Source organism: Tyto alba, unplaced genomic scaffold (assembly GCF_018691265.1).
Source record: "Tyto alba isolate M040663 unplaced genomic scaffold, T.alba_DEE_v4.0 Super-Scaffold_48, whole genome shotgun sequence".
Taxonomy (NCBI): domain Eukaryota; kingdom Metazoa; phylum Chordata; class Aves; order Strigiformes; family Tytonidae; genus Tyto; species Tyto alba.
In genome coordinates, this window is record NW_024881324.1 from 15,356,072 (window position 1) to 15,479,069 (window position 122,998).

At 40.9% G+C, this 122,998-nt stretch overlaps 2 protein-coding genes across 4 annotated transcripts; one reads left to right on the forward strand and one right to left on the reverse strand.

Annotated features, from left to right (window-relative positions):
- Positions 1 to 14,516: 14,516 nt before the first annotated feature.
- Positions 14,517 to 99,592, reverse strand: MYLK4 (myosin light chain kinase family member 4). Of its 3 annotated transcripts, none has more exons than XM_032991970.2 (15): positions 99,514 to 99,592; positions 83,613 to 83,871; positions 36,067 to 36,133; positions 35,262 to 35,571; positions 34,392 to 34,411; positions 31,499 to 31,604; positions 30,543 to 30,636; positions 29,260 to 29,369; positions 28,002 to 28,143; positions 25,546 to 25,616; positions 24,675 to 24,803; positions 24,007 to 24,159; positions 23,581 to 23,653; positions 21,917 to 21,989; positions 14,517 to 19,634 (listed from the first exon to the last, which is right to left on the reverse strand). In XM_032991970.2, the coding sequence occupies exons 1-14, from the start codon at positions 99,567 to 99,569 to the stop codon at positions 21,945 to 21,947; spliced, it is 1,635 nt and encodes a 544-aa protein (XP_032847861.1). In that variant the 5' UTR covers positions 99,570 to 99,592; the 3' UTR covers positions 14,517 to 19,634; positions 21,917 to 21,944. The 3 variants fall into 3 exon arrangements, with proteins under 3 accessions (XP_032847861.1, XP_032847860.1, XP_032847862.1); XM_032991969.2 differs by having other exon boundaries at positions 21,917 to 21,992; XM_032991971.2 differs by lacking the exon at positions 99,514 to 99,592 and adding an exon at positions 87,798 to 87,991 and having other exon boundaries at positions 21,917 to 21,992.
- Positions 88,154 to 114,158, forward strand: WRNIP1 (WRN helicase interacting protein 1). The gene is made up of 7 exons (XM_042806830.1): positions 88,154 to 88,823; positions 98,372 to 98,563; positions 99,576 to 99,820; positions 106,522 to 106,751; positions 111,773 to 111,928; positions 112,819 to 112,898; positions 113,384 to 114,158. Exons 1-7 carry the CDS (start codon positions 88,278 to 88,280, stop codon positions 113,657 to 113,659), a joined length of 1,725 nt encoding a protein of 574 aa, XP_042662764.1. The 5' UTR covers positions 88,154 to 88,277; the 3' UTR covers positions 113,660 to 114,158.
- The last annotated feature ends 8,840 nt before the right edge of the window (positions 114,159 to 122,998 follow it).

Here is a 122,998-nt window from a genome sequence, read left to right on the forward strand (position 1 = left end):
TTGGCTTCAACCTTTGGTTATAGACTGCTCTCTATTGCTTCTGTGTTGTAGAAACATAATTTGCCCTGTTCCCTTGACAAATGGTTTTCTGTAGATTTGTCCCCTTGCATTTTAACCTTTTGCTACAGAGTTAGCAAAAATGACTGAAGAAGGAACATTTCTTAAGAACTTATGTGATAGATTGGGAAAATAAGCATTCACACTCTGACAAGATTGGAAGGTAAGGAGAGAAAGGGCATGTTTTGGGCAAGCTCCTTTGGCAGGATGGGGACATTTTGTGGTAAACTGTCATTCTAATCTGAGGTATTTTAGACCAGACAACTACAGCTGTTGTCAAAGAGAAAAGTTCCTCATTTCTGCTGATCTTGCAACTTTGGATAACATGTGTATTTGCCGCTGCCAGTAAAGCAAAGGGTTCTTCCAGAGGGCACTGCTGATCTAGAGGGCAAAGCTATATATAATATTTTTTGGTATACCATGATATGTTGTTCCTAAGGGAACTCAAGCATCCAGGAAAGATTGAAGTTAGAAATGTGGGTGGAAGCTTTGCAGCCCACAGATATTTCTAAATCCAAATGACATCCTGAGGAAGTGAGTCTGGAAAGGCACTTTCTCATGCTGTATTCTTTCCCAGCTATTAAGAGCATTATGTGCTTCACAGCACCATTCATGCACCAGAAATGCAATCACTTATCAGAGATGAAGGCTATTTAATCTATTAAGGAATTCAGCCTTTGGATTAATATGTGGCATGCTGCTGATACTCCCCCTCCAAACATAATGTATTGCAGCCATAAATGGTGAAATTAGGCATGACAGATTGAGACTTGCAGTCTAACTGCCTGCCAGATGGGTTTGAGTTCTGTGTAGCCACCCACACTGAAAAGAGCATCCTTGGCCTCTCAGACGTTTTAGGTACAGTTGGAGCAGTCCGATTTTTAAAGAAGTCTATTTGCAAGAGGTACTGGTCAAATCTGGGCACTTATAATGATACGTAAATGTATGAGGAAGATGTGTTTGCAGTGTCCTGTGTGTGCAGTTTATGCACTTTTTTGAAATGTTGACCCAAGCCTGTGTTACTAGTAATTGCCCAGCCCAAAATATATGATAAAAATCTAGCTGGAGCAATAACATTTCCTTTACTTGACTCATAGGTGAAGATTTCTTTGGGACTCTTTCTTTAGCCCACCTCACTCTGTCCAAACGACACCACCTCTGTCTTTGTTCCAGATATCCTAAAAGTGAGGCCTTTTACAATTTCCGTATGTTAGGGTCTCACCTCTCTTCCCACCAGGGAGACAAACGAACAGTTGAAAGAAACAAAATTAGGGAAAAGGCAAAAGTAGCAGCTGCAGCAGATTGAGTGATGAAACATACACACTGGTTTCTAAAAGTGCTGGGAAAGGGCTCTATAGCAATGCAGTTTGAGTCTGCAAAGGACTGGACTGCTGGGGAGGTCACGGCTTTACAATCTGACCACAGTTCTGTCATGGGACACCTAGTGAAGAGGTACGAGCACCCCACACACACACGTGTACCCACACATCCTGCGACACAGCTGGCATTACCCAACACTATGGGAACACCATGGCTCGCATGCGTTTTACCTGGAAGTCCTGGAATAATTTCCTATCACCATCTCTTGAATTTATGGCACCCTTATGGCACAGAATTAGTTCTATTTTACAGATTAAGAGATTCAGAGCCAGTAAGTCTCATGAATTAAGGACAAGTTAGAAGAAAAGATCAAAGTTGATGATAGGGATAAATAGGGAAAGGTACTCAGGCAACTACAGAGAAGCTGTGTCTTTTTGGAGGCTAGATAACATCTGTCATAGTTCACTGTTGCTAGCCTCATCAAAAAGACTAAGGACTTAAATGTGGAAAACAAACTGTTCTTTCCTCATTTTAGAGATCTCCAAAGCTGAGACAAAGCCCCTTGGAATAGTAGATGTTTATGCTGCTATGTGTGCTCTATTAAGATTTTTACAGTACTTATATTTTTCACAACAGGGATGTATCTTCAGAGAGAGGACCACCAACTACCTGCAAATGACTTAGTGGCCTGTACAAAAAATGCATTTCACAAACGCTTACAGGAATGGTGCAGATTTTCTGATATTGCAAAGAGAAACACTGCTTTGGAACAATGTCTTTTTTTTACAGATCCTATACAACATGTTGCTCACTTGTCTGCTACAGATTTCAAAGTGTTCTGAGCATTTATCATGTATCTTTTCAAAGGCTATCATCTGGTGCATTAACCCTTTACTTTCCTTTAGTTGCATTAATGTCATGCCTGTTTGGTCTTTCTCTATCTTCCTGTTATGATATGGTAACATCTGCTGGTAGAAAAGTCTCCACTACAGTAAACGACCTTCAAATACTGAACAATCACTAAGCAATTTCTAGAGTCAGTTTAGCAGGCTACTTTAAAAAAATAGTTCTAGGAAATGCTTTTAGAAGGTGCAGATTTCAAATAAATATTTAGTTCAGATCATACAAACAAACAAGAGGGGATGAATGTCAGTATGTTCCCGCAGAGGACCAGAATTTATTTCCTCAGCCTCAAACTTACAACAATATTCAGGGTTCCAGACATTATTCTGATCAAATATTAAAACTCTGCTTTCTACAAAGCAGGGTTGACAAATGTTTATATTTTGTACAGGAGCAAAGCCGGAGAGATGGGAGAAAGCGACACAGTAGTGCTGGAGTTGGGTAACAGGGAAAAAAAAATAATTTAGATTGGGACACCTAATTTTCTTTCTTAAAAATGTGCTATTCTAGAAGAGGACACTGACAGAAACTGGTTTGTGGATACAGGTGCATAAGTATGAAATCCAGATTTCTTACATCTAAAAATCAGAGGTCTATCCGACTGAGGACATGAAAGGCTGTGTTCAGGCGAGATGCCTATGGGCAAGCTGAACATCCATGGATACATTAAACTATGTAAAAATGGAGAGATCGTGAAACTGCCTTCACCAGACCTTACACCAAGCCAGTGAGCGTGCTTAGGAACAAACCCGTACGAAGAAGTGATGTCTGGCTGTTATGCAGACCCCTTCATCAGGCACGGCATGGCTGGGCTGGAGACCTACCTTTAACACTCGTCTTTGTTCAGGCCCTTCTGGCAGCAGGACTGATGTGACACCAAAGGGCTCCTTCTTATGTCAGCACCTGACTCTTAATGCGATGAGGATTATTTCTTTTCTTTCCCTCTGGATCAGACCCACCATGCCTCCGGTGCATCCTGAAGTCCCCAGTGGATTATTTTCCTCTGTCTCCCTGCAAGCTTTGAATGAGATGGAAAAAGAAGAACAGTATTCTATGTTGGAGAAATGACAAACTAAACAACTTCCATATGCGCCTAGGGGCTCAGATTGCAAAGACTGTTTTGGTGCTCTCTCCCAGTCACAGGTGTAGGTGGCTTTTTAGCAAAGAAGTGAGGTGGGGGGGAAATCAACAAACACATGAATTTTCTTTAGTTCAAGCATTTCTTGTCAGGACTTACTGAGGGAAAAGAAAAAAAAAAAAAATAAAAGAGCAAAAGCAGGAAAGGGCCATTTGGCTTATCTTGTTCACTTCCTGAAATCCAAACAAACTTTCAAAAAAATCTGTATCACACCCTATCCATTCACCCTGTTTCCCTGCACTGAGGATGGGAGAGTCTAGACAAATCTGGGCTTTGGGAAACCTTTGGAGCTTTTTCTGAAAATAGGTTCCAAATATTTTGTTAAAGGTTTCAAACACATTGGAAAACACTAGCTGGTGGGTTGAGGGAGGTTTTCTGAGTTTATTTATTTGTTTTCACCCTAAGCACCATTGCCAAGAGCACAGGAGAGACAGGCTGGGAGGTCTGAGCCAGCAAGCAATTACTCACATGAGGCAGTCTCGGTGACTTCCTTGGAACACCATTTGCCAGCAGTGAATCAGCCAGTATCACCAAAAGACATGATGCAGTCCCAGCTGGATGCAACAGCCCCCCCAACCCTTCCACACCAGGCACCTCAGGAGAGCTCCTGCCTTTATACCTCTCACTCCAGGTGCAGGAACATGGCTTTCCAGGGTTTACCCACCTGGCCGTCCTTCAGATGTGCCCTGCAGCTCCTTATTCTTTGTGAAGTTCAGCTGTGTAGCTTCTCATTTTGGCAGATTTCTGGCCCCTGGGGTGAGAAGTAGCAGCCCCTCCCCATCTCCCATGCCTGGTTTGCACTGCTTGGAAGCCAGGTCTGCAGACGTACACAGGTGCTTCATCTCAAATGAGGTGCCTAAAAGCCTGTGTGCAGCTGGGATTTGCTCTCTGTTGACCCAGGGTATATTTTAACTAGTGGCTGGCAGTTTCTAGACTAGTGGAAATCCAATTCTTCTTTACAAATCAGGTGGAGGGAGGAAGGAAGGAAGGAAGGAAGGAAGGAGGGAAGGGAGGTCAGAGATATCCACTGCAATATTGGAGAGGAGAATCTTCTCAGAGCATACACCCACCTCCTTTCTGTGCTCACTGCCTTGGTCTTCTGCTATGGTTGCCAGTTAAAAAAATATATTCCCCTTTTCTTGAATCCCACCTTTCACAAATATTCTGTACTTTTTCATGTCCTGAAGGAAGAAATGCTCCAGAAATGAGCCACTCTTCTGGGTGTCCTGGAAAACGTATGGCTGCTAACTTTATGCCATAAAATAGAAGCAAGCAGGGCAGTCTCTTCAGTTGATGGAGATTTAATTGACAATTCACTGAACTGAGTGATGACAGTTGGGAGCCTTCATCATAGATTTGACTTCTTAACTTCTTAAGCCTTTCTTGTAAGAATCAGGGAATGGAAATGTTCAATCCTTGCTTCTTTAAGTGCATTATCTTACCCATCTATTTGCTTAAACGCAACAAAAATATATAGGAGGATTTCAGAACACTTTTATTATTTGTGTCAACTTTTTAGTTTTATTTTAAATAGTCTGCAAATTCTGATGTTGTAGAACATTTTGACAAGCTCCATAAGGCAATTAACAACCTTAGAGAAGCTGTCAGGAAAAAAATCATGGGGTAATGCTTCTGGGAGACCACTAAGGATTTAAGGGAAAGTGTCACCAGAAAGGCAACGTGAAGGAAGTTTTGACCAATTTCCAGTTAATATGAAAATCAACAATCACAACACCACATTGTGAGATCCTGAAGTAGCCTGACTCCTTCTTTTATGTTATTTAGTGGAGGCTGGATGACTTTGGGAAAAAATTAGCTCACATGTTCCCCTGGAATACAGGCTAGACTTTGGGAAAGTGTGGGAAATGCATGTAAAAGTTTTTCACACACTTCAGCATATCTTCTATTTAGAAGTGGAAGAAGAGAGAGAGAAACCATGGGGAGCAAATAGGTTTTGGTGGAGCTGCGCTTCTCAGATATCTGAAACCAAGACATCCTGGGGAACTTATAAGGAATCTCTTTCTCCGATGAAACAAGGACCAATTTCTAGTTTGGCCACGCAAAGTAACCAGTTTGGCTGATTGCCTGAAACTTTGGATTAAACTGTTAATAAATTAAGCCTAAGGAGCAGCCAAAAATCACATCTTGCTCCTAAAATCTGTACTTGATTGAAAAATCCTGTGGTTTCAAAGAGAAAGGAATGTTGTGCCAGTTTTATGTTGCTCTTTGGATGGGCACTTAATTCAGAAGAGGCTCTTCTGTGACCTGCCCTGTGCCGGGACAGAGCAGAGGCGGGAGCACAGACCTCCCTGTCCTCCCCCTCAGCCTCTCACCTGGCTCACACCCCGCCACTTTTTTCATTAGCAAGCTACAGGGCCTGAGTGGACTATGCCTCATTTCAGAAAGAGGAAGACAAATCCAAGGCTCTCGGCCAGTTTCTAAGGATTAAATAGTCTGCAAATGCCTGTAACACAATTGACTCCTAAGAAAGAAAAAAAAAAAAAATTCAAAGCACCAACCTATCCGCAGAGCTTACTTAAAATTTCAGATGTGTGGTCCTCATGTTTAAAAAGAAGTCTTTTGCTGAGCAAAAAATATAGGATATGTTTTTCACAGATTACATCTTGTAATATATTCTTGACAGGAACAGAGACAGGATTATAAAACAGAGCAGTCCAATATAAACTGTCGTCTCCAAAAAACCAAATCCCCAAATATTGCACCATGGACCTTTCTGCTTTCCCAGCCAACAATCCCTCTAGATGGATTAGCTTCTGAACGCCCTTCATCTGGTAACAGAGATTTGGTGAGGTAAATCTCACTGTACACCACAAAGACAGAGGTGCCTCTTGATAGTTAAAAAAAGGGTGGTGTGGGGGAAGAGGGACAAAAACAGCTTTTGAAGTTTTGCAGAGGCAACCCGCTTCCTTCTGTAGACTACCACTTTTCACCTCTGAGCCAATCCTGTTGTACAAATATGACCAACCAAAAAAAAGGACAGACTGGCAGAGCCTTAACTTTGGGATTAAGGGAGACACTGGTGTTATGTTTTGCTGTTTTCTTTGGTTTCTTTGTTAGGAGGGTGGGTTTTTTCTGTTCCTCCTAGTCTGAGCTCCAGTGATCCATCCATCTCTAAATGTTGACACTTTAACCCGATACAAATCCCCCCGCCTAGCTTTCTGTCTTTTCCATTTTCAGTTCAGATTTCCCTTGTGGACTTGCAATTCACTCTCAGATCATTAATATCCTTTGCTGGCAAATCCCTCCCAATGTACGGAGCAAGAGCGCTTGCCGCCAACTGATCTTCCTTCACCTCTTACTTCCAATGAGGAATGTAACCTCAGCTGCCTTTCAACATTTCCAGCTCCTATTTTTCTACCCCTATCATTGGTAGTTGCATAACGTCCACTTCACCTCAGTTATCAAGACTCTTTATTTCTGCTCACTCATTGCTGATGTTTGCCCGTAACCTCACTTTTCTAGAGGGTTGGCAGACAGGAGGCAAGACGGACTCAGGCAGCTGAGCACGGGTTTTTCTGACTACCCAGGATGTGGCATAAGCCAAGAAAGTTCCCCCTCCTTCTGAAGACATAAGGACAGGGGAAAAAAAAAAAAAAAAAAAAAAAAAAAGAAGCAGCAATCAAGTCTCAAGACCAGTTTAAGCAGAATGAATGGGTCTTTGTTCTTTAGGGCAGGGTTTGCATTTATATTTGCTGTGTTAGCCACGGTCGTGATTTAATTGCACATCTTAATGACTTTTGGTGTTTCCCTTAAAGACCCAGAAGCTAGAATCAAGGGAGTCCATAAGGCCCTTTGCATTCATTCAGAGCAAAAGGTAAACCTTTACTTTTGCAACAAAGAGGAAGCAAATTCTTCCCAAAAGGCTCCAAAACCCAAAGGAAAATAAAAGGAAATTGACATTTGTTGGTTTTAAGAAGTCTCGGGATCTTTAAGCCACTCTCAGGATTTTGGAAGGCGTGATGCTTTGATGCTCAAAATTGACAATGCTGCCTTTATGTTGAGCGTGCCACCACACGCGAGTTTGCTCAAGAAACTAAGAGTAATGACTCCCTCCATCTGTTTCATCAGCCCTTTCAGCTTGCTGCTTATTCTGTTGGTTCAGGTGGTGTCAAAGAGAGAAGACACTGTCCATCTCACTTTTGCTGCCTTTTGAGATTGCCCTTGTGCCTTTGCTAGTTAGACACTCGTGACATCTCACCACTTACAGGAAAGTTGGTGTCAGCGCGCAGTTCTCCACAGTATGGAGCTTTTTTATTATTTAAACGGCACCACGTGAACACAGGGTTGGGTTTCACAGGATAATGAGGCCAAGGGCCGATCTCTCACTGTCCTGGGGTGAGATCCTTCCCCACAAACTGGAATAACCAAAGGCCCTGACCTTGTCTAGCCAAATCACTAGTAACATTGCCATAACTTCAGTGGTGTTCACCATGGCAGGAAGGAGAGCGTGAGTGGGATGATCTCAGTCCTCCACCTTTTGCTATCTGGTTCTGCACATTTGTAGCAAACTACTTTCTGCAGCCTTTTGCCCTCCTTTACCCATTTTATCCTCTAATAGATTCATCACTGACTGATTGCCTTGCTGGGGCTCACATTCACTTTTTTCAAGGGAGCGATCCCCATCCCCTGCCTATGCCAGGGATTTATGCAGGCAGCATGAGCTGCAGCTGGGATAAGTACCAGAGACTCGAGTTGAAGCTCTTCCACAGAATATGTTGACTGGTCCACCAGACAGCTGAGCTGGCTGCAGACATGAGGAGCTTCACCCCACCCCTGGCTGTTTGTTATCTTCCCTCTGCCAGAGCTGCTGCCAGAGCTCCTTTTCAAGTGTTTATTAGCTGCTCTCTGTCAGCATGAGCTGGGTTAGCAATGATGTACTGCCTGAGCTGTTTTTGCTTGGGGAAGGCAGGGGAACGCTCGTGCTAGGGGTGAAGCAGCACACCTGCGTGGCAGGGGGTTGTGGCAGTATGGATGGTGGTGGCCAGCAGCTGGGGATGTAGCTTGTTCAGACAGGACTCAACAGGACATGTGTGACCAAGTCTAGAACAGGAGTGGACTCCAGTCAAGCCACTTTGCATCTCTGCTCTCCTGGCTGTCTTTGGCTTATTTGTCTGCTTGGATTGTAAACTGTGCAGACAAGAGATTCTCTCTTAGTTATGGGTTGGAAGACCAAAATGAAAGATAGCAGATTAATTTGGTCTCAGTTCTTTTAGGCCTTACTTTAAACATTCTGCTAAACCCCCAAGAGTATTTTTTAGCTCACTAGCAAATATGATACTTCTGGAGTTCCTCACTCCTACCCCCATCACAATCATGTGCTTACAGTGAGCCAGATTTCTGACTTTTCATAAGGCAGGATTATTTCTACCTTGATCCCATACTACCTGTGGATATCTTCCTTCCCTTGACCCTCACAAACAGAGCCTTCCCTGATCTATACCACATTTCTATAACATCTCCTCTGTTGACCCTACTGGTTTCTTTGGAATTTAAGATTTGATTGAAAGAATATATAGCTCCAGCCATTGGTGGCTGGGGAGAAATCCTTTGGACTGACCTGAGATACTGTTGTCACATGGGGTCTTCGGCTGGTATGCAGAGAGACAGCGAGGTCATGCAGTACAACTGACTTTATTTCTGGAGTCCAGTGACTGCTACCTGCATATCAGTGTTAACCAGATGCCAAAGGAACACAGGGCCTGCTCATGGCCTGGGAACTTCTGTCCTGGCCAGCAGTGAAAGCCAGGCACTGGAAACTTGCAGGTCGTTGCTGAAATTCAGTGACCTAATGACCAGTGAGGCTAACAGTGATCAAGAGCATGGAAAGAGGCAACTGGGGAATGAATAGGGAAGACCCCACTATCGTGTTATACCTGACACCAAAGTGACAGCTGCTGGTATGCTGTGTTGTATTACAGCACCTACCGTGTAAGAATGGCCTTGGAAAACCAACATATACATATAAAAAAAAGACTTATGAGAATAATTCAAACATTCTGTGATGAAAGACAGGACAGAGCAACTCTGCTTATCACAAAGAGAAGGTAGAGAGGGGGCTTGCGCAGTCAGTATAGAAGTACTTAAGTGAGGAGACATTTTCTAGTAGGGATTTGTTCAGCCTGGCAAAAGTAAAGCAAGAGCCAATGGCTAGAAGGTGAACACAATCAGACAGGAAGAGTGTTGGGTTTTTTTAAAATGTGCTACAGTTCAAAAAGAAATTAATTAGGGGAGGTCTAATGTCATCTAATGTACTGAAGATCAGACAAGGCTATCACAGAGGTCTTCTCTGACCATATTGTGTCTGGTTCTGTTTAATGAATAACCATTCAGCTTCCATACAAATAGAGAAGGAAATAGTACATGGAACTTGAGACCTCCATTGTTGCTCTTTCTCAAAGGACAGCAACGGGACTTCCCTGCACAGAGGAAGGACAGAATAGGTGTTTTAGTACACAAAAGAGCAGCCCTAGTAGTTGCCTAATGCTCTCACACCCCATTCAAGCCAGTAGAGGAGTACTCATCATCTCATTTGATGTGCTTAACTTCCTACAGAATTTCTTTCTCAACACACAACCATATGGTGTGAAGATTCCTATTTATAACAGGAGTGTGCAAGTTTCTTCATGCTTTTCTACTTGTGTCAGCTGAATTACATGCAAATCCAAAATCACATCTATTTTCTGTTCCTGTTCTGCAGAGGACCTAAGGTAGTGCTATCACTGAAGGGATAATGGTGTAAAATGGCAATAAGCAAGAACCACTCCCAGCTCCACTACTCATTTCCCCATATTCACCTTGTCCAGTCTCATGTTGCACAAACTCTCCGATCCTTTTCTGATATCCTACCTTAGGCACTTCCCTGGGTCCTTGTACTTGGTGTGCTAACAACAGGATTGGGGTAGGGAGAGGATAAAAGCTGTAGTTAGTGCAGTTTGTGCCTGAAGATAGATAGTGTTAGAGTCGTCAGAGATATTTTAAAGGTCACCCATCTCCACATGCATGGGCTGGCAAGGTGGTCCCTAACTGGGCTTTGGGAGTGCCACAGCACTACTATCCCAGCTGACACTGGCAGTCCTGTATGTAACGACTTTGCAAAGCATCCCCTGAGCAAAGAGATGAAGTGACCATTTTATTAACTAAGAAATAACAATGCTGACCTCTCGTGGCCATATTAGTCGTTTGCAGAGAGGTATCACAAGTGGCATCTTGGGGCATCAGCTGTTTGCTGCCAGGCTCTGCTGGGTACCGGTAGGCCTGAGGCTCCCTGGCCCTGGGGAGGAGGTGCAAGGGGAATTGGCACCTGACCCGCACACTGCCTTTTGAGATGCTCTTCATAACGGGGGCATCATCTTCCCATTGCTACCAGCTCCACCCCAGTGGTACCATCTGACTGCTAATTTTGGCCACAGCTCAGGAAGGCATCCATGGTCAGGACCCAGCTTGCTGCTATTGCAGGGAAATCAAACTGGCTGCCCACATTTGCTTGCCAGCTGAACAGTGACCTGGCTGGAGGAGAGCAATTAGGGAGCACTGAGAACAGCCAAGTACTGCTGAAGCTGAATGTACAATGGCAATGCAACAGCAGTAACAAAGGAGCATTGGGACAACAGGTTATATACAAGATAAAATTCTACCATGAGTTGATGTAAAACACATTACAGGAAATTTTCTTGTTTGTAAGTGGCAGCTTTTTGTGACATACCACACTTTTAATTCGCTTCTGAACTTTGCTTTCTTCTCTGCCTACTAATGCCTGTGAGTCTAGGTCTAACAGTTCAGGCTCTCTGAATAGCTCTTAGACGGCACTTTCACCAGAAAAAGAAAAAAAAAAAATAAAGGAAGAAAGACATCTTACAACTAGAAGGCTTCTTCCAGTCCCTGAAACATGGGCATCTGCAGAGATTAAAAATGGAGTAGATGAGGACTCCTCGTAATGGATATTTCTTAAATCTGCACAAGTGAACCATAACAAAAAATAAAGCTAAAAGAAAAATGAAGAAACTTAGCAAATTCCAGTGACAGTTAAATAGCTCCTTTCAGCAACCTGGTGGTTTGGCTTACTCAGGTGTTACCCATGAAGTGAGCTTTGTCAGTGAGGGGTGAGAAACCCATTATGAAGCACCTGACGGGGCAGAGGGGTTCCAAGTGGCAGGTGACACGGTGCTGCAGCAGGAACGCTCCGTTGCCACTTTGAGTCCATCACATTTTAACGAGGCAAGGTGCCGGCGCTGGTCTCTGAATCATCTCCAACCCCCAAGACCACGCAGTCTGAAATGGGGTCGATACATTCAAGGTCCAGAGCAGGGGGTCTTGGTACACCCTGTGTCAAAGTACTCGTGTTTCTGGAGGACAAGGTCACCTCCAAGGTCACTTGCCATGACCTGTTTTCGGTGGTCAGACATCACACCCACACATGTTGTGGAGATAGCCAAAGGTAAGAGTTTATGAAACAGTGACTGGACGCCTAAAGCGAAGAGGGGTCGTGCATTTAAATTAGCTGGTAAGGCCTGGAAGGCTCTGGAAAATGACAGCTTTCACCTCCTCTTCCTCTCCTTCATCTCTGCCACGGTCACAGCCCCGCGTCCACAACAGACGACAGTACGGAGACGGCCTCGCATCTGACTTGGTGGTGTCGGCGAAGATGCTCGTTGCGCGCCCACTGATGATGGGTGCAAGCTGGGAGCCCGGGGGCGGACACGGGCAGCTCAAGCTGCACCGGGGAGAGCCAGAACGCCCGGACTGGTGGAGCAAACCCTCCAGCACTGCCTCCCCTCCGCAGCCAGGCCCATCGCTGGGGGGGGGGCGGGCAGACCCCCACGCCCTGCACCGCCTGCCCAGGCTTTTCGTTGATTTAGGACCTGGGCCAAAGAGGGTAAAGGTGCTCCTCGCTTTCCGCGAGGTTTAGGGCAGGCCCTCGGACGGCCTGCTCCTGCCCACGGCCAGGCACCCGGGCTTTCCGCTGCAGCCACCCAGAGCCGAGCGGGTCTGGCCCCTCGCCCCCACACACGTCGCCGGCCTGCACCCCGAGGGCCGGGGGGCTCGGCTCCCGGGTGAATACCTGCTGTAGGCAAGAGATGGGAGCTGCCCCCAGTGAAGTGACTTTTTTTTCCCCTTTTTTTTTTTTTTTTTTTTTTTTTTTCTTTTGGATGAGGAGGCTTCGAGAGAGGAATTTGGAAATCTCCAGTCCCTTTCCAAAAGCTTTCATTAAAACAGCCCATAAAAGCAGTCTCTGGAAACTTTAGGAGGCCTTTAAGAAAAAAAATTAAAATTAAAATTCAGTTTTATTGAACAAATGGGCAGCACCAAAAATATTCAGAAAATTAAAATTAATTTGAAAATAATTAAAAATAAGAGAAGCTCAGTGTATGTTTCCAAGTTCTGGGTAATATTAAAGTAGCATTTAAAAATTGCAAAGGAAATTTACTGTGAACAGGTGTTTGAAATAATTGGGGGAGAAAAAAGGTTGACTATTAATTAATGAAGAATTATGAGTATCCCTTGTTGGATTTTTTTCCTGTAGTCAACATATTTTTAACCACATGAACTTAGCAAACACATTTTAAAGGTGTGGAGTTGCTTTACAGACATATACAGGGAGCTGAGTGTTATTTTATCCCCATTTATTTTATTTTCAGCAGTGGCACGCATTTAGCAGGAGCTGTTGAGAGGACCAAGGTACTATAGCAAAGTCTTCCTCATCAGCTATAAAGCACAGACGCTAATATTTTCGGGACAAAAACACCTACGCCGGGGTCAAAGCCACTGAAAACTGAGACACAGCGACCGGCTCCAAGAAAGGCAAATGAAGAGCGAAGGCATGAGGCCTGGTCACGCACAGGAACTCACTCTGGGCTTTCACCCCAAAATATTTTTGGCCACCTACTGAACTCATCAGGGCCCCGTGCAGGCACTTGCCGGAGCACAGGCTCAAGACGTGGTACTGCGACGCTCCCAGCAGCACCGCAATGCCACCAGTGCTGATCACGTTAGGCACCCCACTGGAAGACACTTTTTTCCGGAGAAAGGGGAAACAAAGCCTTTGTGCGAAGGCTCTACAGCCTGCTAATTTGGAAGGGAAATCCCTCGCCTACTTGCATAAGAAGGACGCCAAGAAGGAGGCTTTGCCCGGGCTACCCGACACGGTGCTGTTAAAGCGGCTGGTGCTCTCAGGGCTGACGTGAGCGGGTGTAGAGGGGCAGCAGCGGCATGTCGGGCGCTCGGCTGTTGTAAAATTGTTCTCTGGTCTCTTCACTTCCTCCACCAAACCCAGCCAGCCGGACTGAGATGGCTTCGCTCCCTGTCGGCCAGGGGTGCTTACACCTGCAAAGCTCTGGCTCGTCAAATACAGGCTGGTATTAAATGGGAGCCTTCCTGTGTAAGGAGCCAAAGTTGCTCCTCAAGCATGGTGAATGTCTCAAGTGCTGCAACCAGAGTTGTGAGTAAACCACACAGAAAAAGGGCTACTTTTTCTAGTGCTAGTGAATATAGGCCAGTGCCAGGCAAAGGTTGCTTCCTGCTTTCTCACCCTGTAACTTTTTTTCTCAGTTTTTGCTCTCGCTCTTCATCTTTTTTCACTAGCCAGCCCAATTTAAGGCTGATTTAACTCTACAGGAAACAGTCCTGATTTCAGGCTGTTTTATTAGTCAGTGAAGTCCTAGATGAGGCAAGGTTAAAGTGTGTTCCCCAGAGAGCAATACTGAGTAACCAGCCAACAGTCCAAGTGTGACAGTTTAGGGAGAAAAGAGTGACACCAGGTCCCTTGAGTGACTGAGCACCAGACATTTCAGTAATCTTTTCTTTCCTCCCTAATGACCTGGTCTAAGGACTTGCAGCAAGATTGCAGCTGAAAGCACCTCAGGTCCTAGTTATCTGCAGAGAGAGCTCAGGCTTTCTTACAAGGGGGGAGTACAACCTGTGAGCCTGAGTGAACCTTCAATTTAGGTGCATTTGTTTCTGTGGAAATTTCTCATCTTTTATCTTCCTGTATCCAGAGACAGCAGTTGGGAAAAGGCCATGTTTCTTTCTATTGCCTACTAACATAAATGACAGGCACATGAAATACAGCAAACAAAAACCCTGGAGTAAACAAAATCAGCATTTATTCCTCAGTCATCTTTTTACAAGATTGCTTCATGTTTTTCACAAAAGAACACATACCAGAGATACATCAGTTAATCTACAAAACCAGATACGCAAGCCAAAGTGATATGGTACGTGAAACTCTACATGCTTCATCATTTAGTTCTCATATGCCTGTCATGTAAATTTAAGAGAAGTTGCTGTGGGGTACACAAACATTAGTTCTGCTGCACCAAAATGTGATCACTAACTCTAAAGACATAGCTAAACAACATATTTACAAAGTGTTATCTCTACCAGTCTTCATCTAAGATTTGAAACAGGTAGGCAGGTGTTCAGCTACCAAGCCTTCACGGAAGGTGAAACTGCTAATGTCACTGAACGGATTCATGCAGTGTTTAGTTTTATTCACACAAGACACAAGAGCAAGTATCTATTGGTGGTGATAAGAACAGTATGTGAAGAAGCGGCATCCTCTTGGAAGGAGTTTGGAGTGTCAGTGCTCACTCATCCATCACCGCTGTGGGTTTGACACTAGGCAAAACTTCAATCGTTATCACTTATTAAGAGTCCACAAGCTAAGGACTGCCCTGCTTGCTGGTGGGGCCAAGGGAAGGGAATGGGATGTCAGTGGAGAAGAGCCGACAAACACCTGCTTTTCCCACAGCTCCTGCTGGTGTGGGCCGTTTTGCTGAAGGAGGCTGTCAGTGAGTTGTAATATCAGCATTAAATTGAAGATGCTAAAATACCTTGACTCTTACTGCAGAAATTTTACCACTGCAGAAAAACTGGATCTTGATTGAGATTTCATAACTGTTAAAAAATTAAGATTATTTTTCTTTTTCCTGGTCAGGACTGGTGCAAAGCAGATTTTTTTGGCAGGGAGGCGAGGGCTAAACAAGGCTCCTGTGCTACTCACATCCCAAAAGGTGGACCAAGAACTTCCCTCATTTAATTCTGTGGAGCTGCACTGCTATTGCTGGTTGGAATCAAGTTATAGCAGAATTTAACTTAGGCTTTAACTTCATTCAGCTTTTGACATCAGAAGGAATATGAAAAAGAAATTAAGAAGTAGCTTCTGTTGTAATCTCCAGAGTGGATTGTCACAGATTGCTGACTGTGTATGCTGTGAGGGCACTCAGGGGAGCAGCTGGCTGCACGTATTCACAAACATGGATATGATAGCACAGACATCTTTCTGTGGTAAAGGTTTTTACGCATTTCATAGCCTCCTGGATGTTCAACATGCAAAAAGAGTTGGAAAGCCACTGGTGCCCCACCTTGAGTCATGTAACTTTGCTTCTGGTCCTGATGCTAATGTTAGACTATTCTAGTATACCTTGGGCAAAACTCTGAGATTTTCTCTAGCTGAGTCTCTCCACTGCATCTGTAGAAATGGGAATAGCAGCACCCTATTTTTTTTTAAGCACTAGGTGATAGCTATCTTTCAGTGCCCGGCAAGTAAAGTCATGCTTTTCTGAGTGCTGTTACATCTGAGACCCTGGGAAAATCTGTCAGTTACAGAGTGCCTTCCTCTTGCAGTGACCTCCCGCAGGTGACCCCGGCAGAACAGCCCCTATGCAACACCACCGCTACAGCCGCCTCTCCAGACAGAAAGCCCTCTGACTTTTGGCGGGCCAGCACGGAGTCTGTATGCAAACCTGGAGGTCAAATCATCACCCAGTGTAAAGCACTATGTTCCCATGATATGGCCTTTAATTTTCACGTCGGGAAGAATACACTGGTGTACACAGACCACACACTGCACCTTGACACTTTATCCCTTCCACCACACACCACTCTTGCAGGAGCTGCAGCCACCTCTGACCGTCGGTAGGCACACAGCTAAATGGAGTAACAACAGCTAGTAGGGCGCCTCTCACACCCAAACCTGCTCTCAAACACAGTAATTCACAGTTTCCAAAATGCAATCGCTTAAACCAGTACACTACAAAAACGATAATAAGCAAACTCACATAGATGCAGTTGACTTACTAGAACCTAGTTGACTTGTTATTACCTAGTAGAAAATAAATAATGATGTGTCAAAACAATAATTTAATACAGCAGTCTCTAGCTATTAGTCATTACAGAATGTATTTAAGAAAAACAGAACCAAAACCAAACTTGCACGCACACGCACGCACACACACACAAAACAGCATGCTGCTCAAAGTGCAGTGACACAGGATTAAAAAGCCTCTGAAAAGAAGCTGTGTCAAATTATTATTTAACTAAAATTACAACAGGCAGTAAAGATACAAACAAACATCTCTGCAGACATTTTTCTCAGGCACATTGCTATACATGTGATAATTACACAGCAGTATAATTTTTTTTTTCTTTGATAACGATAATGATCTTGGTAACGTGCCTCCCTTTTGGCTCCGTGCTGCAGAGCTAGAGTCTATGGGGTAATAACAAGAAGTACGCTTGGGATTTTTTCCCCCTCTGCTGGACGCCTGCAGGCCCATGCTCGTGCTTAACCCTGGGTGCCAAATGGCATCTTCTGTGACTGCAGAGACTCGCTCAGTCCAACCTCCTCCAACTGTCCTTATTTCAACCTCATCCCCCGCTACAGGAGCTGTTCCAAGGATGAAACAGTGGACCAGATAAGACTCGGGAGCGTGACCATCATTACCCATGTTAGCAAGAATGAAGGTTAAATCCCTTGAGTATATTAGCACACTGTCCTGTTGCACAAGCAAGGGGTTAGCGAGGTGCCCCCGCCTCAACTCATGCCTTCTGAAAGGGCCTAGCCTCCCAAAGCACAGGAAATATGTCAAGCTCTTCCACCCTCCCCAGTAACTCAGGTGTCCGTATTTCTGACAGAGCGCTTTATGGATGAACTCTGTGGATGGGTGTAACAGAGGCCACGTTCTCCTACGGCTCCTGGAGGATTTGTGGCTGACTCAATGCAATGCACTCTAACGCAGGGCTGTTCTTTATGGCACTAAGCTCTTAATTACTACTCAGATGTATATATCCACAAATGATAAATCCTCTTAATTCAACTGAGCAACAAAGCAGGTAAGACTGTAGTCACACTGTTATTGTAGTATAGTTAATAAGATTCAAAATAACATGCAATTTATTCATACCCATGTCAAATCTACCACAGGAAAAACAAAATCCCCAACCCAATCCTACAATACTGGCACTAAAGTGAATAATGAAATCTCGTCATTCCAAAGTGGTCTGCTGCATTTTAGTCTGATTACTGAGTTGTTTGCTGTACAAAAAAAGCTACAATATCTTCAAGGCAGTCAGAACTGGAGTGGGAACTCCAGCCCTAACAGAACGGTAGCTTTTCTATTTATTTTGCACAGACAAATATAAATAGTGACTAAAATTAAGCAGCCTAGTTTCTATCTAAAAGTCATATGCTTATTTTCTTGCTCTGAGACTGCTTAGTCTTTTCCCAAAGAAACTTCCATTTCTGCTAGTCAAAGTTTACTTTAGTTAAGACTACAGATAAGGATTGGAAGGTGGCAGTGCTCTATATGGTATCATAGTTACATGGTGAGTCATTGAGTGATAGTAGTAATGGGTCTCATGTATTTGCAGCAATTAGTACAACACATCAGTATTTCTTAGATTTCACAGCTGTAGGAGAGCCCTATTCATTTACAGGAGCAGTCTTAAGAGATCTACTACAATGTCTTTAAAACATTGGATCAAACTGGCTGTAGAGAATTCCATGGCCATGATGTCCCATTAATGGGACCCTTGTATTTCAATATGAGTGTTATCCAGGAAGGACAAAGGTATGAAAAACAATTAATTGGGTGGTGATGAATAATACTGGTTTGTCTTTATGTTGATCCCCTTTGAAAAAAGACATAATTTAAATATAAATACATATGAAATGTATAGATAAATATATAGAGATATCTATGTTAATATGTAGTTTGATCAGAACTGGATTAATCAGAGAAAATCTAAAGGTACCACAAAATGTCAGCATTATTTAATAAAATATTCACTATACTTTGCATTTATGTAGTTCTGAAACCAAGCAGTCAGAAAGCCATATACAGCAGGGAATAAGTCTCATTATTTTAACCTTACCTAGGCAACTAAGACTCAGATTCACTTAATGATGAGCCATACTCAAACAATCTCGGGTAAAGAAAGAATTCAGCTGTTCTGACTCCCAGATTTTTATCTAGTTAAGAATCAGAAAGGCTTGGGAGCAAGATAAGAAATTAAAACTTTAGCAGAACTGAGCTTTTTCATTTGGGCCTGTACCCAGAGGTCATAATGAGCATAGGATTGACTCTCCTCTTTGCCAATGGTCTTAATCAGTCCTATCAGCATCAAACACATTATCTCATATAAAATCACCCTCTGTTAAAATAACTCTGAATTATACTTGTATTTTGGAGAACAGAGTCTGCATGGGTACAAGTGAATAGTGCCTTGTTCTCTTTCTTATTTAATTAATCCAAGCGTATTTAAAGCGAACAGTAATTCATCAGGCTAAAAAATCCTAAAATGCATCATATCACAGTTGCAGCAAATTCACCTACGTGCAAGGAAAGCCTCATTTCTCACTTCCACTGGTGTTACATTAACATGGCTTCAACTTTGGTTGAGCTACTCCTTAGCTCATTTTAGTGTGACAGGAAAAACAAACTTCAAGTCTTCTGTATAAGGCAGCTTTAAATTGGCTGCATTTTTTTAAAAATTATTTGATTCCAGTGTCAAATCAACCTTGATTACAGATATAACACAGTGACAGACTGCCTTCTGAGCTGAGATGAGAAACAGCTAATTTAACCTGATAATTTGAACCTTAAGGAGCCTTTGATAAGTAAATGAGGATGTAAGACAAGATAGAGAAAGTTCATTATGAATCCAAGCTAATGTAACATTCCCAGATATGGACTACATGATGCTCCAAAAGAAACACCTTCCTGCAACTTGGAGAAATAATTTCCTTCTTTCAACAGCTGAATAGAGAAGAAGCAGCTCAGCAATGCCGGGGACTCGTCCTGCAACTAAAGTGCTGTTGGTCCATTTAGTAGAAGTCTCGGTCACGGCAGCAGGGTAAAGCACCAAGACTGCTGATATTTTCAAATCTCTTACCAGCAGTAACCACACAGCAGCTTTTCTGCAAAATAAACAAAACAAGAATCCAGTTAATTCAGCAGTAGAGTTTTTTATTTGGTTAAGCGTTCTAGGACAACCACATGGTGGTTTCTTTGTGCATAAGGAAAAGAAAGCAGCGCTGAAGCTTCTTGCTTACAAAGGGTTCTTGCAGCCACCTTGTTTGTAAGATGTTTTATACAATATTAAAAAGACAAGGCCTCTTTGTTAAGTGGAGAAATGGTCCTGGAGGTCTCTCCTGAAATGCGGATACTCTGTTTTTTTGCCTCTCTTGTCATACAGATCACAGCATGAACAGGCATGCTGCAAACCTCTCCATTTATTTGCGTTACCACTGCACGCATTTATAATGCCAGGTCTAAATCAACTGGCACTTGAGTGTATTATTTTGGGTTCGATGTGGTAACCATACTACTTGCCTGATAAAAATAGCTAAAGGGATTCTTTAAAAACAAAGCACTGCTATGACTTTAGATCCACTCATTAAGTAAACTCAAATAAACTCCAAAAAGAAAAACACACGCAGAGGAAATAACACTGCAAAAGCCAAAACCAGGTTTTCCTGCAAGTTAGCTCATGGGTAGGTTACTATGTTACAAAGCTATAAAAAGTTTATTTAAAAATAATTTTGACTGCTGTTGGACAGTCAATTTATCTCAAAGTTGATTTTGGTTGTAATAGAAAATTGGGTAATACAGTGCTTCCTGCATTAGAGAGGGAGAATTTTCACCATTTGGTTGCTGTGCAGTTAGTGGCTTGAAATGGGAAATACAGATAAAAACACTAGTCCTGTAACAGGTCAGGAAAATCTGTTGAGAAAACTACTACATAGAAGCACACAAGTGAGTGGACCAAAGCTTCCTGTAACCTGTCCCGACAGCAGTGAGTGGGGATGAACGCTGAGGATCACAAAGAGGTATTAATTCCCACTGGATTCCCACTACAGCGGTTGATGCTCAGACATTACCATATCGGGAAGTTATGTGGCTTCAGAGAGCAAGTAGGATATAATAACGGTATTGTAGCCCCCACTGACCTCCAGTGTACCATGGCAAGGCACCTTCAAGTCCCCGAGACAGCTCATTTAAAGATTGTTAACCTCTGTGTTACTACACTACACTGCATAAAATCTATTCTAATCTTACTTAGCCACAACAGAACAAAAATTTCAAATACTCTCTTTTTCACATGTTTCTGGACTAAACCTGTTGCAAACAAAACCCAGTACATCACTTTGCCCTACCAAGCAGATGATGGATGATGGCAACATTAAAAACTTGCTTGTGGTGAAAAGTGGACTACTTCTGTTTTGGCATCCTGGTTGTTACTCATGACACATGACTAAAAGGAAGTGGTTTTACAGTGTGCGTGTTCTCAGTCTCATTCACATCTTGACCCTCCACTGAGTTTTAACCAGAGATGCCCCCAGAACCTTTGAGTGGTTCCCATGGTCCTTCAACAGAGGCACCAACTTCTGTGGTAGCTGGCAAAAGTGGCTGTGGGAATTGGTGTACTGGTTTGTGGAGATGCCGAACCGCCTGAGGTAGCTTGATTTCAAAGTGGCTGAGCGAGTATGCCTTGGTCAGAGACCAGAGACAGAACATGAGAGCAGACTTGAGTCTCCCTGATCCCCTGGGGAAGGAACCAAGCCAGCCTGAGAACCACTAATGAAGTGTTTGTTAATGAAAGGCCAAAGACAGGGAGCCAGAAAAAAAGGACAGAGAGAGATGCTCTGTCAAAACTGTTTGGGTTGCTACAGGCTAAAGGGCACATAAGCACCCTGTCAGAACTCAGTCCTCAAAAGCGTGGAGCAGCTTCTTTTAGGGGACACCTTGCTTTCATTTCACCACAGTTAGCAGAGCTGCCCTGAGGGTCTGGCCCATGCCTCTGCTAAAAAGTAATTACTTTTCATATTTCTACCCTTTTTAAACCATACTCCTAACCACAGCATGAAAACCTGAAAGCTTTCAACACTGAAAAATTATTGGGTGAAATCCTGCCCCACGAGAGCCAGTGGGAGCATAACTATTCCCTCTAAAATGGCCAGGGTTTGCAGCACATATGGCTTCATGTATATGATTTTTTTTGCACATTGCTGTGACTTGGTGTAAGTGATAGGGCCAGTTTACATTTTGAATGCTTTCCAGACAACATCAGGGATGGTGGTGGTGAATACAGTTGGGACCATACACTTTGGACTATGCAAGGTTTTTGATCACCCACCAATCTCTTCCACAGGAGCTACAGTATTTAGGTCTGAAGAAACACACGGGACCTGAAACAAACCTTCCGTTTGGCAGTTCTTTCAGGGAGGTTATTGAGCCAGGGGTGCTTGGGACACACAGTCACCTTTAGCCTTCTTCTAAGGGAAAAGAAAAACAAAAAAAAAAAAAAAGAAAGGAAGAAAGATGCCATTATTGGAGCATTAATTGAAGATCAACCGCATCTTACATCTAGTTAAGGTAATGGCAGAACACTGCAACATCAGTAAGTTTAGTGAAGCTATTTTGCAAGGCACAAGAAGCATGAACAAAAAATACTGGGGGAGGAGCTATGAAGAACGACATGAGTTGTAAGGTTTCTATTAGGGTAGGGTTTCCTCAGAAGAAAACTGGTAATAGGAAGAAGTACAGCAGGTAAGCAGCCTGTGCTCTTGCAGTATTTGGAAAGAACAGCTTGTTCCCCAGGTTACAGGAATAGGAGTTTCACTGGAGCCCAACTAAAGGAGTCAAACTGTGTCCTATGAAACCCTCTGAAGAGATACTTAACCGTGACAAAATCTCTTACTTTTACTGTGTACACACACTTACAAATCTTCTAATAATCTCATCGGCACTGCTGTTCTGGGAGATTATAATGAAAACTAAATTTTAATGAAAATTATAATAATTTATTTGATCTAATTTTCCATTTTATACTACTTGTTATTCTTACTTTGTATGGCAGAAACATCTCACAAGGACAGAGCTGTCAGGACACTATTCAGTCCATCCTGACCAGAACCCACACCACCTCAAGAGCTACCAGTGCTTTATTATCATAATAATCTTTGCTCTTATTTTAATAAGATTTTGTTAATTAATAATTTGCAATGACGGCTGTAGTGCAAGAGGCACCTTGACATACACATCACAGGCAATACAGCAGTCATTTTATTTAACATAGAAATGCTTTGCCTGCGATGGAGGAAGTGAATGTTGCACTTCAAATGTTGTAAAACTTCTGAAACCTGCTCAAAATTATCCCTTCATGAACCACTGAACCACAGAGTGGTCTCACTTAGAATCATGCAACAGCAAGCTCATCAACAGTGTGAATCTCCCAAACTCAGTGACCACTTAACAGAGGAATAATCAAAATGCTTTAAAATCGTGTTGATCTTCCAGCTCAGCCAACTGAATTGTTTGTGTGAACAAACAACTGCTGCTTTTGGGTTGGCCACTAAGCTGGCTAGCCTCTAAGGGAAAGAAGGTGCTTAAATACAAAGGTACACACGGGGTGAGGTTTCAAGCTCTGTTGGGAAAGATATCCCTTGGGAAGAGGTAGGATGAAATCCAACAGCACTCACGGAGGACTTCAGGAAAGACTGAAAGGGTTTTCAAAGCAGGAAGCAGAATCATTCCCAGCTGGAAAACTCTTTTCATATGGTAATTCAGGGCTAATTTTGTAGTCTCATTTTGCTAAGAAATGGATCTACCCAGCAACACACAGAAATTGCGTGATCTTATATTTCTTTCCAGACATGCAAGAATTGATAGGCAAGGGTGAGCATGCAAATTACAACTGCTAAAAAAAAAGCAAGGGGACACACGTGGCTCACAGTGGAAAGAAATGCAGTAGCAAGGAAGACCCAGAAACCGTTAAGAAAAATGGCGAAGCAAATAGTGATGTGGCAACACAAGAAGGCAACAGCAGATCTACAATGCACAAGGATATTTAAATTTAGGGACCTGGAGTCTGCAGTGGAGCTTGTGGTCTGATAACCATGGGTGTTTTAAGGCAGCAGTTGCACTTATTCTCCAGCTAAAGGAAAACCAGAATGCTATTAAGTGTTTTTCCCAAAATCTTACAATTTAACAATTATCTCCTACAGGTCATGTGTTCTGCCATCATGCAATGCTGTCATTTCAGGACACTATGCCAGATGGCAGCTAATCCATGAAGTAAGTTTTGCTTCACATTAAAAATGCATTCAGGTAATTTCAGAGCATTTTATGGACATAACGAACACCATCAATAATGTGGCATTGCAATAGTCTACGTGGACATATAAAACTTAGATAAATCATGATAGTTCTGCAATGGAGCAGCACAAATGACACAGCTGTGACATGACGGCATGGAACACACATTTCAAAGACACAGGGATTATATACCATTTTTCCTTGATAAGAAGCTTTGAGATGAAATCTTTGGCCTGGTCAGAAACACCTTGAAATTCCTCATCTTCAAAATCCCAGCTACAGGACAGGATATTGTTGAGGGTCTCATTGTCATCATCCCCCAAAAAAGGAGACAATCCACTGAGGCTAAAGTAGAAAGAAATATGTTCAATACTCCTGGTCTTTTCCCCTTCCTGTACATGATTTTCAATGTGCCGCTTATGATCGTTCTGCCACTCCTGGCCTATCTTGCAACATGTTATTGTCTAAGAAATTCTCCAGACCATTCCTATTCTCTCTTCTGTTTACATGTTTAAATCATCACCCTTCTTCCCTAACAAACCAAGCATTACTGTCTTTCATGGTAGGTCATATTTTCATTAGCCCTCTGACCACTCTTGCACTGTCTACTGGGAACTTACCAAGCAGTCTACGTTATTCTAGAAGTGTGATGCTCACTCATGAGAGGTGTGCAATGGAGCAAATAATAAAAGTTCATGGTGATTGGAAAAGAAGTTGCTAAATATAGAATTTGGAAAGAAGCCTACATTTTCTATTTCAGATACAGATTTTGTCAGTCTTCCAGTATAACAACAAATTTGGATGACTGACACAGTTCAACCTAGAAACAGCTTATAAAGTAGATACTGAATCCTACTTACAGCATGTAAGCGATGACTCCTACACTCCACATGTCTGTAGGAAAGGAGACAAACTCATAATTCACAACTTCAGGAGCAAGAAATTCTGGAGTCCCAAAGTTAACTCGAAGTTTTTCCCTAGGTTTATATCTAGGAAATGGAAACATTAACAGAGTACCTCAATTACAACTCCAAAGCTGCATCATAAATTGTCTAGCACTTAGAGGGATTTCAGAAGCATACAGGAAATTCAGTAGGAAAACAAGGACAGAGAGTGGTACAAAGCGAAAATAAATATACTCATATACAGAACAAAAAATGTTGGCAAGCTTTATATCATACTTCAGGGCAAAACCCAACTGCTACACAAAGGAAGAATTTCAGATTTCAAGGACTCCTCAGAGCAGCTGTTATCATCCTTTTGGGACTTCTCCATATCATAGGCATGGAATTTTTAACCGGTAAATCATTCACTGAGGTTATGATACCTAATTAAACTACTAAGTGATATAGCATGGGATATATTGTAACAGCCCTTGATGGTCTCTTACACTCTCTTTTGAAGAATCCCATAACATCAGTGACAAGAGACCAGATAAGATGTGCCACTGGTTTTGTCCATTTTATCTGTTCTAAGACACTTATCTGCATTCTTAGTCAGAATCAGTCCTCTTCCAACCTTCTACCTGAAAAAAAGGCTTCAGAACAAAACCTTTTTACTCAGCTTCAAACATTCCTTATTAAAAGATATCCCTGGTTAAAAGAGACACATAATATTTGTCCTAAGAACAGTAGGAGACCATTATGTATCAAATGTGTCATTGTAGAGATGTAATACTTTTTTTCATTGTTTCCTAATTCATTTACGATTAGCAAGAACACATGCACGTACCTTCTTGCCAATCCAAAATCAATAATTTTTATTTGATTTGCTGCTCGGTTCACACACAGGATATTCTCAGGCTGCCAAGAGAAACCAAAAAACACTTTAATGAGAAAAAAAAGTATGAAAAACTGGGCTTTTAGCAAACTGTGGGGAGAAAAACACTAAAAACACAGCAAACATCTCATAAGCACCTTTTGCTTTCCTCCTTGTTCAGATTTCTCTGCAGGGGTACTCCCACTGCTATCACACAGCAGTTGGGGTCATGTGCTCTGTGCCTTGCAACTGCCTTTTCTTCTCCCTGGCTTTTCAATTTGACATAAGGCAGCAGTTTAGATAAAGAACTCATTAGGGGGAGAGGGACAGAGAATGCAGATTTCCGAAGAGGGATTCCAGGATGCTGGTACTGTGATTTTACAGACCTTAATAAACTGACACTGATTTTTGGTTTTGTTTTGTTTGTTTTTTTTTTTTTTAATTTGCTGGGCTTTGAAGTTTATCTTACAGCTTTAAGTTTCTGAGTTCACAAATGTTCTGGAAGTAACTGTCTGATTGGACACTGATACATTAAGCTAGTCACATCAACCTTATGCTTTTCTCAGATATTTTAGCAAAAGATAGGATACACAGGTTAAATCCCTCTGGGTTGTCATAGGGCCAAATGCTGTTCTTCATTTCTCTGGCAGGAATCCATTAACTTCCTAGAATTACTCCAATTTCATACAGAAGGGACTAAGAACAGAATTTGGCCAATTGTCTTTGAAATGTAAATACCTAAAATACATTCTCATATTCACTGCCAGCAGTTTTATAGCTACTCTGTCTTGTTGCTCGTTGAGTCCTCTTTGAAACAAAACAGCCCTCAACACTTAAAACATTAGTTAACCTTTGTCACCATTACTAATTCATTTTACATGTAGGACTTTTAAACACCATATGTCCATAGTTTCTGAGGTCCTGGATGATTATGGTCAGGACGATTTTCTTTCAATTTCAAGCTTTCTTCCCTGAACTCATTTGTTACTGCCAGCAGTCTATGAACAAGCAAAACAGAATGGAGAAGCCATGGCTGGCAAGCACATGAAAAGAAGTCTCTGGGAAGAATTTCTTGGATGGTATATGCATCTTTTTGTCAGCAGTTTGACCTCATATTAAAACTGTGCCATCTGCAAGAACATAATTAGTATGTCCCAAAGAACAGTGCAAACTTCTGCTTGTCAGGTTTCTAGGTAACTGGATGTTTATAAAGGGAGAGAAAAGTGAGTCTTGTCATTGATTAGCAACTGAAGCAGGTCCTAACAAGCATCTGCTCATTTGCTTAACCACTGCAAAAAATATATACACTAACAACATTAAAGATGTACTATATTAACTCAGTTATTACAAGCCAAAACCAGCAGCCGTAATAAAAATCTCACCAAAGAGAAAACCATCCTGTGCACTTTTTGTTTCTTTTTGCTTTGTTGCAAAGCTCAGGGATCACTAGGAAGCTTTATAGCCAGTCATAAAACTAAAGACATCATCCCATTTTATTCCTGCACTAAACAGAAGTAAGAAATGAATCTATTATTTGATAAAAACTTAGGTTAAGGCAGAAAGAACCAACTCAAATGTACAGTCTAATGAAAAATACCTTTACAACAAATGTTTTCTAAGGGGTGACAGTTAACCATTAGCAGTCAAACAGAGTAAGAATGTGTATTTGGTGGATTTGTTTTTAGAAAGAGGTGAGGGGTCTTTTTGTGTATATAGTTGAATAGTCCAGATAAATAAGCAAGTACATGGCAGAGAATCTGCCACCCTTCTCTGGGCTTTCAGCTGTGCTACTGCCTAACCCAACACAGACATACCGTATTTGTTACATCAGCCACTAACTATTTTTATTGTTTCATTTTGGCAAGCACATTTTAATTTATTTTCCCTTAAGCTGGCTATCTATTGATGCCTCTTCATGACCACAACAGTGTAGCGTAGTCGTCAGAAAGATGTGCAGTGTTTTCACTGATCGTGAATGACCCTTGAATTTAGTTCCGCTCATTCATACCTTTGTTTTTGCATGATAAAAAATAGGGATAATTGCTACCCCATGGCTGATGGGTAAAACAGAGCTCCTGTGCAGTTGAATTAATTAGTATTTGCACAATATCTAGAGATTCAAATATCAAAATTGAAAATAGCAAGATACTTGTAGTCAGCTGCTGCCTTCCTGTAAATTCTGTCTGTGGAAAATTCAAGCACTAGGAGGCTTGATGACATATGACTACAATTCTCATCTAATTTACTTACTCCTGGAGTAATTTAACTGATCTCAATTCAATTAAAGTAAATACACATTGGTCTAAGGAAAACAAAATAGGGCCCTTTGTTGTTTCTGCCATGGGAACCTGCTAAGCTGTACAGCGTACCACTAAGAATAAGAATTTTTGAAGCTGTCATAGCACAAAACATACATCTTAATTCTCTACCTTGAGATCCAAATGAAGAATGTACATTTGGTGCATGTACTGAATTCCCTCGCAGATCTGTTTTATGAACAAGATAGTATCCATCTCTGTCAAATTGCAGTTTTCATCAATAATTCGGTCAAATAACTCTCCTCCTTCCACACTGATGAGAGAAATACAATAAAGTGGCGACCAAGTCCAAATCCAATCCCATGCAGCTAGAGTAATATAGAATCTATGCAATTGACTGTTTTAATCATTCACTGTCAAGTTCATTAAGGTGGGTCTACACTATGAGCTTGTACTCTGTTCTGAACTTTCCAAGAACTGGGTTCTGATACATACGGGCCTGAACTTCTTCAAGGTCTGAGAGTCTCCCATCCACTGATAAGTAAGAAAGTCTTGAAAATTGAACCTTATGCTGTCTTGAGTAGTCATTTTGTACGAGTGAAATTAATTAAGTCACACAGAAACCCAAGAAAATGTACTGGAGAATCTGCATTTAAATCTGCAGTCTCTTCTCTCGGAGGTTAAGAAGGACATGATCCAAATTTTCAATTTGAAACTGTCTAAAGTCAACAGTAATGACTTCTTAATTTCCTATCACATTTCAGAATACCTCCAGTCTACCCATTCACAGCTCCACAGACATTTACCTTTTGTGATATGCTAATCATGTAGACCAAATTCAGAGGACTATCTGAGAATGTCCAGAATAGCCAAACTCACATAACTTTGAACCTTCTGCCATGCTTTTCAATGTTTCAGTTATACCCTTTATGGCTTTCTTAAGACAACATCTGCTTAACTTGACTTTAAGGCAGCTATTTTGTGCCTAATTAGCCTGATAATCCAGCATACAAAACAGGTTTATCCATTCAGGCATCCAGTATAAGGATTAGGCACAACACATACAGATGGCTCATCTTTGGTTAAGATGTCTTCTCATTTGCCTCACAGAACTGGAGATACTCTGAGAGGTCTGTTTCTTAGCTGACACAAGTTAAAATTTAAATTTAAGAGAAGATATGTAACACAGCTCTATCTTCAAATGGAGCAATGGATTTACAGCACCAGGAATTTGTCATATTACTGGAAAAAATACATAACTGGCAGCATGGGAAAACTTTTATCTTAAATTCAATTTTTTTTACTGTTGTTCTTCTTTCATATGTTCTTTCCACCAGAAAGAAATTATGTTTCTAATTTCAGGAGAAAGTAAGATGGAAATGGATAATTCTAGTAAAAGACAGAAAGAGAAAGAAAAGAACACACTTACTATTCCATGACTAGTACAATGTCATTTTTTGATTCAAAGGCATCATATAGCTGGATGAGGTTCACATGATTCAGCTGGTTCATGACATTTATTTCATTCTTTACTTCATCCTGTAAAGAATCATGAGTACTGTTACAGAAGACTTTTCACCAAGAAAGTTACATAAAACAGGACATCGTTTGAACCAGACATCTGCATTATCTTCATGTTTTCACTTGTGGCAACCAAACACAGGGTTTTCCTTTCATTGCTCCTGCAGTGGTAGATGTCCAGACTATAGGAGCTATTAGACTGAACTCAAAGATTGAGTGGGGGACTGCTTCAGCAATAAGCTACCTGGGGGGAAAAGGAAGGGGAGAGCCCACATGGACAAAGTGGTGGGTTCACAGGGGTGTAAAGAAAAGAGAGAAGCAGAATTGGACTTAGTTCAACCAGCTGTAGGTATACAGAATCAAGCTGTGTAAGAGAAGTCCAGGACAGTCCTCAAAACCTCCCTTTGCTGCCAGGGGAGAGAAACTGGTACCTCCACTTAGCACAACTATTTTAGACACGCAGTTTATGATGGGCTGAATCATTCTCTGGTGGTGCCAGTCTCTCTCTATTGACCGTAAGGGGATTCCTGGTGATCAGCATGGCCACAGCTATACCTTAGCAACCCCAGTTAGCTGAGACAGATCTCACCATTGAATGCCATTAAAGACACTGCTGTCACACAATGGATGCTATGCATGTCTTTCCTGTGAAAGCAAGTGCCAGATGGCCATGAGGTTTGCAAAACAGGCCATACTAATTCTTCTCATCTGTATTTGTGTTGATGTCAGGAGCCCAGATCATGCCTGTTATCAGCATCCCCTACAGCAACATCAAGTCATTGCAGCAAAGGCTACGGTGTGCTTGGGAGAGAATACCCTATGTCACAGGCCTGACAAATGTTTTTACAATTAAAGAAAACACTAATATCATTAATAGCAGAAAGCAAAAAAGGAAAGCCAAAGAAACAAGAAGAGATGAAAAGAAAGTTGGAAACATTAAGATTAACAAAAAAAAAAAAAAAAAAAAAAAAAGAGAGAGAGAAAACCCAAAAAGAGGACAGAGGACTTCAGTGAGTTACTAGAAGTTCTGGAGGAGAAGGGAAATAGAACTAAAGCCACTGGTAATCCAGTAGGTCCTATGAGTGTGATGGCTTGTAAGCCCCTTGGCCATGGTCTGTTGGTCTGTTGTGTAGCTGAAGAACAGTGTGGGATCCATTAAGGAACAAAAGACTAATATCACAGTCTACCAACCTTTTGTTTAGGACCTTTTGCTTTTATAATTTTGGCTGCTAGCTTGAGACCTGTTGCTTTCTCTTCACATTTGTGTACTTGTCCAAATCGCCCTCTAGGGAAAAAAAGGAGATAAAAAAAATCATCCAGTGGAGTGGTACTGGTGTTGGCTCTGAATATAAACTAGGTTATAAATTACAGAAATTATTCTCTCCCTACTGGATTCCATTTCAATTGCTCCATTGCTGCTATTTTTTTGTGTAGATTAGACTTGCTACTATTCATTCGGGCACAACAAAATCACACACTGTTCTAGCTGATATTATCCCACTTGTATGATTCACTATACTCACCTCATAACATGCAATGACTAATCCCAGGGAAGTCAACATACTGTAAGGATAATAACTCAGTTATGTGCACAATCTTCCCCTCTCCATCTCATCATTCTCCTCCGAGGGAGGGTTGTGATTTCATGATGAAACAAAGCCTTACCCAAGACCATGCTGCCATCAAAAATTACAGTATCTCTCCTAAACACTGTCAGCATGAGAGATCAAGTAACTACATGGCCTGTCAGATTAGCCTGCTGATCTATCTGAAAACATGCATGTGTTTACAGGGATGGGACCCACTGAGCAAAAGAAGGCTACAACATGTCTCTATGTCCTGCTGGCTGCAATGTGAGGTAAAGTATTACAGCATCCTAGGAGCCCTGACATAAAGCCTGAGGGCAGCTGGCTGACCTGGAATGATACCAAATATAAGCCAAGTCTGCTGCTGCCGAATCTTAAGCCAAAATTCACTCACACAGTAAAATCAGCCTCCTGTTTTCATCCCTCTCTAAAGCACTGTTAGAGCTTAGACTTTCATGACTTCGGCTCTAGTGAGGTATGTTGCTTCCATTCACCTCCCCCCGGTACTTGGCTGTAAATTTGTACCTTGCTTTCCATGTTGATTGGGTTCACCTGACTTACCCTCCCAGGATTTCATTCTCACTGACATTATAGTAATTGCTGATCCCCACCCTTTTGGCTGAGACAATCCGGTGATCAAATGGTGCTGGTGGAGTAGGACTGTTATCTACAAAAGACAAAACAGACAGATAGCATATGAGTGGTCACATGCAGTGCTTGTCTATCTCATATTTTAGTCCCTCTTTTATCCAGATAAGCTCATTTAAGAACTGAATACACCTATTGGAAGCTATATAGATAGGTCTTTCTCTGTTATTTAAGAAGGGTTTTATTCCAGGAGCTCTGGCTCAGAAAACAAGGTGCTGTTGGGAAGCTACACTTAGACAAAGACTCCTTTATTAAGTTAGCATCTGCTGCACAACAGCAGGAAGAGGCAAAGTGAAGACCACTAGACTAAACCAATGTAGCTTCATGCCCACAAAGGGCCTCAGCAATTTGTTTGGAAGGAATTTGGCTTTTTCTCTGATTTTATTTTTTCATTTTCCTCAGGGACTGTTAATAGCTGAGTACATACTGTAACTCTCCAGTGTGGTAGGAAGAGAGACTGAAGTCTCCTCCAGGCCCAGCTAAAAGAGGCTATTTCCCAGCTTTTGCTGTTCGTAGTGAAGAATCCCCTTCTCTACTGATTGACACAACTTGTCATTCTCCACAGTATGGTCATCTCTAAAAATCACATTTAGAGCTTTTGCACATGAGGGAGTTTCACCCTGGCAGGCAGCACCTGGGATTTCCAGTATGGCTCAGGACCCAGTGTGGTAGGACACATGGTAACTGTCACGTGCTGCTCTGAAGAATTTCTGTCCTTAAAAAAAGATGGCAGATAAAAGGTAAAGAGGGGCACGGAGAAGGGATGGGTTCCCAACATCACACTGCAGCTACTATGGAGTTTTGTCACAAATGCAGGTCTCTGGTATTACTGTCCAGACCTCCACATGCTGGACCATTCTGCCGTCCTAATGTCAAAATGCCTGTTGGAGACCAGCCCTGCATGCCTTATTTCTGTTTGGATTTTTTGCAGGGTGTTGCGACTTCAATTTCATACCCACGTTGTTTTTCATTTGATTGATATTCCCAAGAGTGACCTTTGGCTGACCAAGGTGACAAATACTTCTTCAACTGGTTGGGAGGGCTAGAGCCCCAGAGTTTCAACATGAGCTCTCTGGTTTGGAATGCCGGCTCCCTTTTGTGTGAGGCTTGTTGAGCAATTTTTAAACCATTCATTACTCCAGTGAAAATGATTAAAAACACAAACAAAAAAAAAACATGACAGCATGTAGCTGGCAGGAACACTTTGGTCATTAATGTAGCAGTAGATTGTCCTTTATTCACAGTGAATGTCCATTTTTTCAGGACACCAGCTGTGTACCTAGATTTTTTTCTGACAGTGTTAATAACTTACATGGTCAGGAAGTTAGTTCATGGTCAAGGAATTGTGAAAAGCTGGGGCTTCTGGAAGTTTGCCACCTACTTGGGATTCTGCAAAGTTTGAATTGCACATCCTTAAGTATGGGCCTTTGCGTGTTACTGAGACCCACAAAATGCCACAAAAACCTCTACCCTAAAGAAAGAATTTGACTCTAACAACACGAACTCCAAGGGCCCCAGCATGTAAGTGACAGAAGAAATGTCCTTCTGAAAGCTCAGCTCCCAAATGCTACCAAGCTTTGGGCAAGCAAGTGTTCTTTTAAAGAGGACAGAGTGCCTCTTTAAAACTATGCCTAGGTTTTAGTCTTCAAGACTTTCCCAGTGGCAGACCCTCTAATTTTCTTTTCCTGGACACCAGAGGGGATTTCTCCCTATTCAAGAACAGCCTCCCATTACAGATCAAAGATGCTTCACGAGAGACACTCTAACCTTAATGTCATCCCTAACAATCTGCCAGAGCTCAGGACAGGTTATGGAGTTTAAAGTTTTAGTACAATCTCCTGTTCCCTGCTACAATAGCCTACCACAAACATTTAATAAATGTTTCCCTCTCCCACTCTCCCCCCATTCCCAAAGCAAAGAAATTCATTGAGTCCTATGCATGCACATGCACACACACATATCTTCAAATCCTTCTCGCCATCCTCTCATGCGCCATCATTTCATATAAAGGGATATGCACTGAAATTCTCAAGCTGGCGGTCTAATATTAGAAATCTCTGCTTCACCCCGGTAAGCATTGCTTCAGAGTTCAGTGCCTGAGCATTGTTTATCTGACAGTTCAACAGCATCAGTCAAGCTTCCACACAAAAATCAGTATTTCTTTATTTTATAGGCTGCAGTTGTTCTCACTTCAGATTGCAATGGTACAAATACAAGTAAGCTGGTTTTGCAGGTTACATCCAGAGCATTTCATATTCTGTGTTAGCACATGTCCTCAGCACTTCCACAGGTCAACCAATTTTGCCACCCATTTCTCCCAACACTCTATACTTAGGAGTTTTAGCTCTGTTGTTAAAACAAGACAGAATGAGAGTGGTATTAGTGGAGTAGTTGTGGCAGAAGCAAATTAGTTGTGACTAGTTTCTGCCAGAACAGAAGCCTCTAAGATGGAACTGTGTTATTTCCCATCAGCTTGGGATGTGGCCCATGAACAACTGCTTCCCATCAGAGCTCCAAGCACACCTCCTCCCCTACAGATTTCAATCATGAAATCATTCTCTTCTTCGGATGTCTCTCTCTGGTTGTACTGTAATACCAGTGGAATCAAATGCTTTGCTTTGCCTTTAGGAATACTTCCTGTAAGTTTTTTTTTCAGTTTTACATATGCCATCAGCACTTTCTGTATCTAGCCTGCTCTTTTTGTTGTCATCTTTGATTAGGCCTTCATCATTCACTCGATGCTTACTGCTACCCCTATGCTCAAATTGGTAGGTCTGCTCAGAGACTGAACTATAATTTCCTGTACCTTTTTCGCAGCCTTTACACCTGCAAGGACAAAACATGGCATTAGAGCAGGGTACACTTAAAGCAGAGCAAATTTAGAAACATAGGTGAAAAATGCCTACACATATATTGCATTCAAATAACATTAGGTTATTTTGCTTCATGGTGTAAAATAAACTGTTTTAACATTCACTTTGAGAAATAAAAATTACCCCTAAATTAATCATGACAGCAAAAAGTTTCTCCACTACTGAAATCCTCTCCTGAGTTCTAAATTTAACATTTGGCTATCAATCTCACTTTTAAAGTAATGGGAGAGAATTGGGATTTCATTCTGCTCATATATTGCTTAATGAACATTAAAATCCTGAGACCTTAAACTGGTTTATCCCTGAAGGGTTATATGTCATTGCAGCAAAGAAAGAATTACAGTAAACAAATTTATCAGTTTAATTGCAGTTTCACAGCTTTATGTTATCGTTTAAGCTCCTACATTTTGCAGTAACATCACTCCCAATTGGTACATAGCCTAATCTAACCTTACTTTGCTCAGAGATTATATGATGCTGCAATAAACATAACAATGGGAGAATTCTCCTCAGAGATGAAGAATAGCTTAACATAATTTCCATGGTCCTAATCTATTTTTCAAGCAAACAATCAAAGCACACAGCTAGTACTGTGTATGGTAGATGGTTTGACTGTATTTTTTAAGGGTATAATTTCAGTTTAGAGCTCAGATCAGAGAGATAAACTCATTTTACACTTTTGTATTGGGCTGGATTTTCACCAATATTTATATTAAACAGTCACTTTGACTTAAAACTTGAACTACACATTTTTCTAAAGCACGGGTGTCTTAAGGATGTGCAGTCTGTGCTTCGGATCCTACCTTCCCTCTGATGCCTCTTGATCTTCGCTTTGTCCTGCCTCATCTTCATTTTGGGAAGGAGATTGACAAGCATCACCAACAGCATCTTCTTCTTGCTGCTTTTCTGTAGTGAAGAATTTCTGAACAGAGCTTCTCCTGTACTTGTAAGAGCTTTCAAAAGCCAAACTTTCTCCTTTCTCCTCTGGCCCTTCAGTATGAAACATGGGAGGATCCATTTGAAGCAGAACAGAATTTTCCCTCTCCGCATTTTCCTTGTTGAGCTTATCAACTTCTTCCTGAGAGCAGGACTGGCTCTTCTGGATGGCCCCCTCTGTAAGTAAACAGATTACCAAGGAATCTGTCAGTAATTCTCTGATAGTAACAATATTAAAGTAGGGTTGCACACTTAGCATAACTTCTGTTGCATTTTGAACTAGACACTTTCTTTCCTCTCCCATTTTCAAGGTCAGTGTAACTGTCTCCTAAGCAAGAGCAGACTCCTTCTTTAAACAGTGATATCATGGCTCACAAACTATTCCTTCCAGACACAGCACTGGAAAATGTTTTTCTCACTCAAATTTATTGTCAGCCAAGTGAAGGTTAATAAACTCCTCATGCAAAGCACTTTTTTGAGCAGCTTACCAGCATGTGCACAGGCATGTGAAAAGTAGGTTGATACTGCTTGGACAATTCTCACTCATGCTGATAAGCACACACATAACCCAACCAGCTTCTCCTGAACTGCTCAGGAGAGTAATGGCTACTTCTGTGCAGTTGTACCCTTAGGAACTAGAAACCAATCAGAAAAAAAAAAAAATATTCTAACCTGCTGAATCTGGTGGCTTCTTCTCTTTTGTTTCTGTCTCATTCAAATGTGACTTTTCTTTGATGACCTGTGGAGAAGGCAATTGATGTATTAGTGTATACAGTGTTCATGTTGTATTGTTCCTCGTGGAATTGCAGCCTCATTTCTTTGGTCAAATCCAAGTACTCTGTGTTCTAACTTATGCTCTTCCTATAAATGATGGTCCCTATTTTAATCACTACCAAGCACAGCAGATTGGTTCCAGTGTAAAGCAAGAGAAATCTCAGTTGTAATCAACACCAGTGCTGGCATAAACATAGCGCAGAAAAGATCAGGATTGAGCCTCAGGGACTAAAAGAAAAAAACATCCAGAAATGAGCTGTTGCCCTGTACTAGCTTTTGCTGTTAAAAACTAGGTTAGTTAAACCAAAGCTAGGAATATTTAATATTCTAATAAAAGCTTCGGTAACAGTCTTACTGATAGATTTCAAAAATTTTTTTGCTGTTAATCAACATCTGGTAACAGCATTTTTAATGATCCAATAATTTATTACAGGCTGACCAAAACAGTTACCAGGAATTGGAGTATATAAACCATAATGTCAGCTTTGTAGCTTTCTCTTATCTACATTTTACAATGTTACAGTGACATCTAGAGGTGCTTTATACCAGGCCAGCTCCTCATAAAAACTGCTATTACTGTTATCTTTATGGCTATTTACTCATATTCCTATGCCATTTGTTCTGTGTTTTTTCATCGACCAGTCCTAGACTTGTAGTAGCATGGTGACCACAGTAAACCATGGTGTCTGCTGTTGCTTGGTGCTCCTCTTCCACCTACTTTCTTCCTTTCACAGTACTATGAAACTGGCACTATCATTATTAGTAATAGATCCACAGGGTTTGAAAAATGCAAATACCTCCAAGGATTTTCCAGAGAGACTACTTTTGGTCTTTGAGCTACCAGATGAAGCAGTGTAATACATATTTCAACAAAATATACAGGGCCAGGCAATTAATTTTGAGTGTCTTAATCATGCAAGCAGTATCATGGCTTATTCATATTGTATTCTGGGCATGAATCAGTCCTATTACTAAACATTTGTTTTGGTAAGCCCTCTGCATTTTTTATGCTTGTTTGTTTGTTTGCTTTAATTTCATCAGGCCATATAGAAAATAGGCATAAATTAAAGCAATGTGTATCTGCTATAAACAGAGTTCAAGGGAAAGGAAACTCCATGACAAGTAAAAAGAGTCAAGAAAAAGGGGATGAAACTGCATTGAAAGATTTCATCAGGACTTGATCAGAAAAACTTGATCTGCAAGGGACAAAGAAACTGTGATATGAGCATAAGAACTAAGACTGACAACTATTTGGAATGCAGTTGGTCCCAGGAAGTTGCAAGCCACAAAATGAAAAAGGCCTAAATACAACTAGGTAAGTACACTTAAAATATAAACTGAAGTCTTGTTCACATGGAACTTAAATATAAATGTCACGATTCCAGATGGATCACAGGTAATCAACCAATGCTCATTCTGGCTTTTTAATTGTGAAAAGCACTAAAAGAAGTAGGGAAAAGCCTCAGACTTATTCATTCTGCAATGTGACCTCAATTAGTAATGCACTCGGATTCCTGTATGTCAGCTGACTGTACCACTGAGGACATCAGCTCTGATCAAATACAGTCAGCTGAGCAAATAACCAGAGAAATGGCCTCCAAGCTCTTTGATGCACAGGGCCAGATTTCACTTCTGCATTCAGAATTAATTGCAGGCACACAGCGCTTCCTACTAAATATTGCTGTAGTTTGCAGGTGTGAAATACAGAAGCCAGCTTTTGAAAATCCATCTAGTGGAAGGAACACTGGACGATGCCGAATATTTCAAACTGCCAGGGTGTTACATAAATTACTACACTGTTTATTCAAGCATCATTTCTGATCTCTTATATTTTAACAGCAGATGAAGAGCTCATGCTAATTTAAGTGGGGGAGAAAAAAAAAGAATATAAATGAGACATTTACTGGTATCCTTCAGAATCAATAAATGTAGCTATTTATTTGCAATAAATATAGGGTTAATAGTGCACTACAGTAAGAAATACAAATATAAGGACTAGATATTGGACTATCTGTAGACACATGAGTAGTCTACATATGAGCATTTTCTCCATGTTTTGCTATTTGTAGCAACATGTGACTTCAACTCGTCAAATCTTGACCCGTTAACAAAAGCATGAACTCTTGCTCATTATTTCTTCCCTGTAAAGGCTGGGGTTCCTACAGGTTCTCTGGAGCTGACAGAAGTCAGCACGCCCCTCCCAGCCCAGCGGCGGGAGCTACAAAGACCTCCTTGGGGTTTGTCAGGGGTGTGTGCCCCCGCCATGTCCCACCCGACCCGGGCAGCTGGGCCAGCCGCTCCCAGAGCCCACAGGCCCTGAGCACCCCAGGCCACCAGACTCTTCGGAAATTCTCATCAGGAAGGTGTGGCGGTTTGTTAAGGACATTCATCCCAACCAATTACTCTGCATAACACTTCTTATCCTTCAGTCTGTTATCAGTGCTGCCTTAAGGGCCTTTTTAACTTAATCACTAATGGGATTTTATTATGCATTATTCTTCCTGAACTTTGGTAACATGTGACTTTTTCCAGCCTGTAATTTCTAAAATTATAGGAATCGGTATTTCTTAGTGGAAATTATGCCTCCACCTTATTTTTTCCCCTTTCTTTATTGACTTGAATATGCACAATGAGGTTAATGGCACAACAGTCATTTTCCTTATTCATACAAGCCAAAAGCTTACAGTGAAGTTTTCATTTTAATTCCACAAAAGTTTAAATATGAAAGGTCACATTGCGACCCCGCACCAAAACCAGAAGGTGTCTGTACCCACACAAGTTGCTATTGTGTCTTCAAAAATACATTTTCCAGACTTAAACATATTATTTCACACAGAGTACTGCTAGAGTCTAAGTAATAGAGACAGAATAAGAGTCCACATGATAACAGAATAATGCGAGATACTTCAGAGGCTGAAACTTCAGTATAGACCAATGGAAAAAAAAAAGATCCCACTTTTGGAAATTATTTAAATTGACTTTAGAAACCTGCAGAAATTAAGCAATAAGCAATTATATATATAAATATAATATATTTTAACAGAATTTTCAAATGCAGCAAGAAATTAATGTTTTTTATAGACATCTGACTCCTTTTTAATGAGCTGTACTTAGTTAAATTCCTTCTTTATACGGCAGCAGTCCTACCCTTGGAATGTTTTCCTAGCTAACTTTCAAATTTTTTTATTCACCTAATAAAACTCTTTGATTTTTTTTTCCTACTGCAAACATTTTTGTAGTGAATGGCCTCACGAAGCAGCCCCAACCTTTTAGTTAGAGGTCCTTTATCACCCCATCACATTTCATTTGATGTCAAGACATTATTCTCAACTTCAATCAGACGATACCAAGACACAAAATTTTGCATATGCCTAATCCACATTACTTAGTCAGTGTCCCTTTCTTATGTTCTTAAGACATTTTGCAGAGCTTTATTATGGCAAGATATCCTGGTTTTGTGTAAGACCTGATCACCATCCGTTTATTAACATAATTAATTTTCTTGAGCTTTGTGATTAATTACTTTCACTAACAGCCAGAAATCAGCATGGGCTTTGCCATCTGAGCGCAGTACTGTGGATGCTCCCAGTATCTCTCCACACCCGTACACAGGAGAATGCATCACGTACAACAGAGACCTTGGGGCAACAGCATACGTGACCATGCCTCCTGTGCTATCCCCTGAGGCTGAAATCCATCCCCTCCTTCCCTTTTGTGTTCCTCTTCAATACACTCCCTTTTACCCCCCAGCAATGTCAAATATTCAGTGAATGTATTTCTGATACAAACTTATAAAAGATACAAAACATACACATGGGAATTCTTCTTTTACTGGCAGGCAGTACATCTGCTTCCAAGTCATTATTTTTTGCTACACTACACAAACTTCTGGCACCTTCAGGCAGAGATTTGGACTCTTCCATGACCTTTATAAAGTTCCTTAAACTAGATAAAGAAATCATTGTTCTGTATAAACCAATCTCAAGTCATAAGTATATTTTGATCACACGCAAAAATAACCTCTGAGCCATGAGATTCGTGATTCCCCCAACAGGAAATACAAGAGTTTCTGTGTGACCTGCTGCCTTGAAAATACATTGATAATGAGGTAACAATCCCTGCATGAAGACACATACTAAATACTGAAAAATTCCTTGTAATAACACCATCCTGGAGGAGAAGCTGAAGATCAGTGAAGCCAAAGCCTTGTCCAGTCCCCACTTCTGCTTGCTGACTTCCCACCTGCTGCACTGGAGAAGCAGTGGCTGTCCTGCTTCAAATGGATGCTTCCTCCTGCCAGGCCGTTCTTCTCAAAACAGGGAACCTTACACCTGTGTAAGTGTAGAAAACGCTTTCATGCAACCAGGCTCCTGACAGAGCCCACGGCCTTGAGTGTGCCATCTGCTATGGTGAAGACATGGCATATTGCACTAACAGATTGCTTTTAAACATCTTTCCTTCTGCCTTGAGGTCCAGTCACTGCCATTTAACAGAGTCAGCATCAGGCATAGCTTTGGAGGTAGATTTCTAAACTCCAATTGACTGGTATAATTTTAATGTCTCTGGAATACATGGAGGCCTGTAATAATGACCAACAAGTCCAAGGCTACCAACCCACCTCTTAAGATAAGAGCATTCAGCATTACCTGGCTTTGACACATCTTTTCACTTCATCTGGGAAATCAACCTGTTACTATCACTTTTGGGTTGCTCACCTGAACAAATCAGGGGCAACATGAGGCAAGCACGATGCCTGGAGACTCTGGCTGCTTGTCTTACCACCATATCGGACAGCCTCACATATACCCCTTCTCTGTACCGCTCAATATCCTCACACGTGTGATGACTGACAGGGTCCCATGTGCTTCAGAGGTGCATGTGTACCTCATATGCACCTGTGCCATAACTCCAAAATTTTCTAGGTGCTATTCTACACATTTTCCCCATAACCATTAAATAGCTCATCCAATAAAGTAGGCTCCACTATTGTCACAATATGAGAATGGAGGAAAAAAGTCCAGCTTGAAAGCCAAATCAGTGGCACATCCTTTTAACCATGGGCATTAACCACCCATCTGTCAAATTACTTTGGCAATTTTTTGCTACAATATCAGTTAAATAGCCTCATTGTTAAGAGAGTATTTTTCAGCTTTATTAACTTAACAGAGCTGTGCATGCAATGATATGAATGGCAAATACCTTCTTCTTGAATCGCCCTTTCTAAGCCACTTTGGGGAAATCACACTGTTGGGAGATTTCCAAAGGGCTACAAACTTCAGAAAACATCCCCTACAAGCTTTGATGACTCACTTTGGACTCCAGAAATGTGGGTTTCCTAATAACACATTGCATTTAACAAGAAGGGGGTTTGGGTGGAGGGGCAAGACCTGGGATGTCTTTATTTCCCCTTTATAGACAAACTGTCTCCTGTGGCACCTGACTGCGCAGGCAGCACCCAGCGAATGGAACGTGGTGGGATGCCTCCCGGGCTCCACTGCGGCTGCTGCCGAGCCAGCCATCACCACTCCTCCTCACAGGGTGCTGCCAGGATGGCACCAAATGAACAGCATTCCAGAGTGGCTACCCTTGTCATCAAAAGTCAGTGTGGTGGAGACCCCGCATTTAGTTGCACTGGCACTCTCCTACCAGAGGAGACATTCAAGCACGGTGCCCTTACTGCTGGCAGATGTATCTGACTTCTGACAGGGGCCGAGAGGAGTCCTCACCTGCAAACTGACTAAATGGCTAGGATATCTGATGACAAAAGGTGGGTTTTAGATGACAGAAGTGAGCGAAGACCTCTTGTCTGAGGAAATCCCTCCTACCTCTGTCTCAACTCTTTGAGGAACCTTCTGCTTTTACAGGACTGCTCTCTGCTGACCAGCCTTGTCTCGCTCTCCTGCACTTACCAGTTACCTCTTCATCTTCAACATGAGGTCTCCTAGTTCTGTAAAGGAACTGTAATGGATTCCTAAAACAGTTGCTGTAACACACAGGCGTTACTGTCATGCCTGTAAGCCATCCGAGGCAGCGTGCGGGTATTTAGAAATAGCTGTGCCTGTTTTGATTCCACACGTTGCTCTGAGTTGTAGAGAGAGCAAAACCACAACAGCGCCCAGGGAAGGATCCTACCCAGCGAACACTGTAGAGCAGACAGCAAGTTTAGAGGCTAAATGAAAGCAAAATTAAACAGCATTCTGAATTGGAAGGGCATGAAAAACCTCCTGTAGCAGTCAGTAAGGGAAAGAATGGAGCAAAACAAGATGAAAATGTCATCTGGAGAAAACATACCAGTTTTATAGACAGAGAAAGTCAGAGAGAGAATTGTAACTCTAATATATTATAGCTCACTCAAAAACTGGAATACCTCTACCAAGAACATATTTAGGTAAAGGCATCGGTCCTGTGGGAAAGAAAAGCATTCCCAAGTATAACAGCAGCTGAAGGAGCTGACTGGCTGCATTGCCCAAACAGTGGACAACCCATCTGTTGAGATTCTGCAGAAAGCCTCTATCCTCAAAACCACTGAGGATGGCAGAAACACTTGCAGACAGATGAAAAAAAAAAAAAAAGAAAATGAAACAAATCCTGCCTATTTGGCTGGAAAATGAAAAATACACAGAACACAGCCAATCTGGAGAGAATTTAAATAATGCATACGGGACCCATTAGTATTTGTAGGCAAAATGAAGGAATCAAAAGAACAGTTATAGACTGAGGCTGAATGGATCTTAAAACACATGTGGCAAACAGCAGTTTCACTGCAGATTCCTACTAAAGCAGCCAGTGAATTGCAGTTGCAGCATGATACCTGCATGGGAGGGACAGAGGATTCAAACAGAAAACACAGCTCCCACTGCTGGGGTGTTTTTAGTGTGGGAAACAGCCTCAAAGTGCTAAAAGTTATTAGTCCTATGGCAAAGCCTGTAGAAATGGCAAGAGACCGAAGTTACAGCAACCTGCAGGCAATTGCAGAAAGTTCAACACTGCTTTACGATGGCAACAAAAGGGACTTTCTGACTCTCCAGGTGAGTATTTGCAGGTTAATAGTGTAGAATCCCTAAACTGTTTAATTTGGAGGAAATAAGTGAAGTATTATTTTACTCCCTTTCTTTATAAGTGGAAGAAATAGGACTGAAAGTGTAGTTACAGAGTCATTTCACAACAGGATTATCACGGACTACTTAAAAAGGTGAATTTGAGGAAAACCTCAAGACTTTTAAAGACCCTTACTGTAGAACTGCTGATTTCCCTGGGTGGTAGTAGTGAGAAAATAACTTAAAACGACAAGTAATACATGCTACTCCTCTCAGCCATGTGGTGATAGGGTCACGCTGCACTCAGTGGAAAACGTCTGGGAGACATTTGGCAGCACCGACAAAGCATGAAGTGTCTGCAGGCTACACAATATTATAACTCCAACCCTAACCAGAAATAAACTAACCTCCTGTATGAGGCAGTAGAGGTATTTCAGGATGGCAGTAAAAGGCAGGAAAGCAGAAATTTTGCTTCAGAGGAGAGCAATCCCTATATTTTTCAAGAGCACAAAAATTCCCTGTGGAGCCTGTGATGCGAAGGCTGTTCCAGCTGCTGCTGAAGCCAGAAGACAGATTACACACCCCAGCTGCTTATCACCCCTTATTTACCTCTCTCCCACCCCTGCTCTTCCCTTCCCATTTTTCTGCCTTTTCCACTGCTCTTTACTTACTCCCGTTCTTCAAAATAAACCGATTAGGAAAACTTTAAAAACAATCCTACAACTAATGAAGCAAAGAGCAGCACCTCTCTAGAGAGGGGAGGGTGTGAAGGCAGGTGATTAGCAGTATGTAAACACTGTTTTATCCAGATGTATCCGTGGCCACCTATTGCACCAACTACTAGTAATTAAGAATTACCGGATTATTTTGCAGAACCAGGCTGGGGACAGCCAAGTATTCGTCAGACAGCTCAGCCATTAGACTAAGAGGTGGCATTTCGTAGTAGCTGGGCAGAGTGGATGGCAAATAGGCACATCATCCAAAACATCTGACCATCTCCAGCGGCGCACAGAAGTGGGTACTGTCCTTCCGAATTAACTGTAGTGAATGGATCGCCTTGCTCATGGCTGTAAGGAAACAGATTAGCACTCTGTGTGTCTGAAGTGATTGAAAGGTTGCTCAGTGTTGCCATACGGAGTCCACTTAGGACAAAAGAGATGATGGTCTTACTGCCTGGCAGCCTGCACTTCTTCAGGGTTAGCACTGTTCAAAATAGTCATCAGGTGGAGACTAGAGACAGTGATAAGGATTGTGTTAACAGAAGCAAGGAGTGATTTCTGTATAATCAGGTAGGTTTGTTCATTGCTATACCACTAGGTATCAGTGAAACATTTCAGACTTAAACTCTGCAAGGGTGAGATCCCCTATTTCTCGATTCCTTTGCTTTTCTTTTAGCTTTTGTCACAACAATTTAAAACCTCATTCGTAAATCCAGTTTGAATACATGGCAGGCAGAGGCACAAGCAACCAACTTCACAGTGTCACATGGACCAGTCTTTTCACTAACTTCCTCAGAGATGCTGTTTCTACCCCCTCACACAGAAGACAGTTTGTTTGCCCCAAACACTAGTAAATACTGGCTCCTACTAAGCTGACAACCAAGCTCAGCAGTCTCTGCTGAAGGATATCATACCATGTTCCATTATTCTTAACGCAGGGCTGAATTCAAGTCTGTTTTTACTTAAACCCAAGATGACTAAGTGTTTACTAAAGCCAGCTGTTGTTCACAGGATAGCTTGATAATTTTATGATGGTCCTTTACTAATAAATCAAACGCGCAGAGAGGAAGGTAATGACAAGCTAACATATGTATGCTATCTCATAAAACAAACAAAATATTAACAATGTAATAATATCACCAGCGTGATTCCGGGCGTGCTCGTGCCGCCTTTCCTAAGCCCTCACGCTAGACTTGCTCCTATCAAGTCCACCCAACATTGCCGAGAGTCTGCCTAAACAAAAGCGAATCAGGGAGTGCATTCCCAACGGAGCTGCTGTTGGAAAAAGACGGAGACTCTGCTCGCCCCTCTCCTCTTCAGGTCCTTGCAGTAGGTTGCCTCTGTTTCCATCATGTTCGAGCCCCACTACCCTCCACTTCCAGGCCCTTCGCAGCTCTGAACTCTCCACTGGGCGTCTGAGTCCCTGCCATCATAGCTCCCCTCTAGCCTGCCAGGACCACAGCCTCTTCCACTACACCCACCAGCCCCCACAAACCCGCCGGCAAAGCCTGATTCACTTTATAGTTATAAATAGTTTAGACGAATACGTAATTTCACTGATAGGTAAAGCTCTACTACAAACTGCAGTGATTGCAGCATTATGGAGATGACCTGTGGGTCTCATTACAATGCTGCTTTTACAACAGATGTTTTCATTGACATTTGGAAAAGTAAGAGCAGCCCTAAACTCAGGTGCTCAAAAAAGGAATCTTTTCTCATCAAAGTAATGGTACAAAACAAGAAAAGTTCTCTTTTGTTGAAATTTCTTAATTGAAAACAGTCCAACCTGATGTTCAAGAAGAGCCTGTAAAAAACACTTTCGTTGTTGGTCTCCTTTGGCAGGGAAGCAACTTTTCCCTTCAGTTAATAATGCTCTGGAAGCAAGGCTGCACACTTTATATCCTTACACAGTGGCAGATCAGCCAGTTCAGCTGACAGAGCTTTACAAAATGCTCCTCTGCTGCTACTCAGCACTGACCACTATTTTTATAGTTTCCTATGATGGCTCAAATGCTTCTCGTTTACCTGAGAATTGGGGCTGCCTAAGAGTAACCAAGCTGACAAGCACCTGGCTTGCTGATCAGACCACTCTAAGTAATATTGGGTGCTTCTTTTTTCAAGGAACGCTATTTCCAATAATACCATTACATGATGTTTTTCCTGCTCAAAAACTTCAGAAAAACAAACTCAGGAATTAGTCTTTAAAATGAATCAAAGAGTAAAGCCTGTATGTGGCTTTCTTGGAGGGGGGGGGGGGGGAAAAAAGTAAAGCAAAGAAGAAAAAAATATGATAGGGAACCCTTTTGGTTCACTGTAGGTTAATTAGATATCAACATACTTTGTCAGAAGAAATTCCTTATTTTTCTAATGCTATTGGGCTACTTTCCCAAACAAAGAATAGTCAAACTACCTTACAAGAGCCTATTATAGGCAATGGAACCTTTCAAGGGATTTTTGTGGTCTTTTAATCTGACCTGTAAAGAACATGATGAAACTCCCATTATGGTGACACAGGCATGTTTTCCCCCGAGGAAGTTTACACAAGCCACAGCTCCAGTTACGGTAACCCTACCTCAGATCCCAGTTTAGAAGTCCCTCCCTCCCCACCCATGTCAGCAGAAATACCAGATAGGAACAGCACACTTAAGATGTTCTCTGAAATAAAGGACATACATATGTACATGCCCTGATCCAAGAAGGATTTTTAACAGTTTCATTAAGCTCTAGACCCCACTGCATATAACATGACTGCTGCAACTTGATCCCCCTACATAATTATAAATCCAGAGAAGATCATAGTAAACTATATGGCCAGGACCCAAGCCTCCTGAAGTCCGTATCAATCTTTTTCACCCGTGTCTGTGACCCCTAGTTATGATTTACAATTGTAAATAAATAATTAGGAAAAAAATGAAGCTATTTATCACTCAGTAGATTTTCTGTATCTTTTCCACTGAAACTTGCTCAGTTTGTTTTAATACTTCTCATTTTTAGATCATACTGGTTCTCTCTTAAATGTTAATAAAATGAAAAAGATAAGCATGTAGCAGAACATATCCATAGCTTGCAATGACTCCTGACAAGATGAAACACAAACCTGAGCTCACCTTTTCACTTTTCTTCTTGAGCAGGGCAGCAGCTGTTGTCTCCGAGAAAATGTGCATCCTAAAGAGATGTCCAGTTCCTTTTGTATAACCACCTGCCTTGCAAAGTTTACGTTTTTGAACATGGTGTTTTACACTTGAATTATGAATTACTAATGTTTTAACCTTCTCAACCAGAGGCCCTACAAGCTTCTGTAGTCCAGAAACACTTTGTTCCACTCCATCTAGTCTTTTAACCTGCCGCTCTGCATTCCTGTTTATATCAGAAAGAGATTTTTCCATTTTAAGGCAAAGCCTCTTCATTTCATTACCTCTCAGATTTTTTTTTCTTTCTATCCTTGATCCAGGTTCAGATGCTTCTGCCTTTACAATCTCAATGTCTTTTTCAATGCAACAGATTTCTTGGGAAACACTGTTAAGCTTCTTAAGGACATTGTCTTGCAGAGTCAACAGCTTATCTATTTTCTGTTCAAGGGAGGCAAACTTCATATCCATGATGTTAAAACTTTCAGATGTGCTGACTTCACTGCTTGCAACATGAAGAATTTGGTGGGGTTCCATTCCATTATCAGGCCCTTGGTTTTGCAAAGCGTTTGGATCGAATATTTTGGCCAAGTTGTTGACCATAGACATAGAAGAGCTCTGCCTGCTGGATGTGGTCATTTTGCTGATTTGGGGAGGGGAAGGAAATGCTCTGACGATCAGCTGCTTGAGGACAATATCAGTTGCAAAGGCTTCCCATCCAGACTGCTCAGATATACAGCCAAGTTTGGCAACTCCAGCTCAACTGATTTATAAACTACTATGATATATTTGACTAAATCAGAGGAAAGACACCTAAATTACTTAGGAAAAAAACCACTTCTGATCCATTATTTTTTTATAAATATATCTACCTACTTATATCTTTTTTCCAAATTAAGTGAATATAGAGATGCGCATCCTAAATGCACTTGGTTCAGTGACATCAGCCCTAGCAGGGACTGAACTATTCACACTCCAATGGAATTTGACAGCAAAAAGGCTACATGATATGTGAGAAGTCTCTAAGGACAGAGGCACTTTGGCAGTGGTGTTGTTGCTTTTCAAACGTGTAATATGTAATGTGATCCCTGCTCTGAAGAGAATAAGGGTCCTTACAGGGACCTTAAATGTGGCCACTTGAAATTACTATGTCTTAAGGTGAGCTTTTCAGATAGAAACCTCTATTGCTCGAAAAGCCTCTTATGTCAGGCAGGAAGTCAGTAGAGTCGTTAAAAAACAAATACATTAAAGAAAGTAAAAGAAGAAGAAGACACTGGAATGCAGATACTTGAAAAAATCAGAGCCTCTCTCCCTACCCTATATTTCAATTACCACATAGCTAGCACTTTATACAAAAGTCATTCCCTCTATCTTAATTTACTTCTGCATTTATTGAGCCTGTACTAATTTGTCACAAAGGAAGAGGCTCTTATGTTTTACTATGATCTGGTCATACAAATTCCAACATACAAAGTTTGTTAGAGAGACTCAGCTCTTTGCTTTGTTTGCCTGACAGTAAACGTCTCAAAACCAGTGATTAGTATTCACAACTCGAACAGTTCTTTTAAGTTTTGCTTTTGCAAAACGCCTTAATTTCTTTCAGAAAGACAACACTGGACAAAGGAGAAACGTCATGACTGGGAACAGGATTTCCCTAGGTGTAGGTCTGAATTGCTGAACATTTTTCATGTTGGTTAGAAAAATAAAAACAGAATTAAAAAGAAAGAATAAAACCATAACTTCTCAAGTCAACCATATTCCACAAGAGCAAGAAGCAAATCAGTATGGATCTCCTGATGGATAAAGGCTGCCTCTGAAATTCAAAGAAAAGGCAACATTGGACAAATGACTGTCATAGATTGAAAACATAGGTCAGTCTGGACTTCTGTTGTACCTCTTATACAAATCAACATGTGAAGTCTGCCAGCTGGTTGGAAAACAGCCAGACTGCTGCTCTACCCAAAGGATCAAGAGCTTCTTTTGTGATCCCAGTGAATTATTTCTGTTTCTCCATCCTTTAAACAGAGACCATGAGGGATAATTAGGTAAAGCACAGTGAGTTCTGGATATCTAACACACTAAACAACCTTTCAAAATTGCATCTGTTCTCTAAATGAAGAATATGAAAGGTCTTCTTTTCATTTTTAGGTGCCAAAGATGTCTTTTAGAGTCAATCACAGCTGAAGTTTTCTCCCACAGTCATTTATGAATCAACATGTAGTCAATGTAGATGAGCTAATTCAGGAGCTTGTTCTCCAGTTACCACGGGTTAATAAAGGAAAAAAGTTCCTGGGTACATTTGTCACCTTCTGAGAGCAGCATGTTACTGTGAGTGAAGGGTGAACTGTGTCCATGCATGACCCTAAAATATGGATTGAAATCCTTTCTTTACATAACAGACATTACCAAGAGGTGACCACCATGTGTTATGGTGCACAGCATATTCACCGAGCAGATTGAGAAGGTTAAATGATTTTAAAATAGGAAACAGGATAGGGGAGGGGAAAAAAAAAAAAAAAAAGAGATGAGTTATGTTTGAACCCCTTTGCCGCCTTCTGTTCACCTTTGTTAGAAATATAAACTAAACCCTCCTGACAGTTTTACATCTGCAGAAGCCCCTGTTAGACACAAACTCCAGGAGAGGTATTTGCATGTCTGTAAAATGACCAGGTTTGAAGAGCCATTTATCTTGGATGAAACATCCCTGCAGAATTTAACAGTGAGCTTTCCCCTCCGTCCCCCACACCTCCTGCACAAAAGAAAAGGTTAAAGGTTTATTAGACTTTGCCACCCATTCAGCTAGGACTCCTGTTCTGGGGGATTTCATAGGCAAAGCATGTCAGCCACAAAGATCCTCTCCAAAAGGAATATTATTTTGTAAAAGCAAGGAAATCATTGAGGAAAAAAAAAAAAAAAAAAAAAAAAGGACATACAGATAGTAATGGCAAAATCATGTGTTATATTAGTGCACACAGCCACATATGTTAAACATTTAAATCTCTCCTAACAGTTGCCCAGGGAAACATTATGTGAAATACCTCAAACCAATACTATAAACACTAATAAAAATTCTAAGCTCTGTGAGGTAAGATCCTATTATCAAGTATCATCTGTAAAGTCTTATTGATTTAATATTATGCCATGACATACAAAAATGCCAGACACTTTTAAAATGTAGAAAGAAAACTATAAAAATGCTTCATTAAAAACTCATCAGTATGTGTTAGTAGTTCTGTCTGAAGGTCAACTGAAAGAGAGAACTGCTGTGTAGGGGCTAGAAAAGAGGAATTAATGAAAGAAAGCTAACATCTTCTTGCTTTCTGGGCTCAGAAAGCTCCTGCCTGTAACTTATTCACAGATGGGAATCTGTGATCCCTGCCTCTTGCTCCGTAAACTGGAAATAATCTTACATACTCAGATACCTTTCAAGAGTTCAGTGTGAATGAATTACTTAAGGGCAAGTCTTCTGTAAAAAATAGTATTGTTTTAAGTATTTGAACAATTCTTTCTTTGTGCAGTGGATTATTACCACAGCTACTTTCTGAAATTCAATAATATTATATGTAAATAATTTGAGATATTTTTAATAACCAAATACCTGAATGCAGTTTTCCTAGCCACTGAATCTCTTAGCAACTGCACCTATCATTAACGCACAAAATAAGCCCATATAACAGCTTTTTTATTTTCATCTCACACATTTTAGTGATGACTGGTCATTGGCTTTGCCCAGCACCAGAACCGCTAAAAAGACCATTGGAGATTAAGGGTATGACCTGCAGCAGTGGTTACCCTTCATTAATTAAAACCAAAGAAACACAAATGACAGAAAACAATTGTTTTCTTTCTTTTCTGTAGAAATAAAATAATTCCATTAGTTTTGAAGATGACACAATTCCCCATATGCCTAACATTGCCTAATACTACAGTTCAGAATATTAACATTAGGCCACTGCACCGTGGCAGTGACAATATCAGCCAGAAGGCTGACGATGAACCCTGGAATTTTTGCACACAGGTGTAACAAACACCTGCACTTATTATATAATATAGTGCTAATCAACTGTGAAAATGGATGGTGTTTAATAATCTGCCAAAAGAGCTTTATTTCTTCCATACAATTGCTACTCTGTTGATGTTGAATTCTTTTAAGTGGATTTTATATAAAAAATTAACTCATATTTCTTTTTATTTCAAGTTCAGTTGAAAAAGACCTTAAAGCAGCATGTGTAATTTTCAAAGTTATACAGGCATCTAAAGTTTGGAAGAAATAGCAACGAAGTAGCAATGGTTAAGTTGCTACTACTGTGACTTTCACATTTTTAACGTCTGCAGACATGATGCAGTGAGTCTGTAAGAGATGTGATAAAACTCCATACACTGTACAGACATAAAGGGGCTAAAGATGAAGACTGGAGAGGCTCAAGAAGTAAAGTCTTTCTTTTGCTTTCTCTCTTGAACTCAAACTGTGGTCAGTGTTATTTTCTCTGCACACACAAATACAGAAAGCTGGCTAGCATTAGGGAATTATCACAGACAAGTCTGCTACCCCAGCTCTGTTAGCTGTCTGCTTCTGAACAGCAAGCCTCCAGATCAGAGATGCCCAGACGAAGCTTTTAGCACGTTCTGACCCAAAGCCTGCCAAGGACAGGAGGACCTCAAATTCCACAGCATTTGGATGCCAGTCTCATATGTGTTAGAGAAAAGCACCTTTTAAAAAATTATCATAGACCAAAACATCCAAACAGTCTCTCACCCATAAAAAGATGTAATACTTGCTTTTTCAAATTTCACATGACAACATATCAGTGCAAAGAAAACCTGTTCTCTATTTTAAAAAGTTGTTCGGTTGGTTTGCACCAACTCTTGGTTCTCTGATCATACTGATGAGACGTTAACTACTCCGCCTTACCTTATATTCTACGGTGAGACTTCCTTCCCCTCCCCGCTTTTTTAGCCCGAGTCTTCAGTTTAGTTCAGTTCAGCTCAGCTCTTCATATTTCCCATATTTCCTAACCATTAAAGGCCCAGACAGAGCACCTCATAAATTTATAGCTGCTGGTATCAAACATTATAAGCAAGAGCACAAGTGGAAATGTTTGAGTCGTAGAATCTTATTTCAACTTTCTTGAGCTATAAGCCAAGAAACTGCTGCACTTTGTGGAAGATTGCTATCACTGAACCTTATCTGGAGAACACAGTACCATGTTCATCAATCTTGAGCCATTCTAGACAAGATATCTCCAAAAGTCCTATGTCCAGCTTGATATTTTACTGCTGTGAAGGCTTGGGGTGTTTTTTCTGGGGAAATAACATGGGGCCATCTTCCATACATGAGTTTGCAGCATGTGTATGACGCACGCTTCACATTCCAGTCACTGTTAACTCATACATGTAAGCAGCGCGTGTTCTCCTGACATTTCTGTACCTACATTCTGGTAAGGCTCAGATTTGCATAGGGTATATATTAAGGGGGGAGGGGGGGCTAGGAAACTGTGAAAAATTAGCTCTGACTTACAAGTGGTAATTTATGCTGGGCCACTATGACCTCCACCACTGGAAAAACAAAAAGGCTTACAAAACAACCTCCCTCGATCACTCATAGATGCATTATATGAAATTTTATGCAATCTAGGTAAGAGTAGATAGGGCATAATGTATTTCAAGTTCTATCCATACTGAATCTTCCTGCACATTTATTACTGAAATGGTGGGAAGACCTGCAGAAAAGTCCATCTGTCTTTATGCAGCTGAAAGACAATGTGGAGCAAATACAGTTCTTGAACTTGTATGAAAGTTTGTCTCACACATTGAGCTTATTCTTAAAAACTCGTACTGCTGGAGCTTCCACAACTTCTCTGAGCAATCTGGTGCAGTGCTGGCAATTTTCTGTTAGAGGGTTTTCCTAAAGCATAATCTAAATTTTCCTCAGTGCAACCGAAGTTGATTTCTTCTTGTCCTATCCATGGATTATAAAAACAGTTTATTCTTTTCTCCTTTGCAGATACATTTTATATATTTGAAGTTTATTATTGCATTTCCCTCTCAGTATTCCCTCAAGTATATAGTTATACTGCACACAAAAATATATTACAATTTCCTAGAAGTGACAGTACTGAGAAAAAAGGGAAAAATTTTTCTTTAATATTTTTCTGAAGAAGTTGCCTCCCTATATGAAAAGAAATGGAAGATACTTTGTGTGTGGACATAAAGAAATTCCTTTGTGAAAATTATACAAGTCAACATGTTATGTTGTATCTTGTAGAAAACAATGTAAGATTTGTCTTTCCTTTGAACATATTGATTTCCTCTTCTATTGAAAAAATTGCTCAAATCTCTAAAATAAAATCACAGGAAAGATAAAAGAAAAACATCAATTCATAAACATGCAGCAGGAGTCAACTTTTCAGAAGTTATCTACTGGTTTATATTTTAATTACTTAAATTAAAACCTTTGTAATATTATCCTTTTCTACCACTGTCTTACTTTTCTGCTGAATTTTAATTTCTTTTTATTCCTTTTGGTGTCTATTTCATGCATTATATATTGCTGCCTTATTTATCTGGAACTTCCATGTTCCTCATCCTTCCTTAAATATTAGTTCTCTCCAGCAATTTTGACCACTTACTATCTTCAGCTTTTATCCTATGGTTAATCTGTATTCATCCACTTAATGAAAAATCATTCATAAACTAAGAAAGGTCAGGGAATATATATTAGCCTACTTTTATTAAATTCTAGTTCAAATTCTTCATTCTAATACTGTACCTTTTATAAATAAACAAAAGAAAAAATCTTTTTCTCCAACTCTGATCATGAGAGGTGCAGATTTTGTTCTCTGATTGGCAAGTGTGATGCACATTTTGTGGATGAACTGGCCATAGGACCTAGCAGAAAAGTTCCAATAATATCTTTTATACCTGAATCATCAATTGTGTTTTACAAATAAATCATGTCTTTGAACTTTTCCTCATTGTGATGGTGGTCATAAACTGTAGACATCCCTAGCCAAGAAGGCTGCCTCCTTTAATAATCTGCAAATAAGGTGTTTTGAAGAAGACCTTAATATCATTTACAGAGTATTTCTGTAGGAATCTCTGTAAGATTCAAATCTCAATAAGCCTCGAAGAAGAAACAACTTTAGACTTCAGGGAACAGGAGAGGCACTATTTAAAATATTAACAGATTGCTATATGCTAGTCATGAAGCAGAGAAAATATGGTACCTAGTAGTGCACAAATGAGAGCTAAAGCATGTCTGCTTTCTCTAATATACAACAGCTCACTGAGAAACAATACGAGCTTACAGCTGCTCAGCTCTGAAACAGGTTAGAAAGCAAACATGAAAGCTATGAACCAGATTCAGAAAGTCATGCTGTTTCCAGAAAGTTCACAGATGTCCATAAGGGTTGAACGTAAAAACCATTCTCTTCCCCCTTCCCCTCCTCCCTCCCACCTTTCCCAACCAAAAAAGATACATCCGGATGGATCAGGGAACTTATCCAAAATGATACATTCCTACAATCATCAGTCGTGTTGGACTCTTTCACCGTGGGGGCTGAAATATCTGTATGACTAAAAGTAAGTGACATACTGTGTCATAAGTGATATACTTTTATGTCTCCCCTAGGTTCTGCCCAAAACATTAGTCTGGAACTCTGCTTAAGGTCAGAAAAGGAAACAGATTTATACAGGGCAGGAGCGTACAACAAGAAAAGTCTGGCACTGAACTTCATGAGGTAGGACTAGGGAATTTACTGCTCCACAGGGCTCTCTGCATACAACTACTCTACGACCTGTTAATTAATTATGAATTCTGACTTCCTTTACTATAATGACCCCAGTAACTAAGTATCCTGGAGACACCCTAGTGTGATGAGAACAAGTCCCTGAAATAAATGGCAGAGAGATCCCAGTTACAGTTCAGTGATCAATCTGCAGATGCCATGCACTGGCCTTTTAGATACACTACCACCTTCAAATTTTGAGCCTCTCTGTAACTGTTCGTATGAACACTTTTTGCAGGGAAAAAAAAAAAAAAAAAAAAGGTTAATTGAGCTGTATATCTCTCTGTAGAAAATATCTAGATCTCTGAAGATGAAAATGATAATGGAAGACACTATCCGTGTTCTGGGGGTGATACTCCTCATACTCTGGAGCTCTGCAGAAGATCTCTTTCATGTGGAAAAGCATTTGCACAGAAGAGGTAATCCACTGCAAATTGGATGGTGCAGCATTTATCCAGGTCAAGCACAACTCACTCACACATGGCATCCCACTGTTAATGGGTCTCTTTGGGTGAGTAAGAACTGCACAGCACATAAAAAAGCCACCATGATCAGCATCTGTCTGCTTAACAGCTGAAGCTGAAGTTCAAAGCACTTCACCATCAAAGTGTACGATGTTCTTTCACTGACAGTTGGTCTCCACTATCATCATCTCCTGCTGTCAAGATATCACATCAAGAGTCTCACCTCTGCTTAGCTGTCCCCAATTTACTATACTAAAAACAAAACAAACCTCAAAACCCAGAGTTTCTTAAGGCTGAAAAATACTGTGTGATAAATTACCCATTAATAGCCTAAAACTCTATTTCCAGGAAGCCTGTTTAAAGGAAAATTCCTGACTTTCTGAGGCTAAAGCAGAGGTGTCATAACTCTGAAACAGAGCAATGAAAGAAGTACTGTCTCCAGGTGCAGCAGGAGCTGTACCTCATTTCATCTGTTGGGTAGACTGGTTAAACTCTTTGGTTGCAATCCAAAACTTTCTGGCAGCTAGCATCCTGTATTAAAATTTATAAACCACGAAAGGCCTTTTCTTACAAAAAAGTTAATTCAGGATGGATAGACTGAAAAGACTTAAAAGGGACAGTCATTAGAAGTGGTTATATGGAAAATTGGATGTAAGTAACACATTTCGCTCCATCAGAACATACTAAAAATACAGTAAAAGTAATTTCAGTGAGAAAGGGAAACTGTATTGATTAAAAGATCTTTAAAAGAACCATGGAGAAGAGCACCAAAGCTTCCTGGCCTGTTGGGAGGTAGGAGTTTTACAAAGGATGTGTTATCTTCTCTAGAACAAACATATTGATAGCTCAGCTTCCTTCAAGCTGCAAAACTTACCTACTGTCCAGTCCACGATATCAGAGCCCTGGTCAGAAACAGTGGACAACCTCTGTGGTGGCTGCCCACTCAACAGGCAGCTTCAACAGAAAGAAAGAGCAGTGGAGAGCCATGTGTGTCTCAGGCTCTCACTGTGATCAGCTAGTTTTATGAAACTAAACTTTGAAAAGCAAAGGCAATTACCTTCGGATTCATTATGAGTTACCTATTATCTCTGCTGTAAGAACACTGCAGAGATAACACCCAGGCTAGTGAAGGTCCCAGTGTGGCAACAAAGGGAATGCAGTGCTCTTCTGCTGAATTACTACTGATTCATTTTCGCTTGTGGTGGTTTGTTCCCTGCTGCCTTCTACTGTGAGACCAGGTACAGGAGAGCAGAAGAGGGAAGGAGGGTTTGCGGAATTCTGCTTGTTTGTTTTTCTAAAATACCTGTAAACACTCTCCACAACTACTATTAGCCTATTTTTGCATCATATACTCACTAAGAAATTATTTTATCCTGCTTCACTGCTAAGGCACTGCATCAAAACCAGGAATCCACTCATTCTGTAGGTGAGTCAGTGTATTGGTTATTTATTCAGGCAGGCTCTGCTGAAGCAAACATTTTTCTTACCTGTACGAGCTGGAACTAAACAAACTAAGTAAATCAGCACAAAAAGCTGCATGCAGAAAATATCTTGACCCATCTCTTCTTCTTCTCAAAAGTCTAGTGTCAAAAAAAGTGAAATAAATGGCACACTCATATTCAGCATGAGTGTCAGAATCCAGGACTGTGTAGAAGATGAAGGGAAAGCATCATGAGGTGCATATACTGGAGACCAGTGTTTCTAGGGAAGGGGTAATTTGAGCTGATTTTATTTGTAGGGTTGGCTAAGTCTGGTGAATATTTGTTGATATTTTAATAGATTGTAACTTGCACCTGGCAAGTTTCCATAGTATACCTTTATGCTTTAGGGATGAATTCAAAGGAAGGGCGTTACATAAAATTTAACTTCTGAGCTATATTAAAAAGCCCTAAAATCCAGGAAGCTAAGTATTACAGTTTTTTCTCCCCTTTGATATCTTTGTTTTATACCAATACAAATAGCCCATTCTGCTCGATTTCATACGACAGAATGAATGCACATGAGGTAAAGAAAGGTCACAGAAACCTTCCTCCATGTCTTCCTGTTCTTTCCAGGGTGCATGTGCTAATACCATTTTGATCTGGTGGATATTATCAGCGTAAGAAATACCTTTTAGCTACGTGTCCTCTTTTGCAGCTATTTTCTTCCCCCTAAGAGCATTTATTCCATAATGAAACATGGCAAGTTCTCATCCTTATAGCTGAACTTTGAAAGTCATCATAATCACCACCTATTTTTGTCTCCTTTAGCCCCCACATATTTCAACTAAATGATCATTCCAGCCACCTGGCTGTAAAGATTAGCCACATTCAGTGCCCAACTAAAGAAATTCAGGAAATTAAGAGTATCAATAGCCATTACACAGATCCTGTGTGGTACTTCTTCAATTTTCAATTACCTGATGAGATCTAAAAGGTGCTATAGTAGCTGGCAGGACACTAATACATAAAACAAGCTGAGATTCACCCAGTATCTTCTATAATAAGACCTTTTTGTTTCAATTTCTCAAGCTTTAATAGTTCAACTTGAAACATCCAAAAATTAACATCAGAATTGTCCTTAATGTTGTGAGAAATTTTAAATTAAATTATTTCAAAAAAAAAAAAAACCAAAATTGAAAACATATTTTTTGTGTACTAAATGTACTGTTATTACCACTTACACAACAGCTGGGGAGAGGACTCTTGCTGACAACTATCTGCATTTGCTAACTGAATAAAAATATGCTCAGCCCTCACCAACTTCTAAGGCTCTTACATCAGAGATTTCAGAGAGCCTTTTCATAGCTACATGCAGGTTGCACAGAGCTTGCTTTCCTGGCAGTCATTAAATCAAGGGAGGACTTTCCCTATAGATGCAGGGAGTCTGGGCAGGATTTACCTTGCAGATGTTTCTCCCCCCTTCAAGAGTCTGCAGTGGCACTGGCAGATGCACCTCTGCACACTGACATCTTTTCTCCAGTGCTTTCACTTCTCTCTCTGACACCATTCAGGCAGTCTAGAACTGGTAAAGAACCAGTGGAGCAGAGTGAGTAATACAAGGAAGGATGTACTCAATGGGAAGAAACAAAAGTCTTGAGAATCGAGTTGTTGTGAACAGGCTCCTCCTGCTTACCACCCAGGAGGGTCCCAAAATAAGTAGTATATGACCAGATGTTAGGACAGTCCATAAGAACTGGGGGAGAAACTCAGAGACTGTACATTTGCCAACTTTCAACTTCTCAGTGCTTTTCTTGGGAAGCAGTGTTCCCTAAGGCAGGCCAGGAGTAAAGTAACAGCCGCATCATTCCGTAAAGAAGATTAGCTAAGTTTTTATTTCATAGAAATGCTGCGAAGAAACTACTTTCAGAGGTCAGTTTGGGCATCTGAGGAGCACAATGACCCAAAAGACACACATCTGGGTTACAGCATCTATAACTGAAACACTGTTTTCCTACTTTAATGTGCAGGCTAAGTAAAAATCATGTAAGATTTAAAGTGCTTGGCCTTTGGGCCAACTGGCTAAGCGAAAAGAGCGCTTCCTTTGGCCAGCCATAGCTTTTCCCAGACAGAAGTTTCTTTTCATAGAAATTTTATCAACATGTAACTCTGGATAAGTCTGCAGTTTGGATAAACAATAAAGTACACCAGTACTACAGAAGTTGGCTAAATAAAACAGAGTCTGGCATTACTGATTCATTAATATTCCACTGCTGAAACAGTGTGCTTCAGCCCATAAATGTTGAGGAATTACTTTTTTTTTCTTTTTCTTTTTAGAAGAAAATATTTTATTAGTGCTATGCTGCCTGCTGAGAAGCCTCACCTCCCTACCACACTGTATCACTTACACAGTTGCAGTCTTATCTCTTAAACCTCTGATTTCATGCAACTATCTGTTTTCTTTTTTTTTTTTTTTCCTTCCAGAAAGCATGAGGCAGTCTTTCATTAGACTTTAAAAAACTCCAGTAGTCAGCATTATTAAATGAGAGTCCAGAATGAAAGCTTTGTGTTAACAGGATGGTTTAAGAATAGCTTAAACTAGCCCCCACAAGTGTCTAAAACCAGATATTTTCTCCCAGCAAGTACAGAAGAAGCAAACCAATGGCCTATATTTGCCTACTCAAGCTCAACAGTTGTATCACTTCCTTTCCAAAATGCACACATTATGCCTTCCTGTTGTCACCTGCTACAAATTAAAATTCAGTTACAGCGCACACCTGCAGGCTACCGAAGCGGAGGCTTTAATCCTTTGCGAAGTCTATGCTGCAGGATTCAATGTTAGTTTTATGAAGAGGATTTTAAGCTAAAGACACCAGAACTGAAGTATGATCCATTTAGGAAGGAACTTCCACACAGGCGGCCAGAACAGATGCAAGGCAACCTTTGCTGACAGGAGTCACGTTTCAGTGTGCTTCACCATCTGATATAATTATGTGCATCCAGAAGAGTTTCTGACCACTTTTTGAAAAGCCTTTGGGAAAAAGTTCTTCCTGCTGTTCATATTTACTCGTGAACTTCTGAAGTGCCTGCTTGAATGTTCAGGTGGCAACAACTGCACTGCTATGTTAGAAGAGTGGAAGCCCTTCAGAAGCTGAAGAGAGGACTTCTCATCCTCTGAACAACTCATGCAGGACGCTGCTGCATGCATCTGGTAACCAGGCCTAGTTTCTTAGTGAAGTAAGTGGTCAGAGCAAGCACTGCTCTCCTAGAAATTTGTCCAGCAACAAGGAAGATGGGTGAAGAGTTTATACCCTTACCTTTCCCACTTGCCCCACTGTAGCTGGCCCAGTCATTGACTGAATTTCTTAACCTATCTGAGAACAGAAAAGGTGGTGATGACGTTTACCCAGTCAGCCTGGTCTGCTTGCTCTCTGACTTCCCTGTGCTTCTGCATAAGGGGGGACAATAAGCTATCTCTAACCTTGCATTGTTAAAATGCAAAGAAACAGGGAACAGAAATGTTAGGACTCTTGGTGCATTGTACAGCTGACCACAGTGAACATCCCATGTTATGCAGCAGTATAACATTTAATAAAACCTGATAAATAGGAAACTCTGACTTGAAAAAACATCAGGATTAAGAAACATTATAGCTATGCAATGTCAGAAAACTAACATTCCCTAGGAGCCAGATCTTCTGCATTTCTTGATGTGTTTTCAGGCTAAATTGTTACCTATTTTTTGTATGTAAAAAAGTAAACAAAACTTTGCTTAGAATAAGTTTGTTGTGTTTACGTTAATGAAAGATCAGATCTGGATTCCCGAGTGTCTAGTGACTCTGCCTCTGGGACAGGGAAACACGAGAAGAGCAGTCTTGTTATGAAACAAACTCTCCTCTTACCTTAAAGGCCCTCTCCTCTCTTGCCCTGACCTATCCTTATCTGCTCACTTCTTCTATTTACAGAACTCCATTAACGTTACTCGCTCTAATTTGACCACAAGTTTTTGGGCTCCATACAGAAACCGCCTGGCCAATTTCCATGGCCTGCTGCCCTGTGGAAGGGCAGAGTGGAGGATCAAAATGGTCACTTCTCACTTCATGCAGATGGTGGCAGCTTATGTTATAAGCCCTTTTTTTTCTTTTAAACGCTGTAATACCTTTGAGATCACAGCTACAAGTCAAACCCTTTTTCTCTTTTCTATTTGAAGAGAAAGCATAAGTAAATAAAGCCCTACTGATATTCCTGTCTGGCTTTCCTCTCCTCCTCACCAGGATACCCAGCAATTAGTACTATTACACTGGTTAAAGCTGGACATAATCACAAGGAAAATGAAGTTACAGAACGTCTAAAACCCATAAATCTAACTCTAGTCATCTAAAAGATGTTCAGCCTAACGTAGTCATCCTCTATAGTCAAGAGAGAGAAAAAGCGAGCAATGTCTACAGGACAGTTCAACCCTACGTTACAACGAAGGACTGAGTGGGAAGTGTCCCCGACAGTACTGCTCTTCTTCCTGCCCGAAGGAGGAGACCAGCTTTGATCAGACACCTAACTTTCCAAGGACTATGGGCAGAGAAAAATAATCTCACCTTTCACCCCCACTTCAAAAATTGTTACAACTATGCTTAGAAAACAGTCTGTCATCAGCACAGAAACTTAAATTACGGCTTTCAGGCATCATTTAAATTATATCTGCCCTTGTTCTGGGCAAGAGCCAGTCCTGTAACCCTGTTCCTTCTGCACTGAGGTAGGCTCTAATAAGAGGGAACAATAAAGCAGCCTATTCTCATCTCAAAACATTAAGTAGTGGGCCTTAGATTTTGTGAGAAGATGTGTGGGATGATATTTTCATCATGACTCCTATCAATGTATGCCTCATGAACGTTGCCTGGCGAAATGGCATCAGCAGGAACCATGGATTAGACCTTGTCCTGAGGGTATGAAATACATGAGGACTAATCAGAAATCACAAATTATTTCCTCACTCTGTCTGCACAACACAGATGACCATCAAAAGAAGGATTATTCCTCCCAAAATATCTGACTTTCACTCTTTGGAAAGGCAATTTTCACAAGCTGGAAAAAATCCATGCTTTTTGGAAAGGTAGGGCAATTTCACACAGCAATCTCACTTTGCAATTAGGCCATGCTGCTCAGTTTCTTGTTATTCTGTTCAGCTGTTTTTATGATCTCATAAAACAGCTCATTCCTTTCTTTCTCTCTCTTGCTTTTTTTTTTTTTTGTATTTTTAAAACAAATATGCTGTTTCTAACTGATGTTTTTGCCTTAATCTCACTGAAAAGTCATACATATGCCTGTAAGTAGTATCATTGCTCTAGAAAATAATGATTGCTGCAACAAAATGAATGGAGAATTACTGGATGCCATTTCATCCCACAAGAGGATGGAGACACTCAACACAAGTACTACACATAGTTTCAAATGAGAAATAACAGAATCTCACACTAATTAATTGTTGTGGAGCTTACTGCCACATGGTATTTTGGGGGCAATGAGGTAAACAGACAGATTAAAAGGCACTGGACAAAATTACAAAGGATAGCTTCATTAGTGGCAATACTGAAGATGTAACTTCTGGCCACGGACTGCTGTCTGACTGAAGCTAAGAGGGCCTCACCAGAAAGAATCTCACCTCATGTTCCCCGATTTTAGATACTGCTACTAGCCACCTGCAGCTGGGATGCTGGCCAACCTCTAAATCCAGAATATTCATATGAAAAACCCTGCTTAATCGCTTGCAATACTTTCTTTCTGCCACCAGAACATAGTGAAGATATTCATTACTTCTAGGTCTGTCCTACCTAACAGCATGGAAGATTTTGGGCTCTTTGCCTTCTCTCCCATCCTGCTTGCAGCCAGAAACTTCTGGAAGCCTTGCCATGACCTCACTCACCTTTCTGCCAGTGAGATTCAATTTCATGACTGCTGCATTGTTTTTTTTTTTACCTATATTTTTCATCTGACACTATGGAAAATTAATTGTGATTATCAGGAGCCCAAGTCTCTATTCCCTGAGCAATTCATATGATCCAGCGTTATAATTAAAAATAGTTGACACTGGAGCTAACCAAAGAGTTTTGAAACAAAACACTGGAATGTGTTGGGAAATGATGGCTCACGAGAACAGAAGATTTTGATGGACACAGGAGGATGTGCTACTTCCAAATAAAATTAAGTGGGGAAGAAGGCAATGCAATGCTTGCAACCTTACTGGAATGGAGCACGTCTACTTCTCATTTCAGTGCAGTTTTGCTTATTGCAGCCCTCTCTTCAGGGGCACAAAATGTTTACAATGAAACTGAAAACTTTATGAGAAGAGCCAGACTATAAATTTCTTTTCAAAATAATTTCAAGAATCTTGCTTAGCCAAAGGCTTTGTTGGCTTCTAGAAACCTACTGACCAAACTGAAGTATACTTATTGTGAAAGAGAATCAGTTAAATTTGACATAAAAAGATAATTTTATGTGAAGCTGGGGGTAGTTATTTCTGGTTTTGTTTTAAATGCTAGTCTGTGTTGAACACAGCATACAGAGTTAAGGCAGAGCATGAAGCTCTGACAACAGAAACAACTGTTGGGATGTACACCAATTTTTTTTAATATATTTCTTCTTTCTTTTCTCCTTTTACTCTGCACTACTACTCCTTGCCATTTTCCTTAAAAGATATGGTTTCTTAACATCACGTTTTGGCCACAGTATCCACAAAGTACAGCCAAATCCTTCAATTCTTCAGTTTAGATGTACTAGCTGTTTCAAATTTACTTTCAGTGGTAAACATGCCACAATGGGGAACATCACCATATATCAAGTAGCTGTGATTAGGTAGATCATGTACCAGTAATTTTCCTAATGGAGACCCAGTGTCAGAGATCAAGCATGAAGGATCAGATGTCCGCATTACCACCGTGCAGAATCAAGTGTCATGGATCAGGACTGTAACTGCAAGGAATGAAGCGTCACGTGCGGCAGAGCGGGGAGTAGATACCGCCCTGGACCTCAGTGAGGGGACTGTGTCTCCACAGCTTCACCACTGGGTGCTGAGAATTAACCCAGCAAAGGCAAAGATGGTTAAATGATTGTTCTCTTAGGGGAGCCCAAAGCCTCTTTGCCAAACATTGATTTGGTCATACAGGCATGTCTCTGGGCAAGCAGCACCTGCTTGTAACTTGTGTGTGCAGTTAATCTTTTTAGACACTGCTAGTCCTGCGTTTGACTTGCTGGTCAATACATAAATACTTACATGTTTTTTAAGAAACATGCCCTGAATGCACATAGTGACAAGAGAGCATTCCAGACTTGCATAGCAGTGCTGCTGAAGTGAGTTGAAGGGGCATAATTTCTTGAAACAGTCCAATCTGAATCTCACAGACCTGTCAGTGTGCTCTAGCTCTCCTGAACACATTATCCTTATCTAGTGCTTTCAGACTTAGCTGAAACTGGGAACTACGGTGGAACATGAGAAAAAGAATTGGAAGAAAAAAAATCTATGATTTTTTTTTTAATAGTCAAAGAAATTTTTTTCTCATTTGGTTCATGTCTCCAGTTTTTGAGATCAAGGGAAAATAGGGAACTAAGGTCAAGTCTCCTCTGCACCTGCTTGCTGTGCATCCTCTTAAGCAAGTTGTGTAATACCTTTCTGACTCAGTTTCTCCATTTTTCAAACAGAGATAGTAATACAGCAGTATCATTCAGAGGAGTTGCAAGATGTTGAGAGCTTTGAGATTGGAAGGAGGCATCAGGCCATGAAAATGCAGAGAACTGTCACGCTGAAAGCTATCCACAGGAGCATCTTTAACTGTCACAGACATAATCAGAGGTAGAGTGGCGTGGATATGCATCACACTAACAGAGGGAATAATTATGCCTCTTTTGAGTAAAGATAGTTAAAGTAAGCAATGTATTTTAACATTTCCACATTCTGAAGGAGTGCCCACATGATTGTTTACTGCTATAGGAAAAATAACCCAGAGACAAAAAGCCATGAGTAACAGCTGAAGGGACAAGATTTTTTGAAATGGTCCAATTCTAATATCAAGGACCTGTCAGCCATCTGCTCCTCTTGAACACATTATCACTATGATCAGGTCACTGTTCAGAAGTATTTTGTGCAAAGCTGCTGATTCTTGTAACGTGTGTCTAGACATGACAGAACATGCGTTGGCAGCATGCTTTCTGCCTCATGCCAACTCCATGCACAGCACCTCTTAGGTCCTCGAAGTATGAAGAAACTTTCAAAGAAGAATCGTTGATTTAATCCATGTCCTAATACTGTATATGTGAAGATTAAGTAGGTAGCTGCTGGTAGGCTCTAAATTCACACCATTTCAGCACACTAACATGCATTCACCTGCTTGAACAGACTATTCCCGATTAAAGAAAAATTTCACTGGACAGTGGACAGTGAGGAAGCATTACACACAACAAACTATTTCCATGATCCCTGAATACCTTATTCCATTGTGGGGTAAAAAAATTTACATGTCCCAAATAAAGACTTAGAGATGTGCTTTAATATGAATAAACAATACAACTGGCTTTTTTTGAGGCTTCTCAGGCTCTCAGAGTGCATTAGAAATTGCAGAGACAGAGTCAAATCTGATTGCAAAGTAAAAGGTTTTAGTCTGCTTCATTAGTGCTGCAGTCCCCCTCACAGCGCTACAAGTTAGTCTATTCAAGCTCAGGACAGACTATTTGAGTACAATTGTTTTAAAACTTAGTTTGTTTTTTAAATATTCAACAGAAGAAACTGACCTAACAAAATACAAAGGAGAAAGAGACAGACAGATGGAAAGAAAAATAAATAAAAAATAAATTCAGCTCTTCCACCCTCCCCTCTCTCCCCACCTTACCTCCCCAATCTACAGATAGATATAATAATCATTCAAAACATGAAACCTTGCAAACGTCTTTAAACTGGAAAGTATTTCAGTGGCTTGCATCCCAGCTTTCCTTTATCCAAGGTGGGATAGATTAAAGTCTCTAAGGAAGGCACCAGAAGTGCTTTGTACAGTGATATTGTTCACTCCTTATCTAGACAATGATCACCCAGAGGCACAGATCTCGTTCCTGCCCTGCTTCATCTTGAGCTGGGAAATAAGACTGGTGGATGCAAGCAGCTTTAATTTTTTTTTTTTTTTTTTAATGTTAATACACAGAGTCACAGATCTGTAGATTTTAGAATAGGGTGCACAGTTTATATTATGTATTCTAATTAGCTTGCATTAGTTCCTAAAGATTATCTTGTGATTCTCAAAATCCCACAGATAACAGCTCATTGTCAAGATGCCTAATACTGCTGAACCAAAAAAAAGGAAACACCATTGTCCTCAGGAAGCACTCCTGGAAAGTATTGACCCAAGGGAGTTCACAGAGAACATCCAAAACTGTGGTTTGAAGCTATGACACATTTTTATAGTGCTTGGTATTAAATCCTTGGTATACGAGCCATCTGTAAATAAAATCTATTATTAGCAAGGATAAAGGAATATGCCTGGAGCCATTTCAGGAGCAGAAACAATTGAAGAGATGTGGACTTGTTATAGTTAACATTCATATCACTGAACACCGTGTTTAGAAAGTCTCCTAAGCCCACAAGACTCATCACCATCTGCAGGTACTTCAGTTCCCAGCCAGCTTTGGTATCAATGGTTTATAAAGCAGAACAGAGAAGCCAGCTACAGCCGTTGCACCATTACATTTTGTGCCACAGGTCTGAACCTTTGTCACTCCAACACCTGCTGTGCTGCTGACAACTACAGTCTTCTAACTTTTCAAGCTGCTCTGACACCATCAGCATCTCTTCAGGGGTCCACAGCCTCTCAGAGAGGCATGAAACCTGATGTCTGTGTTCCACTGCTCAGAGATTACTGCCGAAACCTTACAGGGTGAGCAGCACATGCCTGTCACTGCAGAACCAGCTATGGCTATGTCCATCACCACTTCTTCACCTCAGCTCCAGCTGGAGCCCTGTTTTTTTGTCGGCCTGGAAAATCAAACAAATGGGCTATTCTTATACATGTTTATTCCACAGCTATTAGAAATATGAACTCAATTCCCAGGCAGTTTGCAGGGTTTACAAGGACCAGGCTACTGAGAGATTCCCAGGAAGTTAACTATCTCCTTGCCAGCATGGCACCCAAGCTCCCTATCTCTTAGGACTTTAATATTCCCATTTACAAGCATAGCTGCCTCCTTGCAGCCCAGAGTAATGAAAGCAGGAACGCGGTCAGGATGGGCAACACTCCCTTTTTTTCACAAGGACAACAAGATCTTTTACTCCCAGGCACTGTGGCCATAGCAAAGGTATAGGAAAGCCTCTCTAAAAGAAATACAACAGCACCCAACTGATCTCTTTGGGAAGGATTTATGATAGAACCAGCCCAAGTACACTTTGCAGAAGAACATTTCATGCTTTATCTTTCAGTGGGCTGCTCTGCTCTGCTGTTTAATTGCTTAGGGGTTTTTTTTTATTCAAATTTTAGCCTGTCTCAAGCAAGACAAGGTACTCCATTCTGACAATCTCTCAAATACCATCCCAAAGAAAGTCCATGAGAATTAAAGACCCACTATAATCAGCAAAACCTCATTCAGAAAGTCAGGCAAACACGACTTCTTTCACAAATTCTGAAACATACTCTTCATACCTGTTTTTTCTGTTTCTCTATTTAGATATTCCCAGAAAAAGACAACTCCCACTATAAGCTTGTTGGCCACTCGGAGTATGTCTACTCAAGTCACGCACATGTAATTTACATTCACAGCAGCTGGCTGAAGTCTGATGATTTCTGATCCCTTGCATGTCTACCACAGAGCACATTTACTTAGCATATGAAGTGTAAAAGAATGAAAATCATCTGGGAAAGGCAAGTGATTCCTGTATCATATTAAACCAAAAAAATTTCCTCCCCACCCCTATAAAACCACAAATGACCTGTCATCTTGACTGCTCTTTGTAGAATCCAGCTCCATTTTCATTCCTGAAGATAGCTGTCTATTTTCTACAGGGAAAGGTTAGTAATGCTAAGAAATGGAAGAAAAGAATGCCAGGCTAACCTGTGCTGCCCACAGTACAGAAGTCAGCATAGGCAAAGACAAGTAATTTTCTACTAAAATTGCTATGAAGGACTCTAAAGCATAAAGATATATTGTGCCTTGTAGAACATGGTAATATCTTCCCTCTACCCCCAATGCCATATTCCAGTACCATCAATTCCAAAAATCTATTCTTTCATATTATTTGTGGGGTCTGGGCTAGCCAGATGGCTAAACCATTGCAGAATCAACCCTTAACTTAGAACACTGAAGAAGCCAGATTAAGTGAAATGGAAAAAGTCCTCAATGAACAACATATGAGAGACTTTGTAAATATATGGGAAAGCCAGAAAGGAAGATGTGGAAGGAGCTGAAAGAAATTGTGAACATTGAGGAGGCTACAGAAAATAAGATTTCTGAGAGAAGGAAGTCCAGAACTGATTTCATATTATTATACCAGGAAACACATAATCAGCAAAACCTCATACAGCTCATATACAATATGGCTCCAGTACGACTATTGTCAACTATTGTCAATCCAAAAAGCAAGAAGATCTTGAGAGGAGAAAGAGCAGAAAAAAGAAAAATCCAAGATTTTTTTAAAAGCAACAACAGGAACAAGGCATAAAACATGATAACTAAATCTGAATGTAATAAGCTTTATAGAACTGAAACCTAAACCCTCTGAGGAGTGACTTTCGGACAAAATTGGGAGATTAGACATGTTATTCTCACACTGGTTTTTCACCACTGGAGGTCACTGTTAACTGTAGTTGCTCTTCATCAGTCTATCAGACGAAAAAATAGACTACACAAATCCTCCAGGATCCACGCTTTGAGGTGAGACAGAACTGAAATATCACTTGCAGAGTATTTGAAAAATACCTGTAACTAATCATAGAGGACTTCTCTTTGCTGGAAACAATTTATTCTTGTTCCAACTTATTCCAAGGAGAGCAATTGGCAGACTGCTGAGAGTTTAGACCTGTGCCTGAGTACACACAGGGACCAGTTTTGCATTTGTCAGCCTGCCTCCCTTACTGGTCTTGCAGACACTCTTCCTGAACACCAGCAAGATAACAGGTAAGGTGATGGGGACATAATGGAAGACCTAGTATTGGAGCTCATGTAGGATTACCTGCATTAGGATCTCTAAAAAAAAGACAAATGTTTGGCAACAGTTCCTAATAAAAACATAATCCTGCTGGATTGGAAGGTTTACATCCTATGTAATCCATAGATCACAGTTCATCTGAATACAATTTTCTTCTCTCTTTTCATTGCATTCAGATGACCATTATTGGGAAGAATCTTTCAAACAATTCCTCGCCTACCCCATTCAGTCAGATAGCAGTAAATATATACTATACACATTACAGATTTTAAACTGATGCTCAGACAGTAAAGGGATGTTAGTCTAAATTCCTGTCTCCAATCCTGTAGGAGTCTTGCTTATATGAATATCAGAAGGAACAGCTGATGTTCACAAAACAGAGATGCTGGGTCACTTTCCAGGAAAAGAAGTATGAAAGCACTGGAAAAGAATAAAGAGAACTGAGCCCAGCTAGTTCCCAATGGCTTAAATAAAAAATGGCTTAAAGAATTTACATTTCAGGGATACAATTGAAACTCCCATTTGATCACGATTCTGACAATGAATTAGTGGCACCTGGGTAGGTTTTATCTGAAATGTGCATTTTATTTACTAAAATTCCACTTTTTGGTGGGGAGAGGGAATCACCCTAATGCAGGTTTCTTTATTTTCTGCTCAGTGAAACACAGCAGACCAATTCCTGGCTTGCATCAACAAGAATAACTCCCAAGAAGTTTGGCCTAGTTTGATCTAAATGGGGAACTTCTGTAAAAGAGAATCAATCTGGGCCTCTGACAATTTAAAAGAAAATTAAAAGGGGCCAGTTTTTCTTTATTCCTCCAATTTATCTTTTACTTTCCCTTTTATTCTTTTGCACTTTAACCTATTTCAAGGAATCAGCAACAGAAAGCTTATCACACAATACATGGTACAGCAAAATGCTAATGAAAACCAAACCCTGCAGAATGAAGCTTGAAAAAGTCCTCTGATATGATTAAAGCATTGTATTGGTTAAGCAAAGGCTAGCTACAAAGACAAGTCCACCGAGCAATAACTTCATTGCTTTGTTGTGTCATTCTCCTTTTGTTTTTATGTACACAAAGAATATGAGCTCTTTGAAAGAGTAATTCTCTTTTTACTGGATGTATGCTCAGACAACCTGAAGTAACAACCCTGATTTAACAAAGCGTTTCAGCATATGCTTAACTTCAAGCACGTGAATCGACACACTGTAAATAACATGTAATCCAAGACCACCCACATGGTGAAGCATCTCTGGCCATATCCTTTAACATGTCATTTTAGCTCATTGGAAGATAGAAAATCTCAGTTTTCCACTGGAACAAACAGTACTTGCTTGTTTGCAATTATAAGTGGCCAACAGATAGCAGCACTTTAAATGTCTTAGGCAGTTCAGAAAGCTATGCTTTAGTTTCATCTAGTTCTTTCTAATACTGAATTACTCTTTTGAACTACAGTGGAGTACCACAAGCACCAAAGGAAGCATGCCTTTATAAACTGATAAGAAAAAAAAAAACAGGACAGCATATTGAACAATAGAAAAACAGATGCTCCAAAGCAATGTTTTGTGTTTTTTTTTTTTTCTATAAAATGTTTATTTGGCATAAACCTCAGCATTTCATTTGACACTCAAATTAATTCCCAATCCAAATTCATGCTGATAAAACTTGTATATAACACCATAGACATACACTTTTCTTCTTGACCTTCCTTGCATTTATGGGTCCCTATAATTTATTATAACTTGCATGGTAAAACACAAAATGCACTTTCTAAAGTAAAATGTAAGTGAAAGATAATGTGGGTTTTTTTATTTTTAAGAGTCTAATTTTTCCTTTGGTGTCTGCTGAAGATTTTGGATAACCTTTCATAGTTCCAGACACTGCATACATTAAGAGTATGATTCCAGATGCAGGAGATCCTGGGAACTATGAGAGACTTGGCAGATCTGGAAATAGAGCTTAAATCATTATTGCCAACCCATATTCTTTCAATTAAGCATACCACTGATTTTGGAACCCAGAGATAGCTAAGAAGCCAATTTTCTCTACCACAGTCACATGATCATGAAAAGGAGATGACTGAAGAATTTGTGGGGAAAAATTAAAAAAAAGAGATCTCCCACATAGTTGGAAAATGCTAGCTAATAACATGAAGGTTTTCATACAATGTGTATCAGAGAATACAATTCCAGATATAAGAAACAGGTGTGATAAGGAAGACATTTCTTTCACTGCAAGGGGGTCATGCTGCAGTAGCAGTATGCCTCAGGCCCTGGCCTGAAAGTCAGAAAGTCTGGCTTATAGCCCTGATTCTGTCACAGCTCTGCTGGGTGACCTTGGGTGCTTCTTTCCATCCTGCTATGCCCCCACTTCTCCATACAGTTCTGTAAAGGCCTGACTATTTAGAGTGTCAGGTCTCTGACTGTGACAACTGTCACTCACTTACAGCATCCATAAATAATCTCTAATCCAGTGAAACTTTGTATTGCCCGAGGATATAAGGAGCAAATGCTCATCCTGAGCTGGCCTCCTAAAATATCCAACCATGCATGAAATTACGGCTGACGAAGCAGGGGGACCATGTGAAGCACAGGCATGAGCCAGTAACGGTGCAAAGAGGCATCACACAAGATTTTTTTACAAGTCCAGTGCTAGCCCTCACACGTATTTTGAATCAAACTGTTGACAATTGGTGGCAGTCAGAAAATATTTCATAAGGATTCTTTAAGAAGATCATTAAATAAAATCTGTTTGATTTATTAGGAATTCCAACCATGAATTCCTAGCTAAAGATTTTCACGCTTGTTCTCTGGAGTAGCTGCCTGATAGATGTAGACCATTTTTAGAAAGTCATTTATAGTTCAATTTACAACTTTGTTGAACAAATTTATTATAAAAATTTGTAATACAGATTTTATTATGCAGCATTATGTATACAAGGTGTTCTCCCTACAGCAAGGAAAGCACTGTAAATACTGTATTTAACGAAGCTGATAACAACATGACAGGAGAGGCAGTAGTTCTACATGGAATCAGGACAATGAAGAGAAAATGCCTTCAAAAACCTGGGCAATTTAAGTGTTTGGATAAATACATACCTTTGCATGTGTCTCTATTTTAACAGACAGTGAGTTATTCTACAACTAAAAATGGAGCTCGTATATAATGGAGTTTAAAGATAGATCATGTATGTAGTGCTGGAAATCTGCAACAAGGAGACAGATCTGCATTTGAGCAGCTAGAATACTACCTTGAAAGGACAGCTTAGAGGATTAGAAGTGACTAAAATAAAAATACCTCTTCATAGAAACATAAGTTAATAGTTTTAATCAATGTCTGATTCATTTCTTCTAATCTTCTACATTTTGTTCATTCTTCCATTTTCGTGGTGATATATGGACTTATGTTTTAGCACCCTCCAACTCTTTAGATGTCCTCACCAGTAAGCTACATTTCCATACTGTACATTTCTATTCTTATAGAATAGGTTTCTTATGAAACCATAATAAAGCCCTGTTAACATACAAGTTGGAAGACATACATAGGGTAGCTATAAACAGGAGACCTATGATGCCTCTGGGATTGTATAAAACACACAGGACCAAGAGGCTTTAAGCAATTTCTCCAGATTTGGAACTACCAAACATGCGTCTACCACAAGTTTCAGAAAGGCAGTAGAAAGTGTTTGGTTTGACAAGAGCAACTTCTTTCAGGTGAACATGTCCTTTAAAATGTAACGATGATATTAAGGGCTGTCGTATCGTCAAAGGTCAACAGAAAATCATCCTGCACCGTGTTGTTTCATTGTTAATAGTTAAGATAAAAGGCTGTAATTTTCTCATATCATCTTCAACTACAGTCACTATTTAAGATATGAGGTTAACTAGACAGGCTTATAACTAGATAGGGCCATAGCTGAAATTAAACCTATCTGCCCACGTATCTGCTCCATCACTCTTTGATCCAGGCATGAACTTATGGAGATCTTGTGTACCAGTATGTCTGCTTAGTTAGTCTTGAAGACAGGGAACTATGGAAAAATACTCTCCTATCTTTTTAGTATCATTAACAAATTCATTTATGTGTACTATAACAACATCCTGTGTGCTTTCTTTAGCATAAGGTCATATTAAATCCCATTTCAATTTCTCTCAGGAATTTAATTTGTAAATGTCAATCAAGCAATTAAAAGTACTTGACTACATAGTACTTAAAAAGAAATCCTCCCTTACATACTATACAATGTGTGCCTAACAAACAGTTATGTTTTTAATATAAGTAATTAAGTGATTTGTTGAAATTGGGAGTGAAAAATAAACCATTTTTGGCAAACACAGATGGACCAAACACCAGGAATTATGTCAGATTGTCCATATAAGGGGAAAAATTAAGATCCTCATCTCCTCAAAATGCTCATTACACGTGAGGTTTCCGTTCAAGGTGACAGAAATGTGACCTCTCCTATGCAAGGGCCCTTGTTTGGAATCCTCATGCTGTGCTCAGCACTGAAGAGTCACTTTTACTGCACCGTGACTTCTGATAAACGTGTCCACTAGACGTTGCACAAGGGTGCCAGAAAAGAAAGGTCATGGGGACTATCTGGATGCATCTCCCTGCACCTCGGTATATATTACAAATTGGCTGGGTAGGTAACTTGTAACAAGACACCTCTGAATGATCATGGCCAAAAGAATTCTTTGCTAAGCCATGCATCTAAGGTCAAAGAGGAGTTTTTAAGGGAAGACAGACAAGATCCAGCATATTTTACACTGAAATAAGTAACTATGCCTTTGCTGTAACAGAACTGATCTGATTTTCATATGTTTTAACAGTCACGTATTCCAAAGGTTATGGTAAACATCTCACCATGGTATTCATAGGATCTAAATAAAAACCAAGAAGAATGAACTGGGTGAGGAAGGAGTGAATTGCATGTAAATGAACACCAGAAAAATAGAGAAAACACCTAAAAGCTGCTACAGATTTTTGAAATTTTAGATCTTGGACCAAATGGGGTGTAGGACCTTTGCAAAGTAATCAGCATTCATGAAATGGCTGGGTTTCAGTCGGCTGAGGGTTCAGGAGGCACACCTCCCCTCAGATTCTCTGCATATTGCTATATAAAGAGGACACTAGACAGAGTCAGCAATTTCATTTTCATATTACAAATGTCTCTGTACAAATGTCACTGACTGAGAGCATGACCTGAGGAGACTCTTCATCCATCTCTGTACCTGTTCAGACAATGAATTCCGTGGAGTGGTTCCGACCTGTACTGTGCCTCACACAGTCTCAGTTAGGGTCTCTTCTTGCTCATAACGACACATATAATTATTACCAAAGGCCCTTTACAACCCACTGAACAGATACAGGCTTACCAAAAGTACAGTTACCTGCCACTGGCAGCAGTATTCTGCTGTAGTATCACATCCAGAAAGAAAATAGATTTACTGAAAGTAACTTATTATAGCTCTAATTTTTCTTTCTCGATTAATGTTCTTTTGAGGAAGGAGCATCATGACCAAAGGGTAGCGGTAGCACTGTTTCCTCACACTCCCTTAGGAAGCCAAACTCACATTTTCTCCAGAACCACAGAAAAGTAAGCGAGACCCATAGGGCTCTTTAGATCTCATCCCCCTTCTTTCCTCACTTTGGGAGTTCAGGGAAGTACCAATCTCAAACGCGAACTCTGGTAGAGATCACCAGCCTTTTCTGATCACACTAGCCATGTGTCCAAACCTTCACAGGTCTGAGAGCCACAGGACACATATGAGCATGCAGAGGAACAAGGGAACTCTAGGAATTGTAGGAATGGTTTGCTTGCAGTTGACAACAATACTTCTCTAGAAAGAGAGGGGGAAGGACAAGCCTGGAATGGACATGCCACGGGGTCCTGAGATGACACAGCAATCTTGGTCTTAGGCTGCTGTTGGCTCACTTCCTCACAAAGCTAAGGATTCAGATATCCAGGAGTCCCTGCACAAGCACAGCCCTACTGCCAGTCCCTGGCAAGGACACTTGCCCTGCTCTTGAAATACTTCTGAGTCCATGCCACCTTCCTATCTGTGAGGACTTACGAGGTAGCCTGAGAAACTTGCACTTCACAAGAAACCTTTAAACTCAAAAGAACAAATGTAACTTATATGAGGAGCAAACAAAAAACAAGTACCTGACAGATGTTACCCCTCCAAATTTCAAAAGTATGTTCAATATGTGTGCAACAAAACTGGCAAAGACTTCTGACAGTCACTGACTTACACAAAATTCAGGAAAAAAATACTTCATTGCAGATAAGGACTAGAAAGCAATCTTTGGTAGTCTTAACACAGAGTATTTTAAGATCTGTTTTCTTCGTAATGCAATGGATATAATTCTCTTGCTAACAAATACCATTTAATACACTGGCCTTAGGTCTTAAAAACTGAAAAAGAAATTGAAATAATTGCAATAGAAATAGGACAGTGGCATGAAATTAACTTCTTTTTCCTAGTAAACTACAATTCACCCAAGCAAAAAAGCAAAATCTTAGTGAGCTAGGCATAAACAAAAAAACAGATTTTTTTTCATGCTCATCTGTGAGTGCAGTAACAGCTTTAAGACTGCATCAGAGACAAAATGCAAACCACCAACCACAGACTAGATATTTTTTACTTGTCAGTGAATCTATAGAAACCACTTTATAGAAAGAACAGTGCTAGTCTGTTTTTTACATGTCTGTTAATTATCTTCTCTTTACCACTTGTTTGACTGTCTTGTATGAAATGCACAATTCTACACTGTTAGTGGTTTCAGCAATTGAATGTGACTGAACTTTAGCTTCGACAGATCTGCATATCAGAGACAACATTCTCCTTGACAAAATGGTACTGAACAGCTAGCTCTTCATCTTCTATAAAGCTGGCTGAAGAACGGACTTAAAAGATCATCACTTAAAGTGAATGTTTAAAAAAAAATTGTCATTCACTAACTGACACTACCAAATTAATTAACAACACAGATAAAGGCATTTCTAACATGTCTTCACTTTCTAAGCGTTCCCTTAATTTCTCTTTTCTTTCTATTTATCCATGCATATATGTCATAGAAGCAGAATCAATATAAATGGAAACAGCATCAAAAACCTTAATAAAATCTGGCTGGTTTGCTTTTACCATGAAGAATATTAGGATGAACTTCTGAAAGAACAATTTTTTGATGGATTAGAGGACATTCATATAATGAGCTTCTTAGGTTGTCATGGAAGAGTACACAAAGAATTCTACACTATTTTTTTCTTTGCTTTCTTTGATTTCTTTATGAATCTTATTAACCTTAAGTGCTGATATGTGTAGTAATATTTCAATTATTCTCCTTATCACTGTCCTGTGAGCTCCTTGCACAATGTGTGAAAAATTCCATTATGTATTCACATTAGGTCATGGCACTTTTGTCTAATAGTACTAGATGAATACACAAATGTGAGGTTGCAGACTTTTCAGATCTCAAACCTTTGACATGAAATCAGCTTTCAGATTCTGCAGGTGGATCTCTTCACAGAAAGAAAAAAAAAATCATTTGTAGCAAATAATTTAAAATTCTAAGCATTATGGAAATCTACATCCTTAGAGCTACTTTAGAAAAAGAGTTTACCTTTTTGCCTTTCTAAACTCTTATATTTCTTTTGTTTAAGCAATGTTTCCTGTTAAGAATTCTCCTAAAAGCTCTTGAAGTAACATATGATGTATTATCACTGCACTATATTGCTTCCTGGGAAATCACAGCTATCATACATACTATCTTTGATGGAAACATCTAGTGATGCAATAACAAGTGATGCTTCTTCTTTGGGGAGATAATGCTGCGTTCCCTTGACAACATCAGGAAAATAACGGGCGTGAGCCTTACTGGGGATCTCCGAGTCCCATAAGAAGAGCTGGCAGCCTTGTTCCCACTGTGGCCAAAGACGGTAACTTCGAGGCAGACCCTTGTACAGCACCCAGCAGAGGTCACTAGAGGATGCGTCATGTTTTGATGGCAAGACAAAGCATTCCGACAGCAAGGGGAGGGATGCACCTTCCTGAAAAGCACATCAACTGTCTAGGATTTACTGCCAGACAGCCTCTCGTAAAAGAGACGAATATGCGCTGCTCCGTGAAAGAACAGAGAGGTTTAACTGCCTACATCCGAACACAAGCAACAGTCATCCAGATAAACAACATCAATACTGACCAGTGAAATATATCTAACTTACTAAAAGTACATCTACTACCTGTGCATTTCCAGATGCAGGGATCTCTTTCTTTCTTCCACAGCTTAACGCAGTCCACAAGGTGTGCCAGAGATATGAAGCCAAAAAGCAGAAACTACTTGCAATCCAGACAGCATTTCTTTGCAGGGGTAGACCCATCCCTTTATTTTTAATCAACTGATTAACTCAGTTCTCCTGCTCTAGCAGATGCAATTTGGCAGGCACCCTCAAAACCCTCTCCAGCTCTGTAAGTACCACCTAGCTAGACAAGGCTCGGACACACAGCAGGATCCCATCTCACACTTCAACACATACCCTGAACCTATAAGGAAAAGAAGTGATGGCCTACTGACAAGCCTGAAACAGGTGCAGGGATCTACACATGAGATGTGCATTGCACAGACTTGAAAGGCAATTACTCTGACATCCCAGAGCTTCTCAAACGAAAGCAAACTGTTAGTGCAATCCCTCTGCAGTTAGCAGTTCAGGTCACAGGTCATCTTTTTTTCCCTTTTAATAGGCAAGAAATGGAAAAAAATACGCAAAGAGCAAAATTCAAGACAGTCACTTAAAAAGTGTCATGGAACACATGCACAAGAAGGTCAGTCTGAAAAGCTGTCTGTAGTTCCTTCTGTTCCTGTGCTTGCAGTCTATCTACATTGCTCCCATGTCCAAACAACCACCATGCAGAAAGTGGCTCCTCGCTGTCTCTCCATCTCATATTCAGCATCTGCTCATCTGCGATCCATCAAGTCCTTGATCCAAGGAATGAAGGTATCCGATCACTTCAACCATATAGGTGTGAGACTTGCAGTATCATCAAGGTATCTTCCTTCCCCTAAAACTTCCAGAAACAGATAGACTGCTTCTGCTGAATTTTCCCAAGCAATTCAATGCGATGCAAATTCTGCATGGAAATTTTTTGGCTTCAGCAGCCAAAACCTGGGAAATTTTTAAACAACTGAAAACAGGATCTTAAAACTGGAAATGGTAAGCAATCATCACTTGAAAACATCATTTGAAAAAAGTCAAGAGATTCAAAAATTATAATGACTGTTGTACTTTGTCAGCTTCTGGCTTCTGAGACTTCAGAGCACTCTCAAGTCACTTTTTGAGTTATTATGTAGTTGTCATATTGAGGAGAGTGGGTTTAGTTGTGTTTTTTTTTTCAGTCAGGAAACCTTGATACTCCTCTCTTTCTGAGACAGACAGACATACATTCTCACAAGCATGGGAACTGGGAGCATTAAATAAAACAAAGCTGCCTGAAATCACGGAATCACACACATTGCCACACGACGACAGAGTACCATGAACTGGGGACCTGAAGAGTGCACCACAGAACGGACATTCTGTAAAGCTGCACCAGGCTGAGGTTGGCAACACAATGACTGACCACAGCATTGAAAACAAGCGGAGAAGCAGGTTGGTAAAAGAAATGGGCCCAAACTCAGCTGAAGTCCACTTCCACTTTTCTGACCATACTGATCCAAGCTGTAGACATGGTGCTTTGATTTCAAGGCTGAAGAAAGCCTTGAGAGTTTTGATCTCTTCTTCAAGATGTCTCACTGCAAATGTACAGAATCCCTTGCATGATTTTGTTAAAGAGTTGTTCTTGATTAAAATTGTAAAGCAAGAAATAGATTTATGTCAAAATATTTAGATCAGTATCTTGAAGAGTGTTTGGCAGCAGAGGAAAGTTATTTTGGGTTAATTACACAACAGTGATCATTTTTTTCCCTGTTTGAAATAGTGCCGTGACTCTGGCCTCCCCTGCAAAAAGGAACTCGCAAAGGTATCATTACCACCACAGCCATCTCCAACACAGAGGCTGCAGAGAAAGTAACTGCTGGAGAAATTGTGGTGGTTGTCAAGAGAGCTCAAAGGAGACAAGGATGATCACATTCTGACTGGAGTCAAGGAATTAGGGGACAATTAGCCATCCCCTGGCCTAGCTTAACTGAACACCAAATATTGAGTATATACAATAGTTCCAGCCGGGCTAAATATTTCAAAGTTAGTCCTTAAACTGCTTTCAGAATATCATCAAAGGGATACTTTTGCATGGAAAATTGTATTGCCAACTCAATGAACAAAATACCAATGAGAAGTATTTTCCATAAGCTGGCTTTTGTCAAAAAAGGTGGTTTTACCTTCTCACACCTGCTTGTTCCTACCCTGTTCCACCCCATCCCTTGGACCAGCACAACCTCTTGGTGTGGCTATCCAGTGCAATGGGTCAAGGACAGACTTGGATTTTTATTCTTCTTTTAATCTGGTTCTCACACATAAAAACCGCTTTGATAAAACAAAATCTCTTTCACTCGTTAATGTATAACCTGAAGCAAAACTTTGCGCTCATTCCTAAAGACAGAACCTAGCCCACATACAGAGACACATGCTGCAACTGTACAAATGGGAGGCAAGCAGACATTCTGAACAAAACATATGTAAAACAGGTAAAAAGCAGTTTTGTCATGAGTTATTTTCAGGTGTTCTCTCCAAGAGCAAAATGGTCGTGGTGGAGAGCTGCTGTGGCAGAGTGCCATCTAGAGGAAAGCAACACTCCAGCTTCTTGACAGCACAGGATGTACACTACTGTGAAGTCATTATTCATAACTGATGGTCAACAATTGGTGGGTTTGCTTTCCATAGTTCTCTTTTTTTTTTTTAAGGTTAGGGTTTTGTTTTCACAAGAATATATTATACTGAAAAATTAAAATTGTCTTTGCTTATTTTATAAAAAATATATCTAGAAAAATAGTTGTTTTGACAAAAGGGGATCATTTTCTCCTTTAATTATAACCAGTTACCTTCAGACAGCATTATTTCTTTCAGCAAGTACACACTTTGACCACTCTTTTCTAGATGTTCTTTCAAGTTTCAACCTACTCCCATTAAAGCGAATACGTGTTTTGTCACTGTTTTCAAAGCAAGCAGGACTTCATCCACAGAAATTACATACATATGCCCACAAGCATACACCTGTAAATGCATACATCTGAGCAAAGTTTACTGTATTTCCTGTCAGCACAATCTTCATTCCTTCCTTTCTTGATCAGTACAATGAAACTGAAGGCAAGTGGACCAAGCTAAGACCTTTCAAAGGAAGGTCTTGGATTTCCTTTCATGAACATTAATAGCACAGCTAGGGACCAATTTTCTATCCCAACAAGAAATTCCTAAAAAAAAAAAAAAAAAAATGTGTGAAAGTTAAGTTTTAAAAGCTTAGGAGAAATAGAACTAATGTTTATGTATCTGGAAGCCTCACTCCAGTGAGGTGTATTACCAGAGTTCAGTTGGTCTGCTTTTCACCTTTGAAGTCTTATCCCCAGGAGACTGATGAGCTAAAATGGGAATACAGAGCTATTCCTCCAGCTTGCAATTAGTCACCAGCTGTTCATCTTCTAAATGTATTCCTTTCTCCCATACTGCACCTCCAAACCCTTCCTTGTCTTACAGCACTCAGAGCCAGTTCCAACCATTAGACTGAAGAAGGCATCAAGGCAATGGGTTAGATTTTTTAGCAAAAAGGTAGAGAACATCCCACCACCTTAGCTACTATCTGCAATTCATAATCAAACTAACATACATTAACACAGGCAAAGCAGTACTCACAGCCTTCTTCCTGACCCCAAAGAGACAAAACTCAGTGGAAGAGCTACATGGGAGAAACAGCAGTTTTTACTTTCTCACATGTGCAAGTTATGATTTTCACACTAGAAGAAAACTATCTTAAAAGAGCCAATAACACTCTCCAAACCCTGAACACCCAGATTTATTTCTTTTAATTCTCATTTTGACTGTAACACTAAATGAAACTCTTTAAAATAAACACACTGAATCTTAGATTCACAGAATGGTTTGGGTTCGAAAGGACCTTAAAGATCATCTAGTTCCAAGCCCTCTGCCACAGGCAGGGACACCTTCCACCAGACCACGTTGCTCAAAGCCCGGTCCAACCTGGCCTTGAACCCTTCCAGGGAGGGGGCAGCCACAGCTTCTCTGGGCACCCTGTGCCAGGGTCTCACCACCCTCACAGGGAAGCATTTCTTCCTTACATCAGATCTAAACCTACCTTCTGTCAGATCACTACATGCTCTTGCAAAAAGTCCCTCCCTATCTTTCCTGTAGGCCCCTTTTAGGCACTGAAGGCTGCTATAAGGTCTCCCTGGAACCTTCTCTCTCTAAGCTGAACAACTTCAACTAGCTCAGCCTGTCCTCACAGGGGAGGTACTCCAGCCCCCTGATCATCTTTGTGGCCTCCTCCGGACTTGCTCCAACAGGTCCATGTTCTTCTTATACTGGGGGCCCCAGAGCTGGACACAGCACTGCAGGTGGGGTCTCATGAGAGCAGAGTAGAGGGGGAGAATCCCCTCCCTCGACCTCCTGGCCACACTTCTCTTGATGCAGCCCAGGATACAGTTGGCTTTCTGGCTGTGGGCACACACTGCTGGTTCACAGTCAGTTTTCCAACCAGTACTTCTCCCAAGTCCTTCTCCACAGGGTGCTCCCAACCCACTCATCACACAGATTATATTTGTGCATGGGATTGCCTCAAGCCACGTGCAGGACCTTGCACTTGGCCTTGTTGAACTTCATGAGTTTTGCTCAGGCCCACCTTTCAAGCTTGTCAAGGTCCCTCTGGATGGGATCCCTTCCCTCCAGCATGTCGATTGCACCATACAGCTTGGTGTCATTGGCAAACTTTCTGAGGGTGCACTTGATCCCACTGTCCGTGTTGCCAACAAAGATGTTAAACAGAATCAGTCCCAATACCAACCCCTGAGGAACACCTCTTGTCACTGCTCTCCACTTATCCTACTTATATGAGACACGCTTTGTCTGTTTTAATAAACAGATAATTTTCTTTCTCTACAAAGTAAAAATTGTAGTAACTTACTGAAGACTAGAATAATTTTGTATAAAAGTGACCCAGCAGATTAAGAAATACCAAAAACTCAGCCTTGGTTGTGAATACAAATGAAAACATCATGAAATTTACTTCACACCAATGCTCATCTTGTAAGGAACTGAAAGAATCAACGCCTCAAACATTCCTCGCACAGAAAGCATCAAGGACAAGTTGTGGCCTTTGTGATTAGTGTAAGGAAGGCTGCCCAGGAAAGGATGGAGTGTATGGAAGGATGCAGGGCTCCACTTCCTTGCTGATGTAGTGCTAAATTCCTTAGATAAGCCTCAAAAAAAGAGTGATAAGCTAAAAGCTGGACAATTATCCAAGAAGAAAAAAGAGGAAGAAGAAGTAAAAGTGGTAGGAGGGAACAAGACCTCATCATCTCTCACTGAAATGAGTTCCTGGAATACTTGCCTCTCTTTGTCTAGTGTGCTAATCAGATGATAAAATGAACTTAAAAGGCAACAGAAAACTTTGTTCTGTGTGCACTCACCACCCAAGATCACCAGACCTGAGACAACGCTGGAACCAGGGGTGGTGACCGGACTCTTCTCCTTTCCTCTTCTTTTCTTTCCTTTCTTATAGATTTATCAATACAAGACACCAATGCTTACTATCCTTTTCCAAGTTTAAGTTGTTTCTACTGCAAGTAAAACATTTTAACCGGTTGTTTGGTGTTATTTCACCTTAATTGAACCTGAGGGTATCACAGAAGCTTTACGACTCCCTGGGCTCCCAGTCTGCTTCGTAACACATCTGTATACAAAAATATTCAGAATACTTTAAAAACTACTCTACCATATTAGCATAAACAGTCACACCACAATTTTTTCAAGTCTTTTCACAAACTGGTATGTAAAAATAATTCCTTGTTGCCCTATTGCAAGCAGATTTTCTCAGTTCTTGTCTAAATGACATGTAAATAAAAATACCGTCTCCTCTAGACTCCCCCATAGAAAAAGCATAATACAAGGAAATACATTGCTATTTCTAAAGGCATTTTGGCTTATCAAAGTAATTTTCCTGCCAGAGACCCTATACCATAATGCCCAGCACTGTTTTTACTGGACACAGCCACAGCACAGAGCTACATTGGACAACACTTTGCCCCACAAGCATGGCACGGAGCATGTAACCATGCCCTGCTCCCCAGTTAATGGGGAGTGAAGGACAAAGCTGCCTTAGTTCCTCTGAGAAATCTGCTCTTTCCATAGGATTCATTCAGTCCCCACTAACTCCAGAGCTGTTAGACAGGACAAATGCTTTCAGAACATGAATCCAACACAATCCATGTTTACCTTCTGATTTTGAAGAGCTGCAGAACCACACAACTTCTTTACAACTTTTGAATGTAAGCCCAGCTGTAAATAAACCATATAATAAAAACACACGTGCTTGCTTCTATGAATCCAAAAGATTAAAAGATACTGATCGGTCTCTCAGAACTGAAATACATTTTCACAGATGATAATGAAAAATCCAGCTCTACTGGGAAATGCACATAGTAAACTCTTTAGCTGAATAAAGAAAGAGACAGTGCTTTGGGAAATTACAATTCATTATGCAGTTAGTTAGTTACCTTTTCATCTTCGGTTACAGGATATGATTCACTGAATTTTTCTTCCTGAAAGCTTCTAGTCCTCTCCACTTTTTCCATGCTCTGAAAAAAGGCTGTTTTTTCCAGTCTGTTGCTGTTGTATCGTGCATTGATCTCTTCCAGCCTGTTAATCTTAAGTAGCTTCATACTGTGCCCAGTTAATTTACTGTCTGTTTTCCTCTCCACCTTAGATTCGTAAACCAGTGAACACTCATACCTTCTGATTTCTCCTCCTTCTTGGCTGTACAAAAGAAAGACAATTAAGAGGCATCAGTGTTATTCATGCATAGCTTAGAAAATTGCTGTCATTGCAATATTTTATAGTTCAACTTTGCCTATATTTTCTGAACCAACACACAAATGTAGAGTTAACAGCACTAGCCGTTCACAGATGTCGTTCTACCTAGTCATCTCCATTCAACACCTGATAATTCAAGCAGGCTACAAGACCAATGTAATTTAATTTGTTCATAGAAACTATTTAGCTCTACCAAATCTATAAATATTGCTGTTGCTTGCAAACCTTGCTTATGGATCACTTGCCACTTTTTAACCACTTCAGTGGTTCACTGTTGCTCAACGTTTTCTCCTTCTCTCTGTTGCAGCTCCAGCAAGTTGACGTGCAAGGACCCTGTTAGTAAGTCCATTAAGATTTTCAGTATTAAACAAAGTCGTTTAGGCTTGAACACAGTCCTTGCCACTATCCTATACCATGGAAATAGATAGTTGCCAAAATAGTGGTAATTTCAGGCCCTCTGTTGAAGGCTGCAGAAGAGCACAGTCCTCAGCTGGGTTCCTTCCCACTGTAGGCCCTCACTGTGCTCAGCATTTCTATGAGGTAGGATCATCAAGGCTTTGTCTAATGGTAAGATTGGCTGGAAAGTTGTTGCAAGTCAAGCTGTTAGTTTTGATTAATTCTCTGTAGAAGGGCTTTTATTCCACAGCAAGGTGGTGGGTTCCTCCCCTGCCAAGTAACAACTCGGTAAATATGTCCTTTTGCACAACCAATTTTAAAAGAGTAAGAGAAAGTACTCTAAAATTTCACTTGGAAGATCTGTGTATACCCCGGAAATAGAGGACAAAAGCATTTTTATTGTTGTTATTGCAACCCTTCCTTCACTGTACTGGAAACCCAGTTACAAAAGCACAGCGTTAATGCTTTAGCTCTAGAAAGCTGAATCTGGTCAATCTCATTACACAGCTCATTTTAACTTGCATAAATACCATAAATTATATGGCATTATTAAGAATGTATATACAACCTTACAGTCATTAGCAGCACAGAGAAATATCTTTCAATGTACAACCAGAGACTCAATTAAATCAGTTATTTTTACCCAAACACCTTCCAAGAGAAAACGTTCCTCACAGTGTTTCGACCCCACATCTGTGCACATGCCACAGATCAGATGTACACCTACATCAAGTAACTGCACTGCCCATTGTTAGCCCTCCAAAATCTTCCCAGATGTGAAAGATGCCACATGCTATCACGTGTGACACAGGAGGTGGCTTGCTAGTGGTGACACTTATAGATGATGGACAGCAAAGGACAGTGCAAGCTTGCAGCTCACAAATGAGCCTTCCAAAGAGATTGCTGCTACTACATTACTGCAGCCCTAGAGAGTGCTGTTAGTCTCTGAGATGCAGAGACACCATCATGGGACTGTAAGACATTCAGCATCCAACGAAGTTGTGCACCTGGCATGCAAAAATGCCATGCCTGCTGCTTCTAGCCTCCATCACCAGCTCTCATGGCTCTGACATCCCTTCCCATCCCCTTCAGGCAAAAGGACACTTCACAAGATTTTCTTCCCCCATTTCTCAAGAGCAGGTTCTTGAGTTTTCCTAAATGCACCGACAACTGCAGGTGACATACCACAAGAGCTCTGCCTAACCTTTGAGCCATTATTTTACAGATCCTTCAATCTACTCCATACCAAGGGGTGATGCAACATACTCCAAAGCTGTCAGAAAAAACAGGTGATGTTTCCAGACACCCTCCCGCTCCCTCCATGACTCCAGCTACTCAAATCCCACAGTGTTTTAGAGTGAAGACTACTTCTGGCCTGATGTGACTGAAACCAAGGAAAGTTGATTCAGGCTCTCCCTAGCTCTTCAAAGTGCACGTCATCCTCTAGGTTATGATCACCAAATGTGGCCATCCATCTAATGAGAATGACATGTTCTACTGAAAGGACATGTTGTTCCTTCAAGCTGAGCAATGGATCAGCTATCTGGGAAAATATTAATGGGATGGCAAGCCTGAAGGAATTACTGGGTTCTGTTACCAAACAGAGACTAGGATTGAGTCTAAACTTGATTGCCCTCTCCCCTTAACATATCCCTGAAACAATAAACTAAACAACAGAAAGTTTCTGAGGTACACACAGAGAAATTTGTTTGCAAGTGCCACATCTGCAGTCCCAGAGAAACAATCCCACCCTGGTCATGTGCCACTGAGCAATGGGAGGCTATGGCCTTCTACTTTATTTAAAACAAAACAAAACAAAACAGTTCAAATCGCTGCCGAACTCCAATTCCCCCAAAGAAGGGCGAAAACCTTCGCCCCATCATTTATATTACCCAACTTTGGCCTGGGAGATGCTTTCTTCTGGGTCATCTTCAGCAAGCCAATCTCTCACTTCAAGCAAAATATCTTTCCTCATTAACCACATCTTCACTTACACACCCAGAAACCACACACACCTCATAAAAACACAAAAACTTGCCTAACTGTACGCACAGAGGGTATATACCTACAGTCCTACTGCTTCTTCTACCTAATAGCAGAAAATAAATATACTTGCACAATAATAATGTAAACAATATATTAAATGTTTATAAAACCCATCAGAAGTAGAAAAGAACAGGCAAATAGGTACCAGCCGAAAAGAACCCACAAATGATCCCTTTTTCTTTCACCATGTTTTTAGATCATAACCCCTTCAGCCAGAACTAGGTTCACATGATGGACCATAAAGTACTTCACTTCAAACTCAACCCTCTGGCCTCCACCTTCACCTCAAATAAAAACTTTATTTCTAATCCATTGACTATTTGCAAACCAGACATTTTCAAAATTTAAGCCTGGGGACAGGTACCATTAGCCAGTAGTCTGAGTTGTTTACCTCCTAATACATCTTCACATTAGACTAACCTGAAATTTACAAGCTGGGAATGATTATGTAACAGTATATAATTAAATCTAAATATATAATTTAGGAAAGAAAACCAGGTGTAATGTGGAAAGAATTACCAGTGGGTCAAGTTCAGGTGGTAAATTAGGATGCAAACAGCACCACTTACTATGCTTTTCTTTCAAATACAACCTGCTCTGCATTCTATGTAATACAAGAGTATATTTTCTTTATTAAAAAAAAAAAAAATATATATATTATTGGTAGCTCTTCAACTGAGAATGCAGCTTCCACATATTTCAACAAACGACCAGGTTGACACTCCCAAAACACCACAAAACCAGTGTTGCAGTTACCCTCGTAAAATAGCTTGAAACCTAGAGTATTATTTTGATTTTAGTTTAGAGTATGATTTTGATTTTTAAATGGAGTTACAGCAGCTATGAGAATATAAAGTAGGAATAGGTAACTAGTATGGTGTGTGCCTTGATCACTATAAGAATCGCTATGGACTCTGAATTAAAATAATGGGTACTGGTTATGGACCTTGAGTCAAAACAATAGGTACCAGAAGAGACTGGGTCTGGTTTGGAAGATCAGCCAAAGATGAAATGAGCATGCGCAAGGATGAGGTTCAATCAGTGGACCCAGTGAGGAAGACTATTAATGACCACCAGTGGACCCCTGTCCAACATAACCACGCATGTGTTAGGGACATTTGTATATGATAACGACTTCCAGGAAATAACATGAATATGCTAATCATTACCCTCCCCTCTTTGTATTCAAATCAATCAGTAAAGTTGAACAATGATTTCTGTAGAATAGGAATACAGGCAAGGTGAGGTAACTGAAAGCCAATAATTATAGAGGTCAAATTAAGAAGCGCGCGTTCTACGGATCTTATGTCACTATGACTCTGCTGAAAAAGTGTATAAATATGTTGTGTTTGTACCTGTCGGTGAACACGTCTTTGGTGGAGCTATCCCGTGTTCCCCAGCACTGGAATAAAGAAGTGCCTGCTTACCTGCTTTGTGTAGGTTAAGTTTTATTCACGATTGCGACCGCTAACACCAGTAGCGACCACCCTACACTGCCCTGGAGTCACGGCCCGAGCCCACACAGATACTGCACATCCCAAATGAATTTTTCAACATCTTCTGTCCAGGTAGAAAAACAGTAGTACGAGTTACAGACAGAGCCAAAGGCCGACGGGCCTCTGGCTCTGAGGAATTTGCCCCGCACTGCCCCAGGGGCGCCAGGCCGCCATGTTGGCGCCTGCCCACAGGGCCCTGCCCGCTCCGCTCCGCGGCGCAGCTGCAGCCGAGGGCTGCGTGGGGACGTTGTCCCCTTCTTCCCCTCGAAGCCAGCGAGGTTCCCTGCCGGGCGTGAAAACGGAGTCCGCCTCCCTCCGCTGCCGGGGGCGGGGAGCGGGCGGACTACAGCTCCCGAAGGGCTGCGGGCGCCGAGAGCCCGGTGGCTTCGCTTCCTGCCCCCGCCTCGCCTCATGGGCCTTCTGCGGCGGGAACCGATGGCGGACGCCGAGCGGGAGCCGCTGGTGCAGTGCCCCGTGTGCCTGCGGGAGCTGCCGGGCGCGCACATCAACCTGCACCTGGACCAGTGCTTGCAGGCCGGGGCGGGCGAGGGAGAGCCGCGCTCGCCGCCACCTCGCAAGCAGCCGCGCCTCGCCGCCGCCCCGCCGGGGAGACAGGCGGAGGGGGAGTCGGAGGATGCCCGCCCGGCCGCCGGCCTCCCCGTCTTCTCCCTCTTCCACAAGGGCCGCGGCGGCGGGCTGAGCGGGGCGGGACGGGAGGAGGCCGCCGCGGAGCCCGAGGAGGGAGGCTCGGCGGCGGGCGGCGGGGCGGCGTTCCGCGGGGCCGGCCTGGCGCGGAAGCTGGAGGGGAAGCCCCTGGCCGAGCGGCTGCGACCGGACACGCTGGGGGATTACGTGGGGCAGGAGCAGGTGCTGGGAGCGCAGACCCTGCTGCGGTCGCTGCTGGAGTCCCACGAAATCCCCTCCCTCATCCTCTGGGGGCCACCGGGCTGCGGCAAGGTGAGTGGGGCTGCCGGGACCCCCCCCCGCCCCGCTGCGGGGCTCGCCCGGCCAAGCGGCGGTTGGCGACCAGCCACGGTTGGGTGTTCAGGCCCTTCTCTGTTTCACGGGGCTTTCGTGGCAGATGAACTTAAAAAGGGCGCGGACTGTTTGTTTTCGATCTCGATCTTCTTGATTTCTTCTGTACTGACTTCCTGCCGGCTGGTGCCCGCTAGTTTTTGCTTAGATAATAAAAACATAACCTGCCTCCTGAATAAAATAGAAGTGGTTCACCCCTGCTCCCTGCAGCTTGCACTTTGGTCACAGAGGCCCCTGTTGGTTTCAGGGAATTTAGATTTTGTAAACTCCAAAGCCGTTACCTAAAACACAGCTTAAAAACAGCAACAGAACTGAGTGTAAAAACTGTCAAGGAAATAGGGTGACACACCAGCAGATTACTACAGCACACTTTGTGAGCGCAGGGCTTGCTTTAGCCCACAAATTCCAGCCCCTGACAGAAGGCTTTTCTGGTATGGAAGGGAGCTAGTGTTGTGGTCAGGCACTCCTCCACCTTCAGACACTCAAATGGGTCTATGCAGGATCTGGCTGCTGCATATTCTTGTTCTGCCTCTTAAAATGCCTGGGGCAGACTGGTGAATCCCAGAAGGCACTGTAATTGCAGCACAGCAGTGAAGAGATCTGCAGCCGTAGTGAGGGAAGGTCCAAATGAAGCCTCAAGTGTGGTCAGGACAGAGCACTCAAAGATCCTGCCTTAATTTTGTCCTTTTACTCTGTACTTCAGATTGGGCAGGGGGGGAAGCTAAACAAATGGAATTAATGATTCTCTCTGTTAGGCTAATGTGTGCACAGCACTAAGCATTGCATATTATATATACAGATACCTTGGCTATGTGTGGGAAATCGGATAGGGAAAATAACGACTGATGAATAAATACTAGTGAAGAAGTTAAGGACAGAGCAGCAACTTACTCTTCTCAGCATACTTACTTGAAGATAAAAAGAGTCTTGATGTGTATGATACTTGAGTAATAATGCCAGTTAATAAGGAGCAGGTAAGAGCATAATTGATAGGTGAATACTGTTAGCAGTGATGCAATAGGTTGTTTAGATAACATACACCTGAAAAGAACCAGCTGGTAAAGTTAAATAGTTGCCACTTCCTTGAAAATAACAAGGTAATATCAGGAAGAGAGAGATCAGAGATGAGGTAAAGAAGGGCTGTTTCTAAAAGCTTATTAAAGGGGAGGTGGATTGACTGAAGCAAGATGGCCAGAGAGAAAAGGGGAATTTAATTCTTTTGTAAGTAGGAATCCACCTTAGTGAATGAGTAACTTGTTTAGAGACCTGCTTCTGGTTTTATTTATACTGTTCTGCCTTTGGTTTCTTGTTGTCTGTGTCGACAGTGTCTGCTTGCTCATTCTTGAAGCCCTTTTTCTTTAGAAAAAAGTGCTGTTACAAATACAGTGGCAACAAAACAAAGGCTGCATATAGTCTCTGAAAGCTAGAACTAAATTCAGTGGCCTTTGGATTGTGATTTGATGAACCCATCTATTTTTGGCAATGTAAATGCTTTTTCTTAAGCTTGAGATAGATTACGCTTGTGTTTCAGGTCTTCTTCAGGAACCTTCTGTGGTACTAAGACATCTTTGAATAACAGGTGATCTGTTACATGCCTGTAATTATGCAGCTTTCACGCTCCTTTCTCATGACCCATCTTCTTCACCCCTATGCCCTATATGGAATTGTATTTAGTAAGCTCACTTCTCACAGAGTGTAAATTCTACTGCTCATCAGTCATCTGACTTGCATCAAGACTGTGCCTTTTGCCCCATCAAGGAGCAGTTCCACAATTTATCTGTTACATTTTCTCTCTTCAAGTACTTAAGCTGTTGGGTAGCTCATCTCCTAGGTTACTCCTCCTCAGCAGGTAGTTTTGAGGCTATATGCTTTCAGCTAGTTCTTGATAGACCATCCGTTATTGACTGAACCAGAAATTCTTACTGCAAAAAGTTGAACTTTTCCCTTCACCCATGCTTATCAATATTTCTAGGTCAGTGCTAGAGTATAGTTTCATCACAGGCCTTCTTCTCCATAAATCATGTTGTCTGTCTCAGGTAAATGGCTGAAAGTTCTCTCCTTTACTTGGATCTTTTTTATTAAATTCCTGTCCTTGCAGATTTAACGTGGAAGGCAAAATAGGCCCCCTAAAGATGGAAAAAGAAGTCTGTGGTTCCCTGCCTGCCTCATTCATTTCCTACTTCAGTTGTACGTATATAATATATCTAAGAAAACATTTCATGAGGAAGCAACCCGAAAAGGGTGGAGGATGGACAGGTGAAAAGAAAGTTTATTTCTCTTTTTCTGTGAAAAATTGCATAACTTAATGCTTGAAACTTGAAAGGTCTTGTGAAAGAGAAGTAAGTATTCTTAGTGCCTGAGGACTTGGTTGGACTGATAATCAAAAACTAGTTCTGTTAAGTACAGTCTTTTTCAGTGGTGAAAATACTAAGAAATAATTGCATGTTATGTAGCTTCAAATGTAACAAGCCCACATGCTAAGCTTTGCCCATCAAAGAAAATGGCCTTGCGTTAGGGGTTAGGTGCTAAAATAGGAGTATAATTAGATAGGGTGGTCTAAATTTAGAAGTGCTGTGTAAGATGGTTGTAGACTCCTTAAAACTCTTCACACTCCTGCTGCCCATGGAATCTGATTATTGCAGCCCATCTATGCTTTTTTACATTTCTACAGCAAAATGCCATGCTAACTGATAACTTCTTCTGAAAAAGGTAGAGCAGGACTAAGTAAAAAACAAATAATTAAATAGAATTAATCTTGGGGCCAAATTTAAAATTAGTTTGTGCATTATTTATCAGTTTTGGATCTTTATGAGAAGTAGTAGTTCAGCAGACTTTTTCTAAGCAAGAAGAGAATAATCTTGGCTATTAACCTCCTATAAATACAGCATTTCATGTTGTAGGTCCAGTGTACTTTTGGAGAATTTTTATCCTGAAAGGAAAGCTGTGTACCTGAATAAAAATACATGTGTTTTGTGCTGCTCTGCCCAAGTTGATTTCAGCCTCAGCTACACTTGAATATTCAAGGAAACACAATCAAAATTGAAAAGACAAAAATCAGGGTATTTCTGTTGTGAGTTTATTTTCTTGTGAGTTTCCATCTGTATCGAGTCATCTTATTTTAAGGGAGTGTGATCTTTGTACTTTTAATTTGTCACCCTAATTTCTTAGAAAGCCTAGGTGCTCTAGGTGAAGAGTCTTTGACTCTGTTTCTACTTTTGTCACTATTAAGTGTTGAACACAAGAACACGTTTTCTACTTTTAAGAATCTGACCAGAGACAGGCCAGAAGAAGGAACATTGCCTCGAAGAGATGCTGTGCTAATTAACTTAGGAACAGTTAGTTTGTTCATCCTGACTATGTAAATTTTTAAAAGCCTGTATGAATCCTAGTGCAATCTGAGTAAGCTGTACTGTGATTTATGACACTTTAATGCAGGGATTTAGATTTTTGCTTGCCTGCCATGGGGCACCAATTTTAGTAAAGAGTTAGCGGGGGGACACAGCGTAACTTGAGCACTGAATAATTTTGCTGTCACAGATGCAGTTTAAGCCTTATAAACCTGAACGTTCTGTATTTGAATACAGTAAACATTCCCTCTTGTTTTTGCTGTTTAGCAAGAAAAAATGTAGGCAGCAAGTGTCTGGAACCCACTCCCTACAAAAGATAAGACAAAGAACATTCACATGTGATTTTTCTGGGGTCCATATCTGCAATCTAGTACTAAGGTAAAATATGCCGTGTTGATATGAGTGCAAAACTTTAAAAAACCCAGTAAGTGGTCTCTGGAGTTTCTATCAAATCTCCATTTAATTTATATTTTATCTCTAGTACTTGCTTGTATTTATTTTCTTTGTTTTTATTCAAGGCTTTGCTGTATGACACATTGAAATGCAGCAAGTCCAACTTACCTATTTTGTTCCCAGCAGATTTATCATCTCTTCCCTCCAGCATTTTCTGTTTTGCTAATTCAAGTGATTACCTAAATGGCTATTTGATTACTTGAGTGTATTTTATCTTCTCTTATTCATACTGCTTGGGGCCTGATTTGAACAGTGTGAAGTAATGAGTTCTTTTGATTGATTGCCATGAGATCTTTAACCGAAAATGCGTGGTGTCTTTTACAGTAGTGTAGAGTGAAAGTCCAGAACAACTCTGAAAAATGGGTTTGTCTTTGCAGTTGCCTGGGAGAAGTCTTCGTATACAGTGTGCTTGATTTTGCTTATCCCAGTCTAAATCAGGAATAACTTATGGGTAGCTCTCAAGAAAGAGAAAACTGGAAGAGAAGATACAATTGTGTTTGTAAAGCAGTTGGAATATAAGGAGACATATCTAGATTCGGCAAATGGAGGCACAGCTCCATTTCAGTAAACATTATGCAATGACCTTGCATCTGTTTATGCTTGGTCGGACTTGGATTCTGGAAGTGCTGTAAACCACATGCTGTGATGGTTGTTCAGTGACACCTTACTCCTCCAGTAGTCTCACAGTGGGCTATTTGGAGTGTGAGGAACCAAACAAGATGGGTAAGAATAGCATCTGCCCTTATATAAATGCCAACTGCTGCCACTTTTGATTGTGTTTATAGACAGTGTCCCTGAGCCGTGTTGATCTGCTATCCTGCCAGTTTCCTTTAGACACAGCCCAGCTCATCTCCTGTGACACAGTGTGGTAGGTAGCTTGGGGTCAGCTCGGCAATGTTGGGTAGGACAGACCCAGCTTTTAAAGCTGCATCCCGGGGAACTAGCTGTTCCCCTGGCCGGCATCCAAGGATGCTGGCACTGCTGGTGTCTCACTCAAGGCATTGAAACAGAGCGTGGCCTTTCCTGACTGCTTGTCAACCACAGTATGGCCCTGCTGCCCTCAAAGGGTTGAGGGTGAGGAGAAGCTGTTGATGGCCAGGTAAGCAAAGATCTGAAAAACCTGGCCAGAATAAAGGAAGAGGCAAAAATATAGGGAAAGTCATGGCCAGAGGGCAGCAGAAAGAAGCAGGATGCCAATTCATAACTCTGATCATGTAATTTAGACCCTACAAGTCTGTAGGTGTAGTTAGCCTGTTGGGCTTGTGTTTTGCACTAAGCTGTCAGCCTTTTGTCATCCCTGCCACAAACCTAATTCACAGCATGGTTTGCTCTGGACCAAACTGGCAAAGTCACTTGGTGGGGAAGCCTAGATGCTGACTAGATTATCCCTGCTCAGTAATAATCCATGCTGCACTTTATACTTAAGTGCAGATCTTGACAGATCTGCTTTGGTCACCTAAACACAGCCTAGCAGACCATACAACCTTCCAGACTTGTTGGGAGAAATACATATGTTGGAAGGGCCCATCTAGGTGCAAGGAGAGCTCTTGTACCAGTGTGCTTCCATAAAGTGTAGTATGAATATCAGCTTCTCATGAAAAGGCTGTGAGAGGTGGCAAAGGGTGTGAGGCTGGAACAGAATGACTGTGAAGTGTCCTGCACACCTTGCAGGAGCTCTGACATGACTGCTGAACACAGTATAGATGTAACGTGCAAGACCATGTGTTTTCTGTGACTGACCTCTACAATGGCTGTTTTGCTAAATTTATGCAATTTAAGAATGTATAAGGAAAGTCTCCGTGAACAGGCAACCATAGGCAGATCCCTAAACAAGATCTACCCGATCTTCCACAAGAGTGAAGTAAGAATAACCTTAGGTTACACAGTCAACTTCTTGACTGGAATCTTCTTGACAGTGGTCTGACCATATGTGCTAATCTCTTGCCAATTTTTTCAATTCCACTTTCTGAAGAGAGGTAGGCAGTACTGCTCTTTACTCCTAGAAAGGGCTTTGGTGAGCTAATGCAATGGGCATAGTTTAATAGCCTGGTAAAGAGCTGCAAAAATGAAAAGACCACCTCACTTCCAGTCACTGAACATGAGCATTAGTAGGATGGGCTTAATTTGTATTTGCATTTTACTGTTTTCTTACAGCCATCAGTGTAAGGTTGCATTCAGTAGTGGCAGAACAGAGAATAGGGAGATGGGTTACCCTCAAAGAGTTGTCCAGTCAAGGAAACTTGAGGATATACAGAATATTCATGTGTGCTAGTACAAACATCCAACTAACCAAAACAAGAAAATCTGATTGGGTTATCTGCTCTGACAGTGAGAGGTGTGTGGAGCCAAGCACACTTTGTGGGCTACTTTTATTTCATCCATAATTTGTATCAAAGCCTGGAAGAACTGATAGCATAGTTGCTGGGAGTGGGCTTGTTGGGCTATTTTTGTTTGATTGGTGTTTTTTTTTAAATCTTGGGTGGTTGCAGGCTTTGGGAAAGGATATTCTCATTTGGGCTGACATGAAGAAATTTGCAGGACATTAGAGGAGAGTTTCAGTAGTTAAGAGTTTTTTCATGTGTGTAATGGGTGGTTGCAGGCTTTGGGAAAGGATATTCTCATTTGGGCTGACATGAAGAAATTTGCAGGACAGTAGAGGAGAGTTTCAGTAGTTAAGAGTTTTTTCATGTGTGTAATGAATCTAGAAATAAGTGGCCACAGGCTTAAGTTGAAAGTTTTATTAATTGGTGAGTAATGGTTCATTAATTTATTGGTGGGTATATTTCCAAGTTTTGGAATGGCTCCTTATGATGGCACTGTTTAGTGCCATTAGCATGTCTAAACAGATAAGTCAGTAATGTCTTGCGATTTTCAGCATAAAACTTGAGATAAGGAGTAAGTTTGGACAGTTTGGTGGCATACTTGAAGAGAACTGAGAATGACTGCTGGAAGGGGCAAGGATATTACACTGTGAGCTTTGTGTGGTGTAATTTTTAGTGAAGTTAGCAAAAGGTTAGTTTGCAGGATCACTTCTATTCTCATAGATAATTTACAGGAAACAATACTTCTGCTCTTCCCCATAAGGAAAAAAAAAAAGTAATCTAAAGAAGCAACACCTGCATAATGAAAGGAGCAGTATATCAACTTGTTTAGATTTCCTTTTCCTGCTTCTTATGCTGGTTCTGATACAGATGCAGTTGTTCATATTAAATTGCAACATCAGTGTCACTATTTTAAAAGACTTTTTTTGTAATGTAACAGTCAAACCTACTTCAAAATTTGTTTCATATGATGAAGGATATTCAATGTGTTTTATTCTGCATTACTCCATATTGGATTTTTAATTTCCTTCTTATCACTCAAATACATTGCCCCTGAATTTGGTGAGAGAAACTAGGGGTTTAGCATACTAGTTGCAGTTCTTCTGTGCTAGTGCCTTCTTATTTATGCTACCCTGCTTAAGTCTCCGTTGGGTTATGTGTTCCCTGTGTTGTAACCTGAGAGTAACAAAGGGGGAGAAAACAGCGTAGCATGTTACTGACTTTTGCTTGAGATAGATGGTATGAGGAAAAGCAGCATAAAAAAATTGAGCTCATGGGAAGTAATAGGCTTTTGGAGAAATAGGGAAAGTTTGACCTGTGTGCAGTGAGCAGTCTGACTTGCTGAATGATTGTGCAGAACAGAAGGAAGAGGCCACGAGCCTGCCTGTCCACATCAAGCACTGCTTTTGAAAGGCAGTGTATGTTAGCAGCCTTTGTTGACCCGGAAATTGGCAGAGCAGGAGAAGTATATGCTGAGAGCTGTGCAGCAGTTTTCAAGTAGGTTCCTGGTCTAATAGTACTTTCAAACAAATACCTTTTCTTTTTTTTTTTTTTTTCTCTTAAATTAAGGGTAGAAATATGGACTCATATGCATGTGTTTAAAAAAATTCCTCACTGCTTTTTTTTTAAACAAAACTATCTGTGACCTGGTGAATGAGGGCCAGGATGCAGTACGAGCTGTGTGTTCCAGTGGAGCTACAAGAATAGCCACTTAATTTTCCCACCACCACCACTTTTAGAGAAGGAAGAGGTAATTTTTATCTTTTTTCATCCTCAAATTTGATGAATGGGGGGTTTCCATGCTTTCAATGATTTTTAAGGTGCAGGTACATCCTCTGAAGGTACATTCTGAATCAGAGGCCCTTTTGTAAGAAAACACCAACTTCGGTTTTATTTTGTTAGCTTAGTTTCTTGGTTTCCCAGATCTTCCTGATTTCTATAGGCTTTGCTGCAAGTACTTTTCAGCATGTGTTTCTAGTCGCATCTTCTGCAGCGGTACAAGGAGGGCAGGAGCTGGTGCTTTGTGCTCCAGGGGATGAGAGAGGATCTGACACGGGATGCGAGTCTTGTATCAGGATGTGAAATGACACCTCTTCTGAAGACAATCAGGAAGCCCTTACTAAAACTAAAGCAATAATAAATAGTGATACATCCTCCCCCTTAGCTTCCCCTTTTCCATCTTGGGCTGGTTGCCATTTCAGGAATGAGGAGATCCATTAAAGAGACAGAGCAGTGCTGCAACAGCACTGGTAGCCATGTGGTAGGTGGCTGCTTCTGCAGCCTCTGCAAGAGGATCGGGTTGGCAGCACCAGCTGCTTTAACCTCAGTACTTGGAATATCTTCTGAAGTGGTTGTGTCAGCACCTGTCCCACTCCTCATCTGCTGAGGCTGTCCCGTCTTCAGTCTCCTTTGGCTCCTTCTTTATTAGAGGAGTGAGCTCCATGAAAGAATCATCTGTTTTCTCTAGCAGTACTTTCAAATAGAGATACACCTGCCTTTACCAAGGTTGTGAAGGAAAGTCTGAAAATTATGCCTGTGATGTGTTCGGGTGTAGTAAATCTGCCTGGGAGGTAGTACCAGAGGTTGCTTCTGTGCTTCGATACGCTCAGTGAAATTCCCTATAAATACGTTCTCATTTTAAGGAGTTGACTATAAAGGAAAGAAAAACAGCACAGCTGCTCACTGAAACTAGCCAACAGTTTGTTCAGTCGGCTGCCTTTTACTTCTCAGGGCCAGCATTTGTTTACTGTTGGTAATTTAGATTTAAAGAGTTACGTTTTTTAAGTATACATGTAATTTCTCAGTACTGTCATTTTCATGCTTTTGTAGAGAACAGCTATCTGATTAATTTCATTTTTATGCACAGTGGAAATAGAAAAGGCTTTAATTTACAACACTGTAGCTTTTTATTTCTTAAATGTGGTTGTATTTTAAGCTATTTTGCAGGTGTCTCGGGGTAGTTCAGCTCTTTACCCATTAACATACTCTACAAAATAACTGCACAGTGAATTGCAGTTAGCCTGTCTCCTGTGGCAGAAATGTATTTGGCAAAGAGTTCTTCCGTGGTAAGGGAGACAGCTGTCATTGCTGGCCTTTTCAGTATTCAGACTGAATAGGTCCGGTACGTAAAAGTGCAGGCATTAGAAATGCAGAAGTGGAACTGGCAGCTACCTCTAGCAGGAAGTTTTTAAGTCTTGAATAGCATGAACGAAAATACTTTACTCTATAAACTGTCAACACTGTCCCTATGTCTAGAATATATAGCTTTGTTCTTTACATATTTCCTTCAAATGAGTACTTTCTGTGTCCCAAACGACTTTTACAAAGCTTTCTCTTACTGCTGTTTCAGACTACACTGGCACACATCATAGCTAACAACAGCAAGAAGAACGGCGTGAGGTTTGTGACACTGTCGGCCACAAGTGCCAAGACAAATGATGTTCGAGATGTCATCAGCCAAGCCCAGAATGAAAAAAGACTCTTCAAGAGAAAAACCATCCTCTTTATTGATGAGATCCATCGTTTCAATAAATCTCAGCAGGTATTGTACTGTACTGCTTTTTGAAAAAAGCCGTTGTCAGCACTTCTGTAGAATTTCCTACCTTAAGATGATAGCTTACTTTGGGCTTTGGATTTTAATGTTAATGGTTTTAGTAGATGAATTAGGGAGAAACGTAAAAGTTAAATTCCATAACTAGCTTCCAATTGGTGTTGAATTATTGTGATTCAAAGATTTAAATAAAAGGCTGAGCTGTACTTATAGTTGATTTACATGCTGGGCTTTATATAACATTTTTCTGAAATGTTATTTCTGCAAAGTCATGTTAGGAATGTTTGCTGCACATATCTTCATTTCAGCATTCTGCATTACCTTTAAAAAGGTCTGGAATGCGAATGTGCCTAGGGCAGGTGGGTATTTTAATGTTGTCCCCTCTGTGAGAAAAAAGAAAAATAAAGCGTGATGCTTTGAAATAACATGTTGCTGCAGCCATCACTTGGTTGGTTTTTTTTCTTTTTCCTAGGTATTAGTTTTTTTTTAGTCATACCACGGAAAGGTTGAATTCTGTACTACAAGTGACAGTTTTTATATTGAACCATACTGCAATCTTCCTATAGTTTTCTGAGCCATCCTGTAGGATTATGTAGGGAATCGTAGCCCTAAAGGTTGATGGAAAGAGTATTTAAAAGTAGCCTTACTATGTGTTTTATCTGATCAGGCAATTTCATGATACCTTATGTTTGCCAAGCACTAAACCAAAGTCACATAAATAAACTGAAAATTTGAAGATTTTTGACAGTTTCTTTTTAGCTGGTAGGGTCATTCTCAGTGCAAGCATGAGTTATTGAGGTGAACAGCCCATAATGTGCTGTGTGCACGAAATTAAATCATTTAGATAGCAGAGCAGATGAGCTGCCTTGTCGGTGAGGTTATTTGTCATATCAACAGGGAACCCAGAGACTCACAAGACACAAAAAATGTAGCCTACTCACATGGGGTGCTTCAGGTTGTCATTGATCGAGATGAGCTTTTTCTGCTTCCCTCCCATCCTCAGGACACTTTCCTTCCTCACGTTGAGTGTGGGACGGTGACCCTGATAGGAGCGACCACAGAAAACCCTTCCTTCCAAGTCAACGCCGCTCTTCTGAGCCGATGCCGGGTGATTGTCCTGGAGAAGCTCTCGGTTGAAGCAATGGAGGCGATTCTGATGCGGGCCGTCAGGTCCTTAGGGGTCCAGGTTTTGGGCCAGGGCAAGCAGCACAGCAGCTCTGCGACTGGCAGCAGCCGCGAGAGCTCAGAGTGAGTACTTTATGGGCTGCAGGGTGTTAATGCACACAGCCCCAGGAATTGACTGCCTGCCAGGGAGAGAATGAAGCAGTTGGGGGTGGGAAGAGAAACCCTAGCCACTTCTGATAGTAAAGAAAAGAAGTGGCAGCATATGGCAGGGGTGGGGGGTGACAGGAGAGAGAGAATTCAAAGCACTGGCTCTCTCCATCCAAAACATAATCTCACCGTCTGGATTAGGAGAGAATTTTATACTTGGATCTGTAGCTCCTGACTCACCCTCCCAGGATATTTAAATCCATTCTGCTGCTGGGGATTTGCTGCAGAAGCCTGTAACAGGGTCTTTGTCATGTCCTAATGTGTGTTACTTCTTGCTACTGGTAAAAGCGTCATATTACTGTTAAGTGGTGGATGGGGCATCCCCTCTTAAGTTAATTTGGAAGTGCCTGACAAAAGTTTGTTGTTTTCTGAGAAATTTTTTAAAATAGGATCAGGGAGGATAGTACTGTTCTTTAGTTGCAGGATAAGTGCTGCAGTATGTTTTATGATACACTGTGGGGAGAGGAGGCTGTTGCTGTGAGGTGTTAAAACAATCTTTTAAGAGACACTTTGTTTTTCTCTGCTTCTTACTGTCCAAGCCAGATAGACACGTTAAACATTTGGGAGAGTTTTGATAAAAACAGGGTCCTGGCTTGTCCATAGGGGATGTCATCTGCCTTCTGAAATGGCTAGTTGGCAAATTAGAATAATGCTTGGTACTGCGCTACTTTCATACACGTTATTACACTTCCTTCATGCTGCTGCTTGTCTGTCCTCCTTGTAATTTACAGTGTATTGACTTGGTGGTAATTGGGCAGGTACTTGGTATGAAATAAATGGGAGGGAATCCACTTTGTCCTTTAGCTTTATCATAGAATGTAAGCACTAAGAATCTCCAACTTGAACACTGAGGTCAGGGCAGGGAACACTGAGGTCAGGCCTCATGGTTTACTCATCTGTAGCTTTTACATGTGGTAATAATGTGAATTTTAGAAGAGAAGGCAGTACTGCATGTCAGCATTAATGTAATGGCACAGCTGTGCTTGTGGCTACACCCTGACTGGGGTTCAGAGAGTTTCCTTTCTGCACAGGATTAAAGTACAAGGCATAGTTTCAGCTGCAGTTGTTTGGGTTTGGGTTTCGCTAGACTCTCCATATCTGTAACCTTCCTTTAGCTATGGATGATTTAAACAGCACAGTGTGGTGCTTCATCAAACTGAAAGAAGTCTGGCAGGCAGACTGTCAGACAAACACTGTTTCAGACTCTATCCATGGAGAGAGAGGGCCCCACTCCAATGGCTAATGCAAGCACCGAGCATTTAAAAATATAAAGAGGGTTCAGAATGTAGGAGCATTTCTTGCAGTTGTGTGTTAAGTTTTTCTTGTCTTTCCTGCTGCTATCTGATTCTGGTCTGTAGTTGATACATACTGTTGCTGATGAGTTTTTCTTTTTATAAGCCATCCTGTCCCTTACTGTGGTTTCAGTTTTGGTCATCTTATTAATTCCTCCTTCTTCCTTCACTGTCAATACCATTTCTACTCCTTCATTTCCTCTACTGCTCTGCTGGAGCAGCTGTGTCTCATCTTTTACCTCTTCACATCCCTGCCTCTGTGAAGCAGGGCTGTCATTAGATTCAGGCAGGTAACTGTTTGTGCTGTCCTGAGGAATAAATGAAAGTCACCAATTACAGTTGAATCACCAATTACAGTTGAATTGGTTGTTCACTGTACTCACCTTTGTTTCAGAGTTGGAAAAGGAGCTGTGAGGCAGCATGTCCCCAAATGTGGGGCATGCCCATTTTGAAAGTGCTGCAGAGATCTAGCCAGAAGGCACCAGTGATACGTACATTGAATTTTGGATTTCACTTCCCATGTGAGTCTCCCTTCCCAAACCACAGAAGTGCACTGTGGAGTCCTGCATGTGCTGCTTCACCTCAGTTGATCAGATGGTCTTGGTATCACATCACTTGTCTGACGTGATAGCTGATGTAGGTGAGATTTTGAAGAATAGGATGATTCTTTGTGGTCTCTCCTGTTGCCTTGAGGAATAAGGTGAGGGTGAATCTTCCTTGGTCTCTATGGGCATCTTACATGCTCAACAAGAATGCAGCCATTGTGGAGTGATTCAGTAGGTTTTATCATCTCTGCACTCCATGCACGTGCAGCAGTTATCAAAAGGAAAGTGTCCTCAATCTACCCAAATCCACCATTTTCTTGGTGGCTTTTTTTAATTTTGCTTCTACAGTTGCTGCAGGTTTCTGATAAGGTTAGGTGACCTAGATACTCTTTAATCCCACTGTGGCCTTTTCTTGCTCTAAAGCTAAAATAGAACTAGCAGGAGGTGTTGCCTACTTTGGTGTCTTTTTCTTTATGTCACCATGCTCTTAAAGGTTCTTTGACAGTTTTTATATGAGTTACTGGATTTCTTTAGAATAAGATGTGCTTTGTGTTATATGTTCATCAACTACTGCCATCAAAATAAGGCCTCTCAAAGCTTACAGTAAATTAAGCTGCAAGATGGGGGAACATGAAACGAATAAACTTACTCTTGAAGAAGAAAAGTAAGATGTCAATGTTGAAGATGCTTTATATTGCTGAAACTTTGCTTGTACTTTCTGCAGTTTATGCTGTCTCAGTGATATCACAAACTGTTCCAGGTGTATGCTGATATACTACATTTGTACTGTGTCAGTGATGGAGAAAATCAAATTCTTTTTTTCTTGTCTTTTTATCATTCAAGTGCTGCCCTCAGAGTGGTATCTCTAATTGAAGTCATACGGTAAACTGGATGATGGCTTAATGTATTTGAAGTTAGCACAGAAGGCGCACAGCTGAGGGAAATGAGAGGATCCCCAGCTCCCTGTTGGCAAGCCCAGACATCATGCAGTTCAACTTGTTAATGGCTATATTGCAAGTTCTGACAGATTTTGAATTTACTGATTTGTAAATCACAGTGTTGAAGATGGGCTTCCTTTGGATCATCAGTGTTCAATACTTTTTTGCAAATTACTCCCTTTTTGGAACATCCATCCAGTTTCCTTGCAGGAAATAGAGTTGCCAGGATGAGAGGCGACATACTAAGACAATGCTGTAAGGCAGTGAGCAATGCATATCATACTGCACTATTTCACATGAAGAACTGTATTTGCCTGTAAGAGTGTTACAATCTGTCAAGGAGTGAATGTAGTAAGAATAATTTCACTGAGGAAATAAAGTACTGATTTATATGTGAAAGAAGCAATGGGTACTTTGTCTCATGCTCTGCTCAATTATTTTTAAATCTTTTATTGTACAGGTTCTTCATGCTTGGACTTCCTAATATTTACTTTCTGATACTGCTTACACCATCTTGTCATTGGATCAACCACCATGCTTTTGTACTGGTTTTATGGGTAGTTCATTACATGTTTCATGTTGGTTCTTGGCACAAACTGTCTTGAGGTTGTGGAGATGAGGAGGAATTGAGAGAAGGATTTATTATTCTGTAGTGGTAGTTTTCCATTCCTTAAGCTAGTATATCACCTTCAGCTCAGTGAGTGGTGGATCCCAGGGTGTCCCTTTTGGTTTGTTTATTTTTTTGTCTCCAAGTATCATCGGTTACAAGATACCAACATTGAGCATTGGCGTCCAGTGAGTGTTCAGTGTTAATTTTGGAGAGTGAAAAAAGTACAAGATTGCCCATCTGCAAAAGGATCAGGAGCTTGGGAAGACGTCAGAAAGCATGGGAGTTATTCTGCCTTTCAGTTCTAGGGTGTGCAGAAGTCAGGTAAAGTGAAAGGGTGTAGGGTACTTGAGCTTCTTAAGACAGGGTGGGCTTAATGTAAAATACAGTGAGTGTCTTTTGGAATCCAAGGTATTGAAATAATTGTCATCCTGATTTTGAAATTAGGTTCCTACTTAATTAAGCGAAATCATCAAAAAGAAAATGGAATTTAAGATTTAATTCCTCAGCAAAAATAACTGAATTCGGTTATTCTGAATATAAAATGTTATTTTTAAATATTGAGTGTGAATGGAGCTGAGATTATGGAACAGGGAAGCATTACCCTATTTCCAGTCAGTGATTCTCATCAATATGCTATTTAAACAGCATGTATGTGGAAATTTTCTCCATTTATTCTCGTTCTTTATCATGTCCTGTATGTTGTGCTATTGCTGTAGACATGGCCTGGATCAGCCTAATACATAATGCAATACATTATTTGCAGCAAAATTTGCATTACCAATATGTTGTAACTTGGATTTCACCATGGAAGCAGACAACACCTTTGCTTGTAACCAGATTTTTCATACATCCTTGTGCATATTTGTTTCAATTCCTGTAATAACGATTGCATGTGTTGAGTCAACACGGCACTTAGAGTCCTATAGTGAAACTGAAGAGACAGGAGGAATACAATTCAGCTTTTGTTGCCCAGCTTCTAAATAGCAAATAAATGGCAAAAGTGCTCTGAAGCCTCAACTTTGTTTGGGACAGACTTCTTAACTTCTTGCCAGGGTAGTACCTTCCTTTTCGTGCTCTCAACACTTCCCCTGCACTTGCACTCGCTAGGTGCAGTTGTGGGTATTAGTGTGAGGAAGTCTCGAGCACATGGTGTTCCCTGCAAACATCAGGCAAAAAGCTTAGTCCTTGCAGGTGAAACTTCTCTTCAGTCTGCCCTGCTGGTGTATCCAAAGCGCTTGCTCAGTGTGCAGCATACTCTGGTTTGTTCCCTGTTGATGGGGGTATTGGCAGGAGGATGTCTGTGTAGTGCCTGCTGGGTTTTTTAAAATAGAGCTTTTGCTTTCTTTCCTGGCTTCTTTCATTGCATATAGAAAATTTGGTGTCCATCTGTAGTGCTGAGGAGTGAATGTTGCTCCCTGATTTTCAAGGAATTTGATTCATGAGATACTTGACTGAATAAGTCTCTGTGCTGTTAGATTCTTCTGCTTCCCTGTTCAAACACGAAGATGGTGTTTGAAACACCTTGGAGGAAGTGCAGTGTTTTGGAGTGCCACTGTGTATGTGTATTTGATTTTTTTTTTTCTAGTTTTATCAAATACATAAGAAAAAATGAGATGCAAATAAAAATACGACGAGATGCAGATGTGTATATAGATAGATCTTTTTTTCCCACAGAGTGTGATTCTTGCTGCCTACTCTGCAGCATGGGTTATGGCCCTAGAAGACATTTGTCAGCCTTCACTTGCAGTGCTGTGGATTAAGTTTGCAGCTCCACAAGTTTTTGCCTCTTATGTATGGGCATGAGAGGGCTCAAATACTAACTGTTGAAGTTTTTCCAGCACCTACTGTATTTTTCTTTTGTGTGACAAGTACAAAGTGGGTTTGTGGGGAGGAAGAGGAGACAAAGAATGAAGATTAGTGTTGTGTGTATCTGGGAGCCCTGGCATTGGCTTTTTGTATACCACTGGTAATAACAGTAATAAATCTTTCTGGTGAATGAAGTGCAGGGCTGTTGTGAATCCTTAATTATTTGGCAGACAAGGGCTTCATAAGAAATTGCCTCTCACGCCAAGCTTTGTGCATTAATCCACACTGATACACGTCACTCTTGATTTTCAGTTCAGTTACTAGAACTGGCTAAGTTAGGGCCATTACTTAACGCTATGCTTTAACTCCACTAGCTGCTGTTTCCAAATCAAATCAGTTGTACCCTCTGCCTGGTGAACACCTTAGCTGTTACTTTGTCTCCATAACTAAAGTTTGCGGGTCAAATCCTCCACAGTATGCATGTGGAATGTGCAGAGGCAAGTTGGTTTGCATGTGCCCCGACAGTGGGGGATTGCAGCTCAGCAGATGAAAATGTGGAGAAAGAGCTTGAGTTACTTTCCCAGATTTTTTCATAGACCTGCTCTGAGATCTCAGGACATCCTTCCCCAGCTGCTGCAGTTCTCAGCTCTTCCCATCTTGTTCATTTAGATTGTATGTTCACTGGAATTGCTTTTTTCATGTGTTTGTATAGTCCTGGCACACTTAGAGTAGTAGATGGCAAGAACAGTGACTTGCATGTGCTGAGATGCCTTTTGTTTCTAGTAAGATATTTTTTGTGCTCCATTGTCTAAGTTGTAATACCTGTTACCATTAAAAAAAAAAAAGAATGTAGGATGCGTATATGCTTTACAATGTGAACAGTCCTTCCAGTTGTTGCTTTTTGAAGAACATCTGAGAGCAGCTCTTGCTGTTGGTAGTTAGTTCAATACCTTATGGTAATTACTTTATACCTCACTATATTTTCTTACATGCATTTGGATAGCTTCCTACCTTTTAATTGTCCTTCTAACAAGGAGTTGGAAGTGCCAGCTACGTAATGCTGGTAGAGTGAAACCTCGTAAAGTTCAACTGGCTGTGCCAGAATTGTGTTCTGGCAAAACCTTAACCCTGGTTTCTATTGAACTTAATGAGATGAGGAAAACTAAGGCGGTTAAATAGATGCAGGCTCCTGCCCTACCTTTTTCATGTGCAATTGTATTTGACATACATTGGGGTAGGAGGAAGAGGGGTCAGGTCCCACAGTGTTCTCCTGGGTTCTGCAATGCTTAATCATGACAGAATGAGTTAAGAACAAAACTTAAACCCAGCTGCATCTCAACAAATTTTGTATTGAAATGCCATATCTAGCATAATATGCAAAGAGAGGAGCGTGATGGGGGCTAACAGTGTATGGTTTCTGTTGCAGATTCCCAGTGTACATAGAGGAGAAAGCTCTAAATACCCTAGCCTACCTTTGTGATGGTGATGCAAGGACTGGGCTGAATGGACTCCAGTTAGCAATTCAGGCCAGAGTAGCAGCGGGGAAGACCACTCCTTTGAGTACTACCGAAGGTGATTCTGCAGGTGTCATTCTGATAACAGAAGAGCATGTAAAGGAAGGGCTACAGCGATCTCACATCCTGTATGACCGAGCAGGTGAGTACCTGATACAGTACTCAAGAGCTGATAGCCTCTATGATTTCCATTTCTTCTCCCCCTTTTGTAACCAGCTGCTTTGTTGAAATGGTGGTGGTTCTGAAATTTGGCCTTAAAAATTACTATTCCTTTACAGTGTAGCAGGCTCACCCAGAAATTCCTCCTAAACAGGGTTTCCTCTTACCACTTAGGAAGTGTTGGTTAGCTGAAAGACATATTTGCTGCCCTGTGAACAATTGCATAGTGAAATTATTTGTTCTTTAAGGTTATTAGAATATTGTCTTCTAAGATAATTTGCAAATGTAGAGAGGGAGAAGTAATTTGATGAGGAGATTTGTTCTTGGAGGGTTGGAAATCTTCTACTCCACTTCTGCTCTTTTGAAATTCTTGGAAGTGCTCACATTCACAACAGTGCTATGTAAAAACCTGAGCAGTTTGCTTTATTTTTAGAGCTGCTTTTTAAAGTAATGAATTTTGTAGTTTGCTTAGGGCAGGTCACATAAATCTAATTGCATTTAAGGCTTCCTAATGTGATAGCCACTCTTACTAAATTTGTGACTTGGCAATGTTAGGCATCGCAATAGTTGGCCACTATACCATATATATGAAAGAGTTAAAAATCGGAGAGTAAATATTAGAGATTAAGTGAATCTCCTTGAACACACATGCTGGTTCTTCTTGCATCACCGTGCGGTACAGTATCCAATGATTATGTGAAGCAGTATTTGGAGAACTGATTGATTTTTGTTTGCCACTGTATCTGGTACGCTCAATTAGCTGCCACTACTCAAAATCTGTGATGAAAGATTTCTCAAGGCTGTAACATCCGTACGTGCCTGCTTGCAGTCCTCTTGCTACAAAGAGGAAATGATGGCTCATTGTCAGGAAAAAGTCAGCTGGGTAGATACTGATATGATGGCAGCTGAGAAGTCAAGGGTAGACAGGGGGAGAGAGAAGAAAAATTTTATGGGGTCTGTGGCAGGATGAAGTCATGATTAGGAGGAAGCGGAAAATCTGACCACTTTAGTGGGGTGAGTCTCTTGTGCCATGCAGGTCCCTCGTGCGTTTGCTGTCGCCTTGTGGCCACTGTCACACAGAACTCTTGGCTGCGGCCGTTGCTCCCAGCCCTCCTGCACCTATTTGCTCTGTTAGAGATGGCACAGAGTGCCTCCTCCTGAGACTCGTGTCAAGCCGAGGAAGCATGTGTCAGCCCCTTCTCAGTGACAGAAGTCCCTAGAGCTCTGTGTGGGTTGTTTGGGTGTTTTTGTCAGATTTTCAGAGGGGGGTGAGAGTGGTAAAAATTCTGTTTTTCTTGATCGTACGAGTGCTAAAGAGCCTGCCACAGCTATTGTCACAGTAGCAGGTTGCCTGAGTGCATGCCTTTACAAATTTTCTCTCTTCTGTGGAGTGGTCTGTGTCTCGGTTGTCCGTAGCAGAGATAGCTGTTTGTCCTTTTATGTGCAAAGGGCTTCTGGCTAGAGGCTACTAAAAATATTTTTGTAGCATGTTTTAGCTAGTACTTTTTGTATCACAGTTGTGGTAGTGGAGTCTACAATGCTCTAATATAAAGTGCTTCAGCCTTATAAAGCGGAGGGACATGATGCTGTCTAATGTGTTCTTGTAGAACGCACCAAATAATTGATTACTGTTCAAGCAGAGTTGTGCAAAAATGGAGTTTGGATTTTTACATGATTATTTATTTTTGGTCACATTCCACAAAATTTACCAAATATATGTAGTTGGGCATTCCTTTACATATTTTCACCAAGTAGTCTAGGAGGGAAATTATTCGTAATCCCGTCATTAAGCTATTGTTCTGATCTGTGTGCAGACATGTAAAGCCAAGATCTTTGTGCAGATAATCTATGCATTTTAGCTGGAAGGACAAGGAAATACCTCTAGTCAAATTTCCCGGCCCGCAGCTGCCTGCAGCCCTTGCAGTGTGAGAGGAGACAAACTATTTAGTCATGCTTCAGCTTTTAATAACAGTTTCTTAAATTTTGATTTTTTTGGAGAAAATGAAGCAGCAACCAATTTAATTAAAGTTTAACTGCAGATGGACTACGAATAGATTGTTAAGATAGAGTTATATTGTCTCTTCTTGTCTATTGTGTTTGTGCTAACACTGAATAGCAAATATGAAAGATAAATATCAGAATAATTTGCAGAATTTTATCTCACTGTCTATGTAGTAACGTAAATTCAGTTATGGTAAAGTCTACGAATGTGTTACACTGAATTTAATTTATTCTGTAATCTGGAACACAGTTGGTCCTTCCTCCTCTATGAAGGAGGAAAGAGAAGGTGTCTCATGCTGTAATGTTTTTTGCCAGCTTTATTGTTTTCTGATGGACCGGAATGAGAAGTCTTTTCATCCATGCTGTAGCTCCAGTCTTTCTTCTGAGGCTTTCTTCTCTCCTTTATTGATAAGTTGATGCTTACCTTTGGCTGAGACAGAAAATTATGTGAAGTGGGGACTGTGATTTTACTTTTGCCCTCTACCTTATAAATGAGGATTGCTTAAGAAGTCCAGTTATTAATTATTGTCAATGAACGTGGCCTTTTCCCTGTCTTCTACCAATAAAATAAATCAACATCTTAAATTAGCTGGAAAACTTTGTGAGCACATAAAGCAGTTTAGGGGCATAAATCAAGAAGATTTATGCATCTGTATACCTTAGACCCTAGATGATCCTGTCCTTCACAAAGCCTCTTGCATAGTATCTTGTTTCTCTTTGGAGAGGTATTTGTCTTTGTGGGAATGAAGAGCAAATGTATTTTAATTCCAAAAACTCTTCAGAGTTTTGATTTCAAGAGGCATCTGGGATGCACAACAGCAGTGATAGATAAATTGGGATGTGCTTGTCTCTCAACTGAACTGATAAGGCCAAAATCTGTAAGTTGGCTGAGCAGCCTGAGAGACAGAGCTAACAAATAAAGGTCTGTAAAAAGTTCTGTCTAATTTTTTTAAACTGCTTCTGGTATCTCGCATAGAATATATATAAACTGTATTTTTTAAAAAGAAACATAAAACCTCTTTGTGCAATGCATGCAAGTATTTTGCCTTTAATTGAAACTGCATTTAAAATACAACTGCACAGTTTTTCTGAAGAAGTCCCAAGTCTGGTGTATAAGGATTGTCGTTATGTTGATGACTCGGTCACCAACGTGACCTTTGTGAGGAAGGAGGTGAAGGTAGAAAACTGTCCCCTTTCTCAGCCTGCGCACTCTGAAGTCCCCTGCAGGTATGTATCTTTAGTCCCAACCTATCTGCTGGATTCCTTCTGCCCCTCCAGCTGCCATCCCCCAGGTATGACACTTTACAGTAGCCCAAACAGTGTACAAAAGCACTCCAGCAAAAAAACCTGGGCGAGTGCAACCTCTGGAGGTATTTAAAGGTTGTCGGCTTTACTTTTAAGAGACCAGGAGACGCCTCATCCAAGAGGACGATGCGAGTTCAGCTGCTTGGGTTTATTGCTGCTAACTCAAGTGTTGTGACAGAGCACGGACATGCTGTTTGTGTTGGCACAAGTGATGACTGCATACCACAGGGCTCTTTGTGTGGAGTCCTAGCAAAAATAGCTGTCTGCTGGCCTGCGTACGCCGGCAGCGCGTGTGTTGAATTCCCCACAGAACCACAGTGCAGCATGAGCAGTGACGCAGGAAGATGGACCCGGTTTCTGACCTGGCTGGTGAAGGTCTTGCTGGCTTTGAAGGGAACAATTGCAGCGGTATGGGGGCTTTAGTTTTCAGACTCATGTGTGCAGCCTTTTATTTTGCAGGGCCTACAAGCGGCGGTGATGTGTTCTGATACGGCCCTTGGGCTGTAAATCCTTTTAGCTGTAGGAAGAAGAGAAATATTAACAGATGGCTGTGCATGCAGCCAGTTGCCTTTATAATACAGAGTTAGCTGTGAGCCAAGGAATGCTGGGCACTTTAAAAAATAAAAAAGGCAGATTGTTTGGAAAGTTTAACAACAATATTGCAGCAAAATACTCTTATGAGCTTGATTAAAAGAACTGCATAAGAATCAAAACCAGCTGCATAGAGAAAACTTGCAAGCAAGAAGGGTCTCATTCAGTATTTGTAATGTTGACCCTCTGTTTTTAACTGTAGCTCTAAAAGATCTGTGGAATGGCTTTGTTGTTCCTTAGAGTCCATATCTAATCTTATATTAAACTTTAATGTTAAAAAAAAATCCTGGTAATTAATTCAGTCTTCCTACTTCTTATTTAGCAGTCTGGCATTTCAGGTTTTGTTCACAGTTTTTTTTTTTTGTTTGTTTGTTTCAGCTGCTAACAGTTTTCAGGACCCTTCCAGTAGTGCAGGTGTCCACAACTGAACTCAGGATTTTTTAGGGGTTTGCCAGGGTTGCGCGCTGCGATCCTGTTTCCTTCAGATTGTGTGATGTGCCGTCATTGTATATCCACAATGTTTCCTTTTTTTCCCCTTTATAATACAGCAAACTCATGTTTGATTTAACTGCACACTTTATTTCCAAGTTTTAGTTGATGTGGAATTTCTTTTTCTAAAATATCACTAGTGTGTAGTACTGGATTTCTCTGATTCTTCTGTTGCCTTCTCAGAGCTGTGTGAGTATCCAGAAGCAATGGTCAGTCATTTGTGTGTGCTCATACTTTACTCTTTGTCAATTAGGAGATACTTTTATATAGAGTCTTCTTCCTAACTGCTTAAAATACCCATTTGTTTGTTTGTTTGTTTTTTTAATTTTTGAAGGAAAGGTCATTAGGGTACCAAAACTGTTTGCCTTGGAATGTTTAAAAAGCACCTTCCTTTTCATCTGCAGCTGCTCTGTAACGCTTATGTAGTTAGTGGAATGATCCATGTGGCAAAGCATGAAGGTATTAAAAACATGATTGAACACCATAATCATACAGAAAAAGAACTTGAAAAAGCAGGTTATGTTTACCTGCTGTGATCTATATTCTGTTCCCTTTAATACATTTCCCTTAATTCCCTCCTTACAGCTTTGTGTATCTCTTTTCCCCCATTCTGAATAGGAGAAGAACATTACAATTGCATCTCGGCCCTGCATAAGTCCATGAGAGGCTCAGATGAAAATGCTTCCCTTTACTGGCTTGCTCGAATGCTTGAAGGTGGTGAGGATCCACTCTATGTGGCGAGGAGGCTGGTGAGGTTTGCAAGTGAAGATATAGGTAAGTATTTCATGTTGGAATATTATATTGAATGAAGATCTGCCAGGCTTATGGTTTCCAAAAATTGGCATTTGAGAAGAGAACAACCCCAAAACTGCTATATGAAAAATAGGTGCAAAATGCTGAAATGTTCTACATCCAACAAAAACTGTATATGCAGACAAGGGCCTACACGTGGTGTCATTGTGATGATTACCAATTGCAGGAGAAACAAAGCTTTTTGAGGTCAGATTTTGACAGTGTATTGATATGGATTCTTTTAAAGTCTGGTGATTGTAGGTCACCAGTAAACTTGTGTGACCAGAAATGTGTATTTCAGGGATGTCTGCTTTTTTAATGACTGTGGAAAGTGAATGTCTACCTTGACTTGCAAATTTCAGATTTGATAGTTGGCTCCCTAATTGTAAGACATCTTGATTGACATACCCAGAATAACAGGTGCAGCAACACTTTTAGCACCTATGTGGTGGGTGGAGAGTTACAAGATCTGGGGAAGCTATGTCTATATAGCAATATTTCCCCATTTCTTTCTCACTTCCAGAAAGTAAGCAAATCATACGCTGGCAGCTGCTGCTCAGGCTGCCACCGTGTGGCAAAAGGTTCAGACTGTAAATCATACCTGTGGTTTAGACCTTTCTTTGGGGGGGGATGAGGGTGAGGGAGGTGGGAATGGGACAGAAGGAGGAAGGCTGTGGCTGGAGGGAGTACATCTTACGTACAGTAAAGTATTGTACCAGAAGTTCCAGCATCTGAGAAAGCAACTTTGAAATGTGCATGGATAACCTTCCCTCTCAGAGGAGGGGAAAAAAGGAAAAAAAAAAAAAAAAAAAAAAGACTGTAACTAAAGTAAACTGACTTTAACCTGCTTTTATCTGATCCCTTTTTTATAGGGCTGGCAGATCCTCTGGCTTTAACACAAGCAGTTGCTGCTTATCAAGGCTGTCACTTTATTGGAATGCCAGAATGTGAGGTAAAGGCTTTGTTAATTCACTGCTTTGAAAGTACTACAAATTGTAAAACCTAGTTGTAATTTTAAAAAGAAACAGGTTTCAAGGGCAAGACAAATTTAGTTACTTGTTCATTAGGCATGCCCCTTCTCTGACAAGTAAGAGACGATTATAGCTCTTAAAAAAAGATGCTTTAGTTCGAAATTAAACTCCCCACATATTCATTGTTAAAATATGGTGTGTGAACTAACATCATTTTGCTCTGTCCATTTTCTTTCTCTGCTATGAAATAAGATACATTCTGATGTTCTAAATTAGCTATTCTTTTCTAATAGTGAAAATCACAAACTGTGTTGTTGTTAAATAGTAATACTCATATTGCAGCAGCTGGCAGAGGTCAGTTTAAAAACAGAATCCCTGTGATACTACACAAACAACCCGAGTAACAGACCTTTTCCCAAATAGCTTAAAAGAAGTCACTTACCATTCTCCCTTTTCTTCTTTCCAGGTCATTCTAGCACAATGTGTAGTGTATTTTGCCAGAGCACCAAAGTCTATAGCAGTCTACAGGGCGTATAACAATGTCAAAGAATGTCTGAGAACTCACACGGGACCTCTGCCGCCGGTTCCACTGCACCTGAGGAATGCTCCAACAAGGCTCATGAAGAACTTGGGCTATGGTAAAGGCTATAAATATAACCCCATGTACAAGGAACCTGTAGAGCAGGACTATCTACCAGAAGAGTTGAAAGGAACAGACTTCTTCAAGGAACGAAAAACGTGACGGTCTTGCTCTGATTGGGTTTTGATTTTTATGACTTGTCCATTTGTACTGGGATGGAAATTCCTCTTATAATTGCAGCCATCTCTTACTGTGGTTGAAAGTATTAAACCACTGAGCCCTTCAGATACTACATTCTTCTCCTGGTTTTACTACTGTTATTCTGGAGGTGTTCTGTAAAGAATTGCAGTTAGGCTGTATAGAAATGAAAAGTTAAGCTTTATCAGTATAGTGCTGTCCCCTCTGGGCCACATGGAATGGAGAAGAAATGAGACACTTGTATTTCTGTCTCTTGCTGTGAGACGAGGAATATTATTGTGCTGCTCTTTAAAATCAATTATCTATTTCAGATTTTGAGACTGTTTACTTTCTGTAAGTCGTACCACCCCTGCTAAAATACAGTAAACAGAACATAATTACAGTGTAATTCTTGCTCTTACAATGTTCCAGAGACTAATTTTGTACAACAACATTTAGTAAACCAATAAAGTTGTTAAAAATAGTGTCTATGCATTTGTTTAAATATTCTTATGACAACGGTGTGGTTTTGGAAGTTTGAGGTTCCTTTAACTTTATCATCCATACTTTCCAGAGCATGTTTAAATAATTTTGAAAGTAGAATAGCCATGAAAATAGCTGAACTATGTTGGTTTTTGAAGCTGTATCACTTAAAACTTTTATTGTGTGATGATCTTCTGGGAAATGCTTTCAGAGAGGAGATTCCTGGTAGCGAATCACACTCATGTATTTCCAGTTGTGCGTTGGGTCTCCCATTAGTTTTAAATTGGAAAGCTGAGAGACACAAATTGACTTACTGCTGTTATAATAGAGAGTTTGGCTTCTTCTTCCTACTGAAAACATATCCGGATCCAAGATTGCTGTTGACTGAACATTTCAGTAAGTGGAATGTACGGTCGTGGCAGCGTCCCTGATGTTGACAACATTCCTTCACTTAAGTGCTGATTATTTTTCTTCTCCTCAATCGTCCTTAAGTATGCAGTGGTCCAGTGTGCTGAAAAGCCAGCAACTGCTAAAACCACGTAGGACTCTGCTAACTAGCAGTTGGGTAGCAGAAGAGGACCGTGTTTGGCTAGAATTACAGCAGATAATTAGAGAAGAAGATTTTCATTACTGAAATGCTGGGCCAGCCACAGGGGCAACTGTCCACACTTGTCAAAGTTCTGTGGAGTAAACTGGCCACCAGTGATGAGGATGTGTGTCCTGGCTGAAAATGACCCCCTACATAGTACAGCAGTGCAGTTACAGCTGGACTTGCTCAGGAACTTTGCTTGTTACGTGTCCCGTGTACCTTTGCTACTGGGTCTGTACTGATTGTCTGGTGGACTTCAAGGATTTCTGTCTTGATCCTGCCTAGTTTAGGAAATGTGATGAGGTCAAAACTTACAGTGCTTCTGTATAGCTTCTTTTGCTGTTCAACTAAGGATGCCACATTCCTGCTGAAAGAAGGTGGCGGCTCTACTGACTTCCCTGAGAGATGTCAGAAGGTTAGTAACTCTTCTCAAAAAGGACGATGTACCACAGACTTTTTTTTTTTTTTTAATAATACTATTGAATCATTTGATTTTTTTTCTGATGTGTTACATTTGCTGAACAATGACTGGTGCTTCATTCCACATTTACATTTAACAATTTTTAAAAACTTCTATTCAGCTGCCCGATGTAATTTGTAAATAAATATTTCCTGCTTTGGCAAAGGAAAACTGTTCTGCCTTGGAGCCATAGCAAACTCTGGGCACCTGTGACAGGACCCAGCCGCCTCTGGTCAGCTCCCTGCTGTGCACAAAGGGCAGGCGGGTGTTTCTTGGCAGCTGCTGTGTTGGGTGCTGCAGGGAGCTGGGATCAGGCGGGTTGCCACAGCCGTGCATCTGGAGTTTGTTCAACTTTTGCAGACCAGGAGGTCTGTAGGCTGAGGATGCAGTTCCAAGGCAGGAAGCCAACTTTAACTTTCCTGCAGCAGGAAATTCAGCTGATTGCTCTTATGTTTCAAGATAGATTGCTGGACCTTGGCCTTGATCGAAGGTTTTCAGTGTACTGCATGCAAAACTTTTTGATTACTGTATTGGAGATTAATTTTGTTGTGAGACTCACATCTTAGGTAGTCTTCACGTAAGTTCTTCTGCATGACAGAAGCGTAGGACTTAAGCCAAGGATCGTGGTGTAACTGAAATACTTGTTTCAGAAATTAAACTGATTGCATGACTGCGTAGAGACTTTGAGTCATTCTTTAAACATTTCCATGTGTTTTTCTTTCTCAAGTAAGTGCCCCTGTTCTTCACAGCAGGACGGTTTAGCAGGGTAGGAGCTAGCTCTCTGAGTTTGTGTCTGCCCTTTTGAGTTAGGTAGAAAGATGGGAACAGAGGTGAAAACAGAATATGTTAATCCAAAATACTCTTGTCAAAATTACCTGTGCTGTCAACCAATGTTCATTTTACTTCTTAAGACACAGAGTTTACATAAATAATTCTTTAAATGACCCCAGCTTGCAAAACAAATCAAATTAATGGACTGGTAAAGATGTTTTTCTGTCTTACAGGTGTACAAGAGGTTGATGTGCTTCCCTTGGACGCACCTGGCAGTTAGAGGTCTTAGGCTGGTGCAGTCTGATGTATTTTTCCATTCTTGTTTACTTCTGTTATCAAAAAGAATGGGATAACCTCACCAGATTTTCTTAACTTTGCTAGTGCCTACTAATGCTCAAATCTAATTCACTATGAAGTTTTACCCAAAGGAAACCCCAGACTAATTTCTTGTCTGTGATTGGCAAAAATGTTTACTCAAAGCCTTAAACCTTCTATTTACAGCTCTTCTTTTAGTTATTTAAGACTTGGCCAAACATCCTTTGTTACAACAAATCGTGTCCCAGATGTTACAGCAAAAGTTGCACAGAAGTTTTGCAGCACGATAATGGTGCGTTTTGCCTCTAGTGCCCCCCTGCTCTGGAGCAGCTCGGTGTATTCAGGGTGGACCCGACGAAAATCCTCTGTGGAGGTCTGCACACAGCAAAGGCTTGGTGGAGTTTAACTGATAGTCTCTATCAGCCAAAAAGGTCTGTGACTGTAGAGGCTACAGCCAGTCCAGCTGTGTGGAGATCGTTATTTTCTCTGTGGTATCTCCTCTGAGTTGCTTGCAATCGCTGCAAAATTACAGAGACAGTCTCTCCTGTTGTTCTTAGTGCTCCTGTGATGGTCCTGTCTCTGTCCTGCAAGGAACGTGCAGAGGAAGAACATCGGCATCGCTGAGCTTGTGGCTGAAATGAGGAAAATTATCATATGCTACCGCATGGGGAGAGTGGGGGGCACTAAGAAGCTTGCAGGTAAGACAGAGTACCTTAGAAGTAGTTATTGACTGTAGATGTTTATCCCCTTGAAAGTGGCCTGAAAATTTCTGCATCAATAAAAGCAAGAGCTGAAGGTGACAGGAAACTGCAACGATGCTGTATAGTCTGTGCAACAAATGCAGCAAATACCTTGGGCTTCCAGGGGAAAGACGGTCTAGGGGCGATACTTATACATTCTCTGTAATTGATATGATTTGTGTTTCAAGCAAACACAGAATTTTTTTTTTTTTTCAGCCCTTGTCTGAACAGACTGTAGGTTCTCCCTTCGTAAATACTTAGTCCATGCTCCTTTCTCCCACTGTTGGCCTCTGAGCATTTGTGCAGTATCCATACAGTGCTACACTGCAAGTTTTCTGTGACTTGGCAGTCCTCCTCCTGGTATTTGGAAGAAGACAAAGACCCGTAGCCCTATGCGGGGCGTGGGTCTTTTCCTCACCTACTGACTCACACCTCCATCTACAACATGTGACAGGATACATAAATATTATTTTAAAATGTGCTGTGATGTTAAGGAAAAAGGGTAATGGATTTATTTTCCACACTCCCTTACTAGTGATGAGGCTGTGCCTGTTCATGGACCAAATTACAAGTTCTCTAAAAACTACAGGAAAAAAGTGTTTAGGTCAGATATATCATGACGGTAATAAACGAAGTATTCTATACTAATAGATAAGATAATGACTTAAATGGGTATGTGGGAATGGAGATGTAGGTATTGTCTGTCTTGTGATTTTACAGACAAGTTATGCAACAATGGAAGTTGCAGAAGATTGTTATATTAAGTATGCACAAAGGATCATCCCTTATTCCTCATATTACAGAGAAAATACTATAACTGTAAACCATAAATTAAACTGTTAAGTCTTTCAGCTGTCTAGCAGGGGCATTGTGTTTTATCTGGTAAAAAACAACTGAGATGGCTGAAATCATGATATGACTAAATTAAAAAAAAAAAAAAAAGAATTACAGTGTATGTCCCATAATAAAGATTAACTGACTTTTGGGGAAAAACAAAACAAACAAACAAACAAAACAAAAAGTAAACAACAACAACAACAAAACAAACAGATGAGCACCTTCAGGGTAATACCAGAATAGTAAAATACATAACACCAAAAATTGCCTTGAAGGGGAAGAATTTCTCACACTTTGTAAAACTTTTCCACAGCCTTTCATGATACAGTGTATGATATCCGGATGAGTACTCATGGAGCTCTGAGATTGAATGCAAAGTGACTGAACAGGGTCATATGTGTACCAACACAAGGAATAAGGCTTTCCGTATCTGTGAGGGCTTAGATATTACAATTTATATCGTGGCATGCATAGGAGAAGTCATTGCCTAGAACAGAGGATATATTGGTTGGCTATAACCCATTAGTCGGCTATAATTATTTTTTTCAAGACCAGTTTAACTCAAGATTTACTTACTAACCGATGCTGAAAGCAGTAACAAAAACATGGGTGTATTTTGTTTTTGCTGGGCTAGTATTTGGAGGATATAAAATGTTGCTATTTGGGTCAGATATTGGAGGACATTCCTAATGCATGCTTATGGAGTATGCTAGACAGGGGATTTAGTGATGAGGAATACCAGCAAAGTGTGAAGACAGGTTTAGAATTACTACTGAGACATTTCAGACTCTTATTCTTGGTAACGTTAGCTTGTATATATTGCAAGAAATTGAAACTACCAAGATAATTCAGCTGTAAAATATGTCACAACTATTCTCTTCTGGGGTTGGACACACATTGCCAAAGGTTTTGATCAACAGCTGCCCCGTCTTGTCTAAACAGTGGATTATAAAACTGGCAGTAGGCTTGGTGTCTCTCTGCAGCACCTGATGAGGCCCAGAAGCTGGTAATACTGATAGTTTTTGAAAGCTTTGAGCAAAGTGTCTTTCTAAAGACAAGAAAGTCTTTCGACAAGCTTCATTTGTGTAAATCTGCATGTTTTTCTTTTTAACCCATAATTCACTTGTTTTTGTTGTCTGGTTGGAATTTTATTGTTGCTTGAATTAACATAGTAGTTAATTAGATCTTTTTTTATCCTGCTAGTCCTTTGAAAGGCACATGGTGAAATAAGGCAAGATGTGATCATGATAGGATCCCCCTGAAAAGTTAATGGGCTCTGATTCTGTATAAATCTGGGTTAGGAAAAGTTTTCATAACATGTAGATTTGAGCCAGGGATCGTGTCTGGTGCTCACTTGGGAGCGTTTGAACGCTGTAGGGAGGAACATGAGGGTTCGGGTGGAAGTACAGGCAGAGGACTCCTGATTGCACAAATGTAGCTGAATCTACACAGAGGGGAGTGATGGGGTGAGGAGGCACCTCTGAAACCCTGATTCAGAATAATCCAAGCAGCCGGGACTGAGGCTGAAATCACAGACCTGGGCTGGGAGCTTGGGGATGGGTCCCCCCAGAGCAGCTGTTCCAGGACTGGAGCAGAACAGCAGCGGTGAGTCCTCCCATGCTGGTCCCCATACCTGCTGCTGAGACAAGCTTGGCTTAAAAGGAGGGAGCTGAGTAGGTATAGCATGGGGTAAGACAGAGTCCTGGGTTTCCATAAAACGTATCTTGCAAATTTGATGTGGAAGAGGGGAAGGCGGTTTGATCGAGCTGCTCTTGCATTGGTCACAACTGCTTTTTCCATGTATATGGGTGAGTTTCCCATGGTTCTTCGTACTGTTTCCTCTTTTTCCCCACCAAAAGAAAATTAAAAGATAAGTAGAACCTGCTGACTGTACTATGGAGACTTGATTAATAATTTCCCAGTGGCAAAAATAGTCTGGCTAGGAACCTAGGTCAGTTTTATTCATCATGCAGACGAACTCCCCAGTGGATCCCAGTCCCTGGTGTCTCCCATCACCCGTGACAGGGGATGCCTGGGGCTCTGCAGGTTTTCTGCCATATTACAGGGTAACAGCCAAAGTGCTAAAGGGATTTCACTAAGTGCTCGTGGAGTGGCTAGTGCACAGGACAAATGAGCTTACAAGCATCTTAGGCCAGGGGATATTGCCAACAGTTAAGCTAATAGCTCACCTTTTATATGAGCTGGACTCACACTAATACTTTTCCTGGTGGCTGAGTTTACTGCGTATGCTGGATAAGATGCCTTCTACTTCCCCTACTCCTCCCTTTCCTTGGAAACTACTGGTTTTCTCTTCCCATGCCCCAGTTTCAGAGCAGGGTTAGTCAGGGTAGCTTTTCCAGTGCTAGAGTAAATCTAAGCAGCTTGTCCTCGCCTTCAGAGGGCAGCACAGCTTGGCAAAACGTTCCCAGGTGCTTTTTCCACTCCTCAGCCCCCGGTGGGTTTTTCTGTCAGTCCTGCATGAATAGAGGTTGTGCCCCTCAGGGCACCTCCATCAGACAGCGCAGTCTGTTGTGCAGGCTACTAAAAATGTTGGCAACAGCAAGCTACAGTTCAAAAGCCAGCATGCCTCGTGGCCTCTTTCCAAGGGAGGCATTATTTACCTTTTCCCTTCCTCCCTGGGGTGTTCAGCAAGATGCTGCACTGGAATCGGAGTGGGTGCTGCGCGTCTCTTCCATTCCCTCTGAAGAAGGTCGGCTCCACTGATTGCACAGCTCCACGCTCCATTAAAAAGCCCACCAGGACCAGATGCCCTCACAAATGGTAATTTCACCCTGTACCATTTCCTGGCCCTCTGAAACACACCCAAGGCAAAAATGTCCATCTCCCCTCGGGATGATGTGTAAAGTGTCTACTTAGGATTGGCAATGCTGCTTTCAACAAGCAGAAGTCAATCTCCTAGTGAAATTGTTTCAAAAGTACAAGATAAAAGAATTACATTAAAAAATATGGAAGTATATTTCTTTGATTTCTGGCTTTTGAGTGTCTGGGGTTTACCTTTTCATGCTCACTTAGGGGCAAGAATGGTCTCTTCTTAAGAATCACACGCTGACATACTGGTGTGTGTGTTTATCTTAAGAATGCAGAGCTTTAAGGAACTACCAAATATTGCAGTGTCACCAAAAAATTGGGGATAAGATTTAGGATTATTTTTATTTATAAGGCCACACCATTGCCCATGTTGGGGAATTCAATACGTGTGAAAAACAAGATGTACTAATATACGTTATTTCTCCCAACAATAGCATAACAATGTGAAAGATACGGATTGCAAGACCAGAAACAGGAATTAAATAATGCCCCAAATTAATTCCATTGCAGTTTTTTGAAAATTACCAATTAATATTGTTTCCATTATATAGGTAGCTTCACTCTCACAGATAAAAAACTGTATGATATAGCTGGTAAGGAGTTGTCCTGGCTTTTATACTAAATATTTATGTGAAATCATTACTTCTATTTTTCTTGTACTGTTTTCCATGCAGAAGAGTTTAAATCCTCAGTTAACCTCTGGGCTACGTTTTTTTCCCTTTTTCTGTGAGCATTTTCTCTTGTGTTGAGAGAAAAGTTCTTGACCAAAATGACACACTGTCATTTTCCATGATATGACTTAAAAGTGATTACACAGGCTGGTTGTCTGAAGTTTTATTTAACCTGAAGATACAACATTTTCTGGCTGATGTGATGAATTCATCATCTGAATTGCCAGCAGCCACTGTGCATATTCAGGGTGTTTCCAAACAGGTTGTGCTCTCCAGGATTTTGGCTGTGGTTTTTGTTTTTTATTGTAATTAAGTAGTCAGGGATTGCATAGGCCCTTTAATGAATACGGATAAGAATGTGTATTTAGTTGGTACCATAAGATGACATGACAGAGCTAGACAGGTTCACTACAGCAAAACAAAACAAAACAAAAGCCAGTTTCTGTTTTCAGTTGCATCTCAGTAGGTTCAAGTGAATTGCACTGGTCTTACTCCTGTCTGATGAAACCATATTAAAAAATCAATACAAATATCTGTCTCCAAATATCTGGGGACTTGATGAGGTTTATGTAATTCACCAGGAGTTTGGTCATATATACGTAAAAACATTTAACAGTGAAAGTATTACTAAACACGCTCTGACTTAACTCATGTATGTAAATTTATCTCTAGGATGAGGTGACTTAAGACCCAGAGATAACTGTGTCCTTACCCACACCGTGGTATTTACTTTCTAGGAAGAGAAACTTAAACTGTATGAATCAGGTAGATAGAAAGCTGCCAAATGGTGGTGGTGGGTGGTGGTTTTTCTTTTTAAATTACTGAAATCAAAGGGCTATCCTAAAGAGACTGTGTAAGCAGTAGTACAAAGTCTGGCTTACTCATCACATTACAGTGAGAAAACATTGCTCTGATTTTTGGATTGTTGCGAAGCTTGGTCTGCTTAGGAGGGGCCAAAATGAAGTGAGCCCCAGCTGCTGTAATCCTCTCTTCCACTGGAAGAAACTCACGTGGTCTTCTCAAGCCAGCAGCCTGTTGCAAATTGGTTTTGAACAGCAAAGTTCATGCTCAAGTACTGATCGGTCCCCTCCTAAGAAATGTAACTGCGGTCAGTCTGACTTTTTAATGGTGCAGTCCCCTGGGTTAATATAAACAACACATTTTTATAGATGGAAAGTATTATTTTGTATATTGTGAGTGTGGGTTTATGACTGCTACTTAGCTAAAACTAAGGCTAGGGTCCTGATTTTACATTGACACTTCTGATGTGGCATTCTCTCATCTACTCATTAAAATTACATTTTCTTTTTCCTCAGTTAAACCATCTCATACTGAAAATTATTATGCTTTGAACTCAGCAAGACCAGTGTTCACTCAGGAATTCTAAAAATAAAGTCCTTCGCATGACCTCGCTGAAGCAGCAGCTTATTTACTTATTATTAACTGTGAATACAGTTGGCATTCCAGTTCTCCATGTTGGAGTCAGCCCTTATCAGTCACTTCTTCTGACAGGAGCACAGGAAAAAAGGAGTATTAAGGAAAAACACAACCATCTTATTGTGGGACATGAATTATGGGGAGTATATGCCAGTAGGCTTGCTAGATTTTTTAAAATGAATGTGAATTAAA

What these genes read in the sequence shown, in the direction of transcription:
- WRNIP1 (XM_042806830.1), top strand. Translation starts at nt 88,278, where the DNA reads ATGGGCCTTCTGCGGCGGGAACCGATGGCGGACGCCGAGCGGGAGCCG. An exon ending in GGCCACCGGGCTGCGGCAAG is followed by an intron (nt 88,824 to 98,371) that starts GTGAGTGGGGCT and finishes CTGCTGTTTCAG; the next exon opens with ACTACACTGGCACACATCAT. An exon ending in TTGGAATGCCAGAATGTGAG is followed by an intron (nt 112,899 to 113,383) that starts GTAAAGGCTTTG and finishes TCTTCTTTCCAG; the next exon opens with GTCATTCTAGCACAATGTGT.
- MYLK4 (XM_032991969.2), bottom strand. Translation starts at nt 99,569, where the DNA reads ATGGGAGGGAAGCAGAAAAAGCTCATCTCGATCAATGACAACCTGAAG. An exon ending in CAAGAGGCATCAGAGGGAAG is followed by an intron (nt 34,412 to 35,261) that starts GTAGGATCCGAA and finishes TTGTCCTTGCAG; the next exon opens with GTGTAAAGGCTGCGAAAAAG. An exon ending in GGAGTCATCGCTTACATGCT is followed by an intron (nt 24,160 to 24,674) that starts GTAAGTAGGATT and finishes TTTCTACTTTAG; the next exon opens with CCTCAGTGGATTGTCTCCTT.